This window comes from Dermacentor variabilis, chromosome 1 (genome assembly GCF_050947875.1).
Source record: "Dermacentor variabilis isolate Ectoservices chromosome 1, ASM5094787v1, whole genome shotgun sequence".
Taxonomy (NCBI): Eukaryota; Metazoa; Arthropoda; class Arachnida; order Ixodida; family Ixodidae; genus Dermacentor; species Dermacentor variabilis.
In genome coordinates, this window is record NC_134568.1 from 58,348,949 (window position 1) to 58,489,041 (window position 140,093).

Below are 140,093 nucleotides of genomic sequence, written 5' to 3' on the forward strand. Positions count from 1 at the left end.
CGCCTAGCCGTTAACCCGGGTACGTTAAGCGTGCCAATGCGTATTGCTATTCCGTGATTAGTTGCCATTGAAAGAAAAGAGCAAGCGCCAAAATACAATACATTTCTGAAATCGAAGACCGGGAAACTTACAAAAAATTCTGCACCATCATAAGCTCCGTCTCATAAGGCGAAGCCATGACGTTTCCCACTACGTTACTCATGATTCACTTAAAAGGTTCCGCAGCACCTAGTCCCTACTAATCCTTCTACCGAACAGCACCCCGCTACCGCGGTGGTACTGTCGGCATCGTCCACTTACCTGGTGGAACAGTCGGCGTCTGTCTCCCGTCTGGTGGAACGTTCGGCTTCTGCCGACCACCTGGTGGAATGGTCGGTTTCTGCCGCCCTTCAGGTGGAAGTTCTGGCGTCGGCCTCCTCTCGAGCGGAACGTTCGGCTTGGGCTTGAGCGTAGACCGCCGGAAAGAGGAAGCCTTCGTGGGTGGCCCTTCGCTGCTAACACCGTCGTCTTCCTCAAGCCTGCCATCTTCGTCGGGGATTTCACGTGGCCTCTTTGAAACGGCGCCAGCCTGGTCGCTTTTCTCACCCGATTCTTTGATGAAGGCTGCGCCAGGGTTGCCCTGTCGCAGAACACCCTCGGCAGCCACCACGTTGCCCCCACTTTCACACACCTTAGAATTTCCCGCTGACTGTTCACCTTGCACCTCATTCTTGGCCTCGGCCTCGCTACTGCCCTTGCTGGGTTGGCACTTGTCGCTCACCCAGACCACTGGCTTCTCTTGCGGGCCTCGTGCGTCACCGCCCACTCCTGCAGTCTCTTCCGCGTCCGCTTGGTCCATCAAGTGCTCGTCTAATGCGTCGCTCCGGCCAGACCCGGTCACGTTAGCGTAACTTCTCACGCATTGGGTCTCGTCGTGGCCGAAACGACGACAGAGCCCGCAGCGTGACACACGGCACTCGCGCCGTATATGGCCGGTGCCGCGGCATCGGAGGCCGAGCGGAGCTCTGCCTGGCACGATCACGAGCGCATGGTCCTCTGATACGCGTAGCTGATGCGGGATGTCTTCCATGGTCATACCAGCCTTCAACCGTAAGGATACTAGCCGCGTGTGAGAACCTTTGTCGCCACAACCGGGTACTCGCCACCGCTCCCTGTAAATTTCGGTTACCGTTCCGATTGGCGCCAAAGCTGCCCTGACGTCCTCGTCGGAGGTCGTGTGAAGCAGCCAGTAAAGCTTCAGTCTGATATCCTGGTTGCAGGGGTCAATGGCGACGCATCGGTTTTCCTTCACGCTTAAGGCCTTCGCCGACAGCAGCTTCTTTTTTCCGACCTCTTCCTTAAATGTTATAGCCCAGACATAGTTAATCTGATAGGCACCGAGTGCTACCACCTGCGGCAACAGCTTATGACGGTCAAGCGCATCGCGAAAATATTCGACTCGATAGGGCCTGGCCTTAAAATCACCGTGCAAAAACGTAGTATTACACAAGGTCATACCTGATGGCAGATGCGGCAAAACAAGCTGGTAATCCTTTGAGGTCGTTTCCGTAAGCCTGATGGCATCAATCGCCCCTACGGAGCACAACATTCCGTGACCGTGCGCTGTAGTGGCCGGAATTGGAATCAGACCAACGAGCCGACGTCTCTTCCCATTTGCGGCACGTTTGCAGTATCGTAACATCTTGGTTCTCTGCAATAACGAAGACGTGGGCATCCTTGATCACTTTCGTACTGAGAAGAGAATACGAACGTACAGAAAAAAATGGATAGTGTTCTCCGGGTTTATTTAAACATTTCCTTATATGCCGACTGACATTAAAAAGAGCAATAATAACGGGCTCGTCCGGGATTTGAAACCGGGACCTCTGGCACCCTAAGCGAAAATCATACCCCTAGACTTTTTTTTAATTACCGTTTTCATGGTACATACAAAATATATACACTTTACAATTGTTAAAAGTGCTACCAGTCTTTGGTGCACACGTGGCTTTAAAAACGCCCAAGTTTAGGAAGCTCGTTTAATAATCTAATCCATTCTGGTTTTTCATTTTGAGCATCGTATACTTCTTTTATGTAACAGACACTTTCAATAAAATGTTCACGAGTACTTCGAGCATGTACATCCGCATGTCTAACGGCCATGGGCGTGCGCCTCAGGCTGTGCAACCCTGATAACATAAACATGTCGTAAGGCAATCCTCCTTCGTTTTACGTTGGGAGAAAACGGATGCCATAGGGTGTTATCGGCAAGTCTTTCTCTGTAGTTCGCTGCAGGACATCCCAGTGAAACAAGGCGACCCAGCAGTCTATGCATATGTGTTCAATTGTTTCTCGCTGATGGCATAGTAAACAGTCTAGAGACCAGGGAATAAAAATACCTCTTTCCTGAAGCCATGGTTTTACTGGTAGTGTATTGGAATGTAGTTGAAAAAAGAAAGACTTTGCCCATGGCCTGACAGGCATACGTTTTACCCTTTTCAGCACATTTCTTTCAGTACCTAAACTGAACATCGATCTGTACAGCGGTACTGGCAGTACTACATCAATTAAATCTTTATACAGACGTTTTTTTATGAACGTGACTGAGGTATTCCATTGAAAAGCGTACCTTCAGAAACCGAAATGCCCATATCACTTCTTTCAGAAATCCGCTTATAGGGCTACTGTTTACTACACAACTAGATATAATGAATTCAGGAAGAGCCGTACCTAGTCTCAGTTGCATCACATTAATGAGGAATGGGTCTTTTTGGTCTCTAAGAAACGCAAAACGAAACACTATCTGTTTCAAGAACAGATGTGCCAGTCCAAGCCCTCCTGTTTTGACGGATCGAAATAAATTTGTTCGACTGGTTCGCTCCCACTTTGACCCCCGTACATACACTGCCAGTACCCTATGCAAAAGCTGCACGTGCAATCTAGTCATAGACAATGCTTGCAATACATAGCACACTTTTGCAACGGCGAATAAATTACAGACCGTCGCGCGGGCAAACAGTGAAAGACTACGGCCACCCCATTTAACTGTTTTTTTTTGCACTTTCTTTGTTTCGTCTTCCCAGAATCCCGCAGTCTCCTTGTAGTGCTCAAGCGGCACCCCAAGATACTTTGTCGGCGCAACGGTCCACTTCAAATTCACAAAAATAGGTGGGGTGTTTTCCCATGTTCCATGCCATATTCCTAGGCACTTATCAAAGTTTATGACCGTTACCCGTCATTTTACAAAACGATAAAACGTCCACTACCGCAGTCGCGACACTTTCCGTATCGCTACAGAACAAAGCAATATCATCCGCATATGTTAGCAGTTTTACTTCCGCTGACTGCAAACGAAAACCTGTAATACTGTTATAATTTTGCTGCAGAATGGCTCAAGGTATAACGCAAATAATAAAGGACTTAAAGGGCCCCCCTGGCGCACACTTGAGCGTACGTGAAAGCTCTCACTTACATCCTTATTTATTATAAGATTAGCGGTACAGTTAGCATAACACATTCTAACTCCATCTAAAAGCACCAAACCAACATTTACATAATCAAGAACTGCGAAAAGGATATTGTGGGATACACGATCAAACGCTTTTTGTAGGTCAAGCTGCAGCATTGCTACATGCTCGCCCCACGCATCGCAACATTCTAGAATGGTTCGTGCAACATGAATATTTGTGTAGATTGATCTACCTTTGATTCCGCATGTCTGATGTGGTCCTACAATTCGTGTTATAACTCGCTGTAACCTCTTTGCCAAGATTTTAGTAAATATTTTATAAACAACGTTAGTCAATGATATTGGGCGGTAAGACCCTACTGACAGCAATTTCCCTGGGTCTTCCGTTTTGGGAATGAGCACTATATGCGACCGGCCAAAGGACGGGGGTGCATATCTTAGTTTATATGCTTCAGCAATTTCCTGATGCAAGATTACGCTCACATCTTTTTTGAAGGCCTTATAGAAGGCCGCTCCCAACCCGTCAGGTCCAGGAGACTTCCCTCGAGCTAAATCATCAATGGCCTCTTCAACTTCTTTCTGGCTGATCGGTTCTTCCAGGCATTCGCGGTCAACATCATCTAGTTTTGTCATGCTAGTAAGGAACTCTCGTTCGAACTCTTCCGGGACATCGCAACTTCTTCGAAATAGTTCGCTGTAGTGCTCTAAAAACGCTCTCTCTATTTTTGCTTGTTCGTCAGTGACTTCATTCTTATAACTTATTTTCCGTATTACGTTTTGCCTAGCGTAAGCCTTTTCATCTGCAAAGGCTCGCTTTGTGAGCGTTTCGCCGAGCCATAGCTTTTCGGCTCTTGCTCAGATAACCGCTCCTCTGTACTTATCTTCGTCGATAAGCTCCAGTTGGCTTTTAAGTTCATTGATCTGCTTTGTGAATGTACCAGGCCTGTCGGCTTCCCACTCTGTACAGAAAATCCAATTCTCGTTGTATTTCTTTCTGCTTTTTCCTTTCTTCGTATTTCATTACACTCGCTTTTTCTATTGCACAAATCTTTATTTCTTCTTTAAAAAGCTCCCACCGTTCTATCACGTCATCACGTCTCGCCAATAGCTGTTCGAACTTTTCCTTTACGCACTCTACAAATGATTCATTATGCTGCAGCTTGTCATTAAATAGCCACATTTTCCAATTAAAGCGCGAGGCCTCTTTATGCGTCCCAATTGTGACTGACACCAAACAATGGTCGCTGAATGACACATGTTTAACGGCATAACTATGGCACGCCGCTACTAAAGGCAATGAAAAGTATAACCTGTCCAGTCTCGCGTGGCTCGCACGCTGGTAGTGTGTAAAGACTGACTGCGTCCCATTAGTTAATATATTTCCTATATCTTCTAGATTATGATCTTGCACCATTGCAATCAAGCGTGAGGCACTCTTATCCCTTAGTGGGACATTTTTCACTCGATCAGCTGCTAAGCAAACACAATTAAAATCTCCAAGCATAATTTGAACGAAAAAACCAGTCAAAAACACAAAGGACAAGAGGAGTGTGTACTTGGACAAGAAGTATGTACCAGTATGTACCAAGAAGTATGTACAAAGGACAAGAGGAGTATGGACAAGAAGTATGTACCAACTGGCCCATATTTCAACCCTTCTCCAAGCATAATTGTTTGTCTTTCACATATCAGATACTGCTCGAGCCGTTCGAAAAACACGTCTCGTTCATTTTCGGCGTTCGGCGCATATAGGCAGATTATTCGCCAGCAAGACTCGGACATAAGAAAATCCACTAAAACAAATCTACAACTTTGGCACACAAGCACGGTCTCAACAACTATTCATAAATTGTTTCTAATGAAAATGGTACATCCACCTGACATGCCGAAAGCATGAGAAACACAAACATCGTACCTTGCTCGGAAAGGCAGCACCATGCGGTCAGTTTGTTCCTCGCTATCTATTTTCGTCTCTTGTACAGCTACTACGTCCAAGTCGTTCTCCAAGAAAAGGCGACTTAGCTGATACTGTTTCTTTCTAGCATTTAAGCCTCGAACATTGATAGTCGCAATTTTTAGTGCTGTGCTGAGATTTCTCGCCATTTATTAAAATTACATATACGCCATGGTGCATACCTCGTGAGCGCAGGCACACCAGAAAACCCGAAGCTTATTTCCAAGAAGCAAACCTATTCCCGATGCCAGCAATCCTCGAGATTCGGCTTGGGTTGCGCGGCAGAAGGCTCCAATCATTGTCCTTATTGGATAGTTGATGTGCGTCGACGTAGTCCCTAACGAACCGCAGAGCGTCAAAGCTCGCGGCTACGTTGACGTTGACGGTTTCAACACTGCTTCTCTGTCTGGTGGAACGTTGGGCTTGGGCTTCAACGACGCGCGTCGAGTCACCACCGTTTTCTTTGGTGGTTCCACAGCTCCAACGACGTCTTGTCTGTCCGCCTCGTCCGTTGTAGCTTCGCGACCACGTTTGCCGACGGTGGATTGTACAGTGACGTCCATACTTTCCGTGTGTTGGCTCGCTGGATCCTTCGAAGGTTCACCGTATTCTGCACTCAAACTTGTCTTTTCAGGCACTTCCCTCACGTCGGGCTTTTCTTCAAGGCTATGGTCTCCTTGCTGTTCATTTTCTTGCGGATGCGAGGGCATGTCTGCTGGTCGCATCTCCTTTTGAGTCACTTGACTCGACGTTCCTGCAGCATCTTCCGCGTCGGCTTCGTCCATGACGAGCTCTGCTGCGTCAGTTTTCCCGACTAGTCCTGTTACACTTGCGTACGTCTTTACACACGAACTCTCGTCATGCCCAAAACGACGGCACCGAGCACATCGAGGGACACGGCAGTCGCGTCGTATATGTCCCGCGGTGTGACAGCGCAAACACACTGGTGCTCTTCCTGGCGCAATTAGCAGCGCCAGTTGCCCACCAACACGAACCTGATGTGGGAGGTCGTCAACCTTGACGCCTGGATGGAGCTGAATGCTCACCGTCCGCGTCGTCGTACTTTTCTCGTGGATGCCATTCACACGCCACTTTTCTTTGACGTCATCTGTTACCTTCCCGAACATGGCTAGTGCAGCACGTACATCTTCATCGGGAACATTGAAAAGCAGCCAGTGCGACTTCAGGCGCAGGGCTTGGTTCGCCGGGTCAACTACAACGCAGCGGCGACCCTTCACCTTCATTTCACCGATGGTAAGAGCCTTCTTCACGCCTTCCGCATTCTTGAAGGTGACGGCCCATACGTGACTCATCTGGTACGACCCCAAGGCTAGCACCTCAGGGAGCAATGCCAGACGGTCCAACGTATCCCTGAAGTCTTGAACTCGATAAGGCCTGGCCCGAATATCGGCATGTAAAAATATGGTATTCAAAACTGTACGACCTGTAGGCAATGTAGGCAAGATGACCTCGTAATCATCACGTTCAGCAGGCGCCGCATTCCTGTTACCGCGGCTATTCATTGCCGCAAACACCGCCCCATCGGAGCATATGATAACCACGTCCGCTCTCTTCGACAGACGGAAGTGGAATCCTCCAATCATAGCCCTAGACCAATGAGCCGACGTATTTTCCCGCTTGCGGCACGTTTACACTATCGTAACATCTTGGCTCTCTGCAAAAACGAAGACATGGTCATCTTTGATCACTTCCGTGCTGAGAAGAGAATAGGAACGAATTGAAAGAAAGAACGGATAGTGTTGTCCGGGTTTATTTAAACATTGCTTTATATGCCGGCTGACATTAAAAAGAGCAATAATAACGGGCTCGTCCGGGATTTGAACCCGGGACCTCTCGCACCCTAAGCGAGAATCATACCCCTAGACCAACGAGCCGACGTATTTTCCCGCTTGCGGCACGATTACACTATCGTAACATCTTGGCTCTCTGCAAAAACGAAGACATGGTCATCTTTGATCACTTCCGTGCTGAGAAGAGAATAGGAACGTACTGAAAGAAAGAACGGATAGTGTTGTCCGGGTTTATTTAAACATTGCTTTATATGCCGGCTGACATTAAAAAGAGCAATAATAACGGGCTCGTCCGGGATTTGAACCCGGGACCTCTCGCACCCTAAGCGAGAATCATACCCCTAGACCAACGAGCTTTTTTTTTTCTTTATTGCCTGCTTAGACATTAACACACAAAAAAAACAAATCCATATACACAGTGCACCCACATCACATCAGGTGGGATGGTCGCTAAAATTTCTTGAGGCACACCAGCTCATCAAGGATGCTAACCCAGTCTGGGGTTTCGCTTTGTGCACGATACACTTCTCGTAATAGTGACATACTTTCAATGAAGTTCTCTCGCGCAGAGCACACATTCACATCAGCATGACGTACAGCCATTCTTGTTTTCCACAAACTGTGGAGACCCAGCAACATGAACATGTCGAACGGTGGCCCGTCATCGCTTTCAACTGGAAGGAACCGAATTCCATAGGGGTTTATGGGGAGTTCTTTTTTAAGAGTGCGCTGCAAGATGTCCCAGTGAAAGACAGCGTCCCAACACTCAATGAAGGCGTGTTCAATTGTTTCAGGCTTTTTACACAGCCGGCAATCGGTAGTCCAGGGTACGAATATTCCTTTCTGTTCTAGCCATACTTTAACGGGGAGGGTGTTCGTGTGTAGGTGGAAAAAGAAAGTTTTCGCAGCAGGTCTTACAGGCATCCTTTTGACTCGTTTCAGCACATCTTTTCCTGGGCCTCCACAGTAAACACTCCTATACAGTGGGATAGGTAACATACTGTCAACTAAATCTGCGTACAGTTTCTTTCTTCTCACTGAGCACAAGTACTCCAGCGAAAAACGGGCGCAGAGTATTCTAAAAGATGCAACGACTTCACGATAGTACCCAGTCGCTCTAGTGATAGCACTAGATGTGGACACAACAAATTCAGGCAGTTCTGTTGCCATTTTCGCCTGAATGACCGTGCGGAGGAAAACATTTCTTTCATCTCGCAGGAAGATGAACCGCGACACGATCTGTCTAATGAACAAGTGTGAGAGCCCAAGGCCCCCATTTCGAACTGTGCGAAAAAGATTTGTTCGACTGGATCGCTCCCAAGTGGAGTTCCAGATGAAGGTAGCAAACACTCGATGCATTTTTTGAACGTTTACACGGGACATGAACATTACTTGCATTATGTACCAAACTTTGGCAATTAAAAATATATTGCAAGCTGAAGCACGTGCAAACACTGACAATCCCCGGCCCTGCCATCCTTGTATCTTTTCTTTCATTTATTCTATTTGTCCGGTCCACAACTGCCTCGGGTTCCGATAGTGCTCAAGGGGCACTCCTAGATACAGTGGAGGCACTGTAGTCCACTGCATACCGGCGAATTTTGTGGGTGTCGCGTCCCAGCTTCCATGCCATATCCCAACACTTTTTTCGAAGTTTATCTGGGCACCAGTGTACCTACAAAAGGATCTTGCAAGGCGGACAGCCTCGACCACGCTTTCCCTGTCTTCACAAAAGACGGCGACGTCATCTGCATAAGCTAGCATTTTAACTTCTGCGGCGTGCAGCCTAAAACCACGAATGTTTTCATTCCGTATGACTGCCATACAAAAGGGTTCGAGGTACAGGGCAAAAAGCAAGGGAGACAAGGGACAGCCTTGCCGTACAGACGAGCGGAGTGGCACCCGCGAACTAAGACACTTATTAACTATAAGCTGCATGTAACAGTCTTCATAAGCCATTTTAACGCCATCTACAATGACGCTCCCAACATTACAGTACTGCAGTATAGCGAAAAGCACCTCATGTGACACCCGGTCGAACGCCTTCGCAAGGTCTAGCTGCAACATGGCCACCCGACCCCCAATGGCATCGCAACATTCAAGCACATTCCTTGCAATGTGGGTGTTCGTGAAAATGGTACGGCCTTTAATGCCACACGTCTGGTGTGGCCCTACAAGCTGCTGAATCACGCTTTGAAATCGTCGAGCCAGTACTTTCATAAATATTTTGTAATCTGTGTTGGTCAGACTTATCGGTCTGTATGAACTTACTGAAAGGAGCTTTTCCCGTTCATCGGTTTTCGGAATTAATACTATGTGCGAAGTCTGGAATGAGGGTGGTACTTTTTTAAATTCATACGCCTCTGAGAGTAGTCGGTGCAATATACACGCAAACTCCTGACTGAATGCCTTGTAAAAAGCGGCGCCTAGGCCGTCCGGCCCTGGCGATTTGCCTGATGGCAGTTCTTCTATCGCCCTTTCAATCTCGGACACAGCTATTGGTCTCTCAAGACTTTCTCTAACGTCGTCATCCAACCTTGGCATCTCGCTCATGAATTCACTCTCGAAGGCCAGTCCAGAAGGAGTCACATTGCCGAACAATTCGCGATAGTGTTCCACAAAAGCATTCTCAATCGACGAAGCGTCTGACGTCACCTCGTTTTGAAGACGTATCTGTTGGATCTCATTTCTTGACGCGTGACGCTTTTCATCGCTCATTGCCCGTTTGTTTGGTATCTCACCCATCCATAGGCGTTCGCTTCTAGCGCGTATAACTGCTGCTTTGTATCGCTCGGCGTCGATAACTTCAAGTTCGTGTCTTACTTTCTTTACGTTTTCAGCTAATAGATCGTGACCCGCATTTTGTGCGCTTGACAGATATTCTAGCTGTCTTTGCAGCTCTCTTTGTTTCTGTAATTTATCGTGCTGAAGGCTGCTTCCTCTTTCTATTGCAATGAACTTAACTTGAATCTTAAATTCCTCCCATGTGGCAGTAAAATATTCACCCTCATTTGTCATCAACTCTGTTATCTTTTCCTTAACTCTGCGCACAAATGGTTCATCATCAAGCAGCTTTTCGTTGAATTTCCACATGTTCCAGTTGAATCGTGTTCTTTTAACTTTTTCCCCAATCGAGAAGCTTACCAGGCTATGGTCCGTGAACGATTGCGGTGCGACGTTATAACTATTACAAAGGGTGATCAAGTCGTCAGAAACATACACTCTGTCCAGCCTTGCTCGGCTATTTCGCTGAATGTGCGTGTACTGCGGAATCATACCATCAGTGAGGACTAGGCCCACATCTTCTAAGTTGTGGTCTTCAATTAGTCTGCTCAAAAGGAGAGCACTTTTATCGCGAACCCTTTCCCTTTTTAGTCGGTCTTCCGGAGAACACACACAGTTAAAATCACCAAGTAATATGACAAAGCGATCACATTTTAGATATTGCTCGATACATTCAAAAAACAAAATTCGATCATTCACATTGTTTGGCGCATAAACGCATACGAGCCGCCACAAATCGTGAGAAAAAGAAAAATCTACAATAAGCAAGCGGCCAGTTTCAGAAACAGTTACACTTTCTTCAATAATACCAGCACTCTTCCGTATTAACAACGCACAGCCGCCTGATGTGCCATTCGCATGGCACACGCACACATTGTAATGCGCCGTGAAAGGCGTCACCATGCGATCGGTCTGCTCTTGGGTTTCGACCTTAGTTTCTTGTAAGGCAACTACATCGAGTTCCTTCTCCATACACAAGCGGCTAAGTTGATACTGCCTCCTTCGCGCTCCAAGGCCACGGACATTTAACGTGGCAACTCTCAGTGCTCTCTCTAGTTTCACCGCCATTTATCTGCAAAAGCAAGCCGATCGCACGGTGTCGCTGAAGAACAAGCGATCCAGACACACTGTAGAAAAATTTGCATGCATAACTTTTGCACTGAAAACCGCTCGATCCACACGCGTACCTTTAGAGCGTACGCGAAGCCCGATTCCAAAAAGGACGCCATCTCTTCACGACGTTAGTCCGGGCGCCCCAGTAGGCGCCGAGTCCTACTTAGGCGGTTTTGCCGCCGGCCGTCTGTCCGGCGGGATGTTTGGCTTCGGGCGCACGGGCACACGACGACCCGCCTGCGCTTTTGGCGGCGGCTCGTCTTTGGCCCCGTTGTCAAGGTTGCCGTCCAGGCTGCCGTCCAGGTTGCCGGTCGAGTCCCTCGCTCTTTTCATAGCCACATTGCTTGCACTCGATTCTTCGACGTCCATCAAGGGAGTTGCCGGTCCGTGCTCCGTGGCGGCCTCCTCGGCAGTGGCGGATTTTGCGGCCGATTCTTCTTTGTCTCCTTCGTCGCATGCCCTTTGCACTGCATCTTTCGGGCTCGTAGGCAGCACATTTACCACCTTCGTGGCTTTAGCAGCCGGCACATAAGGTGTTGCAACTATGTCCGCCGGTGGTACTAGCACGCGGGAAGCCTCATCAACGTCAGCCTCATCCATTAACAGGTCAGCCACGTCCTCTCGAAGCGCAGGTCCTGCGACGGATGCGTAAGTCTTAACACATTCCGTATCCTGGTGGCCGTAGCGACGGCATACTGCACATTTCGGGACGCGGCAGTCACGTCGGACATGTCCGGTGTTTCGGCACTTCAGGCAAAGGGGTGCTCTGCCCGGTACCACAACTAGGGTCTGCTCACCAGCTACACGAAGTTGATGGGGCAGGTCTTCTACGGTCATACCCGTCTTCAGAACCAGGGACACCGCCCGTGTCGACGATGCTTTATCTTGAACTCCTTGAACACGCCACTTTTCATGGAAAACGTCCGTGACTTTTCCGAACGGTAACAGGGCTGTCCGTATATCCTCGTCCGACACGTTATGAAGCATCCAATGCAACTTCAGCCGCACGGCCTGATTGGCAGGATCAACGACAATGCACCGATGTTCATTCACCTTGAGGTTCTTGGCGCTTGAAAGCTTTTTCACGCCTTCGTCGCTCTTGAAAGTAACCGCCCAAACGTGGCTCATCTGATACGCCCCTAGGGCGATGACATCAGCAAGTAGGCCTAAGCTAGCCAACGCATCTCGGAAATGTTCCACACGATACGGCCTGGCACGCACATCCGCATGCAGAAAAACTGTATTTAAAACTATCCGACCTGTCGGCAATTGAGGCAGCAAAACTTGGTATTCCGGGTCTTCTGAGGCAAAACTCCTGGTACCGCGGCCCTGCTGGGCCGCTGAAGCCGCTCCTACGCAGCTCATGATCGGCACGTCCGCTCGCTAGCGCGGCAGAAAGCCGAATCCCTAGACCAACGAGCCGACGTACTTTCTCGCTTGCGGCACGTTTACACTATCGGAACATCTTGGCTCTCTGCAAAAACGAAGACATGGTCATCTTTGATCACTTCCGTGCTGAGAATAGGAACGTACTGAAAGAAAGAACGGATAGTGTTGTCCGGGTTTATTTAAACATTGCTTTATATGCCGGCTGACATTAAAAAGAGCAATAATAACGGGCTCGTCCGGGATATGAACCCGGGACCTATCGCACCCTAAGCAAGAATCATACCCCTAGACCAACGAGCCGACGTATTTTCCCGCTTGCGGCACGTTTACACTATCGTAACATCTTGGCTCTCTGCAAAAACGAAGACATGGTCGTCTTTGATCACTTCCGTGCTGAGAAGAGAATAGGAACGTACTGAAAGAAAGAACGGATAGTGTTGTCCGGGTTTATTTAAACATTGCTTTATATGCCGGCTGACATTAAAAAGAGCAATAATAACGGGCTCGTCCGGGATTTGAACCCGGGACCTCTCGCACCCTAAGCGAGAATAATACCCCTAGACCAACGAGCCGACGTATTTTCTCGCTTGCGGCACGTTTACACTATCGTAACATCTTGGCTCTCTGCAAAAACGAAGACATGGTCATCTTTGATCACTTCCGTGCTGAGAAGAGAATAGGAACGTACTGAAAGAAAGAACGGATAGTGTTGTCCGGGTTTATTTAAACATTGCTTTATATGCCGGCTGACATTAAAAAGAGCAATAATAACGGGCTCGTCCGGGATTTGAACCCGGGACCTCTCGCACCCTAAGCGAGAATCATACACCTAGACCAACGAGCCGACGTATTTTCCCGCTTGCGGCACGTTTACACTATCGTAACATCTTGGCTCTCTGCAAAAACGAAGACATGGTCATCTTTGATCACTTCCGTGCTGAGAAGAGAATAGGAACGTACTGAAAGAAAGAACGGATAGTGTTGTCCGGGTTTATTTAAACATTGCTTTATATGCCGGCTGACATTAAAAAGAGCAATAATAACGGGCTCGTCCGGGATTTGAACCCGGGACCTCTCGCACCCTAAGCGAGAATCATACCCCTAGACCAACGAGCCGACGTATTTTCCCGCTTGCGGCACCCTTACACTATCGCAACATCTTGGCTCTCTGCAAAAACGAAGACATGGTCATCTTTGATCACTTCCGTGCTGAGAAGAGAATAGGAACGTACTGAAAGAAAGAACGGATAGTGTTGTCCGGGTTTATTTAAACATTGCTTTATATGCCGGCTGACATTAAAAAGAGCAATAATAACGGGCTCGTCCGGGATTTGAACCCGGGACCTCTCGCACCCTAAGCGAGAATCATACCCCTAGACCAACGAGCCGACGTACTTTCTCGCTTGCGGCACGTTTACACTATCGTAACATCTTGGCTCTCTGCAAAAACGAAGACATGGTCATCTTTGATCACTTCCGTGCTGAGAAGAGAATAGGAACGTACTGAAAGAGAGAACGGATAGTGTTGTCCGGGTTTATTTAAACATTGCTTTATATGCCGGCTGACATTAAAAAGAGCAATAATAACGGGCTCGTCCGGGATTTGAACCCGGGACCTCTCGCACCCTAAGCGAGAATCATACCCCTAGACCAACGAGCCTTTTTTTTTTTTTTTTTTTTATTGCCAGACCTCGACATATCACAACACAAATTCCTAAATGATATAAACAAAGACCAAAGAAGCAAAAAGGGATGAATACACAAACGGAACAAGGAACAGTAATATTTACATTCGCTGCCGTCCGCTACTGTGGCACGACGTTGTCGGATTAAAATTCCTTTAGTGCTGTAAGGGGTTCAACCCTCGACAGCCACTCAGGAACAGGCTGTTGCATCTTCATCACTTCCACATACCGTTGCATGGATTCACAAAAGTACAGACGCGCCGGTCGGGCATCCGGGTCACAATGGTAACCCGCCATTCTTGCGCGCCATAAACAGTGGAGGCCCGTAAGCATGATCAGGTCGTACGGGAAACCTTCGTCGTCATATACTGGCAGAAACCTGATTCCGTGGGGATCTATAGGTAGCTCCTTTTTTAGAGTCCTTTGTAACACGTCCCAGAAAAAGACCCCTTCCCAACAGTGGATGAAGACGTGATCTATGCTTTCTGTTTTTTTACATATAAGGCAGTTGGTTCCCCATGGCATGTAGAACCCACGTTGTTCAAGGAAGATTTTAACAGGTACAGTACCAGTGTGTAATTTAAAAAAGAACGATTTAGTGGCTGGTTGAACTGGCATCTTCTTCACCCTTTTCAATACATCTAGGCCTGGGCCTCCACTGTACGGGGCTCTGTACATAGGTACCAGCAAAACACTGTCACATAAATCACGATATAACTTTTTCCGTTTTACACTCCACAAATATGCACTTGAAAAACGAACACGCAAAAAGGAAACACTCTGAACTATTTCCCGAAAGAAACCACGGACTGGTCCTGGCATTATTTCCGTACCAACAATGAATTCAGGAAGTGATCTTGACAGCCTCATTTGGATCACCGTGCGCAGAAATGGGTCGTTTGTATCTCGAAAGAAGGAGAATCTATTCACCAGTTGACGCAAGAAGAGGTGCGCCAACCCCAGACCACCATCCTTCACGCGCCGGAAGAGATTATCTCGGCTACATCGCTCCCAGCTCGATGCCCACACGAATACAGCGAACACGCGGTGCAGTTTCTGCACATTAATACGAGAGCACTGTAGTACCTGCATTACGTACCAGATCTTTGTCACGAGAAACATGTTGCACGCTGTAGCTCTCGCGAATATTGACAAGTAACAGGCGTTCCATCGGTCGGCTTTTTCTTTTAGTTGTTTTGTCCGCTCCTTCCAGTACTCGCTACTGTCCTTGTAGGCATCAAGGGGTGCTCCAAGGTACTTAACTGGCGTCGTGACCCAGTTTACGTTCGAAAAGTGGTCTGGTGTAGACGCCCATCTTCCATGCCAAAACCCCAAACATTTCTGCCAGTTAACGTAGCTGTTAGTGACGTTACCAAACTTTTTGACGATGTTAACAGTATTCAATACACTTTGTTTGTCCTTACAGCACACAGCCACATCGTCAGCGTATGCTAGTAGCTTCACTTCTGCTGATTGAAGACTAAACCCCTTAATACATTCATTTTCAATGATGGCCAGACATAGCGTTTCTATGTAGACACAAAACAGGAGTGGACTGAGTGGACAACCCTGGCGAACGGAGCGCTTCACGTTAATGGGGGCCCCCAACATCTGATTAATTATAAGTCTGGTATAGCAGCTCCGGTACGCCATGGTCACCCCTTCAGCGATTATGTGGCCAAAATTAACGTGTTCAAGGATGGTAAGCAATATGTCGTGAGAAACGCAATCAAACGCCTTCTCCAAGTCTAGCTGGAGGATGGCTACTGCATCGCACATGGCGTCACAACACTCCAGCACACACTTCATTTTATGGATGTTAGTGAAAATGGTTCTTCCACGAATACCACACGTCTGGTGTGGGCCGACTACTTCCTGAATAACTGACTGGACCCGTCGTGCCAACACCTTCATCAATATTTTGTAGTCGCAGTTAGTAAGCGCTATGGGTCTGTAGGAGGAAAGTTGCTTGAGCTTTTCGGTCTCTTCTGTTTTCGGTATTAGTACTGTATGGGACTGGCCAAAGGATGGTGGAAGTATTTTCAGTTCATATGCTTCATTGAAAACTGCTGTTAACATAGGAGCTAGGTGGCTCTTGAACGATTTGTACCAAGCGGCACAAAGACCGTCTGGACCTGGCGACTTCCCAGGATTCAGGTCTTCGATGGCTTTCATCACTTCATGTTCTGTTAATGGTCGTTCTAAGGTTTCTTTAACCTCACTCGACAGCTGTGGGATTCGTTGCAAAAATAACTTCTTGAAATCGTGCATGTTGACAGGCCTGAATGTAAAAAGTTCTTTGTAATGCTCAAAGAAAGCACGCCCTATATTATTGTTATCCGTTAATACCACTCCTTCATATTCGATAGCCTCAATCTGCTTACGTCTCGAGTGCTTTTTTTCTAACCCCAGTGCTCTTTTCGTTGGCGTTTCCCCGCATGATAGCCTTTCTGCTCTGGCGCGCACTAGCGCACCTCGGAAGCGATCTTCGTCGAATACCTCGAGCTTCTTCTTAACGGCGCGCATATCTTGTTGATAGGCGCCAGGTTGCATGCATTCAAGCTTCGCAAATTTTTCTAGCAATGTTGTTAAATCCTTTTCTCTGGCCTTTTGTTCATATCGCAGTACGCTACTTCTTTCAATTGCCTTCAATTTAATGCTTTGCTTCAGCAACTCCCATTCCTCACCAAATTTCGTAGAACTGTCTGTTCCAAAAGAATTCAGAGCAGCCACTACATTTTCGTTAAAAGTTTCATCCCGTAACAGCTCTGCATTCAATTTCCACAGTTCCCAGACGAACTTGTTTCGTTCTTTCTTCCTGCCCACCGTGCATTTTACCAGGCAGTGGTCAGAATATGATATGGCCGTAACTGTGTAGCACTGGCATTTTTCAACTAAATCATATGAAAGATAGATACGGTCTAAGCGTGCGTGACTTGTGCCCTGAAAGTGAGTGTAGCTTACGTCTCCGTGACCGCGAAAACATTCTGCGATATCTTCTAATTCGAATTCGTGTGTGATCTGCGCCAGGATATCACTACTTTTGTCACAAACCACGCGACGCGTAGACCTATCCTCAGCTTTCAATACGCAGTTGAAGTCGCCTACACAGGCTATCATTTTTTGCACATGTAAATGATGCTTTAAACTCAAAAAGAAATTTGCCCTCTCTTGCACAGTATTAGGCGCATAAATGCAAAACACGCGCCATTGGACATTACAATAGCTGAAGTCACAAAAGACAAGTCGACCAGAACTACAGGAGAAGTAACCATCTATAACAAGACCAGGGAGCTTCCTCACGAACAGCACACACCCTGCCGAAGTCCCTAAGGCGTGGCTCACTACCGTATAGTAGTTATACGTGAACCTTTGCACCATGCTCCCGGTCTCCTCCTCGCCGTCTACCTTGGTTTCTTGCACGGCTAAAACGTCGAGGTCGTGGTCCACTAGTAGTCTGTAAACCTGACTCTGTTTCCTTTTGGCGGCCAGACCTCGAACGTTTAGCGTGCCGAGGCTAAGCGACGGGTTGGTAGCCATTATTGGTGAAAACCCGAGGGGAGAAGGCCCGGAGCATGGTGCTCACCTTAACGTCTAGCTGACCGCTAGACGCCTCCGTGGCCATCCGGCGGCCGTCGCCCGGGTTCCTCTTTGGTCGGCTTCGGGGTTAGCCTACGGTCAGTCTCCAGGTTCGGCTTGGGCTTGAGGGTGGAGCGCCTTCCAGGTAGCGTCTTAACGGGTGGTGCCTCGGAGTCACCGCCGGCCTTTCCGTCGACTTTCTCCTCGTGCTGCAGGGATCTCTTGACCGGTGCCGAGACGGATTCGACGCGGGCGCTAGCAGGGGTGGCGTTGTCGTCCGCCTCTGCCTGCGTTGCATCCGTAGCTGGCTGGTGGCTCTCATTTTCTTGCGGGGCCGTCTTCACGCTCTCGACTGTAGCCGCTGGTTCTTTGGGGGGAGGGATATTCCTTCCTCCTTCGGCTTGCTTGGTCGTCGTGCCGGTTTCTGCCGCCACTTTGCCGTTTCCAGCTCCCGTGGCCGCTTCCTCCGCCTCGGTCACGTCCATTACATGGTCTAACGTCGACGGCTCGCTCTCCGCCGAACCCGCGGCTACTGCGTATGAACGCACACAGTCCGCGTCGTTGTGTCCAAAAAGCCTGCACCGCGAGCAACGGGGAACCTTGCATTCACGACGAACGTGGCCAGAGCCCCGGCAGCGCAGGCACTGCATGGGACGTCCTGGGGCTACCACCAGCGCAAGCTCGCCGGCGACGCGGATCTGGTGGGGCAGGTCGTCGACGTTCATTCCTGCCTTCAGCTGCAGCAGCACTGCTCGGGTCGTCGAGCCCTTGTCGGAAACGCCATCCACTCGCCAGCGCTCCCGGGTCACTTCCGTCACCTTGCCGAAGGAGGCCAGCGCGGTCTTGACGTCTTCCTCGTCCACCCCATGCAGAAGCCAGTGGATACGAAGGTTCACCTGTTGTTCCTTGGGGTCGATGACCAGGCAGCGACGCCCCTTCACCTGCAGCTCCTTCAGGGCCGCCAGCTTTTCGGCAGCCTCGGCTGTCTTCATCGTCACCGCCCATACATGGTTTATTTGGTATGCCCCAAGGGCGACGACGCCAGAGAGCATACCAACAGCTTGAAGCGCGTCTCGAAAATCTTCTACACGAAACGGGCGAACACGAGCGTCGCCGTGCAAAAAAACTGTGTTCAAAACAATACGTCCTGTAGGTAGGCGAGGCAAAATTATCTGGTAATCTTTATCTTCTTCCGTCGAAAGCCTGTTGCCGCGGCTAACAGCCGCATATGCCGCTCCATTGGAGCCCACGATCCCGCGATCCGTTCAGCTCGGGAGCCGGAAGCAGAATGCCTAGACCAACGAGCCGACGTATTTTCCCGCTTGCGGCACGTTTACACTATCGTAACATCTTGGCTCTCTGCAAAAACGAAGACATGGTCATCTTTGATCACTTCCGTGCTGAGAAGAGAATAGGAACGTACTGAAAGAAAGAACGGATAGTGTTGTCCGGGTTTATTTAAACATTGATTTATATGCCGGCTGACATTAAAAAGAGCAATAATAACGGGCTCGTCCGGGATTTGAACCCGGGACCTCTCGCACCCTAAGCGAGAATCATACCCCTAGACCAACGAGCCGACGTACTTTCTCGCTTGCGGCACGTTTACACTATCGTAACATCTTGGCTCTCTGCAAAAACGAAGACATGGTCATCTTTGATCACTTCCGTGCTGAGAAGAGAATAGGAACGTACTGAAAGAAAGAACGGATAGTGTTGTCCGGGTTTATTTAAACATTGCTTTATATGCCGGCTGACATTAAAAAGAGCAATAATAACGGGCTCGTCCGGGATATGAACCCGGGACCTATCGCACCCTAAGCAAGAATCATACCCCTAGACCAACGAGCCTTTTTTTTTTTTCTTTATTGCCAGTCCTCGACATATCACAACACAAATTCCTAAATGATATAAACAAAGACCAAAGAAGCAAGAAGGGATGAATACACAAACGGAACAAGGAACAGTAATATTTACATTCGCTGCCGTCCGCTACTGTGGCACGACGTTGTCGGATTAAAATTCCTTTAGTGCTGTAAGGGGTTCAACCCTCGACAGCCACTCAGGAACAGGCTGTTGCATCTTGATCACTTCCACATACCGTTGCATGGATTCACAAAAGTACAGACGCGCCGGTCGGGCATCCGGGTCACAATGGTAACCCGCCATTCTTGCGCGCCACAAACAGCGGAGGCCCGTAAGCATGATCAGGTCGTACGGGAAACCTTCGTCGTCATATACTGGCAGAAACCTGATTCCGTGGGGATCTATAGGTAGCTCCTTTTTTAGAGTCCTTTGTAACACGTCCCAGAAAAAGACCCCTTCCCAACAGTGGATGAAGACGTGATCTATGCTTTCTGTTTTTTTACATATAAGGCAGTTGGTTCCCCATGGCATGTAGAACCCACGTTGTTCAAGGAAGATTTTAACAGGTACAGTACCAGTGTGTAATTTAAAAAAGAACGATTTAGTGGCTGGTTGAACTGGCATCTTCTTCACCCTTTTCAATACATCTAGGCCTGGGCCTCCACTGTACGGGGCTCTGTACATAGGTACCAGCAAAACACTGTCACATAAATCACGATATAACTTTTTCCGTTTTACACTCCACAAATATGCACTTGAAAAACGAACACGCAAAAAGGAAACACTCTGAACTATTTCCCGAAAGAAACCACGGACTGGTCCTGGCATTATTTCCGTACCTACAACGAATTCGGGAAGTGATCTTGACAGCCTCATTTGGATCACCGTGCGCAGAAATGGGTCGTTTGTATCTCGAAAGAAGGAGAATCTATTCACCAGTTGACGCAAGAAGAGGTGCGCCAACCCCAGACCACCATCCTTCACGCGCCGGAAGAGATTATCTCGGCTACATCGCTCCCAGCTCGATGCCCACACGAATACAGCGAACACGCGGTGCAGTTTCTGCACATTAATACGAGAGCACTGTAGTACCTGCATTACGTACCAGATCTTTGTCACGAGAAACATGTTGCACGCTGTAGCTCTCGCGAATATTGACAAGTAACAGGCGTTCCATCGGTCGGCTTTTTCTTTTAGTTGTTTTGTCCGCTCCTTCCAGTACTCGCTACTGTCCTTGTAGGCATCAAGGGGTGCTCCAAGGTACTTAACTGGCGTCGTGACCCAGTTTACGTTCGAAAAGTGGTCTGGTGTAGACGCCCATCTTCCATGCCAAAACCCCAAACATTTCTGCCAGTTAACGTAGCTGTTAGTGACGTTACCAAACTTTTTGACGATGTTAACAGTATTCAATACACTTTGTTTGTCCTTACAGCACACAGCCACATCGTCAGCGTATGCTAGTAGCTTCACTTCTGCTGATTGAAGACTAAACCCCTTAATACATTCATTTTCAATGATGGCCAGACATAGCGTTTCTATGTAGACACAAAACAGGAGTGGACTGAGTGGACAACCCTGGCGAACGGAGCGCTTCACGTTAATGGGGGCCCCCAACATCTGATTAATTATAAGTCTGGTATAGCAGCTCCGGTACGCCATGGTCACCCCTTCAGCGATTATGTGGCCAAAATTAACGTGTTCAAGGATGGTAAGCAATATGTCGTGAGAAACGCAATCAAACGCCTTCTCCAAGTCTAGCTGGAGGATGGCTACTGCATCGCACATGGCGTCACAACACTCCAGCACACACTTCATTTTATGGATGTTAGTGAAAATGGTTCTTCCACGAATACCACACGTCTGGTGTGGGCCGACTACTTCCTGAATAACTGACTGGACCCGTCGTGCCAACACCTTCATCAATATTTTGTAGTCGCAGTTAGTAAGCGCTATGGGTCTGTAGGAGGAAAGTTGCTTGAGCTTTTCGGTCTCTTCTGTTTTCGGTATTAGTACTGTATGGGACTGGCCAAAGGATGGTGGAAGTATTTTCAGTTCATATGCTTCATTGAAAACTGCTGTTAACATAGGAGCTAGGTGGCTCTTGAACGATTTGTACCAAGCGGCACAAAGACCGTCTGGACCTGGCGACTTCCCAGGATTCAGGTCTTCGATGGCTTTCATCACTTCATGTTCTGTTAATGGTCGTTCTAAGGTTTCTTTAACCTCACTCGACAGCTGTGGGATTCGTTGCAAAAATAACTTCTTGAAATCGTGCATGTTGACAGGCCTGAATGTAAAAAGTTCTTTGTAATGCTCAAAGAAAGCACGCCCTATATTATTGTTATCCGTTAATACCACTCCTTCATATTCGATAGCCTCAATCTGCTTACGTCTCGAGTGCTTTTTTTCTAACCCCAGTGCTCTTTTCGTTGGCGTTTCCCCGCATGATAGCCTTTCTGCTCTGGCGCGCACTAGCGCACCTCGGAAGCGATCTTCGTCGAATACCTCGAGCTTCTTCTTAACGGCGCGCATATCTTGTTGATAGGCGCCAGGTTGCATGCATTCAAGCTTCGCAAATTTTTCTAGCAATGTTGTTAAATCCTTTTCTCTGGCCTTTTGTTCATATCGCAGTACGCTACTTCTTTCAATTGCCTTCAATTTAATGCTTTGCTTCAGCAACTCCCATTCCTCACCAAATTTCGTAGAACTGTCTGTTCCAAAAGAATTCAGAGCAGCCACTACATTTTCGTTAAAAGTTTCATCCCGTAACAGCTCTGCATTCAATTTCCACAGTTCCCAGACGAACTTGTTTCGTTCTTTCTTCCTGCCCACCGTGCATTTTACCAGGCAGTGGTCAGAATATGATATGGCCGTAACTGTGTAGCACTGGCATTTTTCAACTAAATCATATGAAAGATAGATACGGTCTAAGCGTGCGTGACTTGTGCCCTGAAAGTGAGTGTAGCTTACGTCTCCGTGACCGCGAAAACATTCTGCGATATCTTCTAATTCGAATTCGTGTGTGATCTGCGCCAGGATATCACTACTTTTGTCACAAACCACGCGACGCGTAGACCTATCCTCAGCTTTCAATACGCAGTTGAAGTCGCCTACACAGGCTATCATTTTTTGCACATGTAAATGATGCTTTAAACTCAAAAAGAAATTTGCCCTCTCTTGCACAGTATTAGGCGCATAAATGCAAAACACGCGCCATTGGACATTACAATAGCTGAAGTCACAAAAGACAAGTCGACCAGAACTACAGGAGAAGTAACCATCTATAGCAAGACCAGGGAGCTTCCTCACGAACAGCACACACCCTGCCGAAGTCCCTAAGGCGTGGCTCACTACCGTATAGTAGTTATACGTGAACCTTTGCACCATGCTCCCGGTCTCCTCCTCGCCGTCTACCTTGGTTTCTTGCACGGCTAAAACGTCGAGGTCGTGGTCCACTAGTAGTCTGTAAACCTGACTCTGTTTCCTTTTGGCGGCCAGACCTCGAACGTTTAGCGTGCCGAGGCTAAGCGACGGGTTGGTAGCCATTATTGGTGAAAACCGGAGGGGAGAAGGCCCGGAGCATGGTGCTCACCTTAACGTCTAGCTGACCGCTAGACGCCTCCGTGGCCATCCGGCGGCCGTCGCCCGGGTTCCTCTTTGGTCGGCTTCGGGGTAAGCCTACGGTCAGTCTCCAGGTTCGGCTTGGGCTTGAGGGTGGAGCGCCTTCCAGGTAGCGTCTTAGCGGGTGGTGCCTCGGAGTCACCGCCGGCCTTTCCGTCGACTTTCTCCTCGTGCTGCAGGGATCTCTTGACCGGTGCCGAGACGGATTCGACGCGGGCGCTAGCAGGGGTGGCGTTGTCGTCCGCCTCTGCCTGCGTTGCATCCGTAGCTGGCTGGTGGCTCTCATTTTCTTGCGGGGCCGTCTTCACGCTCTCGACTGTAGCTGCTGGTTCTTTGGGGGGAGGGATATTCCTTCCTCCCTCGGCTTGCTTGGTCGTCGTGCCGGTTTCTGCCGCCACTTTGCCGTTTCCAGCTCCCGTGGCCGCTTCCTCCGCCTCGGTCACGTCCATTACATGGTCTAACGTCGACGGCTCGCTCTCCGCCGAACCCGCGGCTACTGCGTATGAACGCACACAGTCCGCGTCGTTGTGTCCAAAAAGCCTGCACCGCGAGCAACGGGGAACCTTGCATTCACGACGAACGTGGCCAGAGCCCCGGCAGCGCAGGCACTGCATGGGACGTCCTGGGGCTACCACCAGCGCAAGCTCGCCGGCGACGCGGATCTGGTGGGGCAGGTCGTCGACTTTCATTCCTGCCTTCAGCTGCAGCAGCACTGCTCGGGTCGTCGAGCCCTTGTCGGAAACGCCATCCACTCGCCAGCGCTCCCGGGTCACTTCCGTCACCATGCCGAAGGAGGCCAGCGCGGTCTTGACGTCTTCGTCGTCCACCCCATGCAGAAGCCAGTGGATACGAAGCTTCACCTGTTGTTCCTTGGGGTCGATGACCAGGCAGCGACGCCCCTTCACCTGCAGCTCCTTTAGGGCCGCCACCTTTTCGGCAGCCTCGGCTGTCTTCATCGTCACCGCCCATACATGGTTTATTTGGTATGCCCCAAGGGCGACGACGCCAGAGAGCATACCAACAGCTTGAAGCGCGTCTCGAAAATCTTCTACACGAAACGGGCGAACACGAGCGTCGCCGTGCAAAAAAACTGTGTTCAAAACAATACGTCCTGTAGGTAGGCGAGGCAAAATTATTTGGTAATCTTTATCTTCTTCCGTCGAAAGCCTGTTGCCGCGGCTAACAGCCGCATATGCCGCTCCATTGGAGCCCATGATCCCGCGATCCGTTCAGCTCGGGAGCCGGAAGCAGAATGCGCGTCTAGACCAACGAGCCGACGTATTTTCTCGCTTGCGGCACGTTTACACTATCGTAACATCTTGGCTCTCTGCAAAAACGAAGACATGGTCATCTTTGATCACTTCCGTGCTGAGAAGAGAATAGGAACGTACTGAAAGAAAGAACGGATAGTGTTGTCCGGGTTTATTTAAACATTGCTTTATATGCCGGCTGACATTAAAAAGAGCAATAATAACGGGCTCGTCCGGGATTTGAACCCGGGACCTCTCGCACCCTAAGCGAGAATCATACACCTAGACCAACGAGCCGACGTACTTTCTCGCTTGCGGCACGTTTACACTATCGTAACATCTTGGCTCTCTGCAAAAACGAAGACATGGTCATCTTTGATCACTTCCGTGCTGAGAAGAGAATAGGAACGTAGTGAAAGAAAGAACGGATAGTGTTGTCCGGGTTTATTTAAACATTGCTTTATATGCCGGCTGACATTAAAAAGAGCAATAATAACGGGCTCGTCCGGGATTTGAACCCGGGAGCTATCGCACCCTAAGCGAGAATCATACCCCTAGACCAACGAGCCGACGTATTTTCCCGCTTGCGGCACGTTTACACTATCGTAACATCTTGGCTCTCTGCAAAAACGAAGACTTGGTCATCTTTGATCACTTCCGTGCTGAGAAGAGAATAGGAACGTACTGAAAGAAAGAACGGATAGTGTTGTCCGGGTTTATTTAAACATTGCTTTATATGCCGGCTGACATTAAAAAGAGCAACAATAACGGGCTCGTCCGGGATTTGAACCCGGGACCTCTCGCACCCTAAGCGAGAATCATTCCCCTAGACCACCGAGCCGACGTATTTTCCCGCTTGCGGCACGTTTACACTATCGTAACATCTTGGCTCTCTGCAAAAACGAAGACACGGTCATCTTTGATCACTTCCGTGCTGAGAAGAGAATAGGAACGTACTGAAAGAAAGAACGGATAGTGTGGTCCGGGTTTATTTAAACATTGCTTTATATGCCGGCTGACATTAAAAAGAGCAATAATAACGGGCTCGTCCGGGATTTGAACCCGGGACCTCTCGCACCCTAAGCGAGAATCATACCCCTAGACCAACGAGCCGACGTATTTTCCCGCTTGCGGCACGTTTACACTATCGTAACATCTTGGCTCTCTGCAAAAACAAAGACATGGTCATCTTTGATCACTTCCGTGCTGAGAAGAGAATAGGAACGTACTGAAAGAAAGAAGGGATAGTGTTGTCCGGGTTTATTTAAACATTACTTTATATGCCGGCTGACATTAAAAAGAGCAATAATAACGGGCTCGTCCGGGATTTGAACCCGGGACCTCTCGCACCCTAAGCGAGAATCATACCCCTAGACCAACGAGCGGACGTATTTTCCCGCTTGCGGCACGTTTACAGTATCGTAACATCTTGGCTCTCTGCAAAAACGAAGACATGGTCATCTTTGATCACTTCCGTGCTGAGAAGAGAATAGGAACGTACTGAAAGAAAGAACGGATAGTGTTGTCCGGGTTTATTTAAACATTGCTTTATATGCCGGCTTACATTAAAAAGAGCAATAATAACGGGCTCGTCCGGGATTTGAACCCGGGACCTCTCGCACCCTAAGCGAGAATCATACCCCTAGACCAACGAGCCGACGTATTTTCCCGCTTGCGGCACGTTTACACTATCGTAACATCTTGGCTCTCTGCAAAAACAAAGACATGGTCATCTTTGATCACTTCCGTGCTGAGAAGAGAATAGGAACGTACTGAAAGAAAGAAGGGATAGTGTTGTCCGGGTTTATTTAAACATTACTTTATATGCCGGCTGACATTAAAAAGAGCAATAATAACGGGCTCGTCCGGGATTTGAACCCGGGACCTCTCGCACCCTAAGCGAGAATCATACCCCTAGACCAACGAGCGGACGTATTTTCCCGCTTGCGGCACGTTTACAGTATCGTAACATCTTGGCTCTCTGCAAAAACGAAGACATGGTCATCTTTGATCACTTCCGTGCTGAGAAGAGAATAGGAACGTACTGAAAGAAAGAACGGATAGTGTTGTCCGGGTTTATTTAAACATTGCTTTATATGCCGGCTGACATTAAAAAGAGCAATAATAACGGGCTCGTCCGGGATTTGAACCCGGGACCTCTCGCACCCTAAGCGAGAATCATACCCCTAGACCAACGAGCCGACGTATTTTCCCGCTTGCGGCACGTTTACACTATCGTAACATCTTGGCTCTCTGCAAAAACGAAGACATGGTCATCTTTGATCACTTCCGTGCTGAGAAGAGAATAGGAACGTACTGAAAGAAAGAACGGATAGTGTTGTCCGGGTTTATTTAAACATTGCTTTATATGCCGGCTGACATTAAAAAGAGCAATAATAACGGGCTTGTCCGGGACCTCTGGCACCCTAAGCGAGAATCATACCCCCAGACCAACGAGTTTTTTTTTCTTTATTGCCTGTTTGCAGCACAAACGAAGAACACATTCAAATGCTAAAACATGTCAACCATACTTTGGCTAACATTTTATATTAAAATCGCTTCAGCTTGATCAGTTATTCAAGAATAGCCACCCACTCGGGAGGCTCACTCTGGGCGCGATATATTTCCCGAATATACGCGACACTTTCGATGAAGTTTATTCTCGCCTGACGGGTATCGACGTCCGAGTGTCGCACTGCCATTCTCGTTTTCCACAGACTGTGGAGGCCAAGGAGCATAAACATATCGTACGGAACTCCTCCTTCGTTATCGGTTGGCAAATATCGAATACCAAGAGGTGTAATCGGTAGTTCTTTTTTAATTGTACGTTGTAAGACATCATAATGTAATATTGGATCCCAGCAATCGATGAAAACGTGTTCAATGGTCTCTGGCTTTTTACAAAGTAAGCAGCTTACTGTCCATGGCACATATATTCCTTTTTCGTCTAACCATGTTTTTACGGGTAGCGTGTTTGTGTGTAGCTTAAAGAAAAACGTTTTTTGAGAGGGTCTAATTGGCATAATTTTCACCCGTTTCAGTACATTATCTCCTTGGCCTCCCCAGTTTAAAGACCTGTACAATGGTATTGGCAACATTGTGTGAACTAAGTCTTTATACAGTGTTTTTCTTGTCACAGAGCACAGATATTCCATGGAAAACCGCACACGCAACATACGAAGTGAATCAACCACTTCGCGCAGATATCTCCTAATACTTCCTCCTTTCACATCACTGGTCGTTACAACATATTGCGGCAGTGCTTTTCCCAAACGGACTTGACTTACTGTGCGTAGAAAATCATTTCTCTGATCCCGAAAAAAAAGAAAACGCGACACAATTTGTCTGATAAACAAATGCGACAGGCCTAGCCCACCACTTCGAGCTGAACGAAACAAATTGGTTCTGCTTATCCTCTCCCAACTAGAAGCCCATATGAATACGGCAAAAACACGATGCATTTTTTGCACACTTGAACGACACATTGATAACACTTGCATAATATACCACACTTTCGCTGCTAAAAAGAGATTGCACACAGAAGCGCTTCCAAACATTGACAAATCTCGGCCAAGCCAACCCTTTGATTTTTCACTAATTCTATCAGCTTCATCGGACCAGTACTCTGCGGTGTCATTATAGTGCTCGAGCGGCACACCCAAGTACTTAGTTGGCGTTGTTGACCACCGGATGTTTGCAAAGTGAGCTGGTATAATGTCCCAATGACCGCGCCATATACCGATGCTCTTTTGCCAATTGATCTGGGATCCAGATTGTTCACAGTACTTCTTTACAAGACGTACAGCTTCAAGATCGCTATCACGATCCTCGCAGAAGACTGCGATGTCATCAGCGTATGCCAGTACCTTGACTTCAGAAAGCTGTAGCCGAAATCCTCGGACGTTGTCATTGCGTGTCACTGCTAAACAGAAAGGCTCGAGGTACAATGCAAAAAGCAATGGACTTAGTGGACACCCTTGTCTAAGGGAAGATCTTAGTGACAGCTTCTCGCTGAGGGACTTATTAATTATAATCTGTCTCGTGCATTGGTCGTAGGCCATTTTGACGCCATCTAAGATTACTTTCCCTACTTTAACATATTCCAAAACAAGAAGAAGAGCATCTTGGGACACACGGTCGAAGGCTTTAGCCAGGTCGAGTTGCAACAAAGCAACGCGTCTAGCGAAAACGTCGCAACACTCTAGAACGCTTCGCGCTACGTGGCTGTTTGTAGTAATAGTGCGGCCTTTTATGCCGCGAGTTTGATGCGAACCGACAAGATTTGTAATGACTGTTTGAAGACTCTTTGCCAATACCTTCATGAGTATTTTATAATCGGTATTTGTAAGGCTAATTGGCCTGTATGCCCCAACCGATAAAAGCGCCTTGTGGTCATCTGTTTTCGGTATTAAAACCATGTGTGCACTTCTGAAAGAAGGTGGCAGTCGCTTATATTTATGTGCCTCAGAGTATACATGCTCTAACACTTGAGCAAGCCCAGGTACAAATGCCTTATAAAAGGCGGCTCCTAAGCCATCGGGACCCGGTGATTTGCCTGCAGGAAGTCCTTCGATCGCGTGTTCTATTTCTCGGACGCTTATCGGTTCCTCGAGACTGGCTTTTACCTCGTCATCAACGCGCGGCATAACATTCACGAAACTTGCTTCAAACTCAGCTCCCACGAGGATTTTGTCGCCGAACAACTTGCGATAGTGTTCGGTAAAGGCCTGTTCAATTATATTCGAGTCGGAAGTAACCTCATCCCGATAATTAATCTGTCTTATTTCATTTTTCCTTGCGTACCTCTTTTCATCGGCAATGGCGCGTTTGTTCGGAGTTCCGTCAATCCACAGTCCTTCCGTCCGTGCCTGAATAACCACTGCTCTATATTTTTCCGTGTCAATAGCTTCCATCGCGCTTTTAACTGTTTTGATTTCTTGACTAAATTTTCCAGGTTCCGCCCTGTCCATGAAAATCAGAAAATTGAGTTCCTTCTGGAGCTCATTTTCTTTCATTTTTTCATTGTGTTGTCTAACAGTTCCTACTTCAATTGCAACCATTTTCACGCGAACCTTAAAGTTTTCTCATACTTCTGCCCAAGGTACACTCTCATTACTCAACATGTTTTTAATTTCGTGCTTCACATCGTTTATAAATTTGTCATCACTTAGGGGTTTTTCGTTAAATTTCCAAAGTGCCCAATCGAACCGCGGCTTCTTTGGCTTGGCACCGAGTGCAAACCACACTATACTGTGATCGCTAAAGGACACCGGCTTCACGACATAGTTATCGCATAGAGGAACAAGATCGAACGAAATGTAAGCTCTGTCAAAGTCGTGCTTGGCTATCTCGTTGATATTGTGTAAATTGCAGCTGCAAAGTACTGGCCAAAAGGCGACCAACGTCTTCTAGGTGGTAATCATTTACTAAGGTGTTCAATATCACTGCACTCTTGTCCTGCGGGAATTTACGTTAAGCACGATCTTCTGCATGGCACACACAATTAAAGTCACCAAGAAAGATGATGTACTTGTCACAACGAAGGTACTCTTCTAGATTCGAGAAAAAACGACATCTTTCATTGATATAATTTGGCGCATACACACATATAATCCTCCATTGTAATCTACTAAAAGAAAATCAAGAACAATAAAACGCCCACTTTCGCTCACAGTAACCATATCTTCATTTATACCAATACCCCTTCGAACCTAGACAGCGCATCCACCAGACGTGCCGACAGTGTGACATATGCATATGTTATAATATGTTCTGAAAGCTGTTACCATTTTGTTTGTTTGCTCCTCGCTTTTTGAACTTTCGTCTCTTGTATAGCTATAATATCGAGTTCATTTTCAACGCATACTCGGCTGAGCTGGTACTGCCTCCGTCTTGAAGCGAGGCTGCGTACATTAATAGTAGCAACTCGTATTCCCCTCTTCAAATCCATTGTTAATAAGCGGGAAAGGTAGGCATAAAAGAAAAACGTATATAATCACACGTAGCACTTCTAGGTCTACTTATAGTTTCGTCTACAAGTGCTAACGGACAGAGCAGCTGTTTCGCGACACATTGAAGTGCAGTCCATAAAATACCTTGCTTGAGCAGCAGCTGACCTCCCCGACCCTTCGGTAGCGTTGGGCTCTCGCAAGCTCGCGTCTGAGTGCCTTTGCAGGCACAAGTCCCTACGGCTACTTTGGCGTCGGCGCCGCCGGTCTTTTGTCCGGCGGGATATTCGGCGTCGGCCGTAATGACGGCCGGCGCGTTACCACCGACTTTGGCGGCGGTTCCTCGCTGTTCGGTTTGCCAGTTTTCCCGCCGTCGCTTGTTGATTCTTAGTGTGTTCGCTTCCCGACCGCCAAAATAGCATTGGTAACGTCCATCGCTTCGTTGTCAGCTGATGCCATAGTCGAAACGGCAGGCGTTTCTTTGGCCGCGATGTCTTGCTTATGAACGTCGACGGCCGAGCCCTTGCTCACAGGTCGCGTAGGCGTTCCTGGCACACCCACCGCTCCGGCAGTCGTTTGCCCCTGCGGTTTCGGTGGTTGTGTCGCTGTGACCTTCGCCTCGTTGGCGCTCCAGGCAGAGGCTTCCTCGGCATCCACTTCGTCCATAAGAAGTTCAGCGCTTTCATCTGCAGCCGTCGGCCCCGTCACGTTTGCGTATGTCCTCACGCACTGCGACTCGTCATGGCCATGACGATGACAACGTGCGCAGCGAGGGACGCGGCAGTCGCGCCGGATGTGCCCTGTGTTGCGGCAACGAAGGCAGAGCGGTGCTCTTCCAGGAATCACCACGAGAGCTTCCTCACCGGCTATCCGTAACAGATGAGGCACGTCGTCCGCCTCCAAGCCCTTCCTCGGCATCAGGGTGACCAGGCGCGTTGAAGAACCTTTATCCTGAAGGCCATGCACCCACCACCGCTCTCTTGCCACATCCGTGACTCGGCCGTAAGGCGCCAGGGCTTCACGAATGTCCTCGTCCGGCACGTTGTATAACATCCAGTGCAGCTTGAGTTGCATTGCTTGATTTCCAGGGTGGACGACGATGCATGGTCTATCCTTCACCTCCAAGTCCTTTGCCCGCAGCAGTTCTTTCACTCCGTCACTACTTTTGAAAGTCACGGCCCACACATGACTCATTCGATACGCCCCTAGGGCGACAACGTCAGACAGCAACTTCATGCTCGACAGCATGTCACGGAAGTTTTCCGCCCGGTATGGCCTTGCATGCATATCAGCATGCAAAAATAAAGTATTCGTAACAAGTCGCCCTGTTGGTAGTTGAGGCAGTAGCACCTGATAATCAGGATCCTCGTTAACAAAAAACCTAGAACCGCGGCCCTGCTGGGCCGCTGATTCCGCTCCGACGGAGCTCATGACAGCCACGTTCGTGCACTACAGTGGCCGGAAGTGGATTCCCCCTAGACCAACGAGCCGACGTATTTTCCCGCTTGCGGCACGTTTACACTATCGTAACATCTTGGCTCTCTGCAAAAACGAAGACATATGGTAATCTCTGATCACTTCCGTGCTGAGAAGAGAATAGGAACGTACCGAAAAAAAGAATGGATAGTGTTCTCCGGGTTTATTTAAACATTTCTTTATATGCCGGCTGACATCAAAAAGAGCAATAATAACGGGTTCGTCCGGGATTTGAACCCGGGACCTCTCGCACCCTAAGCGAGAATCATACCCCTAGACCAACGAGCTTTTCTTTTATTTATTGCCGGTCTTGGACACAGTATACGACAAAAGCGCACAAAATATATAATGCGCCAGAAGGCACAACTGACCTAACGGCCACTGAGGCCTGGCGTTATCTTTAAAATTCGCGGAGCTCTACCAAAGGCTGCAGCCTTGACAGCCACTCAGGAACATCTGTTTGCACTTTCAAAGTCTCCAGGAATCTGTGTAAGCCTTCGCGAAAATACATACGTGTTGGTCGCGCGTCCGGATCACAATATTAGCCAACCATTCGGGAGCGCCATATACTGTGGAGACCCATCAGCATAATCTGGTCAAAGGGGACGCCATCCCCATTATCGGTTGGCAGATACCGGATCCCGCGAGAGTCTAGCGGTAATTCTTTTTTAATGGTTCTTTGGAGCACGTCCCAGAAAAATACCCCTTGCCAGCAATGAAGAAATACGTGGTCTATTGTCTCAAGCTGCTTGCATATAAGGCAGTGGGAACCCCACGGTAGAAATAAACCCCTTTCCTCTAGAAAGGACTTAAAAGTTAAAATTCCAGTGTGTAACTTGAAAATGAGAGATTTGGCTCCCGGCGACACCTGCATTTTTTTAACTCTTTTTAGAACATTGCAACCTGGGCCTCCAGAGTGTATGATCCTGTACAACGGCACTGGAAACAGCGCGTCAGAAACATCCCTATACAATGTTTTCCTTTTCATCATCATCATCATCAGCCTAGTTACGCCCACTGCAGGGCAAAGGCCTCTCCCATACTTCTCCAACTACCCCGGTCATGTACTAATTGTGGCCATGTTGTCCCTGCAAACGTCTTAATGTCATCCGCCCACCTAACGTTCTGCCGCCCCCTGCTACGCTTCCCTTCCCTTGGAATCCAGTCCGTAACCCTTAATGACCATCGGTTATCTTCCCTCCTCATTACATGTCCGGCCCATGCCCATTTCTTTTTCTTGATTTCAACTAAAATGTCATTTACCCGCGTTTGTTGTCTCACCCAATCTGCTCTTTTCTTATCCCTTAACGTTACACCCATCATTCTTCTTTCCATAGCTCGTTGCGTCGTCCTCAATTTCAGCAGAACCCTTTTCGTAAGCCTCCAGGTTTCTGCCCCATATGTGAGTACTGGTAACACACAGCTGTTATACACTTTCTTTTTGAGGGATAGTGGCAACCTGCTGTTCATGATTTGAGAATGCCTGCCAAACGCACACCAGCCCATTCTTATTCTGGTTATTTCAGTCTCATGATCCGGATCCGTGGTCACTACCTGCCCTAAGTAGATGTATTCCCTTACCACTTCCAGTGCCTCGCCACCTATCGTAAACTGCTGTTCTCTTCCGAGACTGTTAAACATTACTTTAGTTTTCTGCAGTTTAATTTTCAGACACACCCTTCTGCTTTGCCTCTCCAGGTCAGTGAGCATGCATTGCAATTGGTCTCCTGAGTTACTAAGCAATAATAATAATAATAATATTTGGGGTTTTACAAGCCAAAACCACTTTCTGATTATGAGGTACGCCGTAGTGGAGGACTCCAGAAATTTTGACCACCTGGGGTTCTTTAACGTGCACCTAAATCTAAGCACACGGGTGTTTTCGCATTTCGCCCCCATCGAAATGCGGCCGCCGTGCCCGGGATAGTTACTAAGCAAGGCAATATCATCAGCGAATCGCAAGTTGCTAAGGTATTCTCCATCAACTTTTATCCCCAATTCTTCCCACTCCAGGTCTCTGAATACCTCCTGTAAACATGTGAATAGCATTGGAGAGATCGTATCTCCCTGTCTGACGCCTTTCTTTATTGGGATTTTGTTCCTTTCTTTGTGGAGGACTACGGTGGCTGTGGAGCCGCTATAGATATCTTCCAGTATTTTTACATATGGCTCGTCTACACCCTGATTCCGTAATGCCTCCATGACTGCTGAGGTTTCGACTGAATCAAACGCTTTCTCGTAATCAATGAAAGCTATATATAAGGGTTGGTTATATTCTGCACATTTCTCTATCACTTGATTGATAGTGTGAATATGGTCTATTGTTGAGTAGCCTTTACGGAATCCTGCATGGTCCTTTGGTTGACAGAAGTCTAAGGTGTTCCTGATTATATTTGCGATTACCTTAGTAAATACTTTGAAGGCAACGGACAGTAAGCTGATCGGTCTATAATTTTTCAAGTCTTTGGCGTTCCCTTTCTTAAGCATTAGGATTATGTTGGCGTTCTTCCAAGATTCCGGTACGCTCGAGGTTATGAGGCATTGCGTATACAGGGTGGCCAGTTTCTCTAGAACAATCTGACCACCATCCTTCAACAAATCTGCTGTTACCTGATCCTCCCCAGCTGCCTTCCCTCTTTGCATAGCTCCTAAGGCTTTCTTTACTTCTTCTGGCGTTACCTATGGGATTTCTAATTCCTCTAGGCTATTCTCTCTTCCACTATCGTCGTGGGTGCCACTGGTACTGTATAAATCTCTATAGAACTCCTCAGCCACTTGAACTATCTCATCCATATTAGTAACGATATTGCCGGCTTTGTCTCTTAACGCACACGTCTGATTCTTGCCTATTCCTAGTTTCTTCTTCACTGTTCTTAGGCTTCCTCCGTTCCTGAGAGCCTGTTCAATTCTATCCGTATTATAGTTCCTGATGTCCGCAGTCTTACGCTTGTTGATTAGCTTAGAAAGTTCTGCCAGTTCTATTCTAGCTGTAGGGTTAGAGGCTTTCATACATTGGCGTTTCTTGATCAGCTCTTTCGTCTCCTGCGATAGCTTACTGGTTTCCTGTCTAACGGCGTTACCACCGACTTCTATTGCGCACTCCTTAATGATGCCCATGAGATTGTCGTTCATTGCTTCAACACTAAGGTCCTCTTCCTGAGTTAAAGCCGAATACCTGTTCTGTAGCTTGATCCGGAATTCCTCTAGTTTCCCTCTTACCGCTAACTCATTGATTGGCTTCTTGTGTACCATTTTCTTCCGTTCCCTCCTCAAGTCTAGGCTAATTCGAGTTCTTACCATCCTATGGTCACTGCAGCGTACCTTGCCGAGCACGTCTACATCTTGTATGATGCCAGGGTTCGCGCAGAATATGAAGTCGATTTCATTTCTAGTCTCACCATTCGGGCTCCTCCACGTCCACTTTCGGCTAACCCGCTTGCGGAAAAAGGTATTCATTATCCGCATATTATTCTGTTCTGCAAACTCTACTAATAACTCTCCTCTCCTATTCCTAGAGCCTATGCCATATTCTCCCACTGACTTGTCTCCAGCCTGCTTCTTGCCTACCCTGGCATTGAAGTCGCCCATCAGTATAGTGTATTTTGTTTTGACTTTACCCATCGCCGATTCCACGTCTTCATAAAAGCTTTCGACTTCCTGGTCATCATGACTGCATGTTGGGGCATAGACTTGTACCACCTTCAATTTGTACCTCTTATTAATTTTCACAACAAGACCTGCCACCCTCTCGTTAATGCTATAGAATTCCTGTATGTTACCAGCTATATTCTTATTAATCAGGAATCCGACTCCTAGTTCTCTTCTATCCGCTAAGCCCCGGTAGCACAGTACGTGCCCGCTTTTTAGCACTGTATATGCTTCTTTTGTCCTCCTAACCTCACTGAGCCCTATTATATCCCATTTACTACCCTCCAATTCCTCCAATAACACTGCTAGACTCGCCTCACTAGATAACGTTCTAACGTTAAACGTTGCCAGGTTCAGATTCCAATGGCGGCCTGTCCGGAGCCAGGTATTCTTAGCACCCTCTGCAGCGTCACAGATCTGACCGCCGCCGTGGTCAGTTGCTTCGCGGCTGCTGGGGACTGAGGGCCGGGGTTTGATTGTTGTATTCATATAGGAGGTTGTGGTCAAGTACTGCACCAGGGTGGCCAATCCTGCTCTGGTGAGAGAGTGCGTTACCGGTTCTGGTCACCGGGATCAGGCCGCACTCCAGGCCTGTTTGTGCAATTTTCTCAACACACGTTTTTTTTTTATTTTCCGGTGGAGAATTGCGCGGCACCGGGATTTGAACCATGGTCCTCTTGCACGGGAGGCGGATACTCTACCTCCCCCGCAGGAGTTAAAAAATTAAATTATGGGGTTTTACGTGACAAAACCACTTTCTGATTATGAGGCACGCCGTAGTGTAGGACTCCGGAAATTTTGACCACCTGGGGTTCTTTAACGTGCACCTAATTCTAAGTACACGGGTGTTTTCGCATTTCGCCCCCATCGGAATGCGGCCGCCGTGGCCGGGATTCGATCCCGCGACCTCGTGCTCAGCAGTCTAACACCATAGCCACTGAGCAACCACGGCGGGTCCCGCAGGAGTTGTGCGCCTCATTTCACCTACAATGGTGCCCTATTTGATCAGTCAAGGTGGACCAATCTGAGCTCGGTTATACCGCACGGATGGCACTCGGCCTGAGAACCTGGTATTTATGACCTGCACATGTGTGGCCATATATAATTGACCATATATATATTTTTTTTGAAGGAGGGTTCCCGTACAGTGATAAAATAAAGAAAAAGAAAAAAGAAAAAAAGAAAGAAATTTCTGGGAAAAAAAAGGAACATAAGAGGTGATTTGAACTCGTGACCCATGGATGTTGCCCGGAAAGATAGCTCAGTCGGTTGGTTCGTCAGGCCCGAGGTTACTTTCAAGTGCCGTAACTCCTGCTCCGAGCCTCATACTTACTTGGAAAGGGACTGATGTTGTCCGCGATGGTGGATCGATGGTGGAGTGGTTGGAAGGTATATTTTCTTGGAGAAATGGCCGCCCGAGGAGAAGAGCGAACTTGAGCGGCTTTAGAGACTAGGAAAACTGCCTTAAAATATTTAGACTTGAGGGAAAGCTTCGTTAACAAACTATAACATGGCAATCAGCACTCGAATACGACCAGAGAAATTATTGAGACGTGGAAAACTCCCTTGAAATAAATATGGTTTGCGAGACAAAAAGGCGTGTAAGTATTGAACCTCTTAAAAGATGAGGGGAAATATGCGCTCACCGACAGGCCACCGTCCGCACGAGACCACCACCAGGCACCTTACTGAGACGTGGAGGGCTTTGCGGCCGGAAACAAAGCCCCCCATTTCCGTCGGCCAAGAGCAGAAAACGTGTTTTTCCGATCGCTCAAGGTTGCGCGTACATAGTGTAACTCTAGCGTCTAGGAAAAGCTTAAACAGGTGCGACGGCGGCACGCATAGCGTGGGAAGCTAGCCGCCGGAATAACTATCTCAGGGACTGCTGCTGACGAGAGCGAAATACCTTCGTGTAATTATAATAACCCTAATAGGACTATTGTCGAAAAAAAAAGGAACCGGCCCAGAGGGCTATACTACGAGAGCTATGACTGATAATTTTCTATATATATATATATATATATATATATATATATATATATATATATCATCTATGGGAGCGCATGCGCGCGCTGTTGCTTTGTCCCTGCGTGTAGTAGTTAAGAGAGCCAGTTTAAGGGCGGAGAAGAAGGAAGGAAAGGAAAGTCTCTGAAGCAAAATTGCAGCGCCGTGGTTTTGAAGCGCACCCGGGGTAGAGAAACGGAAGGCGATATAAGCGTGCGTGGTCATGATACGCACACGACAAACCGCCTTAAAATATTTAGACATGAGGGAAAGCTTCGTTAACAAACGATAGCACAGCAATCAGCACTCGAATATAATTATAACCCTAATAATAACTGTAAATATTCATCTCATCTATGGGATCTAATGCGCGCGCTGTTGCTTTGTCTCTGCGTGCAGTAGTTAAGAGAGCCAATTTAAAGGCGGAGAAGGAAGGAAAGGAAAGCAAAATTGCAGCGCCGTGGTTTTAAAGCGCACCCGTGGTAGAGAAACGGAAGGCGATATAAGCGTGCGTGGCCATGATACGCACAGGACAAACTGCCTTAAAATATTTAGACTTGAGGGAAAGCTTCGTTAACAAACTATAACACGGCAATCAGCACTCGAATACGACGAGAGAAGTTATTGAGACGTGGAAAATTCCCTTCAAATAAATATGGTTTGCGAGACAAATGCGTGTAAGTATTGAACCTCTTAAAAAATGAGGGGAAATATGCGCTCACCGAGAGGTCACCGTCCGCATGAGACCACCACCAGGCACCTTACTGAGACGCTACTCAAATACTGCATCGAAAAACGTACACTTAGAAATGTGACACTTTGAACAATTTCTCTAAAGAAACCACAAACACTCCTTGAAATACATTGCGTTGTAACAACGTACTCAGGCAAAACTTCCCCGAGTCTTTGTTGACACACAGTGCGCAGGAATGGGTCTCTAACATCACGGAAAAATAAAAACCTGTTTACAATCTGTCGCACAAACAAATGTCCCAGTCCTAAATCACCGGCCTTCACCTACCGAAACAAGTTCGTGCGGCTGCATCTCTCCTATGTGGACGCCCAAACAAAGACAGCAAATACACGGTGCAGCTTCTGCACGTTTACTCGGGAACAATGTAGCACTTGCATTGCATACCACAACTTACTAATAAAAAAATATTGCACACCGTAGCTCTTGCGAACACTGATAGATGAGCGCTTGTCCATTTGTCCGCTTTTTCTCGCGTCTCTTGCAGCTGCCCTCGCCAGTACGGATCAGTGTCTCTATAACATTGCAGCGGCACCCCCAACTACTTCGGAGGCGTTGTCACCCAAGCCACGTTGGCAAAAGTTTCTGGGGTTGAAGGCCATTCTCCGTGCCAAAATCCCAGGCACTTATCCCAATTCACCCGACTTCCGGTTAGCTCACTGAAGCCCTACACCCTTTCAACTGTTTTGCTAACACTTTCCTTGTCCCTGCAAAGCACTGCAACATCGTCTGCATACGCAAGCAATTTCACTTCGGTTGCTTGTAGTCTAAATCCATGAATTTCATCGCTTTGCATTACCTTCAGACACAGTGCCTCAATATTTATATCAAACAACAGAGGGCTGAGGGGGCAAATTTGGCGCACCGAACGTCGTACGTTTATGGGGGCCCCCAGCAACTTATTAACAAGTAGCCTCGCAGTGCAGTTACGGTACGCCAAGCTCACTCCCTCCGGGATGACCGAACCTATATTGATGTAGTCCAGGATGCAAAACAAAATACAATGTGGCACACAATCAAATGCCTTTTCCAAATCTAATTGTAGTAGTGCGACACGTGCATATGTGGCGTCACAGCATTCAAGTACACACCTCGCCTTGTGAATGTTGTAAACGATGGAACGGCCTTTGATCCCACACGTTTGATGAGGGCCAACTATTTCGCCTATAACACTGTGTAATCCGCTGGCAAGAACCTTCATGTAGATTTTGTAGTTACGTTTGTCAGAGCGATAGGTCTTTATGACGATACCTGCTTAAGTTTATCTACTTTGTCGGTTTTCGGAATAAGTACAGTATGTGACGTTCCAAACGACACAGGTAAAACATTTATTTCATATGCCTCATTGAATACCGTAGTCAGCAATGGAGCTAGTTGTTGCTTGAAAGTTTTGTAGAACGCTGCACCCAAGCCATCAGGCCCAGGCGATTTACCAGGGTTTAAATTATCTATTGCACGCTCTACTTCCTGCTCGCTAATGGCCGTGTCCAGTCTTGCTTTTTGTTCCTCGTCTAGTCGTGGCATAGCCCGCAGATACGATTCTTTAAACCGGTCCAGGTCGACATAACGCAAATCGAACAATGCCTGGTAATACTCAAAGAAAGCTTGCCCGATTTCTCTATTATCTGTTGCGGTGCGACCCGCCCATTGTACCTCAGTGACATGGTTCCTTCTTGCGTGCGCTTTTTCCATCCCTAGCGCCCGTTTTGTGGGCGTCTCCGCCACGGCAAGATGTTCAGCTCTCGCGCGCACAAGCGCTCCACGATAGCGTTCTTCTTCATTAATTTATAGTTTTTGTTTTATTTTCCTAACGTCGTCCATGTATAATCCCGGTGCCTTGCACTCCAGAGCTAATAATTTTTCTAGCATAGACTTTAACTGCGTTTCATTTAGTTTTTCTTGGTACCGTATGCAGCTTGTCCTTTCAATTCCTTTTATTTTGATCTGTTGCTTGCACAGTTCCCATTCCTGGCCCAATTCATGTGTTCCCCCTCCAGTGACTTTACTAATTTCTTCATCCGCTCCCTTAGCGAATTCTTGATCATTGAGCAGTTTGTTGTTTAACTTCCAAAGATCCCACTGAAAACAGCTCCTTCGCTTTTTTGCACCTATGAAACATTGAACCATGCAGTGTTCCGAGAAGGGCGCGGGCACTACGTCATAGCCATGACACTTTGGGACCAAACATGCAGACCCGTAAATACTGTCGAGTCGGGCGTGGCTGGTACCTTGGAAATGAGTGTACTTAACTGGGCACCTGCTCACCAGGCATTCTCCCACGTCCTCTAAAGCAAATTCATCAATTAATCGAATAAGAACGACAGTACTACTATCCCTGAAAGTACGCGCACTAGTTTTGTCATCGGCGCTCAGAACACAATTGAAGTCACCCAACAGAATGAGCTGCCTTTCCGTGCAGGTGTTGCTTAATGAATTCAAGAAAGACAGTCCTCTCGTCAACTGCGGTGGGTGCATGTATACAGACAGCGCGCCATTCAGTAGCACAAAAAACGAAATCACAGACAACTCCTCGTCCTGAAGGAAGTGAAACATGCGACTGAATAACTAGACCAGGCAGTTTTTCGACAAACATGACACACCCGGCAGAAGTACCAACTGCGTGACTGACAACGGCGTGAAACCTAGACGTGAAACGCTTCACCATGCTCTCAGTCTCTTCTTCCCCTTCGACCTTTGTTTCTTGTAGACCAAGCATATCGATATCTTGGTCAATTAGAAGGCGCAGCACATGACTCTGCTTTTTCTTTGTGGCTAAGCCTCGTACATTTAGACTGGCAACTTTAAGCGTGAGTACGGAAGCCATTTTGCTGCGGTGATAAGAGGCCGAGAGCATGGTGCTTACCTTTCGCGTCCAGCACGTCGCTAGACGCTTTTGTTGGTGCCTGGGTCACTTGTTTGGCCAGGTAGGCCTAGCTGCAAGGCCTGCTTTTCGGCGACTTTCGTTCCGACCTTACATTGGGCTTTGTTTTGAAGAGTGGTCGCCTCCCTTGTGTCGTTTTCGTCGGTGGCTCCTCGCTGCTAGCGGCCGCCGCCTGGTCCTTTTCGTTGCCGCGTTCGGTGTGCGTGCGTTAATTTTCGCTGTGCCGGTGACACTCAACGCTCGGCCCCCGCTCAGGTCGAGGGGCTCCTGGCTGTTCCCTGGTTCAGACACGTCCGGCTCTGGTGCTCCCTCGGCACCAGTCGCCCTCCCGTCTTCTTTTCCTTCTCAGCGTATCGTTGCCGTTTCTTTGCTTTCTTTGGTTATCGTTTCTTTTCCTTCTCACTCAGTCACCGAAGACTTTGCAGTCACGGCAGGCTTCTCGCATTCCCCGGCTCCTTTTGCATCTGCTTCGGCTTCGTCAACGTCCATGATGTGGTCCGCCGAATCTACCGCCGACGCAGTTCCTGTAGCAACTGCGTACGTCCGTACGCACTCCTCCTCACCGTGGCCGAAACGTCTACATTTCGAACACCTTGGTATCTTGCATTCTCGGCGTACGCGGCCCTTGCCGCGACAGCGCAAGCACTGCATCGGCCGTCCACGTACGACCACGAGGGCCAGCTCTCCTGCAACTCTTATCTGATGCGGCAGGTCCTCGATCTCCATACCAGGCTTCTTCTTTAGGAGCACGGTTCTCGTGGTTAAACCCTTTTCGTGGACGCCTTGAACACGCCAGCGCTCACCGGTCACTTCAGTGACCTTCCCAAACGCCGCAAGCGCCGTCCGAATGTCGTCGTCGGCCACGCCATGAAGCATCCAGTGGAGTCGAAGCTTCACCTGTTGGTCCTCTGGGTCCAGGACAAGGCACCGGCGCCCCTTGACGTTCAGCTCCTTGAAGGCGAGAAGCCGCTTCGTTGCTTCCGCGCTGCCTAAAGTCATCGCCCAGACGTGGTTGATTTGGCACGCCCCCAAAGCCACCACGTCAGGGAGCGTACCGGTCTTGGTCAGCGCGTCTCGGAAATCTTCGACTCTAAACGGTCGCACTCGTGGGTCTCCGTGCAAAAAAAACCGTGTTCAAAACAACACGTCCGGTGGGCAGAGTTGGCAAAATAATCTGATACTCGCTATCTCGAACTTCTTCAGGCCTGTTTCCGCGGCCACCGAAGGCCGCAATCGCCGCTCCGCTGGACCTCATGATTCGCCGTCCGTCACGCTCGGTGGCCGGAAGTAGAATGATACCCCTAGACCAACGAGCCGACGTATTTTCCCGCTTGCGGCACGTTTACACTATCGCAACATCTTGGCTCTCTGCAAAAACGAAGACATGGTCATCTTTGATCACTTCCGTGCTGAGAAGAGAATAGGAACGTACTGTGAAAAAGTATGGATAGTGTTCTCCGGGTTTATTTAAACATTGCTTTGTATGCCGGCTGACATTAAAAAGAGCAATAATAACGGGCTCGACCGGGATTTGAACCCGGGACCTCTCGCACCCAAAGCGAGAATCATACCCCTAGACCAACGAGCCTTTTTTTTTTCTTTATTGCCAGTCCTCGACATATCACAACTCAAATTCCTAAATGATATAAACAAAGACCAAAAAAGCAAAAAGGAATGAATGCACAAACGGAACACAGAAGAGTAATATTTACATTCGTTGCCGTCCGCTACTGTGGCACGACGTTGTCGGATTAAAATTCCTTTAGTGCTGTCAGGGGTCCAACCCTCGACAGCCACTCAGGAACAGGCTGTTGCAACTTCTGCACTTCGACATAGGGTTGCATGCATTCACAAAAGTATAGACGCGCCGGTCGGGCATCCGGGTCACAATGGTAAGCCGCCATTCTTGCGCGCCATAAACAGTGGAGGCCCGTAAGCATGATCAGGTCGTACGGGAAACCTTCGTCGTCATATACTGGCAGAAACCTGATTCCGTGGGGATCTATAGGTAGCTCCTTTTTTAGAGTCCTTTATAACACGTCCCAGAAAAAGACTCCTTCCCAACAGTGGATGAAGACATGATCTAGGCTTTGTTTTTTTACATATAAGGCAGTGGGTTCCCCATGGCATGTAGAACCCACGTTGTTCAAGAAAGGTTTTAACAGGTAGAGTACCGGTGTGTAATTTAAAGAAGAACGATTTAGTGGATGGTTGAACTGGCATCTTCTTCACCCTTTTCAATACATCTAGGCCTGGGCCTCCACTGTACGGGGCTCTGTACATGGGTACCAGCAAAACACTGTCACATAAATCACGATATAACTTTTTCCGTTTTACACTCCACAAATATGCACTAGAAAAACGAACACGCAAAAAGGAAACACTCTGAATTATTTCCCTAAAGAAACCACGAACTGGTCCTGGCATTCTTTCGGTGCCTACAGCGAATTCGGGAAGTGATCTTGACAACCTCATTTGGATAACGGTGCGTAGAAATCGGTCATTTGTGTCTCAAAAAAAGAACCTGTTTACTAGTTGACGCAAGAAGAGGTGCGCCAACCCCAGACCACCATCCTTCACGCGCCGGAAGAGATTATCTCGGCTACATCGCTCCCAGCTCGATGCCCACACGAAAACAGCGAACACGCGGTGCAGTTTCTGCACATTAATCCGAGAGCACTGTAGGACCTGCATTACGTACCAGATCTTGGTTACGAGAAACATGTTGCACGCTGTTGCTTTCGCGAACATTGGCAGGTGGCCGGCGTTCCATCGGTCGGCTTTTTCTTTTATTTCTTTTGTCCGCTCGTTCCAGTACTCGCTACTGTCCTTGTAGGCATCAAGGGGTGCGCCAAGGTACTTAACTGGCGTCGTGACCCAGGTGACGTTCGAAAAGTGGTCTGGTGTGGACGCCCATCCCCCGTGCCAAAACCCCAAACATTTCTGCCAGTTCACGAAGCTATTAGTGGCATTACCAAACTGTCTGACGATACTCACAGCGTTCAATACACTTTGCGTGTCTTTACAACATACAGCCACATCGTCAGCATATGCCAATAACTTCACCTCTGCTGCTTGGAGGCAAAATCCCTTAATGTATTCATTTTCAATGATGGCCTGACATAGCGTTTCTATGTAAACACAAAACAGGAGCGGGCTGACTGGACAACCCTGGCGAACGGAGCGCTTCACGTTAATGGGGGGCCCCCTGCATTTGATTAATTATAAGTCTCGTATAGCATCTCCGGTACGCCATGGTCACCCCCTCAGTGATTATGTGGCCAAAATTAACATGTTCAAGGATGGTGAGCAATATCTCGTGAGAAACACAATCAAACGCTTTCTCCAAGTCAAGCTGGAGGATCGCAACTGCATCACACATGGCATCACAACACTCCAGCACACACTTCAACTTATGAATGTTAGTGAAGATGGTTCTTCCGCGAATGCCACTCGTCTGGTGTGGGCCGACTACTTCCTTAATGACTGACTGCATACGCCGTGCCAGCCCCTTCATCAGTATTTTGTAGTCGCAGTTAGTAAGCGCTATGGGTCTATAGGAGGAAAGTTGCTTGAGCTTCTCGGTCTCTTCTGTTTTAGGTATTAGTATTGTATGGGACTGGCCGAAGGATGGTGGAAATATTTTCATTTCGTATGCTTCATTGAAAACTGCGGTCAAGATAGGAGCTAGGTGGCTTTTGAACGATTTGTACCAAGCGGCGCAAAGACCGTCTGGACCTGGTGACTTGCCAGGGTTCAGGTCTTCGATGGCCTTTATCGCTTCCTGTTCAGTTATCCGTCCTTCCAACGTTTCTTTAACGTCACTCGACAGCTGTGGCATTCGCTGCAAAAATAAGTGCTTGAAACTTTGCATGTTGACGGGCCTGAATGCGAAAAGCTTTTGGAAATGTTCAAAGAAGGCACGCCCTATATTCTTCATATCAGTTACTAACACCCCGTTATATTCGATGGCCTCAATCTGTTTGCGTCTGGAGTGCTTTTTTTCTAATCCCAGTGCTCTTTTCGAAGGCATTTCCCCGCAGGCTAGTCTTTCTGCACGAGCGCGCCTCGATAACGCTCTTCATGGAAAACCTCGAGCTTTTTCTTAATAGCACGCATATCTTCATGATAAGCGCCGGGTTGCATGCATTCGACCATCACAAATTTTTCCAGTAATGTTTTTAAATCCCTTTCCCTTGCCTTCTCTTCATATCGTAGTATGCTACTTCTTTCAATTGCCTTGATTTTAATAGTTTGTTTCAACAGCTCCCATTCCTCGCCCAACTTCATAGAACTGTCTTTTCCAAAAAAATTCAGAGCATTCACTACCGTTTCGTTAAAAGTATCATCCTGTAGAAGCTCAGCATTCATTTTTCACAGTTCCCACATGAATTCTTTTCGTTCTTTTTTGCGGCCCACCCTGCATTTTACCAGGCCGTGGTCAGAAAAGGATACGGCAGTAACTGCATAGCACTGGCATTTTTCTACTAAATGATATGATAGATAGATACGCTCTAATCGTGCATGACTTATTCCCTGGAAGTGGGTGTACCTCACTTCTCGGTCAGCCCCGAAACACTGAGCGATATCCTCTAATTCAAATTCGTGTATGATCTGCGCCATGATATCGCTGCTTTTGTCGTAAATTATGCGTCGCGTAGACCTATCTTCGATGTTCAATACACAATTGAAGTCCCCAACACAGGCTATCATTTTGTGCACAGAGAAGTGGTGCTTCAAGTTCAAAAAGAAATTTACCCCTTCTTGCACCGTATTAGGCGCATAAATGCACAACACGCGCCATTGGACATCGCAATAGCTGAAATCACAAACGACAAGTCGACCGGAAGAGCACGAGAAGTAACCGTCTATAACCAGGCCTGGAAGCTTCCTCACGAACAAGACACACCCCGCCGAAGTCCCTAAGGCGTGGCTCACTACCGTATAGTAGTTGTACGTGAACCTTTGCACCATGCTCCCGGTCTCCTCCTCGCCGTCTACCTTGGTTTCTTGCACTGCTAAAACGTCGAGGTCGTGGTCCACTAGCAGTCTATACACCTGACTCTGTTTCCTTTTGGCGGCCAGACCTCGAACGTTTAGCGTGCCGAGGCTAAGCGACGGGTTGGTAGCCATTACTGATTTAAACGTGAGGGGAGAAGGCCCGGAGCATGGTGCTCACCTTAACGTCTAGCTGACCGCTAGACGCCTCCGTAGCTATCCGGTGGCCGTCGTCCGAGTTCCTCTTTTGTCGGCTTAGGGGTGAGCCTGCGGTCAGCCTCCAGGTTAGGCTTAGGCTTGAGGGTGGAGCGCCTGCCGGGTAGCGTCTTAGCGGGCGGCGCCTCGGAGTCACCGCTGGCCTTTCCGTCGACTTTCTCCTCCTGCTGCAGGGACCTCTTCACCGGTGCCGAGACGCTTTCGACGCGGGCGCTAGCAGGGGTCACGTTGTCGTTTTCCGCTGCCTCCGTAGTATCAGTAGCCGGCTGGCGGCTCTCATTTTCTTTCTGGGCCACCCTGACGCTGATTAGTGCGTTTTCTGGCTCGTCGGGAGGAGGGACATTATTCGGTCCTCCTTTAGTCGGCGTCGTCGTCCCGCTCGCTTCTGCCACCGCATTGCCGCTTCCAGCTCCCTTGGCCGCTTCCTCGGCCTCGGTCACGTCCATCATGTGGTCTGATGTCAACGGCTCGCTCTCCGCCGACCCCGCGGCTACTGCGTATGAACGTACACAGTCCGTGTCGTTGTGTCCGAAAAGCCTGCACCGGGAGCAACGGGGAACCTTACATTCTCGACGAACGTGACCAGAGCCCCAGCAGCGCAGGCACTGCATGGGGCGACCTGGGGCTACGACCAGCGCAAGCTCGCCGGCGACGCGGATCTGGTGGGGCAGGTCGTCGACTTTCAGTCCAGCCTTCAGCTGCAGCAGCACAGCTCGGGTCGTCGAGCCCTTGTCGGAAACGCCATCCACTCGCCAGCGCTCCCGGGTTACTTCCGTGACTTTGCCAAAGGAAGCCAGCGCTGTCCTTACGTTTTCATCATCCACACCATGAAGAAGCCAGCGGAGACGAAGCTTCACCTGCTATTCTTTAGGGTCGATGACCAGGCAGCGACGCCCCTTGACCTGAAGCTCCTTCAGTGCAGCCAGCTTTTGGGCCACCTCGGCTGTCTTCATCGTCACCGCCCATACGTGGTTGATTTGGTACGCTCCAAGGGCGACGACGTCAGAGAGCATACCAACAGATTGAAGCGCGTCCCGAAAATCCTCTACGCGAAACGGGCGAACACGAGTGTCGCCGTGCAAAAAAACTGTGTTTAACACGATGCGACCTGTAGGTAGCCGAGGCAAAATAATCTGGTAATCCTTATCTTCCGATGTCGAAAGCCTGTTGGCGCGGCTAACAGCCGCATAAGCCGCTCCACTGGAGCTCATGATCCCGCGATCCGTTCAGCTCGGGAGCCGGAAGCAGAATGTAGACCAACGAGCCGACGTATTTTCCCGCTTGCGGCACGTTTACACTATCGTAACATCTTGGCTCTCTGCAAAAATGAAGACATGGTCATCTTTAATCACTTCTGTGCTGAGAAGAGAATAGGAACGTACTGAAAAAAAGAATGGATAGTGTTTCTCCGGGTTTACTTAAACATTTCTTTATATGCCGGCTGACATCAAAAAGAGCAATAATAACGGGCTCGTTCGGGATTTGAACCCGGGACCTCTCGCACCCAGAGCGAGAATTATACCCCTAGACCAACGAGCCGACATATTTTCCCGCTTGCGGCACGTTTACACTATCGTAACATCTTGGCTCTGCAAAAACGAAGACATGGTCACCTTTGATCACTTCCGTGCTGAGAAGAGAACAGGAACGTACTGAAAAAAAGAATGGATAGTGTTTCTCCGGGTTCACTTAAACATTTATTTATATGCCGGCTGACATTAAAAAGGGCAATAATAACGGGCTCGTCTGGGATTTGAACCCGGGACCTCTCGCACCCAAAGCGAGAATCATACCCCTAGACCAACGAGCGGACATATTTTCCCGCTTGCGGCACGTTTACACTATCGTAACATCTTTGCTCTGCAAAAACGAAGACATGGTCATCTTTGATCCCTTCCGTGCTGAGAAGAGAATAGGAACGTACTGAAAAAAAGAACGGATAGTGTTCTCCGTGTTTATTTAAACATTTCTTTATATGCCGGCTGACATTAAAAAGAGCAATAATAACGGGCTCGTCCGGGATTTGAACCCAGGACCTCCCGCACCCTAAGCGAGAATCATACCCCTGGACCAACGAGCCTTTTTTTTCTTTATTGCCTGTTTTCTTTTACAGGTGGTGGAAACAGAGAAACATGAATGATAAAAGGAAACACTTGGATCAAGTCTTGATCCGGTGTGCTCACATTAAAATTTCTTCAAGTTACACAATTCGTCCAAGAGAGGTAGCCAGTCAGGAGGCTCTGGTTGCGCTTTATACAGTGCGCGTATATAATCCACGTTTACAATGAAATTTTCCCTGACAGGACGTGCGTGAAGGTTGGCATTGCGAACCGCCATTCTAGTCTGCCAGATGCTGTGAAGTGCTATCAGCATGAACATGTCGTACGGGACGCCGTTTTCATTGTCCACACTCAGAAAACGAATGCCATAACTCGTGATGCGTAGGTCCTTTTTCAATGTGCGCTGCAGAATGTCGCAATGGAATACGGCGTCCCAGCAGTAAAGAAGTACGTGTTCTACCGTTTCGGGCGTCTTACAAAGTAGACAGTTTCTCGTCCATGGAACGTAGAGTCCCTTATCAGCTAACCATTGCTTTACTGGGAGCGTCCCAGAATGAAGTTTAAAGAAGAAAGTTTTTGTTCCCGGTTTTACGTTCATCTTTTTAACCCTTCTTAGCACGTCCTGTCCGGGTCCGACAATGAATAAGGTTCTGTACCGCGGTGTTGGCAACAAACAGTCGACAAGGTCTTTGTGAAGTGTTTTCCGTTTTACAGAGGACAAATACTCTAGTGAAAAGCGCACTTTCAGAAATTGAAAAGAATGCACTACTTCACGCAAGAATCCAGTCACAGAATGGTAAATATTGTTATTCGATGACACAACAAATTCTGGAACGTGTGAACGCAGCCTTAATTTTATTACTGTTTGTAAAAAGCCATTTCTTTGGTCACTGAGAAAAATAAAACGAGACACAACTTGCCTAATAAATAAATGACACAAACCCAATCCACCGTTTCGGACCGGTAAGAATAAATTTGAGCGACTTGTTCGTTCCCAGGTTGAACTCCACACAAACACGGCGAAAATCCTGTGAAATTTCTGCACATTCACCCGCGACATACAAAGGACTTGGAACACATACCATATTTTGGCTATTAAAAACAGGTTGCATACATTCGCCCGAGCAAAAATAGAGAGCTCCCGCCCACCCCAGGCTTTTGTTTTTTGCCTGATTGTTTCTGCTTCATCCTTCCAGTACTTGTTGTTGTCACGATAAACCTCGAGAGGCACCCCTAGGTACTTCAGTGGGCGGGTTTCCCATCTTACATTTACGTATACATCAGGCTTCATATCCCAATTACCATACCAAAACGCAGTTGTTTTATCCCAGTTAATCATGCTACCTGTCATGGAACAAAATTGTTTGGCTGCATGAACAACTTCACGTATGCTATGCCTATCTTGACAGAGTACGGCCACATCGTCGGCATATGCAAGGATCTTTACTTCAGTACTCTGTAATCTAAATCCGTGCACGTTTGAATTTTGGATAATTGATAAGCAAAAGGGTTCTAGGTATATGGCAAAAAGTAAGGCTGAGGCCGGGCATCCTTGTCTGATAGAACTGAGTATGTCAATTTCTTCACTCAGCGTCCTATTGACTACCAGGCATGTTACACACTGCGAGTACGCCATCTTTAATCCATCAAGAAACACAGTTCCAACTTGCACATGTTCTAACACGTTGAACAACACTTCATGGGAGACACGGTCAAAAGCTTTTTGTAAGTCTAATTGCATCATTGCTATTCGGTCTCCAAAGTCATCGCAAATCTCTAAGATACTTCTTACTACATGTATATTTGTCGTAATGCTACGACCTTTTATGCCACATGTCTGGTGCGGTCCTACAATGTTTTGAACGACATTCTGCATTCTTTTGGCCAACACCTTCATGAAAATTTTGTAATCCGTATTTAAGAGGGTAATGGGGCGATATGACGTCCCAGACTGAAGTTTGATGTCATCGTCCGATTTGGGGATTAAAACAGTGTGCGCTTCAGTGAAAGACCGTGGTAGCTTCTTCTTTTTATACCCCTCTTCGATAACTTCGAACAGCGCGCTGGCAATCTCTTCTTTAAACGTTTTATAGAAATCTGCTCCGATTACATCTGGGCCAGGTGTCTTTCCAGTGCTTAAGTCATCGATAGCTTTTTTAATCTCCTGTATACCGATAGGGGCCTCCAAACTTTTTTTAGTTTCGTCGTCAAGCTTGGGCACTAAAGAAAAGAAATTTTCACTAAATCCACTCGCCCTCGGAATACGTTTTCCAAGCAAATCGCGATAGTGTTCAGCAAACGCGTTCATTATCTGACTTTTTTCTTTCGTCAGTCTGCCATTGTACATTATTTCCTTACCTTCTTTTCTTTGTGCATATTGCTTTTCGTCACTTAGTGCCCGCTTTGTCGGTGTTTAGCCCATCCAAAACTTTTCTGTTCTTGACCTAATAATAGCACCTCTGTACTTTTCTTTATCTAAAAGTTCCAGCTTGTTTTTGGTATTTTTTATTTCTTCAGTGAACGAGCCCGGTTTCACACTCTCTCCCTTTAATAGTGCTTGCAGTTGCGACTGCAATTTCTTCTCGTCTTGTTTCTTCTCAAAATTAAGGATAGTCGTACGTTCTATAGCACTCAATTTAACATCTTGTTTAAGAACTTCCCACCTCGTTTCCCAGTCGTCTTTTCCAACTTCATACAGCATCGTTAACGCTTCACTTACTTTTCTAGAAAAATTTTTATCTTTCATGATGCTATTATTTAATTTCCAGAGGAGCCAGTTGAACTTAGGCATTTTTTCCTTTGTCCCAAGCGTGAATTTTACCAAACAGCGGTCGCTAAAGGACACTGGTATAACAACGTATTCGTCACAACACATCACAAGGTCTAGTGGGATCTAGGCTCTATCCAAACGCGCGTGACTTTGTCCCTGAAAATGTGTGAACTCAACCCCGTCATTAGACATGCAGAGGGCCACATCTTCTAGTCCATTCTCTGCAATAAATTCCGTCAATAACAGTGCGCTTTGATCGCGCAAATTTACACGTTTAGAGCGGTCCTCAATCGCGCACACACAGTTGAAGTCACCAATTAATATCACATATTTACTACAATCAAGGAAACCGCCAATCTCTTCAAAGAATGCTTTCCTTTCATTGTCACGATTTGGGGCGTACAAGCAAATCACGCGCCATTCGAAATTCGTTAAGGACAAATCACAAACCACGAAGCGTCCGCTCTCTCTGCTTCTTATACTTGTCTAAGCTGCGCCCATCGATCTTTTTATAGAAATTGCACACCCTCCCGATAAACCATCAGCATGTGACACACAAACATTATACGTTGTGCTGAAAGGCGCAACCATTCTATCAGTTTCGTCCTCCCTGTGTACTTTTGTTTCTTGTACGGCGATCACGTCTAAATCATGTTCCGCAAATAGCCTACTTAATTGGTATTGGCGTCTTCTAGACGAAAGCCCGCGCACATTTAGAGTGACGAAACAAACTGCTCTCTGAAGTCTAACAGCCATCTTTATCTTTAAAAAGGATGCGCTCACCAAACAGTCTGTGCCCCGATATTGGGGTACACCCTCGGTGCGTTAGCCGTGCTGTCAAGTGGACAGCTTAGCCGCCCTCTTCTCCCCCTCCGTAACGTTTGGCTTTGGGGTGGGCCGCAGCCGGCGACTGGTGAACGCTTTCGTCGGCGGTTCACTGCTGTTGGCGTCCTTTGTCTCTGCACCGGCGTCGTCTCGTGGTCTCTTTCCCAGCGCACTGCTGTCTTCTGCTTCACGGCAATCCATGGCGTCCACTTCGGCACTCTTGTGGTGAACTCCCGCTGTCTCTTTATTTCCACTTGCGCTGTTGGCACCACCCTCGATGAATTCCGAGCGGTGTATCTTGGCTTTTGCGTCTGCTGTAATTTCTACCTGTACAGTGGCTGTCAAATTTTTCGCGGTAGTATTTTCCGATTGCTTACTTTGGTGCTGGTGCCTTGTACTCCTGATGTTGTTGCAGAATGCAGACATTCTTCTGCTTCCGCTTCGTCCATGGTGAACTCGGATTTTTCCGTGCTCAATGTGGCCATGGCAGCTGCCGCATACGTCCTCGAGCAGTTTTCTACGGCGTGTCCAAAGCGTTTGCAGACGTTGCACCGCGGCACGCGGCAGTCCTTTCTTATGTGACCAATCTGTTGGCAGCGCAAGCACCTTGGCGCTCTTCCGGGTGCTACGACAAGGGCTAGCTCACCTCCGACGCGCAGCTGATGTGGTATATCATCACGTAACGTCAGCCTTCAGTCGCACCACAACTGTGCGTGTCATGGAGTTCTGTTGGCTGTAGCCGTCAAGGCGCCATTTATCCAGTCCTATTTCCAAGACGGTTCCGTAGGGGTTCAGGGCGTTTCGCACGTCTTCTTCGCGTACATGGTAGAGCAGCCAGTGAAGCTTCAGACGGACGTCGCGGTGACTTGGATCAATTACGATACATCTCCGACCCTTGACCGTCAATTCCGGTTCGGCCAAAAATTCTTGGCACCTTCAGCAGTCTTGCAGGTAACCGCCCACACATGATTCATTTGATATGCGCCGAGCGCAAGAACCTCGGTGGGCGGAACACGTTGAAACAGTGGCTCACGAAAAGCTTCTGCGCGATATGGTCTACCTTTTACATCAGCATGTAGAAAAACGGTATTTTGAACAACGTACCCAGTTGGCAGTGGGGGCAAAATGATTGCATAGTCCTGCGACATTTCATTCCTGGTACCGCGGCTATGGTGGGCCGCTACATCCGCTCCGACGGAGCTCATATCAGCCGCGTCCGTACACTACGGTGGCCGGAAGCCAACTCTTAGACCAACGAGCCGACATATTTTCCCGCTTGCGGCACGTTTACACTATCGTAACATCTTGGCTCTGCAAAAACGAAGACATATGGTGATCTTTGATCACTTCCGTGCTGAGAAGAGAATAGGAACGTACTGAAGAAAAAATGGATACTGTTCTCCGTGTTTATTTAAACATTTCTTTATATGCCGGCTGACATTAAAAATAGCAACAATATCGGGCTCGTCCGGGATTTGAACCCGGGACCTCTCGCACCCAAAGCGAGAATCATACCCCTAGACCAACGAGCCGACATATTTACCCGCTTGCGGCACGTTTACACTATCGTAACATCTTGGCTCTCTACAAAAACGAAGACATTGTCATCTTTGATCACTTCTGTGCTGAGAAGAGAATAGGAACGTACTGAAAAAAAGAATGGATAGTGTTCTCCGGGTTTATTTAAACATTTCTTTATATGCCGGCTGCCATTAAAAAGAGCAATAATAACGCGCTCGTCCGGGATTTGAACCAGGGACCTCTCGCACCCAAAGCGAGAATCATGCCCCTAGACCAACGAGCCGACAAATTTTCCCGCTTGCGGCACGTTTACACTATCGTAACATCTTGGCTCTCTGCAAAAACGAAGACACTGTCATCTTAGATCACTTCTGTGCTGAGAAGAGAATAGGAACGTACTGAAAAAAAATGGACACTGTTCTCCGTGTTTATTTAAACATTTCTTTATATGCCGGCTGACATTAAAAAGAGCAATAACCACGGGATCGTCTGTGATTTGAACCAGGGACCTCTCGCACCCAAAGCGAGAATCATACCCCTAGAGCAACGAGCCGACATATTTTCCCGCTTGCGCTACGTTTACACTATCGTAACATCTTGGCTCTGCAAAAACGAAGACATGGTCATCTTTGATCACTTCCGTGCTGAGAAGAGAATAGGAACGTACTGAAAAAAAGAATGGATAGTGCTCTCCGGGTTTATTTAAACATTTCTTTATATGCCGGCTGACATTAAAAATAAGAACAATAACGGGCTCGTCCGGGATTTGAACCCGGGACCTCTCGCACCCAAAGCGAGAATCATACCCCTAGACCAACGAGCCGACGTATTTACCCGCTTGCGGCACGTTTACACTATCGTAACATCTTGGCTCTCTGCAAAAACGAAGACATTGTCATCTTAGATCACTTCTGTGCTGAGAAGAGAATAGGAACGTACTGAAAAAAAGAATGGATAGTGTTCTCCGGGTTTATTTAAACATTTCTTTATATGCCGGCTGACATTAAAAATAGCAATAATAACGGGCTCGTCGGGGATTTGAACCCGGGACCTCTCGCACCCAAAGCGAGAACCATACCCCTAGCCCAACGAGTTTGTTTTCTTTATTTCCGGATTTCGTCAATTATACGTCACACAAGAATTCGAAAACTCTGAATTCAACATAACTGGACACGTGTGGATACATACTAAAAACGGGACTTTCAGCTCGTCCCATGTAGCTTGGTTAGTAAGGTTTAAGCTCCAATAACTTTTCGATTATGGGCAACCATACAGGTAGCTCGTTAACAGCCTTTAACACATCTCTAACATATGAAATATTTTCAGCAAAATATATCTTGGCTGGCTTGGGATCCACATGCTCGTGTCTGAAATCCATTCTTGTTTTCCAGACACTGTGCATTGTAACCAACATCATAACATCATATGGCACGTCCCCTGTTTGCGCAAATGGCAAAAACCGAATTCCGAATGGCGTTAGCGGAAAATCTTTTTGAAGTGTCCTCTGTAGGACGTCCCACAAGAAAATTGAATCAGAGCAATCTAAGAAAATATGTTCAATTGTTTCTGTCTTGTTACATATACAATTTACACCCCAAGGCAGATAGATACCTCTTTCTTTTAACCATGCTTTAACAGGGAGCGTGCCACTCTGCAGTAAGAAGAAAAATGTTTTAGTTGACGCTCTAATAGGCATTTTTTAAACACGTTTCAGTACATGCCGTTCGGGTCCTAATGCACACTTTGCACGATATAAAGGTACAGGGCATAGCACATCAACTAAATCCTTATACAATTGTTTTTTGCTTACTGATGACAAATAATCCCTAGAAAAATGCACTTCAAGAAAACGAGCAGCATAAACAACTTCTTTCAAAAATCTTTTTGCCGCTAAATGCGGTGCACAAAAAGAGGATACAATGTACTGTGGTAGTGCTTCACGCAGGCGCACTTGCATGACCGTACGTAGAAAGCCATCACTTTGATCACGCAAGAAAAAAATATCGCGAAACAAGTTGCTTAAGGAACAAGTGCGAAAGGCCAAGCCCGCCTTTCTTGACAGAATGAAAGAGATTTATTCTGCCGGTCCTCTCCCAAGTCGATCTCCAGAGAAAGATAGCAAAAATTCTATGGATCTTTTGCACACACGTTCGCGACATGCATAGCACCTGTAGCATATAATAAATTTTCGCCATGAGAAACACCTTGCAAACTGTTGCGCGCGCAAATATCGACAGGTCGCATCCGCCCCACTTTGTTGTCTGTGTCCTAACGTGTTCCACTTGATCAGTCCACCGTTCAGTATTTTCCTGATGACATCCTAAAGGTACGCCGAGATACTTGGACGGAGAAGTGGTAAATTTGATCCCCTCAAGCTGTTCTGGCCTAGAATCCCACTCCCCATGCCAAAACCCTAGACACATTTTCCAACTAATGGCACTTCCAGTGAGTCTACAGAAAGCTCTTGCGTCACTGAGTGCCTCTTGCATGCTCTCTTTATTTTCACAAAAAATCGCGATGTCGTCTGCATACGCCAGAACTTTTATTTCATGCGATAAAAAACTGATAACCCGTTATTTTTTCATTGCTCAACACTCTTAAACAAAAGGGTTCTAAGTAAATAGCAAACAACAAGGCTGATGCGGGACATCCTTGACGGACACTAGAACGCACGGCTATATCTTCGCTGAGTTTCCTGTTAATTACGATATTAGCCTGGCAATGATTGTATGCCATTTTCACACCATCTCTTATTACCGCTCCTACATTTACGTAATCCAGCAATGCAAGAAGTATGTTATGACACACCCTGTCCAATGCTTTTTCCAAATATAACTGAATCATGGCTATACGGCCACATGACGCATCACAGCACTCTAATATTGTTCTTGCCGTATGAATATTGCTAAAGATACTTCTTCCTCTTATTCCACATGTTTGGTGTGCACCAACAGTATCGGTAATTACCGTTTGAAGTCTTCTTGCAATAACCTTCATATACACTTTGTAATCAACATTTGTTAGACTTATTGGCCTATAATTTTCTACCGACTGCAATCTTTCAGGGTCTTCAGTTTTCGGTATAATATGGCTTTTCCTAAAAGACATAGGCATTTGTTTGGCGTCATATGCCTCCGTTATGGTACGGTGAAGCATTTCTGAAATTTCTGTTTTGAAAAACTTATAAAAGGCAGTCCCGATGCCATCTGGTCCAGGTGTCTTGCCGTTACTGGGGTCATCAATCGCTTTCTGAATTTCTTCTATTGCTATTGGCCTTTCAAGACCAATTTTAACGTCCTCATCCAGTTTGGGCATAAGTGACAGAAAATATTTTACAAAAAGATCTTGCACTTCTGCTTCACTGCCCAACAAGCTCCGATACCGTTCAAGGAAAGCCAGTTCTATAATCTTCTGGTCTGACGAAACCGTGCCACGATATCGTATTTCTTTTATCTCCTTTTTGGTAGCATACCTCTTTTCTTCAGCTAGCGCGCGTTTGGTGGGTGTTTCTCCCACCAAAAACCGTTCCGCACGTGCCCTTACCACGGCGCCTGTATATCTTTCCTCGGCAATGGATTCCATCTGTCTTTTCACTTCTTTAATTTCTTTTCTGAACAATCCGGGTATCGTGCTATCGGCATTTAAAAGATAGTCCAGGGTGGCTTGTAGCTCGTTTTCTTTTTGCTTTTCTTTATATCGTAGGATACTTGACCTCTCAATTGCACACATTTTTACTTCGGTTTTAAAATTCTCCCAAACCGCGGTAAAGCTTGTGGTATCATTAATCAGAGCTTCTTTGCACTTTTGGCTCACCAGTTTAACAAACGCTTCGTCTTTCAAAACGTTTTCATTTAACTTCCAAAGGTCCCAATTAAACGCACTTGTTTTTCTTTTATTACCTACTTGGAACATTACAACACTATGGTCACTAAAGCTAACGTGCTTCACTATGTAGTTACTACAAAAAGCCAAGATACTTTGCGATACTTTGTGAATCTACACGCGATCTAACCTTGCGTGGCTTTGAAGCTGAAAGTGTGTGAACTACGCATGATTTCCGCGAAGAACATCACCAACGTGCACAAGGTCACAGTCCTCTGTTAAAGTTCGAAGCTGTAGCGCACTTTTGTCACGAACTGGATTATTACTAACCGTGTCTTCAGGCATGCAAACGCAATTGAAGTCACCAAGTAACGCGACAATTCTGTCACACTTTAAAGAATTAGCTACGTAATCAAAAAAGCATTTTCTGTCAGAACATGTATTAGGTGCGTATACACAAATAATTCGCCATTTTTTTTCATGAAAACAAAAATCACAAAGTGCTAATCTGCCATCATGAGAAGTTGTGACACTTTCTTCAATAATACCAATAGACCGTTTTAAAAAGATGACACATCCTCCCGGCTTTCCAGTGGTATGGCATACACAGACATTAAAATTTGCTTTATAATTATCAACCATGCGGTCCCAGCCTGCTCCTCGCTCTCAATTTTTTATTCTTGTAACGCTAAGATGTCGATATCATTTTCAATTAACAGACGCTTTAACTGTACTTGTCGCTTTCTTGCCGTTAACCCTCTTACATTCAGAGTACCTATCCGAAGCGCTGACGGTAATTTAAAAGAGATTGAATGTGAGGGGTCAAGCCGACCGCAGTGCGATAGATTCATGATTCTGGGACTCAGACTCACAGTCTCACGCCGCTCTGTAAGAAGTGGCCTCGCTGTGTGAAACGAGGCCGAAGCGTGTTCTTTGGCGGCACACATTGCCGACGAACAGCGCTGCTCGGCCGACCCAGTTCAACCGTCGAGTGCTATTCCGGTCAGCAACCCCGCTAACGCGGGGTCACTGTCGGTGTGGTCCTTTTGTCTGGCGGCACGTTGGGTTTTACTTTAAGCGAACTTCTTCTGATGACTGGTGTCTTCAGGACTGGCTCACCAGTGCAGTCCTCGCCTCGCTTGCCGATGTCTTCATTCCGTTCACGCGACTTCTTTGAGACAGCTGAAGTGCCGCTTTTGCCTCCGTCTTTGTCGGCGTCTTCCTTGTTAAGTTCGAACTCATGGGTTTCCATGACGGTCGCAGGAACGCTTGTGTTGTCCGAGACTTTATCATCTTCTGCCGTTTCTTGTAGCTCGTTGGCTTTGCTATCCTGGCTGTCGTCCTTTCCTTCAGCGTTTTCAAAGGAGGGTTGCGTTAATGGCTTACCGCCAGAGCTTGATGCAACATTACCTCCGCTGGTTGTTTCCTCCGCATCGACCTGGTCCATGAGGTGTTCGTTCACAGTGTCATTTCTACCGGACCCTGTTACGTTTGCGTAGCTACGCACACACTGGGTATCGTCGTGGCCATAGCGACGGCAGAGCCGGCAGCGTGGAACTCGGCACTCGCGCCGTATGTGACCCGTGCCGTGGCACCGGAGGCAGAGCGGCGGTCTCCCTGGTACATGCACTAGTGCATGGTCTTCGCCGACGCGGAGCTGTTGCGGCAGGTCTTCCACGGTGTAGCCAGCCTTCAGGCGCAGGGACACTAGACGCGTGTGGGAACCCTTGTCATTACAGCCTGCCACACGCCACTTCTCCCTCGATATATCGCTAATAGTGCCGTAAGGCGCCAGGGCAGTTCTGACGTCTTCGTCCGGTGTGGTGTGCAGAAGCCAATACAGCTTCATCCTGATGTCTTGGTTGCAGGGGTCTATGACAGCACACCGCTGCTCCTTAAAACTGAAGGCTGGGGCTGTCAAAATCTTCTGTTTGGCTTTTCCGTCTTTGAATGTTATCGCCCAGACGTGATTCATTTGATACGGCCCTAGGGCCACAACTTCCGGCATGAGCTGCAGACGGTCTAAAGCATCTCGGAAATGTTCGACACGGTATGGTCTTGTCTTTACATCAGCGTGCAAAAAAACAGTAGCCGTAACGGTCGTACCTGAAGGCAACTGTGGTAAAATGATCTGGTATTCCTGCGATGTCGTATCGTTCAACCTGATGCCGCGACCCAGCTGGGCCGCTGAAACCGCCCCTGAGGAGCAAGACATTCTGCGTCCGCACCGTACGGTAGCCGGAAGTAGAATCCCCTAGACCAACGAGCCGACGTATTTTCCCGCTTGCGGCACGTTTACACTATCGTAACATCTTGGCTCTCTGCAAAAACGAAGACATGGTCATCTTTGATCACTTCCGTGCTGAGAAGAGAATAGGAACGTACTGAAAAAAAGAATGGATAGCGTTCTCCGGATTTATTTAAACATTTCTTTATATGCCGGCTGACATTAAAAAGAGCAACAATAACGGGCTCGTCCGGGATTTGAACCCGGGACCTCTCGCACCCTAAGCAAGAATCATACCGTTAGACCAAGGAGCTTTCTTCTTTTAATTGCCGGTCATTGGCCCGGATAAAAAATACACATTCACAAATAATCAAAAGGCACACTCACAATATGTTAAATACGACCGCAGAACTTGTGCGGCTGCGCTTGTGCTAAAATTCCCTTATCGCCAATAATAATTCCACACGTGGCAACCACTCTGGGATGCACTCCAGCAACTTTTGCTCCTCTACAAAGTTCCGTATGCTTTCTTTAAAATACTGGCGAGCCGCTCTTGCATCGAGATCGGTGTGCCTTACCGCCATTCTGCATTTCCAAATGCTATGCAGGGCCATAAGCATGATCATATCGAATGGGGTACCATCATAACTTTCTATTGGCAAGTAGCGAATCCCATACGCATCTAGGGGGAAATATTGTTTGATTGTGCGCTGGAGCACATCCCAGAGGAAAACAGCATCCCAACAATGCAGAAAAACATGTTCAATTCTCCTCCTGCCTGCAAATTGTACAATGAGTGTCCCAAGGAACAAAGAAACCTCTTTCAGCCAGCCACGGTTTGACAGTCAGCGTTCAGGAGTGCAATTTAAAAAAGAACGTCTTAGCGCCTGACCGTACTAGCATCGCATTAACGCGCTTCAGAACATTGTGCCCATGGCTAGCTCTGTAGAGAGACCGATATAGAGGCATGGGAAGAACAACATCACACAGGTCCTTGTACAGTTTTTTCCGGTTGACTTCACTCAAATATTGAAGTGAAAAACGCGCTGAGAAAAACCTGCATGAAACAACAACTTCACGTAGAAAACCATAAACACCCTCTGGCAAACTGCCCGCTGAGGCAACCATATCGGGCAAGTGTTTGCCCAGGCGAAGTTGGCAGACAGTGTATAAAAACGGGTTTTTTCCGTCCCTGAAGAAAAGAAGCGATTGACTACCTGTCTCAAAAACAAATGTGACAATCCAAGTCCTCCATTTCGAACTCGAAGAAACAAATTGGTGCGACTTGATCTCTCCCAAGACGATGCCCACACGAACACTGCGAACACCCGGTGAATTTTTTGGATGTTTACCCTTGCGCAATGCAAGACTTGGAGGATGTACCAAAGTTTGCTCACTAAAAATATGTTGCAAATTGTGGCTCTGGAAAACATAGACCAATTCCAGCCATTCCATTTGTTTACTTTGTCCTGCAGCTTATCCACTTCACTCCTCCAGTACGACTCACTGTCTTTGTAGCACTGAAGGGGAACACCCAAGTATTTCACCGGAGTCGTAAGGAAACTCATGTTGGCAAAAGTGTCTGGGGCCCCCCGCCAATCCCCGTGCCAGAATCCCAGGCACTTACCCCAGTTTACCGCGCTTCCGCTTACAGCACAATAACTTTTAACACATTTGACAGCCTGCGTTAATCTGTCCGAATCAGTGCAAAACACAGCAATATCGTCTGCATAAGCCGACAGGCGGACTTCAACCTCGTGCAGTTTCAACCCGCGGACACAGTCATTCTCCAGGGCACTCAAACAAAAAGACTCAATATACAAGCAGAACAACAGCGGCGGGAGAGGGCAGCCCTGACGCACCGAACGCTTAACTTGGATTCGCGCTCCCACCACCTTGTTGACAATAAGCCGCGTCGAGCAGTCCCGGTACGCCATGGCAACCCCCTCTCTAATTATTCTACCCAAATTCACATAATCTAGAATGCACAAAAGAATGTCATGAGGCACCCGGTCGAACGCTTTCTCGAGATCAATTTTAAGCATTGCCACTCGTGCACCCATTGCATCGCAACATTCGAGGATACTGCGTGCTACGTGTATATTTGAGAAGATAGTTCCGCCTTTAATGCCACACGTTTGATGCGGCCCCACAAGCTTCGCAATGACACTCTGCAACCTCTTTGCTAAGATTTTCATCATTATCTTATAGTCTCCGTTAGTGAGACAAATTGGGCGGTAAGAAGTTACTCTTCGCAATGCAACGGGATCTTCTGACTTGGGTATAATAATAGTGTGGGAAGATGAGAAGGACGGGGATAATACTTTGAGCTGGAATGCTTCATTGTATACATCCGCTAAGGCTGGTGAGATCGCACCTTTGAAATATTTATAAAAGGCTGAGGTTAGACCATCAGGGCCAAGGAACTTCCCCGGATGCATACTTTCAATAGCACTTTTCACTTCCTCTTCCCAGATTGGTTCCTCCAATATTTCTTTCGTACTTTCATCTAGCCTTGGCATCAACGACAAAAAGTCCTTTTTAAAACAATCAAGGTCGACTGCGCAGTCGGTGAATAAACCACTGTAGTGCTCGAAAAAAGCACGCTCGATATCTTCTGCTGCGTCGCCGACTTTTCCGCAATATTCGATTTCCGCTATCTGATTGCAGCGCGCATGCCACTTTTCTGAGCCTAACGCTCTTTTCGATGGTACTTCTCCCATTATCAGCCTTTCAGCCCTTGCCCGCACCAAAGCACCGCGGTATCTTTCGATATCGAACTGCTCTATTTTATGTTTCATTGCGCGAATATCGTCCATGAACATGCTGGGCATCCTACATTCCTCACTGATCAATTTTTCTAAATTCCTGCGCATCTGTTTTTCTTCTGCTCCTTTTTCTCTGCATATAGCGCTCGCACGCTCTAAAGCCTTGATTTTAACCACCTGCTTGAAGTTCTCCCATTTTTCCCCAGATGTTGTGTTACCAATAGCATTCATTTCTTCAACTTGCTTCATTACGACCGCTGTAAAAATTTCGTCGCTTAGTAATTTCGAATTCAATTTCCATAGTTGCCACTCGAAGCCCTTTTTCTTTTCTTTCGTGCTTGCTACTAAAAAGCTGACCAAACAGTGATCACTGAATGAAAGTGCTCTCACATGGTACTCCTTACAAAGGGGTATCAAATCAAGGCTCACATACACTCTGTCAAGACGGGCGTGGCTGGCTGCCTGAAAGTGGGTGTACTGCGTAGTCCTCCCACCACCAAGACGTTCAACCACGTCTTCCAAACCATCGTCCCTCATCATATCGCTTAGCGCAATGGTGCTTGCATCCTTGTACGGTCGAGCGCTAGTTTTATCACGGGCTGAAAGGACGCAGTTAAAATCACCGGCAATAATAAGGAGCCTATTACACTGGGTATACTGCTTTAGCTGATCGAAAAATCTGCGTCTTTCCTCAGCGACAGTCGGCGCGTACAAACAAATAACACGCCATTCCAATGACGATAATAAAAAATCGCAGACAATAAGCCGACCTGACGGGCATGACGTCACAGCTTCTATTTTTTCTCCAAGACTATGTCGGATGAACAAAGCGCACCCGGAAGAAGTTCCCACAGCATGGCTCACTATAGCACAGTATCGAGCTAAGAATTCACGCACCATGCCCCCGGTTTCGTCGTCGCCCTCGACTTTCGTCTCCTGCATTGCTAGAATGTCCAGGTCATGTTCGCTAACTAGTCGGTACAGTTGACTGTGCTTCCTCCTTGAGTTAAGCCCACGTACGTTTAAAGTGGCCACACGAAATGACCTATCCATAGACATCATTGCGAGGCGGTGAAAATCCGGGGGCATGACGCTCACCTCACTACTGCGCTTTTTTCCTGGGTGCCTTGTCACGGTGCAGTCCTCAGGGCGGCAAAGGCGGCGTTTCCGCCGTCTTGCGCTCCGTCGAAGTGTTCGGCCGTAGCCGAAGGGGAAGACGCCGCACGGCAGTCGTTTTCGCAGGCGGCTCGTCCGTTGCGAGGGCGCTGGGCCCCTTCTCCTTTTCGCCTGCTTCGTGGGGCCGCTTTGCGGTCGCACTGGCACTGTCGCTATCGATGCCCGTCATCGGCACTTCCTCTGGAGTAGTCTCTACAGCTCCGCCGGAAAAAGTGTGGCCGGTACTACTTGAAGCAGCCTTCTTGCTCCGGTCTTCCACGGCTTCATGTAGAAGCCCGGCTTCGGGCTTACCTGGTGCTTCAAGGAGGGCGTCCTGTGGAGTGTTCGGGGTACCATTTTGGGTAGTCGGGTTTCGGCCCACTCCTGCTGTTTCCTCGGAGTCTGCCTCATCCATCAGGTGGTCCAATGCGTCGTTTGCCTCGACTGGTTCGGTCACGCTGGCGTACGTCTTTGGGCAATCCGCGTCCTCATGGCCGAAGCGGCGACAATGGCTGCAGCGGGGCACTTTGCAGTCGCGATGTATGTGCCCGGTGCTCTTACAGCGCAGACAGAGCGGAGAGCGGCCTGGAACAACGACGAGAGTCAGCTCTCCGGCTATCTTGAGCTGGTGTGGAATGTCGTCGACTTTGACGTCGCCATGCAATTGCAGTCCAACTGGGCGAGTCGTTGAGCCCTTTTCAGTGACGCCTTGCACCCGCCACTTCTCCCGCGTCACCTCCAACACTTTCCCGTAGGGTGTCAGGGCCACACGAATGTCTTCGTCAGTCACGCCGTGCAGCAACCAGTGTAGCTTTAAGGGGGGATGCGGGGCTAAAATACCGATTTCGGTGGAAAAAATGTGTTTTTTTATTCTGAGTTGTTCTGAATTGCTTGTTTAATAAAGAATCTTCTCACCAAGTTTGATAGTTATCTGAGCAGTAGAAAGGAAGAAAATGTATTTTTTTCACAAGTTGGTGGCGGGCATTTCCCGTCGAACGCGACTCTGAATGCTATTTTTCCAGACGCGGCCGCATAGTGGGCAAGAAACGAAACGCAAAGTGAATGCCCACGTTAGGACGTTTGTTTTTCGCGCTTGTAAGAGAAATTGAGAAACTAGAGAAAACGACGAAAGGTCTAGGAGGCAAGGGGAAGCTGACACAAAGTGTTGTAAAAAAAACTCACCGCTTACTATACATCTGCCCTGAAAGACAATGCTCCAGATGTAAAAAAAAATGCAACGAGAAGTATTTGTGACGCCTTTTCACTCCAGCTCAACAGATGAAGTCCCACGACATGACGCTTGCCCAGTTGGTGAAGACTCTTGGTGTCACTACAATTGGCACAGAGCCCTAGTTGCAGCGGACAGGCCATCAGTGCCAAGATCCCATCGTCCAGCTTTCAGCAGAGATGTTGCCAAAGAGCTGGTGCCTCTCTACAACAGGCTTAGGAAGCCAGAGCTTCTTGCGCGATGTTCAAGGATGCAGACACAGAATGCAAACGAGTCCTTGAATGCTCTTCTATGGAAAAGGTGCCCGAAGACAGAATTTGTATCACTGAGAACAGTGGAGACCGCAGCAGCCCTGGCTGTGCTAGAATTCAATGAAGGAGCACGTGGCATCAATAGAGTTCTCGACAAGCTCGAACTTGAACATGGAGTCCAGACGAATAAGCACGTTCAGGAAGCAACGAAGCAAGCCATTTAACGTGCGCAGGCAGGAGCGATGGATAGCTCTAAAGTTGAAAAAAAAAATAGCCGATGCCTTGAAACGATCGCCGCAGAGCCGCGTTGTGTTGAAGAGGAGGGCTCGACATATGCAGCAGGGCACTTTGATTAATATTTTTCTGATCATAAGAATAAATGCCATGGTCTGAAATCTTTGAATTGATTTTTCTCAGTTTGCACTTTTTGCAAAAGAAAGAGCTTTAGGAAAAGTATCACTTCCAAACTGCTTTACCAAATGCTTCCTCCAACCTGTTTTCTAGACGGAAATTTTGTGAGGAACAAGATAAAGTACTTTTCAGATGCCTAAGTGTTTTTCAACATATAATATTTAGCACACCTTTGACATGTAATGACAGCGAAAATAATAAACTTCATTTTCAGAGTGATGGCACTTTTACAGAAATGACATAAAAAATGTGCAACTGACCTTATCCTGCACTACAAACCATCTAGAACGGATCTAATGACAAATAATTTGAATATTTTAATTATTTTGTAAACGATAGTTTTCCTAAGTTGACACACAAGATTGCTCAATTTCCCAGTTATAACTTCCTTTCTCGTTGCGTTAGGGTGCTGATATTTGGAAGATATTTTAATGACAACACGATCAACTACCCCTGAAAATTTGATAAAAATTGGTTGAGCGCTTCAAAAGTTGACCCTTCACCCTAGCATCCCCCCTAAAAGCGAACCTCCCGGTTATTTGGATCGATGAGCAAACATGGGCGATCCTTTACCTTCACGTTGACAGCGGTGAGCAATTTCTGAGCGGCGTCAGCACTCGTCATTGTTACAGCCCACACGTGGTTCATCTGATACGCCCCCAACGCCAAAACGTCGGGGAGCGCACCTAGATTGGCCAAAGTGTCCCGGTAGTCTTCGACACCGTAGGGCCGAGCTCTTGAGTCGCCGTGCATGAAAACGGTGTTCGCGACGATGCGTCCGGATGGCAGATTGGGCAGAATAACCTGATAATCTTCGGCAGTAGAAGCAAAAAACCTGTTACCGCGGCCCGCATGGACCGCCGAAACCGCTCCGTGGGAGCAAGCCATCCCGCGACCATTTCGCTTGAAAGCCGGAAGTGGAATCGTTGACCAACGAGCCGACGTATTTTCCCACTTGCGGCACGTTTACACTATCGTAACATCTTGGCTCTCTGCAAAAACAAAGACATGGTCATCTTTGATCATTTCCGTGCTGAGAAGAGAATAGGAACGTACTGAAAAAAAGAATGGATAGTGTTCTCCGGGTTTATTTAAACATTTCTTTATATGCCGGCTGACATTAAAAATAGCAATAATAACGGGCTCGTCCGGGATTTGAACCCGGGACCTCTCGCACCCAAAGCGAGAATCATACCCCTAGACCAACGAGCCGACGTATTTTCCCGCTTGCGGCACTATCGTAACATCTTGGCTCTCTGCAAAAACGAAGACATTGTCATCTTTGATCACTTCTGTGCTGAGAAGAGAATAGGAACGTACTGAAGAAAAGAATGGATAGTGTTCTCCGGGTTTATTTAAACATTTCTTTATATGCCGGCTGACATTAAAAATAGCAATAATAACGGGCTCGTCCGGGATTTGAACCCGGGACCTCTAGCACCCAAAGCGAGAATCATATCCCTAGACCAACGAGCCGACGCATTTACCCGCTTGCGGCACGTTTACACTATCGTAACATCTTGGCTCTCTGCAAAAACGAAGACATGGTCATCTTTGATCACTTCCCTGCTGAGAAGAGAATAGGAACGTACTGAAAAAAAGAATGGATAGTGTTCTCCGGGTTTATTTAAACATTTATTTATATGCCGGCTGACATTAAAAAGACCAACAATAACGGGCTCGTCCGGGATTAGAACCCGGGACCTCTCGCATCCTAAACGAGAATCATACCCCTAGACCAACAAGCTTTTTTTTTTTCTTTATTGCCAACTTCGACGTTCTAAATCATGGATTACAAAGGATAAAACGTGTGAGCCACACTTTGGCGAACACGGTGCTAAAATCTTTTCAACAACGCTAATTCATCAAATACAGAGATCCATTGTGGTGGATCAGGCAGCGCTTTGAAACCATCTCTCACACACACGACACTCTCAATGACATTTTCCCGAACCGGTCGAACAACAACGTCTCCGTTTTGGAATTGCAGTCTAGTTTTCCACATTGCGTGGAGGCTCAGGACCATAATAAGGTCATACGGGACATCCTCGGTTGTTATCAATCGGTAAGAAGCTTATTCCATATGTGTCTAGGGGTAAGTGTTTTTTCAAAGTTCTCTGCAGAACATACCAGCGAAAGATGCCGTCCCAGCAGTCTAGGAATGCATGTTCTATGGTTTCCGGTTTTTTACATAATAAGCAGTCGGTGGTCCAGGGGATGAATATACCCTTTTCATGAAGCCAGGTCTTAACGGGAAGTGTGTTTGTGTGTAATTTGAAGAAGAAAGATTTAGCTGACGGCCGTATTGGCATTTTTTTCACTCTCTTTAGGACGTCTTGTCCTGGGCCTCCAGGGTGTGGAAGACGGTACAAAGGTGCAGGGAACATCGTGTTCACGAGATCTCTGTATAGTTTTTTCTTTGTAACAGTTGACAGGTATCGCTGTGAAAAACGTAGATTCAACATTCAACAGTCGCAACAATGAATGCTGGTATTTGTCTCCACAGCCGTACCTGTATCACCGTTCGGAGAAAAGGATGGTTTTGATCCCGTAAAAACACAAAACGTGACATGACTTGTCGCAGAAACAAATGAGCTAGACCAGGACCACCTTTCTTGACAGGGAGGAACAAGTTCGTTCGACTCATCCTCTCTAGGTAGACGCCCAAATGAAAATAGCGAAAACTCGGTGAATTTTTTGTACGCTTACCCTCGCAGCACACAACACATCCATAACGTACCATATCTTAGACACTAAAAAGAGGTTGCAGACAGTGGCTCTAGAAAACATTGACGATTGCTTTCCTCTCCACCCGTCAGCCTTTTCCTGTGCTTTCGAAACTTGATCGAGCCAGTACGATTCAGGTTCACGGTAACTTCCGAGAGGCACACCCAAGTACTGCGTTGGTAATGACTACCACTTCAATCGATAAAGGGCCTCCGGCGTGTCTTTCCAACCACCATGCCAGAAGCCGTAACTCTTATCCCAGTTTATCTGGGCTCCAGTTGAATCGCAAAACTTTTCAACGACAGTCGTGGCCTCCTTAATGCTCGCTTTGTTTGTGCAGAAAATCGCGATATACTCGGCATATGCCAAGATTTTTACGTGCGCTGCCTGCAGCCGATAGCCTGCTATGCGTTCGTCATTTTCAATCGCCAAACAGCGTGGTTCTAGATACATAGCAAATAGAAGGCTCGACCGCGGGCATCCTTGCCGCACAGACGAGCGCACGCGAAAGCTACCGGTGAGCTCCCCATTAACAATAATGCGCGTTGAGCATTCTCTGTACGCCATCATGATGCCTTCCGTTATGACGTTGCCAACATTCGCATGTTCCAGTATGCAGAACAAAGCCTTGTGCGAGACGAGGTCGAAAGCCTTTGCCAAATCGATCTGCATCATCGCGACTTGGTCGCCAATCGCATCGCAACCGTCAAGCACACTTCGAGCCACGTGTACATTTGTTGTGATACTGCGGCCTTTAATGCCACCCCTACCAATATTTTCATTACACTTTGCAGTCGTTTGGCCAAAGCTTTCGTGAATATTTTATAGTCGACGTTGGCTAGAGTTATCGGGCGATATGACCCTGGCAACAAAAGTTTTTCCTCGTCATCACTCTTCGGAATTAGCACGATATAAGAGGTTGTGAAGGACAAGGGCAATCTTTTTCGCTCATACGCTTCGCTGATAACTTCGTGAAGAACACGGGCCAATGCAAACTTGAAGGTTTTATAGAAAGTGGCTCCCAAGCCATCGGGCCCAGGTGCTTTACCGATGGACAACTCATCTATTGCGCACTCTATCTCACTCAGGCTTATTCGTAGTTCCAGCCGTGTCCTAACTTCTTCATCGAGCTTTGGTATCAATGAGAGAAATTCTTTTTCGTAGCTATCTTTAACGTCCCGCGGATGACCTAAAATGGCTTTAAAGTGATCGGCGATCCCTTGCTTGATGTCATTTTTGTCGCACGTAACGTGATTGCCTTTAGCTAGCTGGCGGATTTCCTTCCGACATGCGTACCTTCTTTCGTCTGATAAGGCTCATTTCGTTGGAATTTCTCCCGCCCACAACTTCTCAGACCTTGATCTCACAAGTGCTGCCTTGTATTTTTTTTTTATCTATCCTTTCTAGTTCAGTTTTCACTTTCTTTAATTCGTGAACATACACACCAGGCTCGACACTTTCCATGCTGATAAAAAATTGCAGTTGCTGGCGAAGATTTGTTTCTGCTTGTGTCTAATGACACTGCTTCTTTGAATGGCCAATGTTTTGGCTTTCTGTTTCAATTTTTCCCATTGAATGGCAAAGCTTATTGGCTTAGCTGAAGTCAGGTTTTCTAGTTCCTTCACTACGGCATCGACAAAAACATCGTCCTGTAACAACTGCGCATTCATTTTCCAAAGATCCCAGTTAAAGGTGTGTTTGCATTGTCTTTTCCAGAACGTGGCAGTTACCAAACAGTGATCGCTGTATGCTGCAGCTTGCACTTCATATTTTCAACATAAGGGCACTAATTCGGCTGACACGTATAATCTATCTAATCGAGCGTGGAAGTGGGTAAATCGCGGGCGAGTACCGCTGGCAAAAACACTACCCACATCTTCCAGGTCATAATCATGCACCACTGCGTTTAGAAATTCGGCACTCTTATCACGAACGCGTGAACATTTTGCTCGGTCTTCAGTATAGCAAACACAGTTAAAATCTCCCAGCAGTATTACGACCTTGGAACAGTTTACGTACGCTTCAAGACGCTCAAAGAAAGATCGACGGTCCGTTTCAATATTCGGCGCATAGATACAAATAGCACGGTAATCCACATCATGAAAACAAAAATCGTCCACTAAGAGACGCCCAGTTTCACACGAAAACACTGATTGCACACAAATGCCAAAATTATTTCTTAGGAATATAGCGCAGCCGCCTGATCCACCAACAGCGTGAGAAACGCACACATCAAAGTGAGCACGAAAATTGGACACCATTATGTCGGTTACCTCTTGGCTCTCAATTTTCGTTTCTTGGATTCCCACTATATGCAAGTCATTATCCAGTAGGAGACGACTTAGCTGACATTGCCGTCTTCTTGCACTGAGCCCTCTTACATTTAACGTGGCTACACGTAGCGTTCCTTCAATATTAACCGCCATGGCTACACGGTATAATGGTGCCCATCACAGTTACACAAGGATGAGTGCTCATAAAGGTGCGCCGATAACCACGTCTAATGCCTCTAAAGGAGACGCAGCTCGACCTTCCGGAAAGGGCACTCAAGTGCAACTTGGGCCCCCCTTCCTGGCAAGGTTCTAAAAAACTAGCGCTCAGGATGACGGCCATTGCACTCACCAACCCCCCTACCCCACTCGAACTAGACAGCATGGAATTACGGAGGCGGTTTACCTGCCTTCCGTGGATCGACCGTAATGTTCGGCCGCAGCTTCAAGGTCGATCTCCTTATACCTGGCGTTTTGGGCGGTGGCTCGTCTCCGCCGCTGCCGTCCTGTTTCGTCGTCCGGCTAACGGCCTGGTTGTGTGGCCGTTTCCCCGTCGTTTGGCTAGTTGGGCCGGTAAGGGTGTCCATGCCTTTAGGTTAAACGAGGCAGGAGGTCACCTCCATCTCAGGTTGGGTTTTCTCTTCAGCATTCGGCATGGCCGCGGTGCCCTCTGCAGTCGCTTGTTCGTGTCCTGTGGCAACAGCCTGAGCGACTTGTTTCTCCTCCTGTTCAAGCCGTACCGCCGGCTTTGCCACGACGTCAGCTGCTTCACCCGCCGCGGACGACGTGTCTTCCATGTCCGCCTCGTCCATGAGTAGGGCAGAGTTGTCCTCGTTGGCCACAGGTCCCGTCACGCTAGCGTACGTGCGCTCGCACTGACTGTCTTCATGACCGAAACGTCGGCAAGGCACCACACCGTGGAATACGGCACTCGCGACGAATGTGGCCCGTGCCGCGGCAGCGTAGGCAGAGAGCAGCCCTGCCCGGAACAACCACGAGAGCCAGTTCCCCGGCGACGCTCACCTGATGCGGAAGGTCGTCGAGCTTTACGCCCGGCTTCAACTTCGGCGTAACCAGCCTTGTTGTTGAGTTCTTATCAGCCACGCCGTGAACTCGCCAGCGCTCGCGGACGACGTCGGTGACATTCCCAAACGGCGCGAAGGCAAGACGTACGTCCTCGTCAGGAACGCTGGGCAGCAGCCAATGCACTTTCAGGCGTACGTCCTGGTTGGCGGGGTCGATGACGAGACACCGGCCCTTTTTGACCTGCAGCTCTCCAACTATGACATTTTTCACCGCGTCGCTGTCCTTGAAGGCCACGGCCCATACATGGCTCATACGATAGGCCCCGAGAGCAGCCACTTCCGGCAGGAGCGATAACTGAGCGAGCGCATCGCGAAAAACATCCACCCGGTATGGGCGGGCCCTGATATCACAGTGTAGAAAAACCGTATTCAAAACAACACGCCCTGTTGGCAGACTAGGCAAAACAACATGATCCTCGTTGTCCGAGGCAGAAATCCTGTTACCCCGGCCCGTCTGGGCCGCTGAAGCCGCTCCTACGGAGCCCATGATATACACGTCCGTCACGCTCGGTGGCCGGAAGTGGAATCCAGACCAACGAGCCGACGTATTTTCCCACTTGCGCCACGTTCAAACTATCGTAACATCTTGGCTCTCTGCAAAAACGAAGACATGGTCATCTTTGATCACTTCCGTGCTGAGAAGAGAATAGGAACGTACTGAAAAAAAGAATGGATAGTGTTCTCCGGGTTTATTTAAACATTTCTTTATATGCCGTCTGACATTAAAAAGAGCAATAATAATGGGCTCGTCCGGGATTTGAACCCGAGACCTCTCGCACCCTAAGCGAGAATCATACCCCTAGACCAACCAGCCTTTTTTTTTCTTTATTGCCGGATATCTCCTCGTACAATGGACAGGCAATCTTGTTTGAATTCGACATACATACACTTAAGTTGCATTAAAAACGAGACTGGTACTTTGTCTCGTGTTGTTAGGTTAATGCGGCTCTGGTGTTAGCAACTGATCAAACACAGGTAGCCATTCTGGAGGATCGGAAAGTGTCCTGTAGACGTCGCGGACGTACATAATAGCCTCTCTGAAGTACACTTTTGACGGTTTTGATTTAACATTTTCGTGTCTTACATCCATTCGCGTCTTCCATACACTGTGCATTGTCAACAAAATCAGGAGATCAGATGGCACGTCCCCTGTCTGATCAAACGCCAGAAATTGACTCCCGTGAGGTGTAAGTGGAAGTTGCTTTTCGAATGTCCTTTGTAAAATCTCCCACATAAAAACAGAGTCTGAACAGTCTAAAAATACGTGCTACATGGTTTAGGGCTTATTGCATATTGTACAGTTAGTACTCCAAGGCACAAAAATACCTTTTTCTTTAAGCCAGGGTTTTACAGGGAGCGTGCCGGTGTGAAGAAAGAAGAAAAACGTCTTGGTCGATGCTCTAACAGGCATCTTCTTAACGCGACTCAAAACATTACGTTGTCGTCCTAGTACATATAATGAACGATAGATAGGCACAGGACACATCACCTCAAGCAAGTCTCTGTACAATTTTTTCTTCGCGACAGCCGAGAGATATTCAGTCAAAAAGTGGCTTTTTAAAAAACGAAAAGCATCAGCGACTTCTTTCATAAACCCTTCCAATGGAACATGATTAGTAGAGTACGATGACACTATGCATTCGAGTAATGCCTTGCTCAAGAACACTTGACAAATACTCTGCAGGAAAGCATGGATCTGTTGCCTCAAGGAAAAGAACCGTGTAACAACTTGTTTAAGAAATAAATGCGATAAGCCTAGCCCTCCGTTTTTAACAAACTGAAATAAGTTCAGACGACTAATACGCTCCCAGTTCGACCCCCAGATAAAAGCAGCAAACTGTGTAACTTTTGCACAGACATCCTTGCCAAGCAAAGCACTTGCATCAAAGTTGCACGTGTAAAGATTGAGAAATCGCGTCCGCCCCATTTTGTTGTTTGGAATTTAACGCGGTCAATTTCACCCGCCCATTGGTCTTTGTTTCCGTGATAGTGTTCCAAAGGAATGCCAAGGTATTTGCCCGGCGTATCAGTAAACCTTATACCTTCGAATTGTGTCGACCTCTCGTCCCACTCACCGTACCAGAATCCTAGGCATTTTTGCCAACTAATGGCGCTTCCAGTTAGGCTGCAAAATGTTTTTGCTTCCTTAATGGCACTTTCGATGCTTTTTTGAGTTCGGCAACAGATTGCGATGTCGTCTGCGTATGAGAGGATTTTAATTTCGTGCGTTAAGAAGCGATAGCAGCATATCGTTTTCTTGTTCAGAATTTTTAAACAGAATGGTTCAAGATATATGGCGAATAGCAGGCTTGAGGCTGGGTATCCTTGGCGCACATTACACCTTACTGGGATTCCTTCGCTAAGCTTTTTGTTAATGATAAGATTAGTAGTACAGTTTTTATATGCCATTTTCGCGCCTTCACTTATTACTCTGCCTACATTAAGTTGTTCTAGCACTGAGAACAGAATGTCATGTGCGACTTTGTCGAAAGCTTTCTCTAGATCTAGTTGAAGCATTGCCATCTTTCTGAAAAAAGCGTCACAGCCTTCTAGTATGCTTCTGGTGGTATGTATGTTTGTGACTATGCTTCTTCCTTTGATCCCGCATGTTTGATGTGGGCCAACTATAGTTGTAATTACTGACAGGATTCTTCTCGCTACTACTTTCATAAAGATCTTATAATCTACATTTGTCAAACTTATGGGCCGATAAGGCTCTAATTACTGCAATTTGGAAGGTTCATCGGTTTTAGGAATTAGAACTACGTGACTTAGTTTGAACGATGGAGGCATTTGTTTACTATTGTAGGCTTCTGCTATAACATGGTATAGTATTTCTGCTACTTCATTCTTAAAGACTTTATAGAACGCTGATCCGAGGCCGTCTGGCCCAGGCGTCTTCCCTTTGCTCAAATCTTCAATTGCTTATTTGATTTCATCTCTAGTAATTTGACTTTCAAGCTCTAGTTTAACATCCTCGTCAACTCTTGGCATTTGCTTAACATAGTCGTTTATAAGTATATCATTTACTTGCACTTCGTTGCCGAGCAAACTATGGTATCGCTCTACAAATGCTGTTTCAATGACGCTCTTTTCTGTCGAGACTTCGTTTTGGTAGCGAATTTCATTTATTTCGTTTTTTGTTGCATATCTTTTTTGTTCACCAATCGCCCTCTTAGTTGGTCTTTCGCCTAACCAAAGCCTCTCTGAACGCGCTCTAATAACAGCCCCTTTATATTTTTTCTTCTTCCATCTGTTCCATCTGTCTTTTAACATCTTTGACTTCACTTTTAAACAAACCCTGTACTGTAGTCTCTGCATTCAAAAGGAAATCAAGTATGCACTGTAGTTCTTTTTCCTTTTGTTTTTCTTTATGTCGTAGTATGCATGATCTGTCTATTGCGCTTAGTCTAACTTCGCACTTGACTTGTTTGCCAAGCCTCGATGAAATTTGTGTGACTCGTGGACACTATTTCCAATTTCTCGCGTACTATTTGGACAAATGTGTCTTCGGTTAAGAGCTGTTCATTTAATTTCCACAGTTCCCAGTTGAATGCAGAGACTTTGCGCTTTCTTCCTATTTCAAACATTACGAAGCTGCGATCACTAAAACTAACATGTTTCACGGCATAGTTACAACACATAGACACAGCACCTGAAGAGATATAAACGCGATCTAATCGTGCGTGGCTTTCGCCCTGAAAGTGGGTAAATTGCACCTGATTTCCGCGGAATATGTCCCCTAGATCAACAAGGCCACAATCATCCACCAACGCCTTAAGCTTTAGGGCACTTTTGTCCCGTATAGCTTCATTCTTAACTGAGTCTTGGGGCATGCAAATACAATTAAAATCGCTAAGCAAAATGAGTTGCCTGTCACACTTTAGAAAGCCAGCGACACAATAAAAAAAATACTTTTCTTTCTGAAATTTGGTTCGGCGCGTACACACATATAATTCGCCATTGTACATGGTTTAAATAAAAGTCGCACAATGCTAACCGTCCGTCATCAGAGGTGATAACACTCTCTTCAACGATTCCGATACCTCGTTTCAGAAAGATAGCACAACCGCCAGACTTTCCAACGGCATGGCAAACACAAACGTTGAAATCTAATGCGCAAGTTTGGACCATGCGGTCCGCCTGCTCCTCGCTGTCTATTTTTGATTCCTGTAAGGCTAGGATATCGATGGTATTTTCTTTTAGAAGGGGTCCTAACTGCTCTTGCCGCTTCTTTGCCGTGAGATCGCGCACATTCAGCGTGCCTATTCTTAATGCCGATAAGGACGTTGAATTCATAGAAAGCGAAAGGTCAAGCGGACGGCTGGGTGATTGTGCCGAATTTACAGGATGCACACTTACGCTGTTATATCGCACTAATTCTGAGTGCTTCGTCAAGCATGGCGAAGCCGAGGCGTTTTCCTTGTCGGTAGGCATGGCGACGCTTCGTGCTGCGCTTCCCGCCCCAGTCTAGCAGTGAAGTCATCCCTCGGACAGCGCCCTCCGCTAACGCGGAGGCCCTGTCGGTGTAGTCCTCCTGTTTGGAGGCACGTTGAGTTTCACTTTCAGGGGCGCCCTACGGAGGGACCCTGCCTTTAGGGGCGGTTCACCGGCGCTCACCTTCTCTCGGTTGTCGTCTTCAACGGTATTTTCCCGTGGTCTCTTTGAGACAGCGAAGCCAGGGTTGGTTTTTCCTCCTTCCGAGTTGATGCCCTCCATTGCGGTTCCGCTCTCTTCCGTCTCGTCTGTCTGGCTAACGGCAGCACAGTTGCTAGGAGTTTTCACAGTCTCTGAAGTATTCTGAGGCTCGTCGTTCTTTCCATTTTGACTGACCGCAGCTTTCATAGGTCCCTTGTTTTCGGATGGGACAGAAGGCGTGGCACGCGACGTTGTCGGCTTCTCACCTCCACTGACGGTCTCCTCCGCGTCGATTTAGTCCATAAGGTGCTCATCGACGGTGTCACTTCGCCCAGTTCCGGTCACACTGGCGTAGCTACGCGCGCATTGACTCGTCGTGGCCATAGCGACGACAGAGCTTGCATCGCGGAACTCGGCACTCGCGCCGTATGTGACCGGTGCCATGGCACCGGAGGCAGAGCGGGGGTCTTCCTGGGACGTGCACGAGCGCATGGTCTTCCCCGACGCGAAGTTGATGAGGCAGGTCTTCCACGGTAACGCCTACCTTCAGCCGTAGGGACACCAGGCGCGTGTGGGAGCCTTTGTCGTTGCAGCCTGCAACGCGTCACTTTTCCCTCGAAATATCGCTGACCTTGCCAAAAGGCGCCTAGGCGCCTCTGACATCGTGGTCCGGGGTCGTATGTAGAAGCCAACACAGCTTCATCCTGAAGTCTTGATTTCGAGGGTCTATTACCATGCATCGGTGGTCCTTTACGCTGAAGGTTGGAGCAGACGAAATCTTTTGTTTGCCCTTTTCGTCCTTGAAAGTGATGGCCCAGACGTGGTTCATCTGATAGGCACCGAGGGCCTCCACTTCTGGCATCAGCTGCAGATAGTCAAGTGCCTCACGAAAATGCTAGACTCGGTAGGGCCTCGCCTTCACTTCTCCGTGCAAAAAAGCGGTCGTTGTAACTGTTGATCCTGTAGGTAGTTGCGGCAAAATAACCTGGCAGTCATCCTTCGGTGTGTCGTTCAACCTGAGACCGCGGCACTGCTGGGCCGCTGTAACCGCCCCTTCGGAGCAAAACATTCCGCGACCGTTCACTGCGGTGGCCGGAAGTGGAATCCCTGAGCTACCGCGGCCCTAGACCAACGAGCGAACGTCTTTTCCCATTTGCGGCCCGTTTACAGTATCGTAACATCTTGGCTCTCTGCAAAAACGAAGACGTGGGCATCTTTGATCACCTTCGTGCTGAGAAGAGAATAGGAACGTACTGAAAAAAAGAATTGATAATGTTCTTCGGTCTTATTTAAGCATTTCTTTATATGCCGGCTGACAACAAAAAGAGCAATAATAACGGGCTCGTTCGGGATTTGAACCCGGGACCTCTCGCACTCTAAGCGAGAATCACACCCCTAGAGCAACGAGTTTTTTTTTATTGGCGGAAGTTTCACCAAGCTAACACAATGGCATTATTTCTTGAAATAAGGTAAGCGATACATAAATATACACAAACACACATTCAACTTTGTGCGCATGCATATCGTGCGGTCAGTCACATTGTGGCTGGCCATGTAAAGTTTAAAATTCCTTTAATGTGGCGAGGGGCTCAATTCTCGCCAGCCAATCCGGAGGACATTCTTGTTCTTCAATTACATCAATGAACTTGGAAATAGCTTCCCGGAAGAGCAGCCGCGCAGGCCGGCTGTCAGGCTCACAAAAGAAACCGGCCATTCGAGCCCGCCATAAACAGTGGAGGCCCATTAGCATAATTAAGTCCAAAGGCATGCCGTCCTCATTTTCTACCGTCAAAAATCTAATACCTAATGGACTTAAAGGCAATTCTTTCTGTAGTGTTCTTTGAAGAACGTCCCAAAAGAAAACCCCTGCCCAACAATGCAAAAAAACATGGTCAATTGTTTCTAGTTGTTTACATATAAGGCAGTTTGCTCCCCATGGTAAATAAAAACCTTTCTCTTGTAGAAAGGCCCGTACCAGCAAAGTTCCGGTATGCAACTTAAAGAAAAAGGATTTAGTGCTTGGCTGCACCTGCACTTTCTTAACACGCTTTAACACGTCGTTTCCCTGTCCTCCACTGTTTATGGCTCTGTACATCGGAACCGGCATAATCATGTCAACTACATCCCTGTACAATTTCTTCCGCGACACCGAAAAGAGATAATCATTAGAAAAACGTACGGACAGAAAACGGACACTGTCAACGACTTCCCTTAGGTACCCTCGAAGAGCACCAGGAATACTTAAATTGCAGACCACGTACATCGGCAGATGCTTGCTCAGTCGTAACTGGCACATTGTGCGCAGAAAGGGGTCATGCACGTCTCGAAAAAAAGAAAACCGGTTTACTAGCTGCTTCATAAAAAGATGTGACAGGCCTAAGCCCCCGTCCTTGACTCTCCTAAATAAGTTCGTGCGGCTGCACCTCTCCCATTCTGTTGCCCAAATGAACACAGCAAAAGCTCTATGGAACCTTTGCACATTTAAACGAGAGCAACAGAAAACTTGCATAACCTACCATATTTTGCTTATTAAAAACAAGTTGCATACAGTGGATCTCGAAAACATCGAGAGATGAGCACCTTTCCAATTCATTGTTTTTTCCTTGAGTCGTTTGGCCTCTTCGAGCCAGTAGTCCTCGTTCCGCCGGTAATGTTCGAGCGGAACGCCCAAGTATTTAGCTGGCGATCGAATCCATCTAATGTTGGCGAACGTTTCCGGTCTTGACTGCCATTCACCATGACAAAAACCGAGACACTTACTCCAATTTGCAACGCTCCCTGTTGTGTTTCCGAAATGTTTAACAATGGTTGTTACCTCTGTAATGCTTTCTTTAGTTGTACAGCACACCGCTACATCGTCTGCGTATGCCAGGAGTTTCACTTCGGCTTCCATGAGTTTGAAGCCCTTTATGCTACTATTTTGAATGATTGCCAAATAAAAGCTTTCTAGATAGATGCCAAACAAAAGCGGGCTGAGAGGACACCCCTGGCGCACGGAACGTTCTATATTAATGGGGGCCCCCAGTGTCTTATTAACAATCAGCCGTGTTGAGCAGTTCCGGTACGCCAGAGCTACCCCATCAGCGATGATTGATCCTTCATTCACGTGCTCAAGAACTAAAAACAAAATTTCATGTGGGACAAAATCAAACGCTTTTTCTAAATCTATCTGCAGGATGGCAACAGCATATTGAAAATCGTCACAGCATTCCAAGACGCCTCTCATCGTGTGTACATTTGTCGCAATAGTGCGTCCCTTTATACCACAAGTCTGGTGTGGTCCTACAAGATCCTTAATTATTGATTGTAATCGGCTTGCAAGAACTTTCATTAAAACTTTGTAATCCGTGTTGGTCAATGAAATGGGTCTGCTTGCAGTGACTAGCCTCAGCATTGCTTTTTGGTTCGTCTTAGGAATAAGGACGGTATGGGTTTCAGAGAAAGACGGTGGTAATCTGTTGGTAGCAAAAACCTTGTCAAACAACGCTTTCAACAAAGGCACCAACTCGTTCTTGAACGCTTTATAAAAGGCCGCGCCAAGACCATCCGGGCCTGGCGACTTATTAGGGCTCAGCTTATGTATAGCACTTTCTATTTCAGCATGCGTAATGGGTGCTTCTAGAAGTGACTTCGTTTCCGCTGATAGTTGAGGCATACGAGAAAGATAGTTTGCTCTGTATGCCTCGATATCGACTGGCTGGTATGCAAAGAGCCGCTCGTAATGTCGGTGGAAAGCACCTGCGATACTCTCCCGGTCTTTCAGTTCTTGGCCATTCTCTTCAATCACTTCTAGTTCGTTTCGCCGCGCATGCGTCTTCTCGATACCTAGCGCCCGTTTCGTGGGCATTTCATCCACGGCCCATGATTGTGCTCTGGCTCGAACGAGCGCCCCGCGATAGCGGTTCTCCTCGAATTGTTCCAGCTGTTCTTTTATCTTAAGTAGGTCTTCTTTAAAAAGACCTGACGCTTTGCTTTCCAGCGCAATTAGTTTCTGCAATGTTTCCTTCAGCCCGTTCTCTCTCATGTTTTCACGGTATTTCAAGACGCTGCTTCTTTCGAGTACCTTTATTTTAAAACTTTGTTTTAATAATTCCCAATCAACACCTATCTGCTTATTACCCTCCAGTTTAACCTCGTTTATTGCTTCTGACACAAAACGGCTAAAGTGCTCGTCACGTAATAGCGTTGCGTTAAATTTCCGCAGATCCCAGTTAAAACTATTACATCTTTTTTTTCACCCACATTGCATTTCACTAAGCAATGGTCCGAGAAAGAAACGGGTAGAACTGTGTAAACGTTACATGCAGGTATGATTTGAAGGGACACGTAAATCCTGTCTAGCCGAGCATGGCTAGAGCCCTGAAAATGCGTGTACTGCACCTCGCGTTCCCCTTCTAGACATTCGGCAACGTCGGCAATATCATGCTCGTCCATCAGTTCTTTTAACAATTCGGTGCTCTTGTCGTTCGGTCTCTTTTTTTGTCGCTCTATCCCTCCCACTCAGCACGCAATTGAAATCCCCTAGCAAAACCAGTTGTTTTCTGACCTTGAGATGTTTCTTAATCTCCGAAAAGAAATTGGTTCGGTCTTTATCCGCGTTTGATGCATAAATACAAATGACCCGTCAGTCACGCTCGCCCAATGAAAAATCGCACCACACAATCCTACCCGACACACATGAAAAATAATTTTGTGTCACAAGGCTTTGCAATTTTTTAGCAAAAATGATGCAGCCAGCAGATGTTCCCACGGCATGGCTAACAAACACTAAATACTTAGACGTGAAACGAAGCACCATGCTTCCGGTTTCCTCCTCCCCTTCAACTTTTGTTTCTTGTACTGCCAACACGTCAATGTCCTGGTCCACCAAGAGTCGATAGGCCTGACTCTGCTTTTTCTTGACAGCCAGTCCTCGCACATTAAGTGTAACGAAACTAAAAGACAGGTTGGAAGCCATCATTCACTAATATTTTTAAAGGGTAACCCGAAGCATAGTGCTTACCTTTAACGTCTAGCACACTGCTAGACGCCACCGTGCTTGTCCGGTTGCCCGGTGTCGCTTTGTTGCGGCACCGGATTGTCCCCGACACGCCTCCCTGCCCCGACGTTCGGCATTGGCTTGTAGCCGGAGCGTCTCCCCAGAGGCGCATTTGCAGGCGGTCCATCCGTCTTGTTTGCCTCATGGCTACCTTTGAGGTCTTCTTTTTCCAGCGGTCGCTTGACGGCCGCGCCAGACACCGATGTATTGGTGGTCCCTTCAGCTGCCTGGTCCTTGGAGTCGGTCAGCGCGCCGACCACAACTTGCGGAAGATACTCCCCTTTCTCAACGTCTTTCTCTGCCGTTGCCGGCGTCCTCGGAGATTTATTCGCGAGTTTAGGGGGCCGGTGTGTCTCCTCTGCAGCAGGTGCCACTGTAGTGGTGGTCTCCTGCAGTTTGTCCACGTCTCCTGTACCTCTGGCAGCTTCCTCAGCTTCAGCCACGTCCATGGCTACCTCTCCTGTCTTGTCACCTTCAGACTGACCTACCGCTGCGGCGTAAGAACGCTCACATTTGGCGTCAACATGCCCGAAACGTCGGCACAGAGAACATCGGGGTACTTTACAGTCGCGGCGTACGTAACCGTTTCCTTTGCTGCGCAAACACTGCTTCGGCCGCCCAGGGGCGACGACGAGGGCCAGCTCACCGGCGACCCGGATCCGATGGGGCAGGTCATCCACGGCGACACCGCTCTTGAAGTTCAACAGCACGGTCGTCGTCGTCGAGCCTTTGTCACTGACGCCTTCAACGCGCCAGCGCTCCCGGCTGACCTCCAGCACCTTGCCGAAGGCCGCGAATGCCGCCTTCACGTCCTCGTCGTCGACGCCGTGGAGTAGCCAGTACAGCCGCAACTTCACCTTCCGGTCCTGCGGATCGATGATGAGGCAGTGCAGCCCCTTCACCTGCAGCTCCTTGACGGCCTGCAGACGCTTTGTTGCATCAGCGCCACACATGGTGACCGCCCAGACATGATTTATCTGGTACGCTCCCAGCGCAACGACTTCAGGCAGCAATCCGGTAGGGCGAAGGGCGTCACGAAAATCTTCAACCTTAAAGGGCCTCACCTGGATGTCGCCGTGTAAAAACACGGTGTTCAACGCGACACGACCCGTAGGCAGCTGCGGCAAAACAATATCATAGTCGCTATCGTCGTTCTCGTTGAGACTGTTACCGCGGGCAGCGCCCGCCTGAGCCGCTCCATAGGAGCACATGATTGCACGTCCGCTCGCAGTGGTGGCCGGAAGTGGAATGACCTAGACCAACGAGCCGACGTCTTTTCCCGTTTGCGGCACGTTTACAGTATCCTAACATCTTGGCTCTCTGCAAAAACGAAGACGCGGGCATCTTTGATCACCTTCGTGCTGAGAAGAGAACAGGAACGTACTGAAAAAAAGAATGGATAATGTTCTCCGCTCTTATTTAAACATTTCCTTATATGCCAGCTGACAATAAAAAGAGCAATAATAACGAGCTCGTCCGGGATTTGAACCCGGGACCTCTCGCACCCGAAGCGAGAATCATACCCCTAGACCAACGAGCCGACGTCTTTTCCCGTTTGCGGCCCGTTTACAGTATCGTAACATCTTGGCTCTCTGCAAAGTGAAGACGCGGGCATCTTTGATCACCTTCGTGCTGAGAAGAGAATAGGAACGTACTGAAAAAAAGAATGGATAATGTTCTCCGGGTTTATTTAAACATTTCTTTATATATGGCCGGCTGACAATAAAAAGAGTAATGATAACGGGCTCGTCCGGGATTTGAACCCGGGACCTCTCGCACCCGATGCGAGAATCATACCCCTAGACCAACGAGCCTTTTTTTTTATTTATTCGCTGATTGGTACATCACGTGTAAAGAACAACAGAACAAAACGCATTTACAGAATAAATGACACTGAGAAATGTTTAAAAACGTCAAACACGCTTTGTTTGATGTGGGGATGATTATAATGACATGAGGTCATTCAGAACGGGTAGCCATTCCGGCTGTTCTTCGCCTGCGCAATATACATCCCTGGTGTGAGCTATACTTTCTATAAAGTATTCTCTGGCTGGGCGTGCGTTTACATCCGCATGCCTCACCGCCATACGCGTCTTCCAAATTACATGCATACTCAACAACATAAACATATCATACGGTATGACACTTTCACACTGAACCGGCAGAAAACGAATACCGTATGGTGTTATAGGGAGGTCTTTCTTTAAAGTTCGCTGAAGGATGTGCCAGTGAAATACGGCATCCCAACACTCCAAAAAGATGTGATCAATACTTTCCGGCTTACGGCACAAGAGGCAATTAGTACTTCATGGAACAAATAGGCCCTTTTCTCTAGCCATGGTTTCACGAGCAACGTACCAGTATGTAGCTGAAAAAAAAAAGGTCTTGGCTGATGGCCGTACTACCATTCTTTTAATTCTTTTAAAGACATCTTTTCCGGGCCCAATTGCGTACATGGTGCGATACAAGGGTTCTGGCATCATTACGTCGATAAGATCTTTATACAGCCGTTTTTTTCTTAACTTCGCACAAATACTGCAGAGAAAAACGAACCTTTAATAAACTGAAAGCCGATACTACTTCGGGCAGATAACCACGTATACCCATTCGCCCCGCCAAGAAGTCGATACAACGAATTCAGGTAAATAACAGCATAGTCTAACTTGTAACATGGTGCGCAAGAATGGATGACTCTGATCTCGTAGAAAAGTAAACCTCGACACCATCTGTCTTACAAACAAATGGGCCAATCCCAGCCCACCAGTTCTCACTGATCGAAAAAGATTTGTACGACTCGTGCGTTCCCATTGGGATCCCCAAACAAAAGTGGCAAAGATTCTGTGTATCTTCTGAATGTTTAGCCTATTCATGCACAGCACCTGAAGCACGTACCAAACTTTCGCTGCTAAAAAGATATTGCAGACTGTTGACCGGGCGAATATCGAGAAGTTTTCCTTCCCCACTTATTTACTTTCTCTCTCAGCATTTCTGTTTCGTCCTTCCAATATTCATCTGGCATCCCTCTAGTGGCACCCCGAGATACCTTGTGTGTACGTCCCTCCATTTCACATTTTCGAAAAAATCTGGCATTGCCTCCCAGGTGCCATGCCACAGACCTACACATTTATCCCAGTTTATTGCACTACCGGACCACTTGCAGTACTTGTCGACTACTCTCACAGCTTCGCTAATACTTTCTCTGTTTTCACAGAAAACGGCAATGTCATCAGCACAAGACAATAATTTGACCTCGGCCACCATAAGCTTAAAACCCCGTACTTTGTTATTGTGAATTATGCTCAAACAAAAGGGCTCTAAGTAAATAGCAAACAATAAAGGAGAAATTGGACACCCCTGGCGAACGCTCCTGGCAATATGAATACTTTCAGTGACTTCTTTGTTAATGACAATGTTAGCCTCACAATTTTTGTATGACGTTTTCACACCTTCTAAGATAACATTCCCGACATTTACATGTTCCAATACTTTAAAAAGTACGTCATGCACTACACGATCGAAAGCCTTTTCGAGGTCTAATTGTAACATCGCAATTTTCCTGTCCCATGCATCACAGCATTCTAGGATGCTCCTCGCTGTGTGAATGCTCGTTCCTATTGTTCTGCCCTTTATGCCGCACGTTTGGTGAGGTCCTACGATTAGTTGTATTACAGTCTGCAGTCTTTTGGCTAGCACCTTCATGAACACCTTATAATCTACATTGGTGAGGCTTATAGGACGATAAGCACTCACCGATAAAACCTTCACTGGATCATCACTTTTGGGTATCCGTACAATATGCGACCTTCTAAAGGATGGTGGTGCATCTTTTATTTCGTACGGCTCAGCGAAGCACCGCGAAAGAGCCTTCGAGAGGTCATGCTGAAACGCCTTATAAAATCAGCACCAAGTCCGTCTGGACCCGGCGTTTTCCCTTCACTTAGATCGTCTATTGCCCTTTCTATTTCGGTTAAGCCAATTGGCATTTCAAGGCGTACTTTGGTTTCGTTATCTAATGTAGGCATTGGTGTCAAACATTCACCGTGTAAAGAGGCCTCACTTTTACCGCTGCATCCCAGCAATCCTTTGTAGTATTCGACAAACGCTTGTTGGATCATCAATTTGTCCCTTGTAATCTCTTCACCTAACGTTATCTGCGTTATTTACTTACGTGAAGCGTACCGCTTCTCCTCGCTCAAGGATCGTTTCGTCGGTGTTTCGCCGAGCCACAGGTGTTCTGCGCGTGCACGTATAACTGCGCCTCTGTATTTTTCTATATCCATTATTTCAAGCTGATTCTTTATTTTTCTTATTTCTTCATTGAAAGTGCCTGGCTGCGTGCTCTCCACTGTCAACAAGGATTCGAAATGACACTGTAGTTCCCTTTCTTTTCTTTTTTCATTCTGGTGTAAAATGGAAGATCTCTCGATAGCGCTAATTTTTACTTCTTCCTTAAACCGCTCCAATGCGTCAACAAATCTCCCCGACTCAAACAAGTGAAATATTTTATAAGTACTTTCACATTGTCTACAAAGACTTTATCGTTAAGTAATTTGTTATTGAGTTTCCACAACTTCCACGAAAAACCTGACCTACTTTTTTTTTACGCTATTGAAAACATCACGACACTTTGGCCAGTAAACGCTAACGGCTTAACCTCATAACTGTTGCAAAGTGGTACAAGCACGTCTGCCACGTACGCTCTGTCTAAACGCGAGTGGCAATCACGTTGGAAATGTGTATAGACAGTGCCACTTCCTTTTTGCAGTACATTTCCAACATCATCTAGTCCACACTCTTGCGTAATCGTAGATAAAAACAAAGCACTTTGATCCCGAACTGGCAATCCCGTGCTCCTATCTTCCTTCAGGCATACACAGTTAAAATCACCAAGCAGAATCACTTTTCTTTTACATTTTAAATATGGTTCAACAGTTGCAAAAAACCTGAGACGATCTTTAACGCTATTTGGTGCATATACACAAATGACGCGCCATTTCTGAAACAAGAACAGAAAATCACAAAATACAATTCGGCCGTCTTCACTAGAATAAACATATTCTTCCACAAGACCTAAAGAACTACGCAAAAAAAGGGCACAGCCTCCAGAGGTGCAAAGGGAGTGACATACGCAAACGTTGTACAAATACCTAAAAGGTTCGACCATGCGATCCGTTTGCTCCTGACTTTCAACCTTGGTCTCCTGAACAGCTATCAAGTCAAGGTCATACTCGCGGAAGAGACGACTGACCTGATATTGCCTTCGTCTAAACCGTAGTCCACGAACGTTCAATGTGGCAACCCGTAACGCGGTTCTAGATTGCGAAGTCCGCGTGCCAGTAGGAACGTATCGCATGGTTCCTACCTCACACATAGGCCCGGCGACGCCGGTGCAAAACCTTGAAGGACTTGCGGGTATACACGCACACGGCGTGCACCCGCCACACACGTCACATGATGCTGAAGCCATTCTAGCCATGTCCTTTTCCGTCTATGGTTTTAAGGCCCTTGGTTGAAGCACAACCTTCTTTGCTACGAGGGTGGCTTCCGCGGCGGTCGGGTGCCCGCTCCGATGTTAGGTATCGGCTTAGTGCTGGGTCGCCTGCCCGTGGCCACCTTCGTCGCCGGCTCACTTCCTGCCCCCTTGCCTAGTCGGCCGCCATCAGGAGCGACCTCTTCAATCGGTCGCTTTGGAGTTGCGCCACTTACGCCTGCGCTCACGACGTCCACGTCTTCTGGCTGGCTGTTTGACGCGGTGGTATCCTTTCCTTCGTCTTTGTTGTTTTCATCCACTGGAGCATCGTTGACCACTTTGGTTGGCTCGATAGAATGCCCGACCTCCTCCGCGCGTTCCACATTCTTTTCTTTTTGGGGCGTGTACACGGGCTCCCCCATTCTGCTGCGGCTGCTTCCTCTGCGTCAACTTGGTCCATGATGTCCTCCGAGACACGGTCGGCTGTAACCGTACCTGCCACCTTAGCATATGTCTGAGTGCATTCGTTGTCTTCATGACCATAGCGCCTGCACTGACCGCACCGCGGTATTCGACAGTCACGTCTAATATGCCCCGTTCGGCGACACCTTAGGCACAGTGGCGCTCGGCCAGGCACAACCAGAAGTGTTGTCATGCCACCCACTCGAAGCTGATGTGGTAGGTCCTCGATAGTAACTCCGGTTTTCAGTTCCAGTGCTACGGTACGACTCGAAGTTCCCTTGTCCGTGATACCATGGACGCGCCATCGCTCCTTCGATACTTGTGTCACCTTCCCGTAGGCCGCAAACGCGGTGCGTACATCTTCATCCGGTACATAATGCAAAAGCCAATGTAGCTTTAGCCGAACGTCTTGCTTATTTGGGTCGATAACGAGGCATCGCCTCTCCTTTATCTTGACGTCACCAACCGCGAGCATCTTCTTCATTCCTTCTGCTGTGCTGAAGGTCACCGCCCATACGTGGTTCATCTGGAACGCCCCCAAAGCAAGCACCTCGGGCAGCATTCCCAGACGAACCATCGTGTCGCGGACATCTTCCACACGATAAGGTCTTGCCCTGATATCTCCGTGTAGAAAAACAGTATTTGTAATACACGCACCCTTAGGTAACTGTGGCAGAACGACTTCATATCCTTGGTTTTCTTCGGCAAAAAACCTGTTTCCACGACCCATATGGGCCGCCGTATCAGCTCCATCGGAGCTCATGGTGACACAACCTTTCGCTAGCGCGTCCGGAAGTCACCCCGGACCAACAAGCCGACGTCTTTTCCCGTTTGCGGCACGTTTACGGTATCGTAACATCTTGGCTCTCCGCAAAAACGAAGACGTGGGCATCTTTGATCACCTTCGTGCTGAGAAGAGAATAGGAACGTACTGAAAAAAAGAATGGATAATGTTCTCCGGGTTTATTTAAACATTTCATTATATATGGCCGGCTGACAGTAAAAAGAGACAAATACTAACGGGCTCGTCCGGGATTTGAACCCGGGACCTCTCGCACCCTAAGCGAGAATCATACCCCTAGACCAACGAGCCCACGCCTTCTCCCGTTTGCGGCACGTTTACAGTATCGTAACATCTTGGCTCTGCAAAAACGAAGACGTGGGCATCTTTGACCACCTTCGTGCTGAGAAGAGAATAGGAACGTACTGAAAAAAAAAGAATGGATAATGTTCTCCGGGTTTATTTAAACATTTCTTTATATGCCGGCTGACATTAAAAAGAGCAATAATAACGAGCTCGTCCGGGATTTGAACCCGGAACCTCTCTCACCCAAAGCGAGAATCATACCCCTAGACCAACTTTTTTTTTTCGTTATTGCCAGTCCTCGACATATCACAACACTTGTATCGGATGGTCTTTCATCGGGATCGCAATATAACCCAGCCACGCGGGCTCGCCATATACAGTAGAGGCCAGTTAACATTATGTGATCGAAAGGTGTTCCGTCCTCGTCATCTATCGGTAGATGCCTTATGCCATGTGGATCAACAGGAAATTCTTTCTCTATTGTTCGCTGTAGAACATCCCAAAAGGAAACTGCCGCCCAACAGTGTAAGAAAACATGGTCTATTGTCTCTGGTTATTTGCATATGAAGCAATGTGAGCCCCATGGCATGGAAAAGCCCCTTTCTTCTAAAAACGTTGCAACTGAGAGTGTTCCTGTGTGTAGTTTGAAAAAGAAAGTTTTCATACCAGGCGGTACCAGCATTTTTTTACACGTTTCAACACATTCTGGTCTGGGCCTCGACTGTATATTGTTCGGTACCTAGGTGGGGGAAAAAGGCTGTCCAATAGATCATTGCGCAGCCTTTTTCTTGTGACCGTAAACAAATATTCTTTGGAAAACCGTACAGGAAGGAAACGAACACTCAGCACAATTTCCTTATAGAAACCGAACACTACCCCCGGGACACTTTGAGAGCTTATAATAAACTCTGGTAACAAATGCGCATGTCTAACCTTGCAAACCGATTGAAGGAATGGATCATCATTGTTCCTGAAGAAAAAGAACCGTCCAACTAATTTGCTCACAGACAGGTGGGCCAGCCCTAGCCCTCCATCTTTCACCCGTCTGGACAGATTGTTGCGGCTGCATCTCTCCCATCCAGAACCCCACACAAACACGGCAAAAACTCTGTGCAATTTCTGTACATTGGCTCTGTTACAAAACATGAATTGCATAACGTACCATAGCTTAGCTACGAAAAACAAGTTGCACACAGTAGCCCTGGCAAATACTGAAAGGTGTTTGACTTTCCACGCCTCAGCTTTCTCTTTATTCTTTTAAGCTCGCACTGCCAGTATTCGTCGCTCTATATTAAGCTTCAAGTGGTACACCCAGGTATTTTGCTGGCGTTGTCGACCACGTGACATTCGCAAAGATAGCGGGAGTCTTAGGCCACTCCCCATGCCAAATACCGTGACACTTGCTCCAGTTTACTCTGCTTCGAGTGATTTCGCCAAAATTTTTAACAACATTTATGGTTTGCAAAACGCTCTCCTTGTCTTTGCAACACACGGCTACGTCGTCCGCATAGCCTAGGACTTTGACTTCTGACGCTTGCATCGTAAACCCATAAATACATTTGTTTTCAATCAGTGTCAAGCATAAAGACTCTAGATAAATACAGAAGTGGGCTGGCTGGGCAGCCCTGACGTACGGAACGTGGAATGCTGATGGGGGCCCCCAGTGACTTGTTAATTATAAGCTTAGTACTGCCGTTCCGGTACGCCCCGGCCTCCCCGTCAGTAATTATGGACCCGACATATATATATGCTTTAGAATGGCAATTAAAATAACATGAGCAACACAGTCAAAAGCTTTCGCCAAATCAAGTTGGAGAATAGCAACTCGCGACCTTAAGGCGTCACAACACTCTAGAATTGATCCATTATGTGTATGTTTGTGCTAATAGTACGTCCCTTGATGCCGCATGTTTGGTGACTACCTACTATGGTTTCCATTACTGATTGTAACCTGCCGGCGATTATCTTCATGAATACTTTGTCATCATTGTTCGTAAGTGATATTGGTCTGTACGACATTACATGTTTTAGTTTCGTAGGCTCGTCGGTCTTAGGGATGAGCACAGTGTGTGCTTCCCCGAAAGAATATGGCAATGAGTTTACTTCATACGCTTCGTTAAAGACGTCAGCGAGAAGAGGCGACAAGTCTGACTTAAACTATTTATAAAAAGTGGCGCAAAGGCCATCCGGACCCGGCGATTTTCCAGTTTTTAAATTATCAATTGCCTTTTCCACTTCATGTGCTGATATCGGTGCCTCTAGTCTGTTCTTCGTGTCGTCGCTGAGTTGCGGTATGCGTTCCAAAAACGTGGCTCTAAAGGCATCTACGTCAACAGGACTCGATGCAAAAAGCTGTTTAAAGTGCTGGAAAAACACTTGCGCTATGTCCTCACAGTCGGTTATTTCGTGATTATCTAGTTCAAGTACATCTACGTGGTTATGCCGTGCGTGCCTCTTTTCAAGACAGAGCGCACGTTTAGTTGGAGCCTCATCTGCTGTCAATGCCTCTGCCCTTGCGCGTATAATCGCTCCCCGATATCGCTCTTCATCCCATAGCTCAAATTTCGATTTGATGCTACGCAGATCGTCTTTGTATGCGCCCGGTTGGCTGCACTCTAAGGCCGTTAACTTTTCCAACACCGCCCTTAGTTCTTTCTCTTTAACTCTTTCTTCGTACTTTATTTTGCAGGAGCGATCGATGGCGGCTAGTTTAATTCGTTGTTTAAAGTTTTCCCACTTTCCTGTGACTTGCGCAACGTTGTTATTTTCTAGTTCCTTCAAATATCCCGTACATTGCTGAGAAAAACCTCATCCTTTAACAATTTGGAATTCATTTTCCACATTTCCCACGTGAATGTGTTGCGTTTTCCTTTACGTCCAACAGATGTCTTGACCAGCCAATGATCAGTAAATGAAAGAGGCACGACGCCGTAGCTGCGACATAGGGGTATTACGTCTAGTGAAATGTACAGTCGTGAGCACGCTTAGCGTAAACACGGGAGCGCGTGCCGCACTGTGCTATCAGCGATCCTGCCGGTGCGAACGCGAAGTTCTGCACATGCGCAGTGCGTTTGCGGCTTGAATATTTTACCACCGCGCGCATCACGTCACCGGAAAGCGCCTTCATCGTCTGCTATGTTGCGCGCCGGCTGCCGCACGTTTTATGATAAAGATCTCGCCATCACCCAGCATACCATGAGCAAATATATAAATAGAGACGCTGTTTCTGAACGTCCCACAGGTGACGGCATACTACCATGGCTAGGGTTCTCGAGGAGCAGAGGCGTGAAATTGTGCATCTTGCATATAAGGGGTATACCCAACGTCAAATCGGAGTATTGGTTAACAGGTCATTGAAGACCGTGAATAGAATAATTCAGGCTTTTAAGCATGAAGGACGCATCCGTGATGCCCCCCGGGCGCCACCACCAAGATCTACGACGGAGGATGAAGATGCGTTAATCATCGCAGCCGTGGTCCAGGATCCTTTCCTTCCCGCTAGAGCAATTCGTGAAACCTTAGACCTCGACGCTTCAGATTCTACAGTTCGCCGTCGACTGAAGGATGCAGGGTTTCGCAGTTGCGTGGCAGCACGGAAACCATTACTGACGGCGGCGAACAAGAACGCAAGGCTGCAGTCACGTCATCTTTTCTGATGAGTCTACCTTTTCCACGCGACAGGACCAGAGGGCGCGTGTCTGGCGACTCTCAGGCACCCGGTAAGGCTGATTTACTTGCGCGTTTGTTCATCATCTACCAGGTAAATTTTCACAAGACATTGTGTTACAGATACGATGCTGAAAACGTGCGAAGTGTGTTGTCCAGTGGAAGAACAAGCGTGAATGTATGGGGCTTCATATCCCGACATGGCCTGGGCCCGTTGCAACGTATCCACGGCACTTTGACCTCGGCGAAGTATTGTCGTAGTCTGGACGATGTATTGTTGCCTTACATTGAAAACTTCTTTCCTGACCGGAATTTTCTGTTCCAGCACGACCAGGCACCCGTTCACACGGGCAGGATTGTGAAACAATATATCTCAGAGAACCAGATCCCCGTGCTAGAGTGGTGTCCGAAAGGCGCCGACCTGAATATAATAGAAAATGTATGGGGTCGTATGAAAGCTGCCATTGCGAAGAAACCGCTTTACGCCACAACTGCAGACGTCTTATGGGAAGAAGTTCGACAGCAGTGGGAGTACCTTCGTGCTGACCAATCACTTGTGCCAGCACTGTATGCCTCACTACCATCTCGAATGGCAGCTGTCTTTGCTGGGAATGGCGAAATGACTCGCTACTAAACTCAAGTGCTGCTGCTGTTTTCTCTTTCTTTACTTACTATTTATTGTGTTTTTGAGGCGTTGTTGAGACATGCAATTCCTCGTGCGCGTTTGAAGCAAATAAACGTTTCATTTTTACATGGGAAGGCTATAGTTTCTCTTGCATTATATTTCGGTCACGTCCGATAACACGATACGTAATTTGGAAGACTACTGAATATATTTTACTATTTACATGTTTTGTTGTTAGTAATCGTTGCGCAAAGCAGGGCGAAAGCTGGAACCCAAGCAAACGCTCCGAAATAAGGACAAAGTGAAAAAGAAAGAACGGTTGTAGCTTCATAAGCAGGCAAGAGACGCAGTAACGTAGTAATATTGTTTTAAAACGTCATTCAATGGGCGTTTATTTGGTATTGCAGACACGCAAAGTCTAAGCTAAAGGTAAATCGAAGGCCGGTACTGGCGCACAGACCTAGCCAGCTCTTGTTTCATTGATACTAACTGGCAGATCGCTGTAAGTCCGACGATAGCAGCCGAGGCAAAACATAGCAGACGACGACGGTGCGCTCCGATGACGTAATGTGCGCGATGGTAAAATAGCCACGCCGCAAAAGTACTGCGCATGTGCAGAACTTCGCGTTCGCATCGGTAGGCGTCGCTGATAGCACCTTGCGGCACGCGCTCCCGTGTTTACGCTAAGCGTGCTCACGACTGTACATCCTGTCTAGGCGAGCGTGACTATTGCCCTGAAAGTGCATATATTGAACCGCGTGTGTTCCAACCAGGTTGTCTGCCATGTCATCTAAGTCGCACTCAGCTAATAATTCGGTAAGGACATGACAGCTTTTGTCATTTTTTCTCCGGCCTGTTCTATCTCGATCTGTTAGTACACAATTAAAATCCCCCATAATAATCATTTTTCTATTCAGGCAAATGTGCGTCTTTAAGGTTTCAAAAAAGATAGTGCGCTCTTCACAAACATTGTGTGCATATACACACAAAACACGCCAGGAATCATCACCAACAGTAAAGTCAGCATACACTAATCTGCCTGAAGGGCACGAATAATAATTTTCAATAGATCGCCCCAGGCAGTTTCCTAATAAATAAAGTAACGCCCGCTGACGTTCCTTTAGTATGGCTCACTACCGCGTAATACAATGACGTGAACCTTAGCACCATGCCCCGGGTCTCCTCCTTTCCTTCGACCTTTGTCTCCTGCACGGCCAGAACATCGAGGTCTTGGTCCACCATCGTCCGGTACAATTGGCTTTGTTTACGCTTGGCGCCCAGACCTCTCACGTTTAGAGTGCCTAAGCTAAGCGTAGGGTTGGTTGCCATTGCTAATACGGGAAGTAAGAGAGGCCCGGAGCACGGTGCTCACCACAACAGCTGGCTAGACGCCTCTGGGACCGTCCGGTGGTCTGGTGTGGTCCGCAGACGGCTGTGGCTTGTCGCCGGCCTTCCTATCCCGATGAATGTTTGGAGAGGGCTTGAAGCTGCTCCTTCCCACCAAAGATGTATTTGCAGGCGGCCCGTCGGCGTGGTTCTTTGCACCTATTTTCCCGTCGGTAGCATCTAGCGGCCTCTTAAAGGAAGCGTTACCGCTCGTATCCATAGGGTCGATGCTTGGGGGCTGACCCCCACCTTTGGCCTCGCCTACGGCTTCATTAACTACAACGCAGTTTTCCTTGCCTTCCTGATGCTCTTCTGTAGGACCCATCGTGGCCCCATCTTTTTTTTTCGGGGGTAACAAACACACCTTTCGTTGCCTCCGATGTCCCTTCCGCATTGTTGGCGCTGTCCTTGTCACCAGCCCCCTTGGCGGCGTCCTCGGCTTCAGCAGCATCCATCGTGATCTGCGCGACGACCTAGTTCGCTGGTGGCCCCACAGCTGCAGCGTACGTACGCACGCACTGATCTTCGGAGTGCCCAAAGCTACGACATCGAGCGCAACGCGGCACCTTGCACTCGCGATGGACGTGTCCGACAACCTTGCATCCTAGGCACTGCATCGGCCGTTCAGGCGCTATGACAAGTGCCAGTTCACCGGCAACTCGGCTTTGGTGCGGGAGGTCATCGACTTTCATCCCGCTCTTCAACTTCAGCAGAACGGTCCGAGATTTTGAGTCTTTGTCGCCTACTCCTCTGACCCGCCATCATTCTCTCGTCACTTCGACGACCTTGCCAAAGGCCGCCAGCGCTGCCTTTATATCTTCGTCAGCCACCCAATACAGCAGCCAATGAAGGCGGAGGCGTACCTGTTGGTCTTGAGGGTCGAGCTCTTTCAACGCCAGCATCCTTTTCGTTGCCTCGCCACTGGAGAAGGTGACTGCCCATACGTGGTTGATCTGGTAGGCTCCTAGGGCCACGACTTCCGGCAGCAATCCAGTCGGGGCGAGCGCATCCCGAAAGTCTTCGACCCTATAGGGCCTCACTCGCACGTCGCCATGCAAAAACACGGTGTTTTTCACGACAGATCCCTTGGGCAGTGGTGGCAAAATAATTTGGTAGCTCGCTTCCTCGTTATCGTCGATAAGCCTGTTACCGCGGCCGGTGGCCGCAAAAGCCGCTCCTTCGGAGCCCATAATCCACACGTCCGTACAGCTCGGCTGCCGGAAGCAGAATAGACCAACCAGCCGGCGCCTTTTCCCATTTGCGGCACGTTTCCAGTATCGTAACGTCTCGGCTCTCTGCAATAACGAAGACGTGGGCATCTTTGATCACTTTCGTGCTGAGAAGAGAATAGGAAAGTACTGAAAAAAAGAATGGATAATGTTCTCCGGGTTCATTAAACATTTCTTTATATGGGCCGACTGACAGTAAAAAGAGCAATAATAACGGGCTCGTGCGGGATTTGAACCCGGGACCTCTCGCACCCGAAGCGAGAATCATACCCCCAGACCAACGAGCCGGCGCCTTTTCCCATTTGCGGCACCTTTACAGTATTGTAACCTCATGGCTCTCTGCAATAACGAAGACGTGGGCATATTTGATCACCTTCGTGCTGAGAAAAAATATGAACGCACTGAAAAAAGAATGGATAATGTTCTCCGGGTCTATTAAGCATTTCTTTATAAGCCGACTGACAGTAAAAAGAGACAAATACTAACGGGTTCATCCGGGATTTTAACCCGGGAGCTCTGGCACCCTAAGCGAGAATCATACCCCTAGACCAACGAGCCTTTGTTTTTGTTTATTTCCTGTTTTGAGAACTGTACATATATGAATATATAAAGCCCGAATTCAACCTCTGAATTCAACATATGCAGTGATGTCAAAAAAAGGAACCGCTGCGCATTCAAATGTGGAGCTTAGTTAAAACTGTACTCCGGGTTCAAATCCCGGAGTACAGTTTTACCACCCACATTCCGCACTTCACACATCGTATTAATTCCAAAAACCGAAGACCGGGAAATGCTCCTTTCAGTAGGTTTATACAGACTGTAAGTCTGACCCGCCGTGGTTGCTCAGTGGCTATGGTGTTAGGCTGCTGAGCACGAGGTCGCGGGATCGAATCCCGGCTACGGCGGCTGCGTTTCGATGGGGGCGAAATGCGAAAACACCCGTGTACTTAGATTTAGGCGCACGTTAAAGAACCCCAGGTGGTCAAAATTTCCGGAGTCCCCCACTACGGCGTGCCTCATAATCAGAAATTGGTTTTGGCACGTAAAACCCTGTAATTTAATAATTTAATAAGTCTGACCAACACAGATTACAAAATATTTATGAAAGTATTGGCTCGACGATTTCAAAGCGTGATTCAGCAGCTTGTAGGGCCGCACTAGACGTGTGGCATTAAAGGCCGCACAATTTTCACGAACACCCACATTGCAAGGAATGTACTCGAATGTTGTGATGTCATTGGGGGTCGAGTGGCCATGTTGCAGCTAGACCTTGCGAAGGTGTTCGACCGGGTGTCACATGAGGTGCTTTTCGCTATGCTGCAGTACTGTAATGTTGGGACCATCATTGTAGATGGCGTTAAAATGGCTTATGAATACTGTTACACGCAGCTTACAGTTAATAAGTGTCTTCGTTCGCAGGTGCCAGTCCGCTCGTCTGTACGGCAAGGCTGTCCCTTGTCTCCTTCGCTTTTTGCCCTGTATCTTGAAACCTTTTGTATGGCAGTCATACGGGATGCAAACATTCGTGGTTTTAGGCTGCACGCCGCAGAAGTTAAAATGCTAGCTTATGCAAATCACGTCGCCGTCTTTTGTGAAGACAGGGAAAGCGTGGTCGACGCTGTCCACCTTGCAAGATCCTTTTGTAGGTACACTGGTGCCCAGATAAACTTTGAACAAAGTGTTGGCATATTGCATGGAAGCTGGGACGCGACACCCACAACATTCGTCGGTGTGCAGTGAACTACCGTGCCTTCACTGTATCTAGGAGTGCCCCTTGAGCACTATCGGGACCCGAGGCAGTTGTGGACCGGACAAATAGAATAAATGAAAGAAAAGATAAAAGGATGGCAGGGCCGGGGATTGTCAGTGTTTGCACGTGCTTCAGCGTGCAATGTTTTTTTTTCATTGCCAAAGTTTGGTACATACTGCAAGTAATGTTCATGTCACGTGTAAACGTTCAAAAAATGCATCGAGTGTTTGCTATCTTTATCTGGAACTCCACTTGGGAGCGATCCAGCAGAACAAATCTTTTTCACATAGTTCGAAATGGGGGCCTTGGGCTCTCACACTTGTTCATTAGACAGATCGTATCGTGGTTCTTCTTCCTGCGAGATGAAAGAAATGTCTTTCTCCGTACAGTCATTGAGGCGAGAATGGCAACAGAACTGCCTGAATTTGTTGTGTCCACATCTAGTGTTATCAGTAGAAGAGCGACTGGTTACTTTCGTGAAGTCGTTGCATCTTTTAGAATACTCTGCGCACGTTTTTCGCTGGAGTATTTGTGCTCAGTGAGAAGAAAGAAACTGTACGCAGATTTAGTTGACAGCATGCTACCTATCCCACTATATAGGAGTGTTCACTGTGGAGGCCCAGGAAAAGATGTGCTGAAACGAGTCAAAAGGATGCCTGTAGGACCTGCTGCGAAAACTTTCTTTTTCCACTTACACACGAACACCCTCCCAGTTAAAGTATGGCTAGTACAGAAAGGAATATTCGTGCCCTGGACTACCAATTGCCTGCTGAGCAAAAAGCCTGAAACAATTGGACATGCCTTCATTGAGTGTGGGGATGCTGTTTGTCACTGGGACATATTGCAGCGCACTCTTAAAAAAAGATCTCCCTATAAACCCCTATGGAATTCTATTCCTGCCAGTTGAAAGTGATGACGGGCCACCGTTCGACATGTTCATGTTGCTGGGCCTCCACAGTTTGTGGAAGACAAGAATGGTTGTACATCATGCTGACGTGAATGTGTCCTCTGCGCGAGAGAACTTCATTGAAAGTATGTCTTTATTACGAGAAGGTTATCGTCCACAAGGCGAAACCCCAGACTGGGGTAGCATCCTTGATGAGCTGGTGTGCCCAAGAAATTTTAGCGACCATCCCACCTGATGTGATGTGGGTGCACTGTGTATATGAATTTGATTTTTGTGCTAATGTCTAAGCAGTCAATAAAGAGAAAAAAAGCGCGTTGGTCTAGGGGTATGATTCTCGCTTAGGGTGCTCGAACACATCATCATCGGAAAAGTTATTCAAGAAGGGGTGCGACTGGCATACGCAGACTGCAGTCCAAGGCTCATAATTAACAACAAGCTGAGTGATAATATACCGCTTCGGTCGAGTGTGCGTCAGGGATGCCCGGCCTAGCCCTTGCTTTTCGCCATATTTCTAGAGCCATTCTGTTTAATGGTGTTGCACAACGAGAAAGTCAATGGATTCCGACTGCATATGCACGAAGTTAAAATCCTGTCATATGCTGATGACATAGCAATTTTTTGTGGTGATCAAGACAGCATTGCTCAGGCAGTGAAAGATGCAAAAATGTTTTGTAATCTTACTGGTAGTGCCATAAGCTGGCAGAAAAGCATCGGTTTTTGGCACGGAGAATGGGAAAGTACGCCTGCTTACGTGGAAAACATCAAATTCATCCAGAAGCCCTCTCGATATCTAGGAGTCCCATTGGAACTCTACCGCGATGCAAAAACGCATTGGGTAGATGAAATAGAACGAGTCAAAGCACAGACGGTGAAGTGGGGTGGTCACAACATGTCTATGTTCGGACGTGCAGCAGTGAGTAATTTGTTTCTGGTAGCAAGGGTGTCATACCTACTGCAATTTTTATGTATGACCAGAGTATGCGTGCAGAAGTTGCACCGAATTTTTGCTCTTTATATATGGGGATCGTCATGGGAGTGCACAGCTCGTTTAAATTTGTTCCATCGCATGCGCAAAGGAGGCTTGGGCCTATGTCATTTATTCCTAAAGCAGGTAGTTTCAAGATTTTGTTTTTTACGAGACCAATGCGAAGATTTTTTGCGGTCCGTAATTCAATGGCGATTGTGTGATGCGTTGCCCGATTACATTTTCACGTCACATGCTGTTCCTAAGGAAGCGATTAAAGGCTTCTGGTCAGAGGTGGTGAATGCTTATCGCCTCCTCAGTGCATATTTTTCCGCAGATTACTTGCACACTGCAAAACGAAAACGATTGTATAAAGACTTATTAGATGTTATGTGCCCAGTGCCTGTGTACCAAGCTCCGTATAACTTAGGACGCGAGAAAGACGTATTGGAACCGGGTGAAAAAGATGCCTGTGAAGGCGACCACTAAATCATTTTTCTTTTGTTTGCACACTGGTACGCTCCCTGTCAAGCCGTGGCTCCAAGAGAAAGGATTCTTCCTTACTTGGGGCGTTAACTGCAACATTTGCCAAAAGCCTGAAACAATAGAGCACATATTCCTAGACTGCTGGGATTCAGTATTTCTGTCGGACATTCTCCAGCGAACAATTAAGAAGGATTTATCGTTAACCACTTTTGGTATTAAGTTCTTGCCGTTGACTGACTTAGAGGGCGTACCATGTGGTATGGTGATGCTCCTCTGTATGTACACCGTGTGGAAGACTAGGATGGCTGCAAGAAATGAGGAGGTGAATCCAAGACCAGCCAGGGACTATTTCATTGACAGTATTATTTATGTATGCGAAGTCTTAAAAACCCAAACAGAGCCACCACACTGGCTACCGATCCTTGATCAGCTAGTGACGATCAAGCAATTTTAACTAAGCTGCACATTTGAATGCGCAGCGGTTCCTTTTTTTGACATCACTGCATATGTTGAATTCAGAGGTTGAATTCGGGCTTTGTATATTCATATATGTACAGTTCTCAAAACAGGAAATAAACAAAAAAAAAGGCTCGTTGGTCTAGGGGTATGATTCTCGCTTAGGGTGCCAGAGCTCCCTCCCGGGTTAAAATCCCGGATGAACCCGTTAGTATTTGTCTCCTTTTACTGTCAGTCGGCTTATAAAGTAATGCTTAATAAACCCGGAGAACATTATCCATTCTTTTTTCAGTGCGTTCATATTTTTTCTCAGCACGAAGGTGATCAAAGATGCCCACGTCTTCGTTATTGCAGAGAGCCATGAGGTTACAATACTGTAAAGGTGCCGCAAATGGGAAAAGGCGCCGGCTCGTCGGTCTGGGTGTATGATTCTCGCTTCGGGTACGAGAGGTCCCGGGTTCAAATCCCGCACGAGCCCGTTATTATTGCTCTTTTTACTGTCAGTCGGCCCATATAAAGAAATGTTTAAATAAAAGCGAAGAACATTATCCATTCTTTTTTTCAGTACGTTCCCATTCTCTTCTCAGCACGAAGGTGAACAAAGATGCCCACGTCTTCGTTATTGCAGAGAGCCAAGAGGTTACGATACTGTAAACGTGCAGCAAACGGGAAAAGACGTCGGAGATTCCACTTCCGGGAGCCGAGGCGAACGGACCTGCTATCATGTGCTCCGAAGGAGCGGTATCAGCGGCCCATCGTAGCCGCGGAAACAGGAATGTTGATGAAGACAACCAGGATTACCAAGTGATGATGCCCCAACTGCCGAAAGGTCGGATTGTTTTTAATACTGTTTTTTTGCATGGCGATATCCGTGCTCGGCCGTACAGTGTTGAGGACTACCGTGACGCCCTGGCCAGCTTGAAAGTGCTCTCCGAGGTTGTCGCCTTGGGAGCTTTCCAAATGAACCACGTGTGGGCCGTAACAATGAAGAGCTCGGAAGCCGTCAACAAACTGCTAACAGCTGCAACAATTACTGTCAAGGGCCGGCGATGCCTGGTGGTCGATCCCAACAACCAAGACCTACGTCTTAAAATGCACTGGGTCCTCCATAACGTCAGCGATGAAGATGTACGCGAGGCATTAGCGCCGTACGGCGAAGTTACGTAAGTTTCACGAGAGCGCTGGCGCGCTCAGGGCGTGACAGACAAGGGCTCCACTACGCGTCTGGTGAATCTCAAGTTGAAGCCTGCTGTGAAAAGTGGTGATATCCCGCACCAGTTGCGTGTCGCCGGAGAGCCTGCTTTATTAGTGGTGCCTGGAAGGCCACCGCTTTGTTTGCGCTGCCAGGGAAAAGGCCACGTTCGTAGAGAGTGCCAGGTGCCACGATGCTCGCGCTGCAAACGTTTCGGTCATGACGAAAGTCAGTGTGCGCCTACATACGCGAACGTCACAGGGCCCGTAAAGAGTACTGACTCTTCTGAGCTCTTCATGGACGAGGCAGAAGCTGAGGAAGCGGCGGCAGTAGAAAGCGCGAAGTTGGAACCACAACCAACGCCCCCGGCCACGGTCCCCGCCCCCTTGCAGCGGGCCGTTACTTCGTTGTCTAGCGAGCAGCAGCCACCGCAAGAAAGGCAGCCTGACCTGTCAAAGGACGCGCTGCACCGGTCGAAAGAAGATAAGGAAGGCTCAGCAGCAACGACGGATCCCAACGCGCCGAGCGCAATGGAGACCGACGTGACTACATCGTCGAATAAGCGGGCGAACATCGAGACGGTGAAAGTCGACGACCCGGGTGGTGGCCTGAATGCCGAGGAGCCGCCTGCGAAAGCGGCACCGGTACGACGGTCACCATTCAGGCCGAACCCCATCGTTCCCCTGGATAAACGCGAGGCGGACAAGGCGCCGAAGTAGGCGCTGGGGTCTGCACTTCACGGGTGCCTGTACAACATGTCGCGTAAGACTTTTAAGCGTACGAACGGCAATGAATTGTCGCGCCGGCAACCGTCCGTCGAAGAAGGTGCAGATGTGCCAGACATAACACTGCAAGGAATGGCCGACTGCAATGAAACGAATGCTGTGCGGTCATGTACAGAGGTGAGCGCTGTGCGACCCATTTGCTCCTCACGTAATATGCACGGTGAAACTGAAAAGCCAATGCGAGTAGCAACACTGAATGTCAGGGGCTTAGCGGCCCGGAGAAGGCAGTACCAAGTGAGCCGCCTGTTTTTGGAAAATGACTTAGATCTAGTCGCAGTGCAAGAAACTAAAGTCGAAAGTGAGGATCAGACGGCCCGCATGGTGGAAACATTTCGAACGCGCTACAATGTTTGTATTTGTCATGCTGTGGGCACATCTGGTGGTTGTGCGATATTCATTCGTAATAACATGGACATCTCAGATGTGAGCATTGTTGTCTCGGAAGCAGGACTATTGCTTATCCTAGACTTTTTATTTTCTCGTCAGCCTTGGAGAGTGATCTGTGTTTATGCACCGAATAGCGAGAATGAGCGCGTAGCCTTCTTCGAAAAAATCGAGTGTTATCTGCAGTGCTCGAAACGTATTGTTATGCTTCGTGATTTCAATTGTGTGCTGATGGCAGAGGACAGAGCTAGAGTTGTACTTTGCCGCGACAAAAGTGCAAAGGTACTAGATGCACTAATCCACGAGAATGATTTGGAGGACATGGGCTGGCTGCTTTCAAATGTGAATCGGCCCGTGTTCACGCACTTCCAGCGTGGAAGCAGTGCGCGGCTCGATAGAGTGTACGCCACGGTTGACTTTGTGAGCATGTGCACCAAATATGAAGTAAAGCATGTCTCTTTTAGTGATCATAGTCTTGTAATGGTCACAGTTGGGGGCAAGAAAAAGAAAGCGCAATTCAATTGGCAGTTATGGAAGTTTAATGTTAAACTACTGGGTGACGAGATATTTAACGAAAAAGTAAAGAAAACATAGAAAGCATGGCCGGCATTGCCGCAGTGTCACGTGCGGCTGAATGGGACCAATTCAAGAACGAAGTCAAACTGATAGCTATCGAAAGGGGAACACTGCTCCGTCATAAAGAAAGAAAAAAAAACGAGAAATTGCAATGCCAGCTTGATTTTATGATCAGCATGGAAGCCTCAAATCCCGGGATATACGGTAAAGACATCCGTGAAGTTAAGGGCGAGCTCGAGGCTATGGACGTCGAAAAGTATCGATCAGCAGTAATAAGGGCGCGAGCCGAGAAGATTTGGATGGGGGAAACTCCTAATAAGCGCGCATTGTGTGACGAAAGGAGATACGCAACACAAAATGAAATCAGAGAAATTACGTATCAGAACACTATTACCAGCGACATTAAAGAAATTGAACGTGCATTTGTCGAGCACTATGAGAACTTAATAGGTGTTAAAAGAAGTGGGAGCATTCCGCTGGCACAGGATACCCTTGATTTAATGCCACGGTTAGATGGTGATACTCGAGCCCTTTTGGAGAAACCCATTAACGTAGACGAAATAAAAACGAAATAAAACAGGCCATAACTGAACTAACGCTGGGAAAGACACCTGGGCCAGACGGTCTCGGTGCCGCATTCTACAAAGCTTATGCCGATGAACTGGCGCCCATTTTACACGCAGTCATCACGGAGGCGTACGAAACGAAAGAAATGACGCTCTCTTTCCGTGCTGCTCACGTGGTGCTGAATCCTAAAACTGACGACCATGCTACGCTGCTATCTGTTGGTGCGTACCGTCCGATAACGCTCACAAACACAGACTACAAAGTTTATACGAAAGTGCTGGCAAAACGACTGCAGACCGTCATCAAATTTCTAGTCGGACCACACCAAACATGTGGCATAAAAGGTCGCTCTGACACTACAAATGTGCATGTAGCCCGTAGTATTCTTTAGTACTGTGACCGGTTTGGCGGGCGGGTCGCTATGTTGCAGCTGGACTTAGCAAAGGCATTTGATCGTGTGTCGCATGAAGCTCTTTTTTGTATCCTTGAACACGTTAACATAGGCACAGTTATACTCTATGGTTTAAAAATGATATACAATGACAGCATGGTAAACATCGTGCTGAATAAGACACTAACTGAGAACATTAAACTCAGATCGTCAGTGAGGCAAGGTTGTCCATTGTCACCGCTGCTCTTTGCAATTTATTTAGAGCCTTTCTGTTTATCTCTAATAAGTAATGAAAAAATCAATGGTTGTAAGCTTGAATCGTCCCATGTTAAAGTGCTTGCATATGCTGATGACGTCGCAATCTTTTGTACAGATCGCCAAAGTCTACTAGTGGCGATAAGCGATGCTAAAAGATATTGCAGGCAAACCGGATGCGAGATCAATATCGACAAGAGCATCGGTTTTTGGCATGGAATCTGGGACATCACACCGTCTGTCTTTGCAAATTTACAATGGACCGTGTCTCCTTCGAAATATTTGGGGGTGCCACTTGAGCACTACGAGAGTACCGCGCAATACTGGGAGGATGAGACGCCGCGTGTAAAAGAGAAAACCGGAGGATGGAAAGGTCGTGATTTATCCATGTTTGCAAAGGCAACTGTTTGTAATTTATTTTTAATTGCCAAAGTGTGGTATGTCCTCCAATTTTTGTCGATGACCAGTGTGAATGTACAGAAAATACACAGAGAATTTGCTGTTTTTATCTGGGGTTCCACTCGGGAAAGGGTCAGCCGAACCAACTTGTTTCGTCCTGTTCGAGATGGTGGTCTTGGATTGTCGCATTTGTTCTTACGACAGATTGTTTCCCGTTTTGTCTTCTTACGAGATCAAAGTGATTCATTCTTGCGTACGATGATCCAGGTCCGTCTGAAAAGCGTTTTGCCTGAATTTATTGTGTCTAGTGCACAGCCTGTAAAATATCGGCTTAAAGGCTACTTGCGGCAGGTAGTCGACTCTCTCCGAATACGAAAAGCTCGGTTTCCCTTCAGTACCTGAGCACAGTAACAAGAAACAAACTTTACAAGGATTCAGTTGAAGCTATGGTGTCAGTGCCATTGTACCGAATGAAATACTATGGAGGCCCAGGACAAGATGTTCTAAGAAGAGTTAAAAGGATGCCAGTGAGAGCAAGCGTAAAGTCGTTCTTCTTTAAATTGCATACATCTACCCTTCCGGTCAAAACATGGATAGCTGACAAAGGAATATTTGTACCATGGACGACAAACTGTGCGCTATGTAACAAGCCGGAGACCATTGAGCACGCCTTCATTGAGTGCTGGGATGCGATTTTTTATTGGGACGTCTTGCAAAGAACTCTTAAAAAGGAACTGCCGATAACAGCACAGGGTATACGTTTCCTGCCTGTAGACAGCCATAAGGGCTTCCCGTACGACATGATAATGCTCCTGGGCCTCCATAGTCTTTGGAAGACACGGATGGCGGTAACGCACGCTGATGTGAATGTGCGCTCAGCACGAGAAAATTTTGTTGAGAGCATTATTTTCATACGTGAGATATATCGTGTACAGGCAGATCCGCCTGACTGGTTGGGTATTCTTGATGAATTGGTGAATTTCAAGAAATTTTAGCTTGTCACGTTGGTCCAAGAAGGCCAACGTGTTTTTATGTATGTACGTCATATTGTGAATAAAGAAAAAAGGAAAAAGCGTCGGCTTGCTGGTCTAGGGGTATGATTCTCGAGTAGGGTGCGAGAGGTCCCGGGTTCAAATCCCGGACGAGCTCGTTATTATTGCTCTTTTTAATGTCAGCCGGCATATAAAGAAATGTTTAAATAAACCCGGAGAACATTATCCATTTTTTTTCAGTACGTTCCTATTCTCTTCTCAGCACGAAGGTGATCAAAGATGCCGATGTCTTCGTTTTTGCAGAGAGCCAAGATGTTACGATACTGTAAACGTGCCGCAAATGGGAAAAAGCGCCGGCTCGTTGGTCTAGGGGTATGATTCTCGCTTCGGGTGCGAGAGGTCCCGGGTTCAAATCCCGGACGAGCCCCTTAGTATTTGTCTCTTTTTACTGTCAGCTGGCATATAAAGAAATGTTTAATCAACCCGGAGAACATTATCCATTCTTTTTTACAGTACGTTCCTATTCTCTTCTCAGCACGAAGGTGATCAAAGATGCCGATGTCTTCGTTTTTGCAGAGAGCCAAGATGTTACGATACTGTAAACGTGCCGCCCACGGGAAAAGACGTCGGCTCGTTGGTCTAGGGGTATGATTCTCGCTTAGGGTGCGAGAGGTCCCGGGTTCAAATCCCGGACGAGCCCCTTAGTATTTGTCTCTTTTTACTGTCAGCTGGCATATAAAGAAATGTTTAATCAACCCGGAGAACATTATCCATTCTTTTTTACAGTACGTTCCTATTCTCTTCTCAGCACGAAGGTGATCAAAGATGCCGATGTCTTCGTTTTTGCAGAGAGCCAAGATGTTACAATACTGTAAACGTGCCGCCCACGGGAAAAGACGTCGGCTCGTTGGTCTAGGGGTATGATTCTCGCTTAGGGTGCGAGAGGTCCCGGGTTCAAATCCCGGACGAGCCCCTTAGTATTTGTCTCTTTTTACTGTCAGCTGGCATATAAAGAAATGTTTAATCAACCCGGAGAACATTATCCATTCTTTTTTACAGTACGTTCCTATTCTCTTCTCAGCACGAAGGTGATCAAAGATGCCGATGTCTTCGTTTTTTGCAGAGAGCCAAGATGTTACGATACCGTAAACGTGCCGCCCACGGGAAAAGACGTCGGCTCGTTGGTCTAGGGGTATGATTCTCGCTTCGGGTGCGAGAGGTCCCGGGTTCAAATCCCGGACGAGCCCCTTAGTATTTGTCTCTTTTTACTGTCAGCTGGCATATAAAGAAATGTTTAATCAACCCGGAGAACATTATCCATTCTTTTTTACAGTACGTTCCTATTCTCTTCTCAGCACGAAGGTGATCAAAGATGCCGATGTCTTCGTTTTTGCAGAGAGCCAAGATGTTACGATACTGTAAACGTGCCGCCCACGGGAAAAGACGTCGGCTCGTTGGTCTAGGGGTATGATTCTCGCTTAGGGTGCGAGAGGTCCCGGGTTCAAATCCCGGACGAGCCCCTTAGTATTTGTCTCTTTTTACTGTCAGCTGGCATATAAAGAAATGTTTAATCAACCCGGAGAACATTATCCATTCTTTTTTACAGTACGTTCCTATTCTCTTCTCAGCACGAAGGTGATCAAAGATGCCGATGTCTTCGTTTTTGCAGAGAGCCAAGATGTTACGATACTGTAAACGTGCCGCCCACGGGAAAAGACGTCGGCTCGTTGGTCTAGGGGTATGATTCTCGCTTAGGGTGCGAGAGGTCCCGGCTTCAAATCCTGGACGAGCCCGTTAGTATTTGTCTCTTTTTACTGTCAGCCGGCATATAAAGAAATGTTTAATAAACCCGGAGAACATTATCCATTCTTTTTTACAGTACGTTCCTATTCTCTTCTCAGCACGAAGGTGATCAAAGATGCCGACGTCTTCGTTTTTGCCGAGAGCCAAGATGTTACGATACTGTAAACGTGCCGCAAATGGGAAAAAGCGCCGGCTCGTTGGTCTTCATTCTGCTTCCGACTCCCGAGCTAAACGGATCGCGGAATCATGGGCTCCAATGAAGCGGCATATGCGGCTGTTAGCCGCGGCAACAGGCTTTCGACGGAGGAAGATAAGGATTTCCAGATTATTTTGCCTCGGCTACCTACAGGACGCATCGTGTTAAACACAGTTTTTTTGCACGGCGATACTCGTGTTCGCCCGTTTCGCGTAGAGGATTTTCGGGACGCGCTTCAATCTGTTGGTATGCTCTCTGGCGTCGTCGCCCTTGGAGCGTACCAAATCAACCACGTATGGGCGGTGACGATGAAGACAGCCGAGGCGGCCCAAAAGCTGGCTGCACTGAAGGAGCTTCAGGTCAAGGGGCGTCGCTGCCTGGTCATCGACGCTAAAGAACAGCAGGTGAAGCTTCGTCTTCACTGGCTTCTTCATGGTGTGGATGATGAAGATGTAAAGACTGCACTGGCTTCCTTTGGCAAAGTCACGGAAGTAACCCGGGAGCGCTGGCGAGTGGATGGCGTTTCCGACAAGGGCTCGACGACCCGAGCTGTCCTGCTGCAGCTGAAGGCTGGACTGAAAGTCGACGACCTGCCCCACCAGATCCGCGTCGCCGGCGAGCTTGCGCTGGTCGTAGCCCCGGGTCGCCCCATGCAGTGCCTGCGCTGCCGGGGCTCTGGTCACGTTCGTCGAGAATGTAAGGTTCCCCGTTGCTCCCGGTGCAGGCTTTTCGGACACAACGACACGGACTGTGTACGTTCATACGCAGTAGCCGCGGGGTCGGCGGAGAGCGAGCCGTTGACATCAGACCACATGATGGACGTGACCGAGGCCGAGGAAGCGGCCAAGGGAGCTGGAAGCGGCAATGCGGTGGCAGAAGCGAGCGGGACGACGACGCCGACTAAAGGAGGACCGAATAATGTCCCTCCTCCCGACGAGCCAGAAACCGCACTAATCAGCGTCAGGGTGGCCCAGAAGGAAAATGAGAGCCGCCAGCCGGCTGCTTATACTACGGAGGCAGCGGAAAACGACAACGCGACCCCTGCTAGCGCCCGCGTCGAAAGCGTCTCGGCACCGGTGAAGAGGTCCCTGCAGCAGGAGGAGAAAGTCGACGGAAAGGCCAGCGGTGACTCCGAGGCGCCGCCCGCTAAGACGCTACCCGGCAGGCGCTCCACCCTCAAGCCTAAGCCTAACCTGGAGGCTGACCGTAGGCTCACCCCGAAGCCGACCAACGACGAACTCGGACGACGGCCATCGGATGGCCACGGAGGCGTCTAGCGGTCAGCTAGACGGTAAGGTGAGCACCATGCTCCGGGCCTTCTCCCCTCCTGTTTAAATCAGTAATGGCTACCAACCCGTCGCTTAGCTTCGGCACGCTAAAGGTTCGAGGTCTGGCCGCCAAAAGGAAACAGAGTCAGGTGTATAGACTGCTAGTGGACCACGACCTCGACGTTTTAGCAGTGCAAGAAACCAAGGTAGACGGCGAGGAGGAGACCGGGAGCATGGTGCAAAGGTTCACGTACAACTACTACACGGTAGTGAGCCACGCCTTAGGGACTTCGGCGGGGTGTGTCTTGTTCGTGAGGAAGCTTCCAGGCCTGGTTATAGACGGTTACTTCTCGTGCTCTTCCGGTCGACTTGTCGTTTGTGATTTCAGCTATTGCGATGTCCAATGGCGCGTGCTGTGCATTTATGCGAATAATACAGTGGAAGAAAGGGTAAATTTCTTTTTGAACTTGAAGCACCACTTCTCTGTGCACAAAACGATAGCTTGTGTTGGAGACTTCAATTGTGTATTGAACATCGAGGATATGTCTACGCGACGCGTAATTTACGACAAAAGCAGCGATATCATGGCGCAGATCATACACGAGTTTCAATTAGAGGATATCGCTCAGTGTTTCGGGGCTGACCGAGAAGTGAGGTACACCCACTTCCAGGGAATAAGTCATGCACGATTAGACCGTATCTATCTATCATATCAATCAGTAGAAAAATGCCAGTGCTATGCAGTTACTGCCGTATCCTTTTCTGACCACTGCCTGGTAAAATGCAGGGTGGGCCGCAAAAAAGAACGAAAAGAATTCGTCTGGGAACTGTGAAAAATGAATGCTGAGCTTCTACGGGATGATACTTTTAACGAAACGGTAGTGAATACTCTGAATTCTTTTGGAAAAGACAGTTCTATCAAGTTGGGCGAGGAATGGGAGCTGTTGAAACAAACTATTAAAATCAAGGCAATTGAAAGAAGTAGCATACTACGATATGAAGAGAAGGCAAGGGAAAGGGATTTAAAAACATTACTGGAAAAATTTGTGACGCTCGAATGCATTCGACCCGGCGCTTATCATGAAGATATGCGTGCTATTAAGAAAAAGCTCGAGGTTTTCGATGAAAAGCGTTATCAAGGCGCGCTCGTGCGTGCGAGAGCAGAAAGACTAGCATGCGGGGAAATGCCTTCGAAAAGAGCACTGGGATTAGAAAAAAAGCACTGCAGACGCAAATAGATTGAGGCCATCGAATATAACGGGATGATAGTAACTGATATGAAGAATATAGGGCGTGCCTTCTTTGAACATTTCCAAAAGCTTTTCGCATTCGGGCCCGTCAACATGCAAAGTTTCAAGCACTTATTTTTGCAGCGAATGCCACAGCTGTCGAGTGACGTTAAAGAAACGTTGGAAGGACGGATAACTGAACAGGAAGTGATAAAGGCCATCGAAGACCTGAACCCTGGCAAGTCACCAGGTCCAGCCGGTCTTGGCGCAGCTTGGTACAAATCGTTCAAAAGCCACCTACCTCCTATCTTGACCGCAGTTTTCAATGAAGCATACGAAATGAAAATATTTCCACCATCCTTCGGCCAGTCCCATATAGTACTAATACCTAAAACAGAAGACACCGAGAAGCTCAAGTAACTTTCCTCCTATAGACCCATAGCGCTTACTAACTGCGACTACAAAATACTGATGAAGGTGCTGGCACGGTGTATGCAGTCAGTCATTAAGGAAGTAGTAAGCCCACACCAGACGTGTGGCATTCGCGGAAGAACCATCTTCACTAACATTCATAAGTTGAAGTGTGTGCTGGAGTGTTGTGATGCCATGTGTGATGCAGTTGCGATCCTCCAGCTTGATTTGGAGAAAGCGTTTGATTGCGTTTCTCACGAGATATTGCTCACCATCCATGAACATGTTAATTTTGGCCACATAATCAGTGAGGGGGTGACCATGGCGTACCGGAGTTGCTATACGAGACTTATAATTAATCAAATGCTGGGGGCCCCCATTAACGTGAAGCGCTCCGTTCGCCAGGGTTGTCCACTCAGCCCACTCCTGTTTTGTGTTTACATAGAAACGCTATGTCAGGCCATCATTGAAAATAAATACATTAAGGGATTTTGCCTGCAAGCAGCAGAGGTTAAGTTATTGGCATATGCTGACGATGTGGCTGTATGTTGTAAAGATACGCAAAGTGTATTGAACGCTGTGAGTATCGTCAGACAGTTTGGTAATGCCACTAATAGCTTCGTGAACTGGCAGAAATGTTTGGGGTTTTGGCACGGGGGATGGGCGTCCACACCAGACCACTTTCCGAACGTCACCTGGGTCACGACGCCAGTTAAGTACCTTGGCGCACCCCTTGATGCCTACAAGGACAGTAGCGAGTACTGGAAGGAGCGGACAAAAGAAATAAAAGAAAAAGCCGACCGATGGAACGCCGGCCACCTGTCAATGTTCGCGAGAGCAACAGCGTGCATCATGTTTCTCGTAACAAAGATCTGGTACGTAATGCAGGTCCTACAGTGCTCTCGGATTAATGTGCAGAAACTGCACCGCGTGTTCGCTGTTTTCGTGTGGGCATCGAGCTGGGAGCGATGTAGCCGAGATAATCTCTTCCGGCGCGTGAAGGATGGTGGTCTGGGGTTCGCGCACCTCTTCTTGCGTCAACTAGTAAACAGGTTCTTTTTTCGAGACACAAATGACCCATTTCTACGCACCGTTATACAAATGAGGTTGTCAAGATCACTTCCCGAATTCGTTGTAGGCACCGAAACAATGCCAGGACCAGTTCGTGGTTTCTTTAGGGAAATAATTCAGAGTGTTTCCTTCGTGCGTGTTCGTTTTTCTAGTGCATATTTGTGGAGTGTAAAACGGAAAAAGTTATATCGTGATTTAAGTGACAGTGTTTTGCTGGTACCCATGTACAGAGTCCCGTACAGTGGAGGCCCAGGCCTAGATGTATTGAAAAGGGTGAAGAAGATGCCAGTTCAACCAGCCACTAAATCTTTTTTCTTTAAATTACACTCCGGTACTCTACCTGTTAAAATCTTTCTTGAACAACGTGGGTTCTACATGCCATGGGGAACCCACTGCCTTATATGTAAAAAAAACAAAGCATAGATCATGTCTTCATCCACTGTTGTGAAGGGGTCTTTTTCTGGGACGTGTTACAAAGGACTCTAAAAAAGGAGCTACCTATAGATCTCCACGGAATCAGGTTTCTGCCAGTATATGACGACGAAGGTTTCCCGTACGACCTGATCATGCTTACGGGCCTCCACTGTTTATTGCGCGCAAGAATGGCGGGTTACAATTGTGACCCGGATGCCCGACCGGCGCATCTATACTTTTGTGAATGCATGCAACGGTATGTCGAAGTGCAGAAGTTGCAACAGCCTGTTCCTGAGTGGCTGTCGCGGGTTGAACCCCTGACAGCAGTAAAGGAATTTTAATCCGACAACGTCGTGCCACAGTAGCGGACGGCAACGAATGTAAATATTACTGTTCTTTGTTACGTTTGTGTATTCATTCCTTTTTGCTTCTTTGGTCTTTGTTTATATCATTTAGGAATTTGAGTTGTGATATGTCGAGGACTGGCAATAAAGAAAAAGAATAGGCTCGTTGGTCTAGGGGTATGATTCTCGCTTCGGGTGCGAGAGGTCCCGGGTTCAAATCCCGGACGAGCCCGTTAGTATTTGTCTCCTTTAACTGTCAGCCGGCATACAAAGAAGTGTTTAATAAACCCGGAGAACATTATCCATTCTTTTTTACAGTACGTTCCTATTCTCTTCTCAGCACGAAGGTGTTCAAAGATGCCCACGTCTTCGTTTTTGCCGTGAGCAAAGATGTTACGATACTGTAAACGTGCTGCAAACGGGAAAAAGCGCCGGCCCGTTGGTCTAGGGGTATGATTCTCGCTTAGGGTGCGAGAGGTCCCGGGTTGAAATCCCGGACGAGCCCGTTAGTATTTGTCTCTTTTTACTGTCAGCCGGCATATAAAGAAGTGTTTAATAAACCCGGAGAACATTATCCATTCTTTTTTACAGTACGTTCCTATTCTCTTCTCAGCACGAAGGTGTTCAAAGATGCCGACGTCTTCGTTTTTGCAGAGAGCCAAGAGGTTACGATACTGTAAACGTGCCGCAAATGGGAAAAGACGTCGGCTCGTTGGTCTAGTCATTCTGCTTCCGGCAGCCGAGCTGATCGGATCGTTGAATCATGGCCTCAAGCGGGGCGGCGACAGCGGTCACTTTGGGCCGCGGAAACAGGTTCAGCAACGACGACGAAAGGGACTACCAGTTTATTTTGCCCCAACTGCCAAAAGGACGAATTGTTCTCAACACCGTCTTTTTACACGGTGATGTAAGAGCGAGACCGTACAAGGTCGAGGATTTTCGGGATGCGCTTACGCCCATAAGCCTGCTGCCGGAAGTTGTGTGCCTCGGGGCCTACCAGGTCAATCACGTCTGGGCCGTGACCCTCAGTGACGCAGCTGCAACAAAACGCCTGCTGGCCCTGAAAGAGCTTCAGGTGAAAGGGCGTCGATGTGTCATCGTCGACCCGCAGGACCAGCAGGTGAAACTCCGGCTTCACTGGCTGCTGTACGGCGTTTCCGACGAGGACGTCCGGACGGCATTCACAACCTTCGGCAAGGTAGAAGAGGTGAGCAGGGAGCGTTGGCGCGTCCAAGGCATGGGAGACAAAACCTCGACCACCCGGACCGTGCTACTGAATCTGAGAAGCGGCATTAAAGTGGAAGACCTGCCTCACCAGGTCCGCGTCGGCGGAGAGCTGGCATTGGTGGTCGTACCTGGGCGGCCCATGCAGTGCCTGCGCTGCCAAGGGACAGGACACGTACGCCGTGATTGCAAAGTCCCCCGCTGTTCGAGATGCAGACGGTTCGGCCACGTCGACGCTGACTGCGTTAAATCTTACGCAGCCGTGACAGGACCAGCAGCGAGTGATGTTGCTGCAGAGCACGTCATGGATGCAGTCGAGACAGAAGAAGCTGCTAAGGGAGCCGGTGTGCAAGTGCCTTCATTGACGACCAATGCCACGACGGTACCGGAGGTCGCTCAAGCCAAGGTAGTCGAGGGTGCTGACCAGGCGACTGGGCTTGCACGTGTCGAGAGGGACGAAGACCCTGTGAAGGCAGGTGCTAATGAAGGCGAACGCGAGGAGACTGAGTCAGCGATGCAACAGGGCGAGGATCATAACGACGGGGACCGGGCGGCTAGTCTCGGTGCCCCCTCCAAGCGCCCCCGTGACGAGGGCGGAGACAAGGACCGCGCGGCATCCAGCACAAGTGACGGGCCACCAGCGAAGACGCCTCTTGGGAGGCGGTCGGTCTTCAAGCCGAAGCCAAATGTTCCGCCCGAGAGAAAGCCTGGTGACAAAGCACAGCAAAAGAATAACGCCGGGAAGACGGGTGGTCCCGGAGGCGGCTAGCCGAGGGCTGGTCGTGAAAGGTAAGCACCATGCTCCGGGTCTATCTCATACTTTAGTTCATAATGGCTCCTAATCCGTCGCTCACTATTGCCACACTAAACGTGAGAGGGTTGGCGGCCAAGCGTAGGCAAAGCCAAGTCCTACGGTTGGCCGCTGACCAAGACCTACACGTTCTAGCTGTCCAGGAGACAAAGGTTGACGGAGAGGAGGAGACCGGGAGCATGGTGCGGCGTATCATGACTAGATATTATGCGGTCGTGAGCCATGCGGTAGGGACGTCCGCCGGTTGTGTCCTGTTTGTTAAGAAGTTGCCTGGCCTTGTTGTTAAAAATGTATTTTCATGTCAAACCGGAAGGTTCGTTTTTTGTGATTTTGTTTTTCGTGAATTGGAATTCAGAGTCATGTGCATATATGCACCGAATGCTGTGGAAGAACGCGCTTCATTTTTTGCGAACCTTTTTCAGTATATTAGCACTGATAAGTGCATGCTTTTGTTGGGGGATTTCTATTGTGTTTTGAGGACTCGGGATAGAGTCAATAATGCTGGTATTCGCGATAAAAGCAGTAGTGTGTTGACTAAGCTAATTAGTGATAATGAACTGGACAATGTCTGTGAGTGCCTGGAGGGGGAGCGGGAAGTCATGTACACACGATTCCAAGGTAGTAGTCATGCGCGGTTAGACCGCATATACGTATCGCAAGACATAATTCGAAAGTGCCATAGTTATTCGGTGGCACCAGTATCGTTTTCAGATCACTGCATTGTGAAATGTCATATAGCCACGGAGAGGAAGAAACAAGATTTTAATTGGGAACTATGGAAAATGAATGCCTTACTACTAAAAGACGAGCCATTTGTAGAGGCAGTACGTGAGACCGTCAGGAAAGTAAGTGAAGAAAACAGTGAAACAATAGCAGAGAAATGGGAATACTTCAAACAAAACGTAACAATGAAAGCTTTAGAAAGATCGAGCTGCTTACGATTTGAGAAGGAAATGAAAGAAAGGGGCTTACGAAAGACACTTAAGCAGCTGATAACGCTGGAGTGCGAAGAGCCTGGGACGTATAAGCAAGATGTAGGAGCCATTAAAGAAAAAATCGAGCAGCTTGACAAGGAACGGTATCAAGGTGCTATTGTGCGAGCAAGAGCAAATGCATTAGTAGCTGGAGAGACGCCCACTAAACGGGCGCTGGGACTCGAAAAAGCGCAAGCTCGACGGAATCATGTCGACAGAATTTTATGGAACGGCACAGTTGCCGACGATAGTAAGAGCATAGGCCGAGCGTTTCTAGAGTATTATCAGTCCCTCTTTGCGTTTCAAGAAGTGAATATAGACGAGTTCAGAAGGGCCTTTCTATCTCGGATACCGCGAGTGAGTGACAATACAAAACAACGATTGGAATGGAAAATAACAGAACGTGAAGTTGAAAAAGCGATTGATGATTTGAACCAAGGCAAATCACCTGGACCGGACGGTCTGGGCGCGTGTTTATATAAAGCTTTTAAGAAAGAACTGTCGCCGTTACTAACAGAGCTGTTTAATGATGCGTATGATAACAAAACTTTGCCGCCTTCTTTTGGAAAAGCTCATACCATACTCATCCCTAAGAGTGACCAAGTGGAGAAACTTAGGCTAGTAACATCTTACAGGCCAATATTTTTAACCAATGTTGATTTTAAGGTTGTTATGAAAGTTTTGGCTGCCAGACTTCAAAGCGTCATAAATGACATAGTGGCAGATCACCAAACGTGTGGTATCAAAGGAAGGTCCATTTTTTCGAATATTCACACGATGCTGTGCGTGCTGGAGTGCTGTGACGCCACCTCGGGTGGAGTCGCGGTGCTCCAGCTGGACCTCAAAAAAGCGTTTGATTGTGTCTCTCATGATATTTTGTTTGCCATTTTCGATTACGTTAATGTTGGTTCCATCATCACTGCGGGAGTGGCGTTGGCGTACCAGAACTGCACAACACGCTTAATTGTGAATAAATCATTGGGGGCCCCCATTAACGTCAGGCGTTAAGTGCGTCAGGGCTGCCCTCTCAGTCCTCTTTTGTTTGACATTTACATAGAAACTATGTGTTTGGCAATAACTGAGAATGAGCAAATACGCGGGTATAGCTTGGCAGCCACACAAATCAAGCTCTTGGCATATGCAGATGACATCGCGGTGTGTTGTACAAGCAAAGAAAGTGTGACGGAAACAATAAGGGTAGTGAAAAATTTTTGTGATGTGACGTGCAGTAGAGTGAACTGGGGAAAGTCACTCGGTTTGTGGCACGGAGAGTGGTCTTCGGCCCCGGACCATTTTGCAAATGTGAGCTGGATAAAAACCCCGACCAAGTACTTCGGTGTCCCCATGGGCAGTTACAAAAATAGCGACGAATACTGGACGAACCAAGCAAAAGAAACAAGAGAAAAAGCAGACAGGTGGAAAGGCATCAACCTGTCGATTTTCGCAAGAGCAACTGTGTGTAACATGTTTTTTATTACGAAGTTGTGGTACGTCATGCAAACGATGTACTGTTCAAGAGTAAACGTGCAAAAGCTGCACAGAGCGTTCGCGGTTTTTATCTGGGGCTCTACCTGGGAAAGGAGTAGCCGAACCAATCTGTTCGGGCACGTGAAGAAAGGGGGGCTGGGCTTGGCGCATCTTTTTATACGCCAGCTTGTGAACAGGTTTTTGTTTTTTCGGCATGTGCGTGATCCGTTTCTGCGCACTGTATGCCAACTCAGGTTGAGAGGTGCTTTGCCGGCACTTATTGTTAGTACAGATAGTATGCCCGGAACGCTTCGCGGCCATCTTAAAGAAGTTGCAGATAGTGTGCGCTTTCTTTCTGTGCGTTTTTCTTTTGAGTATTTATGTAACATTAAAAGGAAAACATTGTATAAAGATATTTGCCATATTGTATTTCCAGTGCCATTGTACAGAGCGCTATACAGTGGAAGATCAGGACTGGATGTCCTTAAGCGAGTGAAAAATATGGAGGTGCCTACTGGGGTAAAGACATTCTTTTTTAAAACACACACAGGAACACTCTCAGTGAAGACATTCATGGAAGAACGTGGCTTTCTTGTACCCTGGGGCTCGCACTGCTTGATTTGCAAGCAACCAGAAACAATAGACCATGTCTTTTTGCATTGCTGGGCCGGAGTGTTCTTCTGGGATGTCCTACAAAGAACAATGAAGAAGGAGTTACCGTTAAATCTGCATGGCATCAGGTACTTAGCGGTAACGAATGACGACGGGGTTCCCTTCGACCTAATAATGCTCAACGGCCTTCATAGTTTATGGCGTGCAAGGATGTCTGGGTACTACTGCGACCCGGACGCTAGGCCTGCGCGTACGTATTTCCGCGAAAGCATGTCTCGTTTCATTGAAATAAAGAAAATACAAGAATGTGTACCCGAATGGCTGTCGAGGATAGAACCTCTGACAGCACTGAAAGAATTTTAATTAGACAACGCCAGTCCTTATAGGACTGATGGCATGTATGTTCTTTCAAAATGTTTTGTATTTGTTAATTGTGCATTGTAATTTTGTTCTGTATTATGTGCTCTGTACAATGTCGAAGACCGGCAATAAATAAAAAAAAGAAAGGCTAATTGGTCTAGGGGTATGATTCTCGCTTAGGGTGCGAGAGGTCCCGGGTTCGAATCCCGGACGAGCCCGTTAGTATTTCTCTCTTTTTACTGTCAGCCGGCATATAAAGAAATGTTTAATAAACCCGGAGAACATTATCCATTCTTTTTTACAATACGTTCCTATTCTCTTCTCAGCACAAAGGTAATCAAAGCTGCCCACATCTTCGTTTTTGCCGAGAGCCAAGATGTTACGATACTGTAAACGTGCTGCAAATGGGAAAAGACGTCGGCTCGTTGGTCTAGGGGTATGATTCTCGCTTCGGGTGCGAGAGGTCCCGGGTTCAAATCCCGGACGAGCCCGTTAGTATTTGTCTCCTTTTACTGTCAGCCGGCATATAAATAAATGTTTAATAAACCCGGAGAACATTATCCATTCTTTTTTACAGTACGTTCCTATTCTCTTCTCAGCACGAAGGTGTTCAAAGATGCCGACGTCTTCGTTTTAACGCGATAGCGTTAAGGAGCTCGTGTCGCAGAAAAGCCGGTGTCGTCGGTGTCGGCGTCCGCGGCGTTGGCCATGAGCGATAAATCATGGCAGGCACTTCATAAATAAAAAGCAACTTCCAAGATGGGCTGGGTGGGAATCGAACCAGGGTCTCCGGAGTGTGAGACGGAGACGCTAACACTCAGCCACGAGTTCGATGCTTGAAAGCGGTACAAATGCGCGTCTAGTGAATGCGGTGTTGCCTTAGAAACGAGCCGTAGAAAGTTATACTGCGGTGTATATCGGTAATTATGAGCATGTAACTTACAGAAGTCGCATTTACACGAATAGCGAAGTACGTTTCCGCTACATTTCTTCTGCGCTTACCACACACGCAGAGCCATCTTGCGGCAAACAATAGACCCCCTCCTCTCAATGTACGGCGCTGCCGCGACAGGTGGCGCGCCGCGCGCGCATTGGGGCTGTGCGCGGACCGGTGCCAGGTGCCTCGCGTCCCCGACTCCCTCTCCCCTGACGACGCTTCGCCGTGCTCCCACACGGGTTGCAGATCAAGCGCCGTTCCTTTCTTTAGATTACTATCTATCTATCTCTCTGCCCGTGCCGATCACGACGTTTGGCTGGCGTAGATCGTTTCCCCCTCCGAGACACCGAGTTCTTTGCTTCGTTCCGTTTGTTCAGGCGCGCGTTTCGTTGCCGCGCCGAACGCTGCGTTGCTCGACGCTCACCGCGTGATAGGTGGGCGCAGAGTCCGATGCGGGGCGCCTCGTAAGTGATCACTGTCTGAGCGCATTGTCTTACACCCCTTGGCGGGTCGACGGCAACGCTGTCGCGTTCCACTCTTGAAGGCGAAGCTTAAGCGTCCTCCAATTTTTTGCAGAGAGCCAAGAGGTTACGATACTGTAAACGTGCTGCAAATGGGAAAAAGTGCCGGCTCGTTGGTCTAGGGGTAAATTTCTCGCTTCGGGTGCGAGAGGTCCCGGGTTCAAATCCCGGACGAGCCCGTTAGTATTTGTCTCCTTTTACTGTCAGCCGGCATATAAAGAAATGTTTAATAAACCCGGAGAACATTATCCATTCTTTTTTACAATACGTTCCTATTCTCTTCTCAGCACGAAGGTGTTCAAAGATGCCGACGTCTTCGTTTTTGCCGAGAGCCAAGATGTTACGATACTGTAAACGTGCTGCAAACGGGAAAAAGCGCCGGCTCGTTGGTCTAGGGGTATGATTCTCGCTTCGGGTGCGAGAGGTCCCGGGTTCAAATCCCGGACGAGCCCGTTAGTATTTGTCTCCTTTTACTGTCAGCCGGCATATAAAGAAATGTTTAATAAACCCGGAGAACATTATCCATTCTTTTTTTCTGTACGTTCCTATTCTCTTCTCAGCACAAAGGTGATCAAAGATGCCCACGTCTTCGTTTTTGCCGAGAGCCAACATGTTACGATACTGTAAACGTGCTGCAAATGGGAAAAAGCGCCGGCTCGTTGGTCTAGGGGTATGATTCTCGCTTAGGGTGCGAGAGGTCCCGGGTTCAAATCCCGGACGAGCCCGTTAGCATTTGTTTCTTTTTACTGTCAGCCGGCATATAAAGAAATGTTTAATAAACCCGGAGAACATTATCCATTCTTTTTTACAATACGTTCCTATTCTCTTCTCAGCACGAAGGTGTTCAAAGATGCCGACGTCTTCGTTTTTGCCGAGAGCCAAGATGTTACGATACTGTAAACGTGCTGCAAACGGGAAAAAGCGCCGGCTCGTTGGTCTAGGGGTATGATTCTCGCTTAGGGTGCGAGAGGTCCCGGGTTCAAATCCCGGACGAGCCCGTTAGCATTTGTTTCTTTTTACTGTCAGCCGGCATATAAAGAAATGTTTAATAAACCCGGAGAACATTATCCATTCTTTTCTACAATACGTTCCTATTCTCTTCTCCGCACGAAGGTGTTCAAAGATGCCGACGTCTTCGTTTTTGCCGAGAGCCAAGATGTTACGATACTGTAAACGTGCTGCAAATGGGAAACGACGTCGGCTCGTTGGTCTAGGGGTATGATTCTCGCTTAGGGTGCGAGAGGTCCCGGGTTCAAATCCCGGACGAGCCCGTTAGTATTTGTCTCTTCTTACTGTCAGCCGGCATATAAAGAAATGTTTAATAAACCCGGAGAACATTATCCATTCTTTTTTACAGTACGTTCCTATTCTCTTCTCAGCACGAAGGTGTTCAAAGATGCCGACGTCTTCGTTTTTGCCCAGAGCCAACATGTTACGATACTGTAAACGTGCTGCAAATGGGAAAAAGCGCCGGCTCGTTGGTCTAGGGGTATGATTCTCGCATCGGGTGCGAGAGGTCCCGGGTTCAAATCCCGGACGAGCCCGTTAGCATTTGTTTCTTTTTACTGTCAGCCGGCATATAAAGAAATGTTTAATAAACCCGGAGAACATTATCCATTCTTTTCTACAATACGTTCCTATTCTCTTCTCCGCACGAAGGTGTTCAAAGATGCCGACGTCTTCGTTTTTGCCGAGAGCCAAGATGTTACGATACTGTAAACGTGCTGCAAATGGGAAACGACGTCGGCTCGTTGGTCTAGGGGTATGATTCTCGCTTAGGGTGCGAGAGGTCCCGGGTTCAAATCCCGGACGAGCCCGTTAGTATTTGTCTCTTCTTACTGTCAGCCGGCATATAAAGAAATGTTTAATAAACCCGGAGAACATTATCCATTCTTTTTTACAGTACGTTCCTATTCTCTTCTCAGCACGAAGGTGTTCAAAGATGCCGACGTCTTCGTTTTTGCCCAGAGCCAACATGTTACGATACTGTAAACGTGCTGCAAATGGGAAAAAGCGCCGGCTCGTTGGTCTAGGGGTATGATTCTCGCATCGGGTGCGAGAGGTCCCGGCTTCAAATCCCGGACGAGCCCGTTAGTATTTGTCTCTTCTTACTGTCAGCCGGCATATAAAGAAATGTTTAATAAACCCGGAGAACATTATCCATTCTTTTTTTCTGTACGTTCCTATTCTCTTCTCAGCACAAAGGTAATCGAAGATGCCCACGTCTTCGTTTTTGCCGAGAGCCAAGAGGCTCTCTGGCGTCGTCGCCCTTGGAGCATACCAAATAAACCATGTATGGGCGGTGACGATGAAGACAGCCGAGGCTGCCGAAAAGGTGGCGGCCCTGAAGGAGCTGCAGGTGAAGGGGCGTCGCTGCCTGGTCATCGACCCCAAGGAACAACAGGTGAAGCTTCGTCTCCACTGGCTTCTGCATGGGGTGGACGACGAAGACGTCAAGACCGCGCTGGCCTCCTTTGGCAAGGTGACGGAAGTGACCCGGGAGCGCTGGCGAGTGGATGGCGTTTCCGACAAGGGCTCGACGACCCGAGCAGTGCTGCTGCAGCTGAAGGCAGGAATGAAAGTCGACGACCTGCCCCACCAGATCCGCGTCGCCGGCGAGCTTGCGCTGGTGGTAGCCCCAGGACGTCCCATGCAGTGCCTGCGCTGCCGGGGCTCTGGCCACGTTCGTCGTGAATGCAAGGTTCCCCGTTGCTCGCGGTGCAGGCGTTTTGGACACAACAACGCGGACTGTGTGCGTTCATACGCAGTAGCCGCGGGTTCGGCGGAGAGCGAGCCGTCGACGTTAGACCATGTAATGGACGTGACCGAGGCGGAGGAAGCGGCCACGGGAGCTGGAAACGGCAAAGTGGCGGCAGAAACCGGCGCGACGACCAAGCAAGCCGAAGGAGGAAGGAATATCCCTCCCCCCAAAGAACCAGCAGCTACAGTCGAGAGCGTGAAGACGGCCCCGCAAGAAAATGAGAGCCACCAGCCAGCTACGGATGCAACGCATGCAGAGGCGGACGACAACGCGACCCCTGCTAGCGCCCGCGTCGAATCCGTCTCGGCACCGGTCAAGAGATCCCTGCAGCACGAGGAGAAAGTCGACGGAAAGGCCGGCGGTGACTCCGAGGCACCACCCGCTAAGACGCTACCTGGAAGGCGCTCCACCCTCAAGCCTAAGCCGAACCTGGAGACTGACCGTAGGCTTACCCCGAAGCCGACCAAAGAGGAACCCGGGCGACGGCCGCCGGACGGCCACGGAGGCGTCTAGCGGTCAGCTAGACGTTAAGGTGAGCACCATGCTCCGGGCCTTCTCCCCTCCGGTTTTCACCAATAATGGCTACCAACCCGTCGCTTAGCCTCGGCACGCTAAACGTTCGAGGTCTGGCCGCCAAAAGGAAACAGAGTCAGGTTTACAGACTACTAGTGGACCACGACCTCGACGTTTTAGCCGTGCAAGAAACCAAGGTAGACGGCGAGGAGGAGACCGGGAGCATGGTGCAAAGGTTCACGTATAACTACTATACGGTAGTGAGCCACGCCTTAGGGACTTCGGCAGGGTGTGTGCTGTTCGTGAGGAAGCTCCCTGGTCTTGTTATAGATGGTTACTTCTCCTGTACTTCTGGTCGACTTGTCTTTTGTGACTTCAGCTATTGTAATGTCCAATGGCGCGTGTTTTGCATTTATGCGCCTAATACTGTGCAAGAGAGGGCAAATTTCTTTTTGAGTTTAAAGCATCATTTACATGTGCAAAAAATGATAGCCTGTGTAGGCGACTTCAACTGCGTATTGAAAGCTGAGGATAGGTCTACGCGTCGCGTGGTTTGTGACAGAAGTAGTGATATCCTGGCGCAGATCACACACGAATTCGAATTAGAAGATATCGCAGAATGTTTTCGCGGTCACGGAGACGTAAGCTACACTCACTTTCAGGGCACAAGTCACGCACGCTTAGACCGTATCTATCTTTCATATGATTTAGTTGAAAAATGCCAGTGCTACACAGTTACGGCCATATCATATTCTGACCACTGCTTGGTAAAATGCACGGTGGGCAGGAAGAAAGAACGAAACAAGTTCGTCTGGGAACTGTGGAAATTGAATGCAGAGCTGTTACGGGATGAAACTTTTAACGAAAATGTAGTGGCTGCTCTGAATTCTTTTGGAACAGACAGTCCTACGAAATTTGGTGAGGAATGGGAGTTGCTGAAGCAAAGCATTAAATTGAAGGCAATCGAAAGAAGTAGCCTACTGCGATATGAACAAAAGGCCAGAGAAAAGGATTTAACAACATTGCTAGAAAAATTTGCGAAGCTTGAAAGCATGCAACCTGGCGCCTATCAACAAGATATGCGCGCCGTTAAGAAGAAGCTCGAGGTATTCGACGAAGATCGCTTCCGAGGTGCGCTAGTGCGCGCCAGAGCAGAAAGGCTATCATGCGGGGAAACGCCAACGAAAAGAGCACTGGGGTTAGAAAAAAAGCACTCGAGACGTAAGCAGATTGAGGCTATCGAATATGAAGGGGTGGTATTAACGGATAACAATAATATAGGGCGTGCTTTCTTTGAGCATTACAAAGAACTTTTTACATTCAGGCCTGTCAACATGCACGATTTCAAGAAATTATTTTTGCAACGAATCCCACAGCTGTCGAGTGAGGTTAAAGAAACCTTAGAACGACCATTAACAGAACATGAAGTGATGAAAGCCATCGAAGACCTGAATCCTGGGAAGTCGCCAGGTCCAGACGGTCTTTGTGCCGCATGGTTCAAATCGTTCAAAAGCCACCTAGCTCCTATCTTAACAGCAGTTTTCAATGAAGCATATGAACTGAAAATACTTCCACCATCCTTTGGCCAGTCCCATACAGTACTAATACCGAAAACAGAAGAGACCGAAAAGCTCAAGCAACTTTCCTCCTACAGACCCATAGCGCTTACTAACTGTGACTACAAAATGTTGATGAAGGTGTTGGCACGACGGGTCCAGTCAGTTATTCAGGAAGTCGGCCCACACCAGACGTGTGGTATTCGTGGAAGAACCATTTTCACTAACATCCATAAAATGAAGTGTGTGCTGGAGTGTTGCGACGCCATGTGCGACGCAGTAGCCATCCTCCAGCTAGACTTGGAGAAGGCGTTTGATTGTGTTTCTCACGACATATTGCTTACCATCCTTGAACACGTTAATTTTGGCCACATAATCACTGAAGGGGTGACCATGGCGTACCGGAGCTGCTATACCAGACTTATAGTTAATCAGATGTTGGGGGCCCCCATTAACGTGAAGCGCTCCGTTCGCCAGGGTTGTCCACTCAGTCCACTCCTGTTTTGTGTCTACATAGAAACGCTATGTCTGGCCATCATTGAAAATGAATGTATTAAGGGGTTTAGTCTTCAATCAGCAGAAGTGAAGCTACTGGCATACGCTGACGATGTGGCTGTGTGCTGTAAGGACAAACAAAGTGTATTGAATACTGTTAATATCGTCAAAAAGTTTGGTAACGTCACTAACAGCTACGTTAACTGGCAGAAATGTTTGGGGTTTTGGCATGGAAGATGGGCGTCTACACCAGACCACTTTTCGAACGTAAACTGGGTCACGACGCCAGTTAAGTACCTTGGAGCACCCCTTGATGCCTACAAGGACAGTAGCGAGTACTGGAAGGAGCGGACAAAACAACTAAAAGAAAAAGCCGACCGATGGAACGCCTGTTACTTGTCAATATTCGCGAGAGCTACAGCGTGCAACATGTTTCTCGTGACAAAGATCTGGTACGTAATGCAGGTACTACAGTGCTCTCGTATTAATGTGCAGAAACTGCACCGCGTGTTCGCTGTATTCGTGTGGGCATCAAGCTGGGAGCGATGTAGCCGAGATAATCTCTTCCGGCGCGTGAAGGATGGTGGTCTGGGGTTGGCGCACCTCTTCTTGCGTCAACTGGTGAATAGATTCTCCTTCTTTCGAGATACAAACGACCCATTTCTGCGCACGGTGATCCAAATGAGGCTGTCAAGATCACTTCCCGAATTCGTTGTAGGTACGGAAATAATGCCAGGACCAGTCCGTGGTTTCTTTCGGGAAATAGTTCAGAGTGTTTCCTTTTTGCGTGTTCGTTTTTCAAGTGCATATTTGTGGAGTGTAAAACGGAAAAAGTTATATCGTGATTTATGTGACAGTGTTTTGCTGGTACCTATGTACAGAGCCCCGTACAGTGGAGGCCCAGGCCTAGATGTATTGAAAAGGGTGAAGAAGATGCCAGTTCAACCAGCCACTAAATCGTTCTTTTTTAAATTACACACTGGTACTGTACCTGTTAAAATCTTCCTTGAACAACGTGGGTTCTACATGCCATGGGGAACCCACTGCCTTATATGTAAAAAAACAGAAAGCATAGATCACGTCTTCATCCACTGTTGGGAAGGGGTCTTTTTCTGGGACGTGCTACAAAGGACTCTAAAAAAGGAGCTACCTATAGATCCCCACGGAATCAGGTTTCTGCCAGTATATGACGACGAAGGTTTCCCGTACGACCTGATCATGCTTACGGGCCTCCACAGTTTATGGCGCGCAAGAATGGCGGGTTACCATTGTGACCCGGATGCCCGACCGGCGCGTCTGTACTTTTGTGAATCCATGCAACGGTATGTGGAAGTGATCAAGATGCAACAGCCTGTTCCTGAGTGGCTGTCGAGGGTTGAACCCCTTACAGCACTAAAGGAATTTTAATCCGACAACGTCGTGCCACAGTAGCGGACGGCAGCGAATGTAAATATTACTGTTCCTCGTTCCGTTTGTGTATTCATCCCTTTTTGCTTCTTTGGTCTTTGTTTATATCATTTAGGAATTTGTGTTGTGTTATGTCGAGGACTGGCAATAAAGAAAAAAAAAAAAAAACGTCGGCTCGATGGTCTAGGGGTACGATTCTCGCTTAGGGTGCGAGAGGTCCCGGGTTCAAATCCCGGACGAGCCCGTTAGTATTTGTCTCCTTTTACTGTCAGCCGGCATATAAAGAAATGTTTAATAAACCCGGAGAACATTATCCGTTCTGTTTTTTCTGTACGTTCCTGTTCTCTTCTAAGCACAAAAGTGTTCAAAGATGCCCACGTCTTCGTTTTTGCCGAGAGCCAACATGTTACGATACTGTAAACGTGCTGCAAATGGGAAAAAGCGCCGGCTCGTTGGTCTGGGGGTATGATTCTCGCTTCGGGTGCGAGAGGTCCCGGGTTCAAATCCCGGACGAGCCCGTTAGTATTTGTCTCCTTTTACTGTCAGCCGGCATATAAAGAAATGTTTAATAAACCCGGAGAACATTATCCATTCTTTTTTTCTGTACGTTCCTATTCTCTTCTCAGCACAAAGGTAATCAAAGATGCCCGCGTCTTCGTTTTTGCCGAGAGCCAACATGTTACGATGCTGTAAACGTGCTGCAAATGGGAAAAGACGTCGGCTCGTTGGTCTAGGGGTATGATTCTCGCTTAGGGTGCGAGAGGTCCCGGGTTCAAATCCCGGACGAGCCCGTTAGTATTTGTCTCCTTTTACTGTCAGCCGGCATATAAAGAAATGTTTAATAAACCCGGAGAACATTATCCATTCTTTTTTTCTGTACGTTCCTATTCTCTTCTCAGCACAAAGGTAATCAAAGATGCCCTCGTCTTCGTTTTTGCCGAGAGCCAACATGTTACGATGCTGTAAACGTCCTGCAAATGGGAAAAGACGTCGGCTCGTTGGTCTAGGGGTATGATTCTCGCTTCGGGTGCGAGAGGTCCCGGGTTCAAATCCCGGACGAGCCCGTTAGTATTTGTCTCCTTTTACTGTCAGCCGGCATATAAAGAAATGTTTAATAAACCCGGAGAACATTATCCATTCTTTTTTTCTCTACGTTCCTATTCTCTTCTCAGCACAAAGGAGTTCAAAGATGCCCACGTCTTCGTTTTTGCCGAGAGCCAAGACGTTACGATACTGTAAACGTGCTGCAAATATTAAAAGACGTCGGCTCGTTGGTCTAGGGGTATGATTCTCGCTTAGGGTGCGAGAGGTCCCGGGTTCAAATCGCGGACGAGCCCGTTAGTATTTGTCTTTTTACTGTCAGCCGGCATATAAAGAAATGTTTAATAAACCCGGAGCACATTATCCAATCTTTTTTTCTGTACGTTCCTATTCTCTTCTCAGTACAAAGGTGATCAAAGATGCCCACGTCTTCGTTTTTGCAGAGAGCCAAGAGGTTAAGATACTGTAAACGTGCTGCAAATGGGAAAAAGCGCCGGCTCGTTGATCTAGGGGTATGATTCTCGCTTCGGGTGCGAGACGTCCCGGCTTCAAATACCGGACGAGCCCGTTAGTATTTGTCTCTTCTTACTGTCAGCCGGCATATAAAGAAATGTTTAATAAACCCGGAGAACATTATCCATTGTTTTTTTCTGTACGTTCCTATTCTCTTCTAAGCACAAAGGTGATCCAAGATGCCCACGTCTTCGTTTTTGCAGAGAGCCAAGAGGTTAAGATACTGTAAACGTGCTGCAAATGGGAAAAAGCGCCGGCTCGTTGATCTAGGGGTATGATTCTCGCTTCGGGTGCGAGAGGTCCCGGCTTCAAATACCGGACGAGCCCGTTAGTATTTGTCTCTTCTTACTGTCAGCCGGCATATAAAGAAATGTTTAATAAACCCGGAGAACATTATCCATTGTTTTTTTCTGTACGTTCCTATTCTCTTCTAAGCACAAAGGTGATCCAAGATGCCCACGTCTTCGTTTTTGCAGAGAGCCAAGAGGTTAAGATACTGTAAACGTGCCGCAAATGGGAAACGACGTCGGCTCGTTGGTCTAGGGGTATGATTCTCGCTTCGGGTGCGAGAGGTCCCGGGTTCAAATCCCGGACGAGCCCGTTAGTATTTGTCTCTTTTTACTGTCAGCCGGCATATAAAGAAATGTTTAATAAACCCGGAGAACATTATCCATTCTTTTTTACAATACGTTCCTATTGTCTTCTCAGCACGAAGGTGTTCAAAGATGCCGACGTCTTTGTTTTTGCCGAGAGCCAAGATGTTACGATACTGTAAACGTGCTGCAAATGGGAAAAAGCGCCGGCTCGTTGGTGTAGGGGTATGATTCTCGCTTAGGGTGCGAGAGGTCCCGGGTTCAAATACCGGACGAGCCCGTTAGTATTTGTCTCTTTTTACTGTCAGCCGGCATATAAAGAAATGTTTAATAAACCCGGAGAACATTATCCATTCTTTTTTACAGTACGTTCCTATTCTCTTCTCAGCACGAAGGTGTTCAAAGATGCCGACGTCTTCGTTTTTGCAGAGAGCCAAGAGGTTACGATACTGTAAACGTGCCGCAAATGGGAAAAGACGTCGGCTCGTTGGTCTAGGGACTTCCGGCCACCGTTCGGTGCGGACGCAGAATGCCTTGCTCCGTTGGCGCGGTACGTGTTTGCGGCTCAAAGGAGCCGCGGTAACAGGAATGCTGCTGTGGATAGCCAGAACTACCAAGTTATTTTGCCGCCAGGACCATGCGTGGCCAACACGCTCTTTCTTCACGGAGACGTAAAGGCAAGGCCGTACCGAGTCGAAGATTTTCGAGACACGGTGGTTCGTCTGGGTCTGCTTCCCGAGTTTGACGCCTTGGGGGCTTACCAGATGAACCACGTGTGGGCGGTTACTTTCAGAAGCCCAGATGCTATGAAGAAAATGCTGGCCCTCGGAGACATTACGGTTAACGAGCGTCGCTGCCTGGTTGTTAATCCAGCCAGCCAGGATGTGCAGCTTAAGCTCTACTGGCTCCTTCACAACGTGCAAGATGAGGACGTCCGCGACGCGCCTTTTGGGAAGGTTACGGAGGTCTTCAAGGAACGCTGGCGCGTGCAAGGCATCACCGATAAAGGTTCGTCAACCCGCATCGGATCGATGAAGCTGAAACCCGGAATTACCATAGACGACCTCCCGCATCAACTTCGGGTCGCCGGCATCAGGACACTGCTGGTTGCGCCTGGGCGTGCCCCGCTCTGCCTGAGGTGTAACCGCACAGGTCATATCAGGCGAGAGTGTCGCGTACCGCGCTGTGCTTTGTGTCGACGCTTCGGGCACGACGAAAGCTCGTGCGTGCGAACGTACGCGAATGTGGCAGGACCATCTAAAAGTGATGAAGTCATCCAGGAGCACACAATGGACGCAATGGACGCAAGGACGAAGGATCAAGTGGATCGAGCCACGAGGAACCGCTTGCGACAACACCGAGTGGCCGTCGGTCGAGCTTCAAGCCGACGCCTAATATCCCAACTGGCAGGAAAGGGCCAGCGTCGGGACCGACGTGAGCCGCCAGCAAGTGTTCGCAGTATGTGTGAGTACTGAGGTGGGGGAGGGGAGGATGTAGAGACTGACGTCGCATTGGAACGAAGTGAGTGTCAGTAGTCTGTTTAAGAAGGACTTTAGTCCCACGCGCCTCCTCACATTACCATGAAAATACTTCTAGACACAGCCTTACGATTTGGTACAATTAACGTTCGAGGCCTTGCAGGAAGGCGCAAGCAATATCAGCTTTGTCGCCTGCTCATGAAAAAGAATCTTGACGTAATCGGTGTACAAGAAACAAAAGTCGATAGTGAAGAAGGGACGGATCAAATGTTGCATTCATTTAGGTCACGTTTTTACGTGTGTGTTTCGCACGCATGCGGTACTTCAGGTGGTCGTGCGCTTTTTCTGAGAAGCGCTATAGGCCTCTCAGTAGAAACTGTGTTCACAGACGATAGTGGCCGGCTTATTGTTTGTGATTTATGTTTCTGTGATATTCAGTGGCGCGTCATTTGCTTGTATGCGCCTAACAAGATGAACGACCGAAAGAATTTCTTTGAAAGTGTTGAAAATCATTTGCAGTGTGACCGAATTGTAGTGATTATGGGTGATTTTAATTGCGTCTGTAATTTAAAAGACAGTGTTGGAAGCCCACCTATTCATGATGCAAGTGTGCAGTCTTTGAACGTAGCGATAGAAAAATATAATTTAGAGGATGTTGGGGATGTGATGTCCAATGCAGAGACGCCACCATTCGCCCACTATCAGCGATATAGTCACAGGCTGGCAACCACCGGTGATACAATGGGTGCAAGATATCCCCTGGCCTGGTGCTTGGTTTCTCTGGAGTGAACTGCTTGGAAAATGAGTTCTTGGGCCCCGCTCTCCTTGCCTAAAGAAAAAGGGCCAGAGTGGTCTTTACCACTCAAGGCGCATTTCAGCTATTTGAGGATCGATGACCCATCGACGCGTCGAGGAGGGGTGGCACATACGATAGATCTAGGCAGCAAAAACTGACCGCCATGACTAGATGCACTACTAGACTGCAGTGAACTGTACCCTACTCTACATTGATTCAGTGTGAGCTATAAGTATGTCTGTGGCGCACTGCTTCATTTCATTAAAGATATGTGATCCACGTACGTCTTCTAGTTGAACTCTTGTGACGCGACGACTGCTCTTGCGAGATGGCTGATGTACTCGTGTGCTCAGAGACCTTCAGCTGTGTAACCTCTAACATTGACAGGATCAACAGCTCTACCGAAATCAGTTTCTTTGTGGAGTCAGGGTGAAGCAGTCGTAAGTATGTAGTCGCCTCCTACAGCCTTCACCTCTAGGTCGCCTCCATGGAGGCGTCCATAGTTCTCCGTCCATGTCATTGGCAGTGCGCCTGACATCAAAAACTTTGCGTAAGCTCACACCGGTTAGTTCGCTCACCTTCGCGTAAATCTGCGTGATCGCAACATTTGGTTGCTCTTTCCGCAGCTTCATATACCCATTCAGAAATATTTGCTGAGTGCCACTGCAGAGGGCATTCCCACTGCTGTATCTCTTGAACAACTGGCTTGGTGTCTGCGGAGTAGGCTGGCACGCCTGAAGCGTACCTGGTGACGGCACACTGGATGAAGGCGAGCTCGATGAAGCAGGAACGGCAGATGCATAATCGTACTCGGCGAGAAACGTTTCCGCAGCAGAGACGTCTAGTTGGAAACTGGAGTATGTCTAAGCCTCGATCAGTTTTGTGCCTTGTTTTGTACGGACATTTTCTTTTTAAAACACAGTAAACGTCAATAAGAATTATTGGATATAAACGTTTATTGTAAAATGTTGCAGTATTTGTAATCTTGTATAAAAATGTGACCAATTGTGGCTGTCGCTTCTTGTGAATATGTGTGGCGCACGCCGGGTTTTCACGTTGCAAGTGTTTTATTTCAGTTCAATAAATAATTAGGCTTTCAGCGTTCCACTGTAATAGACGAGTGAAAGCGTATAAAATTATGCGATTATAAATTTATTTTTTGTGGTTACCCCCTAAATTATGTAACACAGAAAGTTTGAAGTAGGAACTATTTGCAGCCTCACCAAGGAACAGCGGTTGGCGGTTATGAGGACGTGGGCGGAGCTTCACTGCAGACTTAAGTTGTATCCGACTATAGGTATGTGACGCTCTTCAATGATAAAAAAAATCCTGTAAAATTTATCCCGTGCTGGACGGCATCGAACCCGCGTCGTTTACATTCAGACAATTTTGTCTGAATATTTATAGACATGTGCGGTTCTCGCGGTGGTGCGTAAGATGGCGCTGCGTGTCCAGAGGGTACCGCAAGAGAGGAGCCTGGCTGCAGTGCACGCCTTATACGTGACGCGTTCCCGCAGTGGCACTACGGTATGTCGCTACGTTGCTTCAATGCTAATCGCGATAACATCGACATTCATCATTAAATGGTTTTTTCCTGAATTTTTCTGTGTCACCTAACCAAAGTTTTACTTGTTGCAGGTGCTAAAATTAACTTTCTCTATCAAATATAAAGAAAGATCGGCCACACTGGTCAAGCGATTTTCTCATGAGCAATTCTGCATTTTACATGCATTTCAGTAACAAAATCGGAGTTGGTGGAGAGCTAAAAGTCCTTGCATCGCGTTTTCAAAAAAAAAAAATCGTAGCTTCGCCCATTTCTCCGGCTCTGATCTCATTCACTGCGGCAGCAGCAGGCTCTCACAGCTGGCACCGCTATCTTCTCTACCTACTTCTTTACCATGCATGCAACGTGGTCCTCATGCGCTAGAGTATTGATGGTTGCGGTCTCCGAAATACATTCACGTACGCCACGGCTCTCTGAATCCTTGTGGCACGCCAAATCACTGAACAAGCTATCAAGCGTCATAGCGCGCGATGGAGCATTGTTTAGAGATTCCACATTCCAAGTCCACATTACCACAGAAGCTTTATTTTAAGTTCTAATTGCAGGAATGGGGAACGTTTTGTTTTTATTCGACGACGGAAGAGAAACTGAGAATGAGAATACGGCCTGACGACGGCGAATGCTGCCGCCGTCAACGTAACGGAACGGATGGGCACAGGAAATCGAATTTCGAGCACTTGAAAACACAGGCATGATTTGCTGCCGCAATGGCTAAAACGACCCATGTTTTTTTTAAATTAAACATTGATTTGTATTTTTAATTCATCACTAAAAGTCGCGAAGAATGGCCTTTGGCGCCCGACGTGGCAAAACATGAAGCTGCATGAGAAGTCCACCACGTGACCTTCTACTAGTGTACGCGGTTCCTCGTCTTTTTATTAGTATTGAAATGCTGTATACCTTTTATTATTATAAGTTCTTCTTTATTTGAAATGTGCAAACAAGCTTTCGTTTTTAGTGAGCAGAAAAGTGGCGCTGCCTTCGCCTTCGTTTTCGGTAAGTTGGCTTGGCTCGTCTATCGACAGAACAACGACGACGGGGGCCAGCCAGCCATGACGTAGGCGTGTACTTGGGGAAAAACGTGGTAAAAATATAAGAAATGTCAATACCACAATAGCTTACTGCACCAGCTTTTCATCTTCAAAAGTGGCTGAAAAGGTCAGAATGTAGGTGGTTAACCACAGTTACACTCACTCCTGTGGGATCAGAAGGATAGGCGGCTTTCACAAATTGCGAGGCGGGCTATCGACATCGCTCTCACTTCTCAGTGTTGCTGGATGAGGGTCTCTTACTTTTTTAGCGGCAGCTCGGATCGAAAAATTCTGCTTACTAAATATCAATGCGCTTTTAGAGGTAACCCCTGCAGATGTAAACACTACCGAAAGTGAGCTTTGCGTTGCGCCATAAAAAACAAGACGCTGTTGAGGTCACCTCCTCCTAATTAGCTGCGCCGTCACGTGCCCAACGACGCACGCACTAGGCCCCACGTCTACTCAGCCAAATGGCTGCGACGTGAAGTGTGCAAAGACGCGCGCACTAGGCACACCTTTAGTCAACCGCTGACCGTGTAGCCGCCGTGGCGTTGGGGAGCCGTTTTCGTCCAGCGCCTCCTAGATTGCAGGCTTGTGCACTCTGCTTTATGACAGCGTCCTACCTGGACGGAAATATCCATTGCCAAGCCCGGCGTGACGAAAGCGGTGACGTCAAAATCACCGCAGCTTACCCGGGAGCGTCCCCATTAGATTCTATGACCGTCGGGGCAAGATAGCATGACGTCACGGATCGAAGTGCACCGGTCTTGCACTATCTAGGAGGCGTTGGCTCGTCTCGCACCCCGGAGGTCCGGTTTTGATTCTCACCCAGACCGAAATAAACCAAATTTTCCTTTCAAAGGCGTTAACTTACTTTGTTTACACGAACCTCCCTGAGAAATGTGACGTCAGTCCGGGCATTTCTTGACGTGTTTCTACTTTTCGCGCCGTCGGCCATTTTCGGTACCAATGCTTCATCAGGTCGCATTTTCTGCCTCATGAGACAAATAATGCTTTCGTGTTAATAAAGTCACTTGATAGTCCAGCATCATCCTGTGAAATCCTTGTCTCTGCGTACGCGTCTAGTTCACTGGTTCAATTCTTTGGTAACCATGTACCACTAGCCCAACACTTAACTTTACTGCATCACTTTTATTCTGCTATGGGCTCCTTCTTATGTGTGCAAACCGCTAAAAGTCGCGCCGACCTATATGTTGCAGCAAAAACCACCTGCCGAGCGCGCTGTATGTCCTAATGCGTCAAGAATGATTTGCCGCCGCTAGAAGTCGTCGCGGTTTTTAGCCTTTTTGGAACATTCGCTTGGTCTTTGGAGGAGAGGTTGGCGTATATTGAAGTCAGAATGTCGGAAACAGGTGAGAAACCTACGTGACTGGTTGCGCGTGTTGACAGTGAATGATAGTGAGGACTGTGTGGGCGAGCGGCCGGCTCGCTACACGAGTGACAAAGAACATTTGCCGACAATTTCCACGAAAAAGAAAAAAAAGCTCCCTACAAGCAGTTCTGTGACATACCTGAACGGAATATCTGTTCCGGCAGCAGTGGATAACATCCTGTGCAAAGGTCCCAAGTTCAGCATGGTGCCGAAACTCTCGAAACATGACCTTTCAGGAGTGGTGCGGGGCATTTCCGATATGGCACCGACACAGGAACATGACAGGTGCCGCTCGGAGGGTGTGGATCGTCGCAGAGCTGAGAGAACGTTGACAGTTGTACGGGACCATTGTCGTGTGAAACAGGTTGCCAAGCGCTTCCGTGAGCATAGCCTCAGTCTACTCCAGCCTGAAAAGGAAGGCGGATTTGTTTTAATGCCGACTGCGAAATTCAATGCAAAAGCGTTCGCTGCCACGCAGAAGTACTTTAGGGTGTCTTAAGAAAAGCCAGCTAAGGCAAAAGCTTCAACTCGTTCACGTTGTTGGAAGATTTAAACCCACACAAGCTGAGGAAGGCAGTAAATAAATGTGATGTTTACATACTTTATATGCTCGTTTTTTTTTCTCTTTTTTTTCTGGAATGACACACAACCGGACTGCCCGCTTTGAGCGGTAGTCACCGACGAGCAAACAAGGCGAAGAACTTTTGGATGATGCTTACAATGCGAGCTGAACACCCTTGTTTTGGAAGACCCTTTCCCCATCCGCAATTCCGTGACCTTAGACGACGAACTGCGACAATTGAATTCTGGGTTTTTAGGTGCCAAATTACGATTGGATTATGAGGTATGCCGTAGTTGGGTCTCCGGATTAATTTGGAGCACCAGGGCATCTATTACGTGCCCCCAATGCAAGGTACACGGGCGTTTTTGCATTTCGCCGCCACCGACATGCTGCAGCCGCGGCCTGCAATTGAACCCGCGACCTCGCGCTTTGCAGCGAAACACCATAGCCGCTAAGCCACCGCGGCGGGTGGCGAACAGCGCCAAGGATTGTCAGAAGCCACAACAGCCTTTTCCGTTGACATAGAGGTCTTGCACTACTCGCTTCTGCAAAATGAACTTGTCTCAGTTAGAGTCGTTACGGAGGAATCGGGTGAAGTGCCCTTGCAGGCGACATGTGGTACAAGTGTAGGAGCCTTTCTAGATTGCTAGGCATGTATTTGTCTTCATCGCCAGATTGAATTTAATGATAAATTTTTCGTACAGAAAAAAGGAGTTTGCATGTGGTCGTGCTTAGCACTAGTGCGTTATAATATCTTTTTAACAAACTTTGACAACGACTGTAAAGGAAAATTAGACGGTCAACGCATGCTTAAATTTTTAGATACGTTCATGATTTTGGGATTATGTTAACAATTTTACCCAGTGAATAACACTCATGACAAATTTAAACCATGCGTGACTGACCACCATTTTACGGTGAAACTCCGTAACCATATATATATATATATATATATATATATATATATATATATATATATATATGTGTGTGTGTGTGTGTGTGTGTGTGTGTGTGTGTGTGTGTGTGTGTGTGTGTGTGTGTGTGTGTGTGTGTGTGTGTGTGTGTGTGTGTGTGTGTGTGTGTGTTTCTTGACGGGGTGCTAACCTTTAGTGTTGGTGGTCACGTGCTTTAGACGTATTCTCCAAGATGGAAAAAGGCGTTGCTGCCTTTTCAGTCTAACCATTCAAAGTTAATCAAGAGTAAGAGTTACTCGCACACCGTGGTGACACACCTTTAATCACAACTCCTACGTCTGTCGAGAAGTGGTGATCCGCAGGCACTGCAAAAAATCAGTGTGTGAGGCACTTCTTAAGCCAATGAAAGGCACAGATTGCCAAAATAAGAAGCAGGAACGAAACAAAATGTGCGGCCAGTTGCCTACTTGCATAAAGTGTTCTACTAAAAAGAAAGTGGCTAAGCCCGGCTGAGCGGCAAGGCGTGAATGCTGTGTTTTCAGCCTCGTCAAGGTTATCTTCTTTGTGTTCGCGCATTTCGGCGGATTCGGATAATCACAGAAACAAATTTGTTAAGCATGCCTAGCAAGTGAAGATACAGGTGACGTGTGGAAAGGTTTATATATAGTCCAAACCGGGCAGTGCATAGACCAGAGGCTGAGAGAACACAAAAACAGAGTAGGCGCAGGTGAGCATCGTCGTTTAGCCCCTCATTGCTATATATAGATGTGGTTGTGTTTCTCTATTTAGCTCAGTAACAATTTTTGGCTGGGGAATAAACGGGAACTGCGAGGGAGATTCTTGAACCTTGTCAAATTAGGAAGCACAGTGACCTTTGTGTGCAGTCGCTCACTCTGACTGAAATGGACTGTTCAATTAAATTTTGGGGTTTTGCGTGCCAAAACCACGATTTGAGTATGACGCTCGCCGTAATGGAGGACTCCGGATTAATTTTCACAACCAGGGTATCTTTAACGTGACCCCAATGCATCAATAAAACTTGGTGCTGGGCTAGTTCATGATGCATTCTTTAAAGCTGATGGTAGAGCTAAAAAGGAGGAGCACATGGTGAAAAGACAGCACGAAGACGAGAAAACGCTACTGACAACTGGTTTAATTTTTGAAAAGGGTTCAATATTTAAGAGAATCACAACACATTTGCACAACCGAACTGCGCCAGCCTTCTTTATTGCCGTGTCGCAAACAGTCCCGTGAAGTGAAATGATAAAACACCCAAGCAGCAAGAAGTGAACACATGACCAATTGATGAAAAGCCAAGCCAAATCTCTCCACAAACGTGCGCTCAGCATGGTACAAATTTATTGAAACATCGCTGATGCACAGACCCGGCTTTTTTGTATGTGGAAAGCTTCCAGCAAAACTCTAGCTTTAGCGCTTGCACTTCTGTCCAGAACCATTGCTTCTTTGAACCGTGGCACGCACTCGTAAACCCTCACATGCGAAGCTAAATTCGCAAGTTTGTCTTGTTTTGTTAATTTTTGAGAGTGTTCCCTCAAGCGGTCATTCCCTTAAGCGTCAGGTCTGCCCGATATAGCACTTGCCGCAGGACAGGGGAATAAAGTATACCACTCCTAGGGCAAACCCGACGAAGACATCTTCATGCTGCTTTTTGCAACCGCGCTGACTTTCACCGCAGATGCGGGGCACAGCTTCGCCAACTTGTTTGGCGCAGAAAAAACAAGCTGGCCACTTTTTGGAGGTTGTGTGAAACCTTATGAATGTCGCCTGAGGTTTGGTCTTGACGCGTTCAGGTGCAGCCTTCATTCGTCGGGGACCAAATTTCTTGAGGAGGGTTTCAGCAACTACTACAAGGACCGAGCAAGGGAAGCCTGCGGCCAAAAGCCTGCGGCCAAAAGCCTGCGAGCCTGATTGTCAAAACTAAAAAGCATTTCGTGCGGGCACAACTTTTGAAGCGCCGATTCCATTCGGAGCGATGCAATTGCTCTTTTCACGGTCTTTGAATGAGACAATTCATAGGGCAAAAGCTCTTTCTTTACACGTGGGAAATATGCCCAACAGGTGTGTCCCTTAGTTATCCTCAGCCTGAGGTCTAAAAAACGTATCTCGCCATTTTGCGGTAGTTCATGGATAAAATGCAGGCCTTTACCATGGTCGTTAAAAGTACTTAATACCTGTCGTACAGAATCTTCAAAAGAAGCGTCATTGCGAGTTTGTAAAAAGATCAAAAAATCATCGACATATCTAAAAACCTTTAAAACCGGGCCTCCAATAAAATCTCGAACCTAAAGGCGATCAACATGAGCTAAAGAGATGTCGCACGAGATAGGTGCAACACAGGACCCTACACAAATACCATTGCGCTACAGAAAAGGCTACCTGTCAAAAACGATAAAAGGGCACTCAGACAAAATTCTAAAAGCTTTAAAAATCATCAAGAGACACTCCGGCTGTGGACTGAAAAGAGAGTTCGCCTGAATTTTCGACAGTCTCCTTTACAGCAACTAAAAGTTCAGGTTGAGGGACGGAATAAAATAAATCCTCAATATCCACAGAGAAAGCATAACCGACACTGAGGTTATTCTGGAAAAAGTTTGTAACTTCTTGGGATTTTTTTTTTTTTGTCAGGAAGGGATCGTTCACTTTTATCGACTTAAGCTGACATAGTAGAAAGCGGCTGACACATTGCTGACAGGTTTCGTTCTCACTAATAATGCATGGTCCTAAAAGGGATGCCAGGTTTATGAGTTTTAGCTGTGAAGAAAGCTTTCAAGGAGTTACCTCTGCAATTGGAGATATCATTGCCTAATTTTGTCAGGTTCAACTCTTTACAGAAGTTCATGAACCTGGTTTCTACTCGTACATCGCTTTTTTTTCACTCGCACAAAGTTCTTCTCAACTGCTTGCAAGGCTTTTTCCTTGTACATGCCTGCGTGCATGACGACGAAGCCTCCGCCTTTGTCCACTTGTAAAAGAGAAAGCTTGTGTTCCTTTCGTTGCGTTCCACGCCGTAGTGGAGGACTCCGGAAATTTCGACCACCTGGGGTTCTTTAACGCGCACCTAAATCTAAGTACACGGGTGCTTTCGTATTTCGCCCCCGTGGAAATGCGGCCGCCGTGGCCGGTATTCGATCCCGCGACCCAATGCACAGCGGGATGGGGCGTATTTTGTATTTCGCCCCCATCGAAATGCCGCCGCCTCGGCCGGGACTTCATCCCGCGACCTCGTGCCTAGCCGCGCAACACCATAGCCGCCAAGCCACCGCGATAGGTGAAGAGATGCGTTCATACCTAGATATCAGATTTCGGTAGCATGTGTCAATGACAAGTGAAAAAAAAGTGTGTTTGTAGGGCGCCGAAGTTTTGTGCTGGCACATGCGCCTGCTGAGAACCTTGCAGGTATCTGTATATAATAGCCAGTGGTCAGTCCAGCATATTCCTATGCACTTCTTGTCTCTGTGTATGCGTCTAAAAAACGCTGGTTCGCTGGTTTATGCATAGGGCCAGAGTCCTTCCATTTGTTTCTGGTCACGAAACTGCCGCCTCAGTTTCATATAGAGCCAGCGCTCACCGGTAGAGGCGCAACCATGCATGAGAGGGCATGCGAGCGCCGCTACCGCTGTGGTTGTGTGCGGGGCAGCTCGGTATTCTAGCTTTCTCAACTTCCACAACCGTGGCTTTACTTTTACTTCACTATTTTTAACATTCAACTTGCTTAAATAACTGCCTGAGCGCGTCTTCTGCCATGATACGAGCGTCCGGGACGAAAAAAAAAAAAAAACGCCGCGCATAACATGGAGATTTCGGCGGTCTCAGTCCAAAAAAAAAATCTGCGATTTTAAGAGCCAGAACCGCGATACGATATTGAGGCACGCCTTAATAGGGGATTCAGGATTAATTTTCACCACCTGGGATCCTCTAAAATGCACCTAAATTTAAATAGACGGGTGTTTTGCATTTCGCCCCCGTCGAAATGCGTCCGCTGTACACGGCCGGGCGGTCTCGATCCAGATGTCTTCATCATCGCCGTTCGCCTCAATAGTTCGCTGGGCTCCGCTTTTTAATATTTGCCTTAAATTAAACACCGCGCATTCGCGACAAAGCACCAGTGGTCGCACTTATCACCAGATGCAAACATATGGGCTGTGGCACCCCCGCTTACCCGTAAGGACTCTGCCGTAAGTAAGCGCCAACTCTCCGTTGCCCAGAGCGCCAGATTGCTCGCCGAGCACAGCTGTTCACGTTCTGATAAACTGTGGGCAGTATCTTATCAGGAAATCAAATGAATGAAATTTTTATTGCAAAGGGCTGCTACAATATAATACCTTATTACAAAGAAAGGGAAAATGAGCTGCTCCGTGGGCTTAAGATTTCTCTCCAAAGCGATGCCATTTCTGAATGAGATTTAGGTAGGATTAATGCAAGACAAACTTCGCTACTAAATGTCTTCGGAGCGGCTTTTAGCAACGGATTAAGGCGAACGTGAAGTGTTAGGACCTGCACAGTTGAAACTAGCTGCGTTGTAATTAGGCAATTGCCTTAGCAAGCTGCCGTTTTGAAGCGTCAGTA

At 47.7% G+C, this 140,093-nt stretch overlaps 47 non-coding genes across 47 annotated transcripts; 20 read left to right on the forward strand and 27 right to left on the reverse strand.

The window, feature by feature from the left end:
* Window positions 1–7,225: 7,225 nt before the first annotated feature.
* TRNAP-AGG (transfer RNA proline (anticodon AGG)) lies at window positions 7,226–7,297 on the reverse strand. The gene has a single exon. It is a non-coding gene; the product is annotated as a tRNA-Pro (tRNA).
* Window positions 7,298–7,497: 200 nt separating this feature from the next.
* On the reverse strand, window positions 7,498–7,569 carry TRNAP-AGG (transfer RNA proline (anticodon AGG)). Its single transcript has one exon. It is a non-coding gene; the product is annotated as a tRNA-Pro (tRNA).
* A 5,430-nt stretch (window positions 7,570–12,999) lies between these two features.
* TRNAP-AGG (transfer RNA proline (anticodon AGG)) lies at window positions 13,000–13,071 on the reverse strand. The gene has a single exon. It is a non-coding gene; the product is annotated as a tRNA-Pro (tRNA).
* Window positions 13,072–13,271: 200 nt separating this feature from the next.
* TRNAP-AGG (transfer RNA proline (anticodon AGG)) lies at window positions 13,272–13,343 on the reverse strand. The gene has a single exon. It is a non-coding gene; the product is annotated as a tRNA-Pro (tRNA).
* Window positions 13,344–13,543: 200 nt separating this feature from the next.
* TRNAP-AGG (transfer RNA proline (anticodon AGG)) lies at window positions 13,544–13,615 on the reverse strand. Its single transcript has one exon. It is a non-coding gene; the product is annotated as a tRNA-Pro (tRNA).
* A 200-nt stretch (window positions 13,616–13,815) lies between these two features.
* Window positions 13,816–13,887, reverse strand: TRNAP-AGG (transfer RNA proline (anticodon AGG)). The gene has a single exon. It is a non-coding gene; the product is annotated as a tRNA-Pro (tRNA).
* A 200-nt stretch (window positions 13,888–14,087) lies between these two features.
* On the reverse strand, window positions 14,088–14,159 carry TRNAP-AGG (transfer RNA proline (anticodon AGG)). The gene has a single exon. It is a non-coding gene; the product is annotated as a tRNA-Pro (tRNA).
* A 5,111-nt stretch (window positions 14,160–19,270) lies between these two features.
* TRNAP-AGG (transfer RNA proline (anticodon AGG)) lies at window positions 19,271–19,342 on the reverse strand. The gene has a single exon. It is a non-coding gene; the product is annotated as a tRNA-Pro (tRNA).
* Window positions 19,343–24,725: 5,383 nt separating this feature from the next.
* TRNAP-AGG (transfer RNA proline (anticodon AGG)) lies at window positions 24,726–24,797 on the reverse strand. The gene has a single exon. It is a non-coding gene; the product is annotated as a tRNA-Pro (tRNA).
* Window positions 24,798–25,269: 472 nt separating this feature from the next.
* TRNAP-AGG (transfer RNA proline (anticodon AGG)) lies at window positions 25,270–25,341 on the reverse strand. Its single transcript has one exon. It is a non-coding gene; the product is annotated as a tRNA-Pro (tRNA).
* Window positions 25,342–25,541: 200 nt separating this feature from the next.
* TRNAP-AGG (transfer RNA proline (anticodon AGG)) lies at window positions 25,542–25,613 on the reverse strand. Its single transcript has one exon. It is a non-coding gene; the product is annotated as a tRNA-Pro (tRNA).
* A 198-nt stretch (window positions 25,614–25,811) lies between these two features.
* On the reverse strand, window positions 25,812–25,885 carry TRNAP-AGG (transfer RNA proline (anticodon AGG)). The gene has a single exon. It is a non-coding gene; the product is annotated as a tRNA-Pro (tRNA).
* Window positions 25,886–26,085: 200 nt separating this feature from the next.
* TRNAP-AGG (transfer RNA proline (anticodon AGG)) lies at window positions 26,086–26,157 on the reverse strand. Its single transcript has one exon. It is a non-coding gene; the product is annotated as a tRNA-Pro (tRNA).
* A 198-nt stretch (window positions 26,158–26,355) lies between these two features.
* Window positions 26,356–26,429, reverse strand: TRNAP-AGG (transfer RNA proline (anticodon AGG)). The gene has a single exon. It is a non-coding gene; the product is annotated as a tRNA-Pro (tRNA).
* A 200-nt stretch (window positions 26,430–26,629) lies between these two features.
* TRNAP-AGG (transfer RNA proline (anticodon AGG)) lies at window positions 26,630–26,701 on the reverse strand. The gene has a single exon. It is a non-coding gene; the product is annotated as a tRNA-Pro (tRNA).
* Window positions 26,702–32,140: 5,439 nt separating this feature from the next.
* TRNAP-AGG (transfer RNA proline (anticodon AGG)) lies at window positions 32,141–32,211 on the reverse strand. Its single transcript has one exon. It is a non-coding gene; the product is annotated as a tRNA-Pro (tRNA).
* Window positions 32,212–42,724: 10,513 nt separating this feature from the next.
* TRNAP-UGG (transfer RNA proline (anticodon UGG)) lies at window positions 42,725–42,796 on the reverse strand. The gene has a single exon. It is a non-coding gene; the product is annotated as a tRNA-Pro (tRNA).
* Window positions 42,797–48,430: 5,634 nt separating this feature from the next.
* Window positions 48,431–48,502, reverse strand: TRNAP-AGG (transfer RNA proline (anticodon AGG)). The gene has a single exon. It is a non-coding gene; the product is annotated as a tRNA-Pro (tRNA).
* Window positions 48,503–53,537: 5,035 nt separating this feature from the next.
* TRNAP-UGG (transfer RNA proline (anticodon UGG)) lies at window positions 53,538–53,609 on the reverse strand. The gene has a single exon. It is a non-coding gene; the product is annotated as a tRNA-Pro (tRNA).
* Window positions 53,610–54,349: 740 nt separating this feature from the next.
* On the reverse strand, window positions 54,350–54,421 carry TRNAP-UGG (transfer RNA proline (anticodon UGG)). Its single transcript has one exon. It is a non-coding gene; the product is annotated as a tRNA-Pro (tRNA).
* A 12,179-nt stretch (window positions 54,422–66,600) lies between these two features.
* Window positions 66,601–66,672, reverse strand: TRNAP-UGG (transfer RNA proline (anticodon UGG)). Its single transcript has one exon. It is a non-coding gene; the product is annotated as a tRNA-Pro (tRNA).
* A 192-nt stretch (window positions 66,673–66,864) lies between these two features.
* On the reverse strand, window positions 66,865–66,936 carry TRNAP-UGG (transfer RNA proline (anticodon UGG)). The gene has a single exon. It is a non-coding gene; the product is annotated as a tRNA-Pro (tRNA).
* A 5,348-nt stretch (window positions 66,937–72,284) lies between these two features.
* On the reverse strand, window positions 72,285–72,356 carry TRNAP-AGG (transfer RNA proline (anticodon AGG)). The gene has a single exon. It is a non-coding gene; the product is annotated as a tRNA-Pro (tRNA).
* Window positions 72,357–82,686: 10,330 nt separating this feature from the next.
* Window positions 82,687–82,758, reverse strand: TRNAP-CGG (transfer RNA proline (anticodon CGG)). Its single transcript has one exon. It is a non-coding gene; the product is annotated as a tRNA-Pro (tRNA).
* A 202-nt stretch (window positions 82,759–82,960) lies between these two features.
* TRNAP-CGG (transfer RNA proline (anticodon CGG)) lies at window positions 82,961–83,032 on the reverse strand. The gene has a single exon. It is a non-coding gene; the product is annotated as a tRNA-Pro (tRNA).
* A 5,139-nt stretch (window positions 83,033–88,171) lies between these two features.
* On the reverse strand, window positions 88,172–88,243 carry TRNAP-AGG (transfer RNA proline (anticodon AGG)). The gene has a single exon. It is a non-coding gene; the product is annotated as a tRNA-Pro (tRNA).
* A 7,115-nt stretch (window positions 88,244–95,358) lies between these two features.
* TRNAP-CGG (transfer RNA proline (anticodon CGG)) lies at window positions 95,359–95,430 on the reverse strand. Its single transcript has one exon. It is a non-coding gene; the product is annotated as a tRNA-Pro (tRNA).
* A 10,172-nt stretch (window positions 95,431–105,602) lies between these two features.
* Window positions 105,603–105,674, forward strand: TRNAP-CGG (transfer RNA proline (anticodon CGG)). The gene has a single exon. It is a non-coding gene; the product is annotated as a tRNA-Pro (tRNA).
* Window positions 105,675–105,875: 201 nt separating this feature from the next.
* On the forward strand, window positions 105,876–105,947 carry TRNAP-AGG (transfer RNA proline (anticodon AGG)). The gene has a single exon. It is a non-coding gene; the product is annotated as a tRNA-Pro (tRNA).
* A 201-nt stretch (window positions 105,948–106,148) lies between these two features.
* On the forward strand, window positions 106,149–106,220 carry TRNAP-AGG (transfer RNA proline (anticodon AGG)). The gene has a single exon. It is a non-coding gene; the product is annotated as a tRNA-Pro (tRNA).
* Window positions 106,221–106,422: 202 nt separating this feature from the next.
* Window positions 106,423–106,494, forward strand: TRNAP-CGG (transfer RNA proline (anticodon CGG)). Its single transcript has one exon. It is a non-coding gene; the product is annotated as a tRNA-Pro (tRNA).
* A 201-nt stretch (window positions 106,495–106,695) lies between these two features.
* Window positions 106,696–106,767, forward strand: TRNAP-AGG (transfer RNA proline (anticodon AGG)). The gene has a single exon. It is a non-coding gene; the product is annotated as a tRNA-Pro (tRNA).
* Window positions 106,768–112,143: 5,376 nt separating this feature from the next.
* Window positions 112,144–112,215, forward strand: TRNAP-CGG (transfer RNA proline (anticodon CGG)). Its single transcript has one exon. It is a non-coding gene; the product is annotated as a tRNA-Pro (tRNA).
* Window positions 112,216–112,416: 201 nt separating this feature from the next.
* On the forward strand, window positions 112,417–112,488 carry TRNAP-AGG (transfer RNA proline (anticodon AGG)). The gene has a single exon. It is a non-coding gene; the product is annotated as a tRNA-Pro (tRNA).
* A 5,362-nt stretch (window positions 112,489–117,850) lies between these two features.
* Window positions 117,851–117,922, forward strand: TRNAP-CGG (transfer RNA proline (anticodon CGG)). Its single transcript has one exon. It is a non-coding gene; the product is annotated as a tRNA-Pro (tRNA).
* Window positions 117,923–119,269: 1,347 nt separating this feature from the next.
* TRNAP-CGG (transfer RNA proline (anticodon CGG)) lies at window positions 119,270–119,341 on the forward strand. The gene has a single exon. It is a non-coding gene; the product is annotated as a tRNA-Pro (tRNA).
* Window positions 119,342–119,542: 201 nt separating this feature from the next.
* Window positions 119,543–119,614, forward strand: TRNAP-AGG (transfer RNA proline (anticodon AGG)). The gene has a single exon. It is a non-coding gene; the product is annotated as a tRNA-Pro (tRNA).
* A 201-nt stretch (window positions 119,615–119,815) lies between these two features.
* On the forward strand, window positions 119,816–119,887 carry TRNAP-AGG (transfer RNA proline (anticodon AGG)). The gene has a single exon. It is a non-coding gene; the product is annotated as a tRNA-Pro (tRNA).
* A 201-nt stretch (window positions 119,888–120,088) lies between these two features.
* TRNAP-AGG (transfer RNA proline (anticodon AGG)) lies at window positions 120,089–120,160 on the forward strand. Its single transcript has one exon. It is a non-coding gene; the product is annotated as a tRNA-Pro (tRNA).
* Window positions 120,161–120,361: 201 nt separating this feature from the next.
* Window positions 120,362–120,433, forward strand: TRNAP-CGG (transfer RNA proline (anticodon CGG)). The gene has a single exon. It is a non-coding gene; the product is annotated as a tRNA-Pro (tRNA).
* Window positions 120,434–120,634: 201 nt separating this feature from the next.
* On the forward strand, window positions 120,635–120,706 carry TRNAP-AGG (transfer RNA proline (anticodon AGG)). Its single transcript has one exon. It is a non-coding gene; the product is annotated as a tRNA-Pro (tRNA).
* Window positions 120,707–126,067: 5,361 nt separating this feature from the next.
* On the forward strand, window positions 126,068–126,139 carry TRNAP-CGG (transfer RNA proline (anticodon CGG)). Its single transcript has one exon. It is a non-coding gene; the product is annotated as a tRNA-Pro (tRNA).
* Window positions 126,140–126,340: 201 nt separating this feature from the next.
* On the forward strand, window positions 126,341–126,412 carry TRNAP-AGG (transfer RNA proline (anticodon AGG)). Its single transcript has one exon. It is a non-coding gene; the product is annotated as a tRNA-Pro (tRNA).
* A 201-nt stretch (window positions 126,413–126,613) lies between these two features.
* TRNAP-CGG (transfer RNA proline (anticodon CGG)) lies at window positions 126,614–126,685 on the forward strand. Its single transcript has one exon. It is a non-coding gene; the product is annotated as a tRNA-Pro (tRNA).
* A 201-nt stretch (window positions 126,686–126,886) lies between these two features.
* On the forward strand, window positions 126,887–126,958 carry TRNAP-AGG (transfer RNA proline (anticodon AGG)). Its single transcript has one exon. It is a non-coding gene; the product is annotated as a tRNA-Pro (tRNA).
* Window positions 126,959–127,430: 472 nt separating this feature from the next.
* On the forward strand, window positions 127,431–127,502 carry TRNAP-CGG (transfer RNA proline (anticodon CGG)). Its single transcript has one exon. It is a non-coding gene; the product is annotated as a tRNA-Pro (tRNA).
* A 201-nt stretch (window positions 127,503–127,703) lies between these two features.
* Window positions 127,704–127,775, forward strand: TRNAP-CGG (transfer RNA proline (anticodon CGG)). Its single transcript has one exon. It is a non-coding gene; the product is annotated as a tRNA-Pro (tRNA).
* Window positions 127,776–140,093: the final 12,318 nt, after the last annotated feature.